Source organism: Quercus lobata, chromosome 6 (genome assembly GCF_001633185.2).
Source record: "Quercus lobata isolate SW786 chromosome 6, ValleyOak3.0 Primary Assembly, whole genome shotgun sequence".
Lineage (NCBI taxonomy): Eukaryota > Viridiplantae > Streptophyta > Magnoliopsida > Fagales > Fagaceae > Quercus > Quercus lobata.
In genome coordinates, this window is record NC_044909.1 from 50,821,653 (window position 1) to 50,928,568 (window position 106,916).

At 35.7% G+C, this 106,916-nt stretch overlaps 3 protein-coding genes and 2 pseudogenes across 4 annotated transcripts; 3 read left to right on the forward strand and 2 right to left on the reverse strand.

The window, feature by feature from the left end:
* Positions 1-33,943: 33,943 nt before the first annotated feature.
* LOC115994059 (caffeic acid 3-O-methyltransferase 1-like) lies at positions 33,944-36,222 on the reverse strand. The gene is made up of 4 exons (XM_031118077.1): positions 35,795-36,222; positions 34,951-35,261; positions 34,487-34,551; positions 33,944-34,246 (listed from the first exon to the last, which is right to left on the reverse strand). Exons 1-4 carry the CDS (start codon positions 36,220-36,222, stop codon positions 33,944-33,946), a joined length of 1,107 nt encoding a protein of 368 aa, XP_030973937.1.
* An 803-nt stretch (positions 36,223-37,025) lies between these two features.
* On the reverse strand, positions 37,026-38,077 carry LOC115950452 (annotated as a pseudogene).
* A 17,822-nt stretch (positions 38,078-55,899) lies between these two features.
* Positions 55,900-62,861, forward strand: LOC115993565 (MLO-like protein 4). Its single transcript, XM_031117504.1, has 15 exons — positions 55,900-56,353; positions 56,463-56,520; positions 56,634-56,860; positions 57,147-57,263; positions 57,362-57,422; positions 57,551-57,657; positions 58,174-58,248; positions 58,735-58,820; positions 59,573-59,622; positions 60,208-60,248; positions 60,362-60,532; positions 60,619-60,654; positions 62,042-62,109; positions 62,255-62,315; positions 62,384-62,861. The coding sequence occupies exons 1-15, from the start codon at positions 56,228-56,230 to the stop codon at positions 62,789-62,791; spliced, it is 1,692 nt and encodes a 563-aa protein (XP_030973364.1). The 5' UTR covers positions 55,900-56,227; the 3' UTR covers positions 62,792-62,861.
* Positions 62,862-67,315: 4,454 nt separating this feature from the next.
* On the forward strand, positions 67,316-73,862 carry LOC115993568 (26S proteasome non-ATPase regulatory subunit 4 homolog). The gene is made up of 11 exons (XM_031117506.1): positions 67,316-67,449; positions 67,619-67,732; positions 68,029-68,134; positions 69,591-69,705; positions 69,789-69,998; positions 70,098-70,410; positions 71,478-71,601; positions 71,882-71,985; positions 72,109-72,177; positions 73,367-73,444; positions 73,637-73,862. The coding sequence occupies exons 1-10, from the start codon at positions 67,438-67,440 to the stop codon at positions 73,415-73,417; spliced, it is 1,218 nt and encodes a 405-aa protein (XP_030973366.1). The 5' UTR covers positions 67,316-67,437; the 3' UTR covers positions 73,418-73,444; positions 73,637-73,862.
* Positions 73,863-80,629: 6,767 nt separating this feature from the next.
* On the forward strand, positions 80,630-97,090 carry LOC115993567 (annotated as a pseudogene). Its single transcript, XR_004093018.1, has 28 exons — positions 80,630-80,713; positions 81,216-81,304; positions 81,410-81,584; positions 81,740-81,859; positions 81,947-82,030; positions 82,134-82,205; positions 82,335-82,457; positions 83,351-83,451; positions 83,549-83,642; positions 83,971-84,138; positions 84,261-84,350; positions 84,526-84,591; positions 84,678-84,734; positions 85,271-85,490; positions 85,712-85,848; positions 86,698-86,763; positions 86,842-86,898; positions 87,151-87,222; positions 87,958-88,005; positions 88,189-88,308; positions 94,063-94,128; positions 94,800-94,912; positions 95,015-95,099; positions 95,823-95,933; positions 96,004-96,099; positions 96,179-96,226; positions 96,577-96,645; positions 96,874-97,090. The product of XR_004093018.1 is annotated as an alpha-mannosidase-like (transcript).
* The last annotated feature ends 9,826 nt before the right edge of the window (positions 97,091-106,916 follow it).

The following is a 106,916-nucleotide window of genomic DNA, read 5'->3' on the forward strand; positions in this document are numbered from 1 at the left end:
TTTTATTTTTTTCTCCCAAAAAAATACCATGTGATATACTTTAATACTTATTAAACAAACTAGGTTAAAAATTTAATAAATAAATTCATAATAAAGATTTGAACATATTCATTACGGAAAATGCTATTTTAATACCATAACAAGAAAAAAAAAAAAAAAAAAAAAAAAAAAAAAAAAAAAAAACCCAATAGCAATTGACAAGGCTCTCGTAATTCATTAAGGAGAAATAGGCTTCTCTCACTGTATATCCAAGACCAAAGGAAAAAAGACCCACTACAATCTAGCTAGATGGAACCTAATATGAAACATTCACATAATTGATGTTAATTTCATGGAATTTCATTTCAAAGCACCAAGTTTTGGGCTGGTTTGGTGTCTGAATTTATAAAAATCTAAAACTTGACTGTTTTTTTTTTTCTGATATCGTACTCATGTATTGTTTGGGCCCCAAACAGACGATGCACAAGGTTGTTTTATTATTTATTATTATTACATAAAAGTATTCTTTCAAAGAGAAAAACTTACAAAGGATGATTAAAATACACACATCAATTTAATTACAAAATACATAATATTAACAACAAAATCCAAATTGTGGGGTCAGAGAATTTATGACCCCGGCCCATTTTGTATTAAGGCCCAAGGCCCGAGCCGAGGTGGGATATAGCCGAGGACATATAATAAAAGTCCAAGCAACCTTGAGACATAGCCGAGGATGACTCTGTCCTTGGCATCCCCGAGGTCCTCCTGAAAGAAAGGGTAAGAACGGTATAGAAACAGTTTTGGGAAAAACCTAAAATATCTGCGTTGATAGATAAGGGACCCCTGGACAGTATGGCGACAAAGGACGAAGGGAAAGCTGCCATTACTGCCATTGAATATCCTGCACTTGACAGAACCATGCTCTTCAGCTTTACAACCACCCCCAACCACTTTGGACATGGGCTGATGGGACAAGTATCAGTCCTGGAAAGTCGAATCTACACGTGGACGTAGGATAAGGGATACAAGCTAATATAAAAGGAGAAGCAAGCAATCTGGAAAAAGGGCTGGGAAAAAGGGCCAAGAACCAGTGCCTCCCAAACCGTATCGAGGGGAAAGACTCTTCGAGCGAACATGGTTCAATTCTGTATGAACACCATGGCTAACCACCATTCGGTGACCAAGGCCTAGCCTTTCAAACCCACGCTCTACAAATTATATTGTTTGTGCCCTCAACGTGCGGACCCAATACTATTTTAGGACCGTCACGAATTGAGTCCTTACAATTGGCGTTGTCTGTGGGAAAGGCTTGTGCGTTGGCCTAGGCGGTGGAACAAAAAGTCCCTCCCGTCATTTCCAACAGCCTGTTGTAGTGTCCTAACATAAAGTTCCACTAGGGGCTACGTTTCTTCAATAGGGGCTACGCTTTGAAGCGTCAGTAGCACGAGTGGTTCTAGGGGCTTGGCCGATGAGCTAATCCCCCCAAACCAATGTCTCATATCTTGGCCGAGGGGCTAATCTCCCCAAACTTAAAAAAGCTAAGTTTTGGACAGAACCAAGGTATTGCATGATCCTCGGACTCAAACCTATGGGGAAACCAACTACTTAAAAAAGCTAAGTTTTGGACAGAACCAAAGTATTGCATGGTCCTCAGACTCAAACCTATGGGGAAACCAACTACTTAAAAAAGCTAAGTTTTGGACAGAACCAAGTTATTGCATAGTCCTCGGACTCAAACCTATAGGGAAACCAACTACTTAAAAAAGCTAAGTTTTGGACAGAACCAAGGTATTGTATGGTCCTCGGACTCAAACCTATGGGGAAAACAACTACTTAAAAATCAAGTTTTGGACAGAACCAAGGTATTGCATGGTCCTCGGACTCAAACCTATGGGGAAACCAACTATTTAAAAAAGCTAAGTTTTGGACAGAACCAAAGTATTGCATGGTCCTCGGACTCAAACTTATGGGGAAACCAACTATTTAAAAATCAAGTTTTGGACAGAACCAAGGTATTGCATGGTCCTCGGACTTAAACCTGTGAGGAAACCAACTACTTAAAAATCAAGTTTTGGACAGAACCAAGGTATTGCATGGTCCTCGGACTTAAATCTATGGGGAAACCAACTACTTAAAAATCAAGTTTTAGACAGAACCAAGGTATTGCATGGTCCTCGGACTCAAACCTATGGGGAAACCAATTACTTAAAAATCAAGTTTTGGACAGAATCAAGGTATTGCATGGTCCTCAGACTCAAATATATGGAGAAACCAACCACTTAAGGAGAATTCTAGATTGCCCAGACCTATGGGATGATTATATACTAAAAGTTGGATTAATTCCTAAACAGAATGAAGATCCTGACCTGTCCTTGGACCCTCAGTTCTAAGGGAATTGATGCAAATGAGCGTTTAAGTTCAGTATGATCGTATTTCAATCCTTGGACCGAATTCCAAAAATGGCCAGGGCTATGAAGGATATTAAGAAGGTGGCCAAGCACCCTAGTACTTGACGACCCGCATGGGCAGCTCCTTTTGGGTTACCCCTCCTCGGATGATTACCTCCTACGCAGTATCGACCTTTCAGCTATTATCTTGGTTAGTCTCACTTCTGTAACCTTTTTCAGGTTGACATTATTGTGCCGAATAGTTTCAATAAGCTCATAAGAATATCTATTTCTTAATAATGGTTTCTACCCTAGATATCGTTTTTTCAGGTCGGCATTATTGTGCCAGATAGTTTCCATAAGCTCAGAGTAATATCTTTTTCTTAATAAGGGTTTTTACCCTAAGCATCTTTCAGAATATAAAAATAAAAAGAAGTCATATGATAGCACATCTATTCACGGCATAACCATTGCAGAAAAGAAAGAATACATAGAATAAAATAATGTCAACTTTTATTAATTTGAAGAAGTAGTACAGCGTACAATGGGGGGCTTAAACAAGCCTATACAGGAAGCTAATTACAAAAAAAAAAAAAAAAAAAAAAAAAAAAAAAAAAAAAAAAAAAAAAACCAATTCTTTCTAAACTCTGCTCTAGTAGCGATCATGTATGAGAGGGTGACCCCCTTTGATGGAAGAGGAGAAGAAGAGGAAGAAGTAAAAGCACCAGGATGGATCTGGTGATGGGAAAGAAGAAGAAGGGGAGGCAAAAGGAGGCACCAATGAAGGAAGAGAGGAGGAAGCAGAGATACTTAGTCCCTGCGTCGGCCCTGACTCCTAACATACTGGTGTCATATTAGTTATGCTCATAGGAGAGCGGGTGGTACTGATGATGAGCAACCCCAGCTCAGTTGCACCAAAAGCTTGACGCGAATAGCTCCTGCTTCGGATTTTGACTGAAGGAGGATGAGAAATATCTTAAGTCTCTGCCAACCTTGCCCTGACCGAGCCATCATAAGCGTCGGAGGGACATGGCGCTTTTGGAAAGGATGTGGTCTCTTCACCCCCATTTCTACCTCAGACATATCACACTATAAGATTTTACTGCGCTGACAAGGAAAACTTTGAGCGAAGTTGGAGGTTTAAGACTTTAGAAAGATTAAAAGATCTCTACGTAAATGAACTAACCTCTTGCCTGGCTTTTTATATGGAAGGCAAGTTTGGTGGTATTTAATCCGTACAGATTCCCAAGGGGTGTAATAAACGAGAATATATCCACTTAACTCCCCAGCGCCGTCTATAACCGTCGGATCTGAATGGTCTCGTGAAGGGAATTTATTAAAGACGCGCCTCGTACACTGAAACGGTAGGAGCGCATTGTAAGTAAATCTAGAAGAATGTCTCGTAACTCGGCGCATTTCCTAAGCAGATGAAGAGACGCCAACATTAATAAAGGGCAGAGCTAAACGAACTGTAGTAAAGTCTTGGCATCTCCAAAACCCTCCTCTCCGACCAAGACGTCGGACAGCAGGATTTTGAGGGGTTATTGTAGGGTCAGAGAATTTATGACTCCAGCCCATTTTGTATTAAGGCCCAAGACCCGAGTCGAGCTGGAATATAGCCGAGGACATATAATAAAAGTCCAAGCAACCTTGAGACATAGTCGAGGATGACTTTGTCCTCGGCATCCCCGAGGTCCTCCTGAAAGAAAGGGTAAGAACAGTTTTGGGAAAAACCTAAAATATCTGCGTTGATAGATATGGGACCCCTGGACAGTATGTCGACAAATGACGAAGGGAAAGCTGCCATTACTGCCATTGAATATCCTGCACCTGACAGAACCATGCTCTTCAGTTTTTACAACCACCCCCAACCATTTTGGGCATGGACTGATGGGACAAGTATCAGTCCTGGAAAGTCGAACCTACACGTGGACGTAGGATAAGGGATACAAGCTAATATAAAAGGAGAAGCAAGCAATCCGGAAAAAAGGTTGGGAAAAAGGGCCAAGAATTAGTGCCTCTCAGACCGTATCGAGGGGAAAGACTCTTCGAGTGAACATGGTTCAATTCTGTATGAACACCATGGCTAACCACTGTTCGGTGACCAAGGCCTAACCTTTCAAACCCACGCTCTACAAATTATATTGTTTGTACCCTCAACGTGCGGACCCAATACTATTTTGGGACCGTCACGAATTGAGTCCTTACACAAATAATTATATATATATATATATATATATATATAATTTCATTAAAATCAGAAAAAGTGCTACCCAAATACATTAGCAGCAAGACACATCGGGATTGGAAGGAAGGGGGGGGGGGAGGGGGGGAAGATATCCAAAAAGAAAAAAATTAAAGAATATAATTGAGTACGCAATGCACAAAAGTCCTAGAAAAAAAATTAAAGAATATAATTGAGTATGCAATGTACAAAAGTCCTACCCAAGTGCACTAGCAGCAGGACACACTAGGACGGGGAAAAAGATATCCAAAAAAGGAAAAAAAAAATTAAGAATAAAATTGAGTACCCAATGCACAAAAGTCCTGCTTTGCATGGTCTGGAAGAGATGAATGGTAGAAAACCTTCCCTACATTTTTTTTTAAATGACCATTGAACCCTAGACGTTTACATTAGAAATACCAAGAAATGCCAATTGAGCTACAAGGTTCTTGGTCTATAAATATAGATAAAACTTTATTAACCAGTGTGCATTTTGAACATTAACCATACAATTGGTTAAATACAAAATAAACATTATAAGAGTCACATAAAATGCTAACATCAGCTCATGGTTGGAAATGACCTTAGACTCTTACGATTTCGAAAAAAAAAGAAAAGGTCATCAACAAAGGAAAATATATTTCAATCAAAATAAACATAACAACAAAGGTCACACATATTTTAATAGGCCAAACTACCTTTCTTTTGCTTATTAATGTCGACCTATAAGTTGCAAAGGCCCATTAAGCTGCAGTTTGTAAAATAAAATTAGATTTCATTCGTTCATATACATTCAAAATTTATAGTTTATTCAGAGCGTTTATCATCATGTGACTTTTTAAACTTTATAGAAGTGAAATTGGGACTACCAAGCTAGTAGAAGAAGACAAAGATAGATACGGTTAGTTTAGGGTTTAAGTGAAGAACTAGACATACCTTAGTTCTGGAGGAACATCCTTTGTTGCAGAATACCTAAATAAGCAATATTCAACAATGTTTGCGTCATTCCAATAATTATCCAACATGCCTATCCCAAAGCCATATCACTTAAGGATTTTTTTTTTTTTTTAATTTTTAATTTGGAATCAAAAACAACAACAGCAAAAGCTATTTTACAAAAGAAGAGGAATAAAAAAATTAAAATAAATAAAGGAATAAATACATCATTGAAATTTCTACAAAAATATTTTCTTTATTTTCCTTGTAACATGTGACTAGGGGCTAGTGGAAGCACATTCATACAGAAAAATAAAATAAAGCATCCACACCAGAAAAAAATATATAACATAGTTTGGTCAACTTCAACCCTACGTCCAAAAGCAATGCCAACCAAAATCTACTATCAATGATATGGGTTACAACCACACACAACCTAAATCACAAACTCACATATCACACAAGTTTTAGTTTTATAAAAATCTAAATCTTGACAGTTTTTTTTTCTGATATCATACTTGTGGGGCCCGGCCCAAAAATAATGGGCTAGTCCAAATTCAGGCCTGTCCGAGGAGCGTCCTGTCCGAAGAGAAATCACAGATAAAGCATTACTCAGTCCCAATAGCGCCAAAGAAACCTGTCCGAGGAGTAACTCCTCCTCGGACATTACGAAGCCCAGACGAGGAACTCGCCCCAACCATTTTCAGTTCATCCTCCCAGCATATAAAATGAATAAAATCCAAAATATCTCATGGAAAGCTGCCACCACTACATTAATTGCGCCCCAACCACCCTCTTGGCCGCATTAATGAGGAAAAGACCCCTGAACAGTACTACCTTGGCCTCTGCAACTCACAAAGGGAGTGATAAGGGCGTCTGATGGGACAGGTGCTCAAGTAGACGCTTAGATGATCAACAAGTGTAAAGTTGAGATGAGAAGAGGAGAACTATATAATGTAGTGGAGTCCCTCAAAGAAGGGGGACGGAAAAACTGTATTCGGAACTGAAGAAATAGAATCATACGTTAGAGATCCATTCTTGTGTTTTTATTTTCTGCAATAATATTGTCCATGTATCAGACCGAATAGGCTCACTGAGGCTAAGTTCTTTGACCCATCCTCTACAAATATTTATTGTGGGTTGCGCCTTGGGCCAAGGCCTGATCAATAGAATTTGGGCCAGGAAAATCGTGCAACTACAATTGGCGCCGTCTGTGGGAAGAACTAGGGTATCAGCTAGCACAACGGTCGAGCATGGCAGAACTAGGTCCGCACCAGGAGAATCCTCACCAGGCTAACTCCCAACAGACACAACCCGCCGAGTCCCAGAGGCAAAATAACCCCGTCAACCCAGGCGGCAGGGGAAATCGTGAGGGAAGTGTGCATACTATCCGGACAAGCCAGAGTCATACTCAGATAGGTAGTCATGTGTCCCAGAGGCGAAATAGTCACCAGGCCATGCAGCGAGAGATAGATGATCTGAAAAGGAAGCTACGACGAGTGCAGCGAAAACGATCTCCTTCTGACTCAGACGAGTCCTCTAATGCGGAGGATGCGAGTTACCGACGGAGGTCAAGAACCCCCCCAAGTGAAACCTTTTCCTAGGAAAAGGAACTACACCCTGTGCGGAAGTATGAGAGCACATCCAGCAAGGGTTCGAGAAACGATGCCATGAAGAAGGCGCTGGACCAGGTTTCAAGGTCCCCCTTCACGTATAGAATTGAAGGGGCTAAGCTGCCTCGACGCTTCAACCAACCGGCATTCGCCATCTATAACGGCCGAGCAGACCTGGTAGAGCATGTGAGTCAGTTTAACCAAAAAATGGCAATCTACTCTCAAAATGAAGCCCTTATGTGCAAAATCTTCCCGTCTAGCTTGGGATCAATGGCGATGAGGTGGTTCAATGGCCTGAAGACAAATTCCATAAGCTCATACAAGCAGCTCACTCGGGATTTTTGCTCCCGCTTTATCACCAACACCAGAGTCCCCAGACCCTTCGGTTCGCTATTGTCCTTATCCATGCACGAAGGAGAAACTCTGAAAGCATACTCGGATAGATATTGGGAGGTGTATAACGACCTGGATGACAACCATGATGCTGTCGCTATCAGCACGTTCAAAAGCGGGCTCCCCATCGAGCATGGCTTAAGGAAATCCCTCACTGGTAAACCGGTTGCCAACGTTGATCAGTTGAGGGATAGGATCGACAAATACAAAAGGGTGGAGGAAGATCAGCTGCAAGGAAGGGGAAAGGAGAAGGTCATCCCCCCCAAAGCAAATGATTTTAGATCTGAACGGTATAACCCTAGCCAGCCGAGGAGAGTTTTTCGCGACAGGCTGGGCAAAGCAACCCGCAGACAGTAAATGCCGTCTTCAAGGAGCCAGTACAGCAGGTACTGGAGAAAGTAAGGAACGAGCCCTATTTCAGATGGCCGGGAAAGATGGCTGGAGAACCTTCCAAACGTAACCAGAACCTGTACTGCCACTATCATCAGGACCATGGGCATACCACTGAGGATTGCAGGAATCTGTGGAATCACCTAGACCAGTTGGTCCGAGAAGGGAAGCTACATCACCTTCTGCACCCCTCGAGCGGCCACCCCGGTCAGGTAGTACAAGAGTCTCGAAAGGATGTGTTCCTAAGACCCCCCACCGGAACGATACATGTCATCCTCGCTGCACCAGGAAGAACTGGGCCACCCCTTCCTAGGGTACTAGCTGTTGATCGGCTCCCCTTCGAGGGCAGGCAGAGGGAACTCAAGAGGTCAAAAAAGGGAAGCTCTCTGATACTGGGATTCTCGGACGAGGATAAGAGAGGGACTATTCAACCCCACGACGATGCCTTAGTGGTTACGCTGAGAATTGGGGGCTTCGATGTGAAAAGGGTGTTAGTAGACTCGGGAAGTGCAGTGGAGATAATGTACCCTGATCTATACAAGGGGCTGAACCTGAAACCGGAAGATTTGACAGCTTATGACTCCCCCCTTCTCAGCTTCGAGGGAAGGATTGTTACGCCAAAGGGGCAAATCCGACTACCCATACAGACTGGGGCGGAGGTGGTGGAGGTAAATTTTATCGTGGTCGACGCTTATTCACCCTACACCGCAATAGTTGCAAGGCCATGGATCCACGCCCTAGAGGCCGTGTCCTCCACACTTCACCAAAAAGTAAAATACCCATCCAGAGGACAAGTAGAAGAGATCCGAGGAGATCAGACCGTGGCCAGGCAGTGTATGGTGGCCGCCGTCTTACATCGGCCCTATGCCGAGTCCTCGGCCCCTGAAAGTTTATAGCAATCAGCCGCCTCGCAGAGCAAGATGATGGACTAGCCGAGGAGATAAGGTGTGAAAGTTTAGATAAGATCGCTGTCAACAACGACCCGGAGAAGTTTTTCCAGATCGGCTCTGAGTTGCCTTCTCAAGAAAAAGAGGAACTGGTCAGATTTCTCAGAGGGAATGTCGATGTGTTTGCATGGGACGCCTACGACGCTCCGGGAGTTGATCCTAGCCTTATTTGTCACCACCTGAACGTTAACCCCTTTTCCACTCCGAAGAAGCAGCCACCCCGACGCCCCTCAAAGGAACATGCTAATGCCGTAAAAGATGAAGTGGCAAAACCGAAAAGAGCGGGGGCTATTAAAGAGGTCTTTTACCCTGAATGGTTGGCAAACACTGTGGTGGTAAAGAAGAAGACAGGGAAGTGGAGGGTCTGCGTGGACTTCACGGACCTGAACAAGGCGTGCCCAAAGGACCCATTCCCCCTGCCCCGAATCGACAGATTGGTGGATGCAACCGTGGGCCACCCTCGAATGAGTTTCCTGGACGCCTTTCAGGGCTATCATCAGATACCCCTCACGCTAGAAGACCAGGAGAAGACAGCTTTCATGACGCCCATCAGAAATTATCACTATAAGGTAATGCCGTTTGGGCCGAAGAACGCCGGCTCAACCTACCAAAGGATGATGACCCGGATGTTCGAGCCACAGCTGGGCAAGATCATTGAGGTTTACATAGACGATATGGTTGTGAAGAGTAAAAGGGTGTCCGAGCACGTGAAAAACCTTGAAAGAATCTTCGCTATCTTAAGGGAACATCGGTTGCAGCTGAATGCTTCCAAATGTTCATTCGGGGTCGGGTCGGGGAAATTTTTGGGGTACATGGTAACCCACAGGGGAATAGAAGTAAGCCCCGACCAAATCAAGGCAATTAACAATCTACAGGCTCCTCAGAACCCGAAGGAAGTGCAGAAGCTCACTGGTATGATTGCAGCGTTAAACCAGTTCATATCGCGATCAGCGGACTGATGTCGACCTTTTTACCTCCTGATAAACAAGTGGAAAGGGTTTGAATGGTCGGAGGATTGCGTTCGGGCTTTCCAGTAGCTTAAGGAATACTTGTCACGACCACCCATCATGTCCAGCCCTGAGGCAGACGAGGTGCTGTTTGCGTACATCGCTGTAGCTCCCCATGTTGTAAGCCTGGTACTGATACGGGATGATAATGGGGTGCAGCGACCGGTTTACTATTTGAGCAAATCATTACATGAGGCCGAGGTGAGATACCTACCTCTAGAAAAGGCAATCCTAGCGATAGTACATGCCACACGGAAGCTCCCTCATTACTTTCAGGCGCATATGGTCATCGTCCTAACTCAGCTTCCCCTTCGAGCAGTGCTTCGAAGCGCTGACTACACAGGAAGGATCGTCATGTGGAGTGCGCTTTTGGGGGCCTTTGATATCAAATATATGCCCAGATCCTCCATCAAAGGTCAGGTCCTTGCAGACTTGGTAGCGGAGTTCGCTGAACCCTCTATAGAAACAGTAACCGAAAAGAAAGACATGGATGGAAAAACGGTCGGCGCAATTTCAGCAGGGGGGACCTTGCGTTGGAAGGTCTACGTGGATGGCGCGGCCAACCAGAGAGGATCTGGAGTTGGAATAGTTTTAATATCGCCGGACGGTGCTGCCATTGAAAAATCACTAAGACTTGGATTCTCGGCTACGAACAATGAAGCCGAATACGAAGCCTTACTTCAAGGAATGACGATGGTTCAAAGATTGGGCGGAAGAATGATAGAGGTATTCTCGGACTCCAGGTTGGTCGTTGGACAAGTGATGGGTGAGCTGGAAGCCAGAGATGCTAGAATGCAGGAGTATCTAGGACAAGTCAAACGCCTACAGACGGGTTTCGAGTCCTTCAATCTGACGCACATTTCCAGGAGTGTAAACACCCATGCAGACTCGCTGGTCACTCTAGCCACGTCCTCGGCGTATAATCTGCCACGATTGATCCTTGTTGAAAATCTAGCCCAGGCAGGTCCCATCAGCAAAAACCCAGCCCAAGTCCATCAGATCAGAAAGAGTCCCAGTTGGATGGACCCCATAAGGAACTTCATCCAAAGCGACATCTTACCAGAGGAAAAACTAGAGGCCGAGAAGATACGTAGGAACGCTCCTCGGTTCTGGCTATCAGAGGATCACAAACTATATCGGCGCTCCTATTCTGGACCGTACCTACTCTGCGTACATCTAGAAGAGTCCGAGTCTCTACTTGAGGAGTTACACGAAGGAATTTGTGGAAGTCACACCGGAGGAAGGTCGCTGGTGCACAGGGCACTCACCCAAGGATACTGGTGGCCGAACATGCAAAGAGAGGCCCAAGAGTACGCTAAGAAGTGTGATCAGTGCCAAAGATTTGCCTTGAATATCCACCAACCTGGAGGGGTTCTCAACCCCCTCTCTAGCCCGTGGCCGTTCGCGCAGTGGGGTCTTGATATTGTCGGACCTTTTCCCAAAGCTGCGGGGAACAAGCGATACATAATAGTTGGAACCGATTACTTCACTAAATGGGTGGAGGCTGAACCTTTGGCCAACATTAGGGACGTGGACGCCCAGAAATTCATCTGGAAGAACATTATCACCCGCTTCGGAATTCCACGTACACTCATTTCCGACAATGGTCTTCAATTCGACAGTAAGGGCTTTAGGGAGTATTGCCGCGAGTTTGGGATCATTAACCGATATTCCACCCCTGCCTATCCCTAAGGAAATGGGCAGGTTGAGGCCGTGAACAAGGTCATAGTGAACGGACTGAAGAAAAGGCTGGATGAGGCAAAGGGGAGATGGGTAGAAGAGCTCCCGCACGTCCTATAGACCTATCGGATAACGCCACGACGGTCAACCGGTGAGACCCCCTTTTCATTGACTTATGGGGCAGAGGCCGTGCTCCCAATCGAGAACAACTTTCCCACGCTAAGATTTATCTCGTTTACCCCAAACGGTAACGACGAGTTGTTAGGAAGAAATCTAGACTTAGCCGAGGAAAGAAGGGAAAAAGCAACGATTCATATGGCCTATTATCACCAGAAGCTGAGGCAGGGATATGATGCCAATGTTAAACTGCGATCTCTGGGTCCAGGTGATCTCGTGATGAGGAAGGTTCTCGGCAGCGCAAAAAACCCCTCTTGGGGCAAGTTGGGGCCCAATTGGGAAGGACCGTACCGTATAACGTCCGTGGCCGGGATAGGCGCCTACTATCTAGAAGATTTGGATGAAAAAACTGTACCTCGACCATGGAATGTAAATAACCTCAGAAGATATTATTATTAATGAAAATGGCTTAGTCCACGTTTTGTTTCGTAATTATCCTGTGCCTACTGGTCTATTTACAACTATTCATAGTTTTAAACAGAACCTAAGTCCTGCATGGCTCCTCGGACCACAGACTTAGGGGAAATTAATACTTATGACAATTTTTATAAGTTTTAAACAGAACCTAAGTCCTGCATGGCTCCTCGGACCACAGACTTAGGGGAAATTATTACTTAAGGCAACTATTCATAGTTTTAAACAGAACCTAAGTCCTGCATGGCTCCTCGGACCACAGACTAGGGGAAATTAATACTCATGACAATTTTATAAGTTTTAAACAGAACCTAAGTCCTGCATGGCTCCTGCTTAGGGGAAACTCCTCGGACCACAGACTTAGGGTTTTAAACAGAACCTAAGTCCTGCATGGCTCCTCGGACCACAGACTTAGGGGCAAATTATTATAGTTTTAAACTACCTAAGTCCTACATGGCTCCTCGGCATGGCTCCTCGGACCACAGACTTAGGGGAAATTAATACTCATGACAATTTTTATAAGTTTTAAACAGAACCTAAGTCCTGCATGGCTCCTCGGACCACAGACTTAGGGGAAATTATTACTTAAGGCAACTATTCATAGTTTTAAACAGAACCTAAGTCCTGCATGGCTCCTCGGACCACAGACTTAGGGGAAATTAATACTCATGACAATTTTTATAAGTTTTAAACAGAACCTAAGTCCTGCATGGCTCCTCGGACCACAGACTTAGGGGAAATTATTACTTAAGGCAACTATTCATAGTTTTAAACAGAACCTAAGTCCTACATGGCTCCTCGGACCACAGACTTAGGGGAAATTAATACTCATGACAATTTTTATAAGTTTTAAACAGAACCTAAGTCTTGCATGGCTCCTCGGACCACAGACTTAGGGGAAATTATTACTTAAGGCAACTATTCATAGTTTTAAACAGAACCTAAGTCCTGCATGGCTCCTCGGACCACAGACTTAGGGGAAATTATTACTTAAGGCAACTATTCATAGTTTTAAACAGAACCTAAGTCCTGCATGGCTCCTCAGACCACAGACTTAGGGGAAATTATTACTCATGACAATTTTTATAAGTTTTAAACAGAACCTAAGTCCTGCATGGCTCCTCGGACCACAGACTTAGGGGAAATTATTACTTATGATAGATTGGGAGATTATTACTTAAAGGAAATCATTTTAAGGCGTGCGCGCAGTCTGACACCATTGCAACCCTCATTCAAATGCGCTGCCCAACAACCCTTTTTATCTTGACCGTTTACATTTATCTATGTCGCTGTAAATGTTTATAAAAAAAGAGAAGCGATACTGGCATGCATCCACAGAAAGCAAAGCAAACATTCTATATTAATATTCCGAGGGCAATACAAAGAGAGGTTCTTACAAAAGAGCGCAAAAACAGGACGATTCTCACTCAAAAAAAAGAGAAGAAAAAGAAGAAGGGAATACAAAAATTAAAAGCCTAAAAAGCTAAGCCTTAGCAGGAGGATCTTCTTTTTGCTCAGGCTGAGGGGGAGGAACCTCGATGGTAGAGTCCGTGGCAGGATCCTTCGCCATATCAGGCACAAGGACGACAACAGGCACCGCCAGATCCTGCTCTGAAGCCACTTGGACGTCATCAGGATTCTCTCGGATCTCCGCAGGATAGAAAATGTTCTCGGGCAGTCTTAGCACCGAATCGGCAGGAACTCCTGCAGCATCAAGGGCATGAGCCCATGAGATGCTACAGTAGTCCCTGCACACCTCGGGAATCTCCTCGGATAACCTGGCCTCCGTTTCTTGGGCCCCGAGCTGGCGAGCAGCATTCTTTTCAGCCTCTGTGGCCTCTCGAATCAGTTGGGCCTCCTCTTTGACCCGCCGCAGCTCATCCTCGACTTTTTGCAGAGTAGTCTTGAGATCCAGCACTGCCTGCTTCTCGATAGCGAGGTTGATCTGGGTCGAGTACAGCTCTTTGCGCTGGTCCTCCGCCTGGGTCTCGGCACTTTTCAAACCAGCCTCTGCACTTTTGCGCCGTTGCTCCGACTCCTTGAACTTCTCCGTGAGTCCAAGGTGATCGTGCTTAAGGGACCCCAAGGTTTTCTCCATCTCCGTTCGAGTCTGGGTCTCAGCCTCAGCCCGACTGCGGTTATCACGGCAAAATTCCTCAGCCACAAACACCTGCTGATTAATCTACGAACGAAACAAGATTGTTTTAAAAATCTAACAAGGTTAAATAAATTAATAAAACAGTAAAAGGATTACTTACCATCGCGAGATCCCTTTTAAGGGATAGGAAGATCTTGGGCTGAGAGAACCGCCTATAGGCCTCCATGTCCCAAGGAAGGAGTAAGGGTTGCTCTAAGGCATCCGCCACGTACCCTGCCCGGCCTCGGTTATACTCTCGGATCGAAGCATTGTAGGGGATGGCAACCCCATCCAGCTCCAACTTGGGGTTCCATGCACGTGGGGTAGTGCGCACTTCAGCAAGGTTCTCCTCATCCCGACTCTCTGAGGAGTTACCCCTTTTGCTCCTTGGCGCCCGAGTGGTTTTTTGCTGCTTGGTCGGCTGGGCAATCACCTCACCCTCCTCAGGAGTGTCAACCGGCCTTTTCTTCTTTAGGTCCGGATTAACCTTAAGGCCAGGGTCCGAGGTGTCTCGAGGGACCACAGGAGGAAGGGTTTTGACCTGTGACGGAGTTGGTCCCTTTGATGACTGGCCTTTCGATGACTGACCTTTCCCTCGGGAGGCCATCAGCTCCTTTAGAGTTTTTCCCTTTCTTGCCATGGGCTCTATCTCTTCGTCCGAAGTATCGTCCGAGCAGATGACGATTGAGGGAACACCAACTGCGGAATGTTGGTCCTGCTTTCCTTCAGGATCAGAAAGCTCCACCAAGGGGGTTTGCTGAACTTCCTCCTCAAAATAAAACTCGTCTATCTCTTCCTCAAGAGAAAGACGAGATGATTCAGCTTCCTCTTCAACCGGAACAGCAACGCCAGGCTCGTTTATCAGAGGTAGCTACTTTGCTAAGTAGGGATTTCTAACGCCGGGTAGCACGACTAGTGGCAGATCACGTTGAGCTAGGAACCCGTCCTTGGATACATCAATCCTAGCCAGCCTCGGACTGCCAGCCCTTATGGCGTGACCGATAGCCTGGAAAGAGCTGCTCAGAGGTTGATAGCCCAGAACCAGATGGGTCGCACGCAACTGTCCGTCCTCGGTAACGTAAATCTCCGACCTAAGAAGGTAGTTCAACGCTGGCACGTTCATGAAGTTTATCGGAGGAGCGACGTGAACTTTATCTGCAAACAACCAAGAAAAGTGGGGTTAGTTCATGAAATTTTCCAATTACAAAGAAAGCGAGAAAAATAACCCCTCAATACTAAATCCTTTCCCAAAAAGGACTGGCCCTAAAGACGCCGCACCTGGGGTTCCTGCCCGAGTTGGACAATGAATACCGTCGAACCACTCCCCTGAAGCAATAAAGAAGTCATTCTTCACGGTCTTATTGGATATTGGGAGACAAGAGATCAACCTAACGACCTCGGATCGGGATTTAAGATAATACCCTTCATCCCCGAGGCGGTGACACTTGTACAGATAAGCCACATCGTGCCAAGTAAGGCCTAGATTCATCCGCTCGTCTAAGACATCTACACAGCCTAGTATCTTGAACATATTCGGGGCACACTGATACGGCGTCAACCTATGGTTGGACAGGTATTCCCTTGTAATCCTACGCATGGGAAGTGTCATCCCCCCCTCTATGAAAGCAATCATGGGGATAACAACTTTTCCCTCACCTCTATCTGTCAATACTCCTTCAAGAGGACAGTACTGCAGCCCCACCCCCGGGGGAATGTGGTATTTTGCCCTAAAGGCCTCCATAGCGGCCGGAGTTTTTACTAATTTTTCGAATCTACCCATCTGAGCTGAACTGGGGGAATGAAAGTAAAGACCGAGAAGAAAAGTAGAGTCCGAGGAGGGAATTGAAACGGCAAGATGAACGAAATTTACTGGTACCTTCACAAAACGCTCAATGGGACGCCTGGAAATCTCTCTTGGAGGAAACGCTTCACGAAAAACGGCTACGGTGGTGTAACGGACGCAAGTATTCGTATATCTCTAGGGTTCGATGGGGTTCTCTGGAATCCTGTGAGGTTTATGAAATGCAGATAAAAAGAAGGAACTGAACCCCTCTGACGTCTTATATAGCCGGGAGGAGAGAGAAAATATCACCCCTGCCTAAAAATACGAGAAAAAACGATGGCCGTTCGATCCACGCCACACCGTTGGATGAGGGGGACATAACGCCTCCAGAAGTAAATGGCCGCGCCTCGTAAATTATAGCGCGTCCAAAGTAACTATTCGCACGCGCGCCTCAAACTCTCCTTACTTCCATCCTCTCACTAACATCAAAACCCCGCTTTTCTCCTCGGAAGGAGATAAAAACCGAAGTTTTGAGGGGTTATTGTGGGGCTCGGCCCAAAAATAATGGGCTAGTCCAAATTCAGGCCCGTCCGAGAAGCGTCCTGTCCGAAGAGAAATCACAGATAAAGCATTACTCAGTCCCAATAGCGCCAAAGAAACCTGTCCGAGGAGTAACTCCTCCTCGGACATTACGAAGCCCAGACGAGGAACTCGCCCCAACCATTTTCAGTTCATCCTCCCAGCATATAAAATGAATAAAATCCAAAATATCTCATGGAAAGCTGCCACCACCACATTAATTGCACCCCAACCACCCTCTTGGTCGCATTAATGAGGAAAAGACTCCTGAACAGTACTATCTTGGCCTCTGCAACTCACAAAGGAAGTGATAAGGGCGTCTGATGGGACAGGTGCTCAAGTAGACGCTTAGATGATCAACAAGTGTAAGGTTGAGATGAGAAGAGGAGAACTATATAATGTAGTGGAGTCCCTCAAAGAAGGGGGACAGAAAAACTGTATTCGGAACTGAAGAAATAGAATCATACGTTAGAGATCCATTCTTGTGTTTTTATTTTCTACAATAATATTGTCCATGTATCAGACCGAATAGGCTCACTGAGACTAAGTTCTTTGACCCATCCTCTACAAATATTTATTGTGGGTTGCGCCTTGGGCCAAGGTCTGATCAATAGAATTTGGGCCAGGAAAATCGTGCAACTACAATACTCATGTATTGTTTGGGCCCCAAATAGACGATGCACAAGGTTTTATTTATTTATAATTATTACATAAAAGTATTTGTTCAAAGAGAAACTTACAAAGGATGATTAAAATACATACATCAATTTAATTACAAAATTCATAATAATAACAACAAAATCCAAATAATTATAATTATATATATATATATATATATATATAATTTCGTTAAAATCAGAAAAAGTGCTACCCAAGTACATCAGGACACACTGGGGGGGGGGGGAGATAAGAAAAATGTTAAAGAATATAATCGAGTACCCAAAGCACAAAAGTCCTACCCAAGTTTTTTAGCAGCAGGACACACTAGAACGGGGGCAAAAGATATCCAAAAAAGGAATATATATATATATATATATATATAAAATTGAGTACCCAATGCACAAAAGTCCTACTTTGCATGGTCTGGAAGAGATGAATGGTAGAAAACCTTCCCTACATTTTTTTTTTTAAGTGACAATTGAACCCTAGACATCTACATTAGAAATAACAAGAAGTGCCAATTGAACTATAAGTTTCTTGGCCTATAAATATAGATATAACTCTACTAACCAGTGCACATTTTGAACATTGACCATACAATTGGTTAAATACAAAATAAACATTATAAAAGTCGCATGAATTGCTAACATTAGCTCAAGGTTGGATATGACCTTAGACTCTTACGATTTCGAAAAAAAATTGGTCACCGGCAAAAGAAAATATATTTCGATCAAAATAAAGGCCAAAATGGCCCATTAGCATTAATTTTTGAAATATTTAGCAACAGAGCACTGTTTCGGAAATAATTAGGGAAATACCACTTTTTCCGAAAACGCCGCTATAGGACCCGAAAACGTCACTATAGGCCTTAAAAAACGCCACTATAGGGCCCCTTGAACCTGTTATGGGGACTTATAAAAAATTTTTGCAGGAAAACGCAGCTATAGGGACCAAAAACGTCACTATAGGGCTTAAAAACGCCACTATAGGGCCCCTTGAACCTGTTATGGGACTTGTAAAAAAATTTTGCAGGAAAACGCCGCTATAGGACCCAAAAACGTCACTATAGGGCTTAAAAACGCCACTATAGGGCCCCTTGAACCTGTTATGGGACTTATAAAAAAAATTTGCAGGAAAACGCTGCTATAGGGCCCGAAAAAGTGGTATTTCCCTAATTATTTCCGAAACAGTGCTCTGTTGCTAAATATTTCAAAAATTAATGCTAATGGGTCATTTTGGCCCAAAATAAACATAACAACAAAGGTCACACATATTTTAATAGGCCAAACTACCTTTCTTTTGCTTATTGATGTCAAACTATAATTTGCAAAGGCCCATCAAGTTGCAGTTTGTAAAATAAAATAAGATTTCATTCGTTCATATACATTCAAAATTTATAGTTTATTTAGAGCTTTTATCATTACGTGACTTTTTAAACTTTATAGAAGTGAAATTGGGACTAAAAAGCTAGTAGAAGAAGAAAAAGATAGATATAGTTAGTTTAGGGTTTAACTGAAGAACTAGGCATACCTTAGTTTTGGAGGAACATCCTTTGTTGCAGAATACCTAAATAAGCAATATTCAACAATATTAGCGTCATTACAATAATTATCCAACATGCATATCCCAAATCCATATCACTTATTTATTTATTTATTTTTTAAATTAAGTTGGAAAAAAAAAAAAAAAAACCCAACAGCTAAAGCTATTTTACAAAAAAAGAAAAAGAAAAGAGGAATAAATAAATTAAAACAATAAAATAAATAAAGGAATAAATACATCATTGAAATTTCTACGAAATTTTTTTCTTTATCTTCCTTGTAACATGCGACTAGGGGCTAGCGGAAGCATATTCATATAGAAAAATAAAATAAATCATCCACACTAGACAAAAATATTTAATGTAGTTTGGTCAACTTCAACCCTACGTCCAAAAGCAATGATCATAATCTACTATCAGTGATATAGATTACAACCACAGACAACCAAAATCACAAACTCACACAAACAACACTCAAATAAATCTCACAAACATAAACAAGTCCTCTAACAAACACAAACTAATTCACAACCCTCATACACATAAAATCACAAACCTTTGGACTGCATCATTAGGGAAAATCTTCAACTATTGATAACCTTAGGAAGAGGTTTATAATATCGATTAGTGGTGTATTACGTAAAAGAAGAATGGGAAGGTAGTTAATCATCTACTTCAGCATTGTCCAGTTGCAAGAGAATTGTGGGATATGACTTTGCTAAAGGAGTTTTGGACCTACTAGGTTGTTGGCAAGGCTATTTTGGAAGACACAGGAATAGTGCAATCTAGAAGGCTATTGCTCATTGTTTGATGTGGTGTCTTTGGCGTGAAAGGAATGTTAGAACTTTTGAAAGGTGAAAGGTGTGAACAAAGTTAACAGACTATTGTGGATTTGAAGCTCCAAGTGTTCATAATGTTATTCGAGTGGATGCTAGCCACAAGAACATATTCTTTCTCTAATTTATTAGATTTTATGGATAATGGTGCTCTTAGACCTTAGCCATGGTTTTCACCTAGTCTACCCTGTGTACTTGACGCATTTCCATAAATTCAATAAAATTTATTACTTATCAATAAAAAGAGCCTTAATACACCCCAACAACTCTCTCACACAAAACAGACAAACACTCAAACTACTCTTCAAAGAAACCCATTTCATATTCCTTTAAGAGTCTTCTTCCACCCCATATGGGAGGAATCTTGGGCCAAAGCCACCATAATTTTTTGCAACCATGCCTATTTATAAGGCTCCAATTCTATTACTTTATTATTTAAAATTTTTTTTGATAAGTAAATTCTATTACTTTATTATTATTATTTTTTTGATAAGTAAGAAAAACAGATAAAGCAAATTCTATTATTTTATTTGTTGATGACAACACTTTTATTTTCTGTGGATAGCATCAAGAACAACCCCCTTACCATCTATTTTAGAGCTAAGTCTAATGGAATTCAACATTAAAAGACCAACTTAACCCTCCCTCCAAAACAGATGGTAGAGAGTAAATTGGTCCTTTAATGTTACATTCCGTTAGACTTCGTGTCTGTTTAGGATCCACTTATTTTGCTGAAACTGAAAACTTTTTACTGAAAGTACTGTAGATAAATGTAAAGGTTAACTGAAATAGTACAGTATAACCCATAAATAGTACCAAAAAGTGCAGGGAGACCCATGAATAGTAGTAAACATAAGCTGAATAATAAAATAAGTTGGCAAAAATAATCTCTGGCAACCAGACACTTAATTAAGAAAGTGACTGGTGGGGGTAAAATGTTACATGGGTTTTAGTTTAGGGGGCCAATTGTGCATATTTGTAGTTTAGAGGGAAAATGTAAATGGGGTATAGTTTAGGGTGGAAAAGTATAATTTCTCCAAAAAAAAAAAAAAAAAAAAGTACCATCTGATAAGCTTTAATACTTATTAAACATAACTAGGTTAAAAATTAAATAAATAAATACATAATAAAGATTTGAACGTGTCCATTAAGGAAAATGCCATTTTAATGCCATAATAAGAAATAAATAAATAAGTAAATAAATAAAAAACCCAATAGCAATTGACTAGGCTCTCATAATTCCTTAAGGAGAAATAGGCTTCTCTCACTGTATATCCAACACCAGAGGAAAAAAGACCCACTACAATCTAGCCAGATGAAACCTAAAATATGAAGCATTCACATAATTGATGTTAATTCCAAAGCACCAAGTTTTGGGCTGGTTTGGTGTCTGATTTTATAAAAATCTAAAACTTGACTGTTTTTTTTTTTTTTTCTGATGTCGTACTCATGTATTGTTTGGGCCCAAATAGACGATGCACAAAATTTTTATTTATTTATTTATTGTTACGTAAAAGTATTCGTTCAAAGAGAAAAACTTACAAAGGATGATTAAAATACACACATCAATTTAATTACAAAATACATAATATTTACAATAAAATCCAAATAATTATATATATATATATATATATTAATTTCGTTAAAATAAGAAAAAGTGCTACCCAAGTACATTATCAACAGGACACACTAGGACAGTGGGGGTGGGGGGATACCCAAAAAATAAAAAATAAAGAACATAATTGAGTACCCAATGCACAAAAGTCCTGCCCAAGTACACTAGCAGCAAGACACACTAGGACGGGAGGAAAAAGATATTTAAAAAAGGGAAAAAAAAAATTTTAAGAATATAATTGAGTATCAATGCACAAAAGTCCTACTTTGCATGGTCTAGGAAAGGTGAATGGTAAAAAACCTTTCCTATACTTTTTTTAATGTAACAATTGAACCCTAAATGTTTATATTAGAAATACTAAGAGATGCCAATTAAGTTTCAAGGTTCTTGGCCTATAAACATAGATAGAACTCTACTAACCAGTGTGCATTTTGAACATTGACCATACAATTGGTTAAATACAAAATAAACATTATAACAGTCGCATAAAATGCTAACATCAGCTCAAGGTTGGACATGACCTTAGACTCTTACGATTTCAAAAAAAAATTGGTCATCGGCAAAAGAAAATATATTTCAATCAAAATAAACATAACAACAAAGGTCACACATATTTTAATAGGCCAAACTACCTTTATTTTGCTTATTGATGTCAACCTATAATTTGCAAAGGCCCATCAAGTTGCAGTTTGTAAAATAAAATAAGATTTCATTCATTCATATACATTCAAAATTTATAGTTTATTCAGAGCTTTTATCATTAGGTGACTTTTTAAATTTTATAGAAGTGAAATTGGGACTACCAAGCTAGTAGAAGAAGAAAATGATAGATATGGTTAGTTTAGGGTTTAAGTGAAGAACTAGACATACCTTAGTTCTGGAGGAACATCCTTTGTTGCAGAATACCTAAATAAGCAATATTCAACAATATTGGAGTCATTACAATGATTATCCAACATGCTTATCCCAAAGCCATATCACTTAAGGATTTTTTTTTTTTTAAGTTGGAAAAAAAAAAAAACAACAAAAACAGCAAAAGCTATTTTACAAAAGAAGAGGAATTAAAAAATTAAAATAAATAAAGGAATAAATACATCATTGAAATTTATACGAAAATATTTTCTTTATCTTCCTTGTAACATGTGACTAGGGGCTAGCGGCGGAAGCATATTCATATAGAAAAATAAAATAAAACATTCACACTAGACAAAAATATTTAACGTAGTTTGGTCAACTTCAACCCTACATCCAAAAGCAACGCAAACCAAAATTTACTATCAATGATATAGATTACAACCACACAATGATATGAATTTGTTTATTTTATTTTTCATGTATATGGAACTTGTGATGTAGGAATGGGAAGTTGTTTAGATCCCTTGTGATGTTTATGGAACTTGTGGAATTTGTTTTTGATGTATATGGAACTTGTGATGTACGAATGGGAAGTTGGTTAATTCCCTTGTGATGTTTATGGAATTTGTGATTCTTCGGATGTAATAAGTTGTGAAAGAAGGGAGTTGTGTGTATAGCAGGAAAGTGTGTGTATAACAGGAACTTCAGAAAGCAGGGAAAAAAAATTGAAAAAAAAAAAAAAACATATAGCCGCGTTTTTGAAAACGCGGCTATAGCTTATTCAATGTTGCTGGAAAACGGCTATAAAACGCCGCTATAGGTGGCGTTTTCAGCTTCTCTGTGATACCTATAGCCGCGTTTTTAAAAACGCGGCTATAGGTCCACGGATATAGCCGCGTTCCAAACGCGGCTAGAAGATGTCCTGGAGCCGCGTTTTCAGAAAACGCGGCTATAGGCTTTGAGCTGCGGACTTTAGGCCGCGTTTATAAACGCGGCCATAGAAAACGCGGCTAAAAGCCTTTAGCCGCGTTTTTGGGTTCTTAAGCTGCGTTTTTCAAACGCAGCTTAAGACCCCTTTTTTTGTAGTGCAACCAAAATCACAAACTCACACAAGCAACACTCAAATAAATCTCACAAACATAAACAAGTCCTCTGACAAACACAAACTAACTCACAAACCTCATACACATAAAATCACAAACCTTTGGACTGCATCATTAGGGAAAATCTTCAACTATTGATAATCTCAGGAAAAGGTTTATAATATTGATTAGTGGTGTTGTATGTAAAAGAAGAATGGGAAGACAATTAATCATCTACTCTTGCATAGTCTAGTTGCTAGAGAATTGTGGGATATGACTTTGCTAAAGGAGTTTTGGACCTACTAGCTTGTTGGCAAGGCCATCTTGGAAGACACAGGAACAGTACAATCTTGAAGGCTATTGCTCATTGTTTGATGTGGTGTCTTTGGCATGAAAGGAATGTTAGAACTTTTGAAAGGCGAAAGGTGTAAAGCTCCGAGTGTTCATAATGTTATTTGAGTGGATGCTAGCCACAAGAACATATTCTTTCTCTAGTTTATTAGATTTTATGGATCATGGTGCTTTTAGACCTTAGCCATGGTTTTCATCTAGTGCCCTGTGTACTTGACACATTTCTATAAATTCAATAAAATTTATTACTTATCAATAAAAAGAGCTTCAATACACCCAACAACTAGCTCACACAAAACAGACAAACACTCAAAGTACTCTTCAAAGAAATCCACTTCATATTCCTTTAAGAGTCTTCTTCCGCCCCATATAGGAGGAATCTTGGGCCAAAGCCACCAAATTAATTTGCAACCATGCCTATTTATTTATTTTTATAGGAAAAAGAAATTTAGAAATGAAAATACATTGTGTAAAACCCCAAATTTTAACCCACATAAATAAGGTCCCAACCATGCCTATTTATAAGGCTCTAATTCTATTACTTTATGTGGGGGCCGGATAATCAATAAATTATTAAAATCGTGTTAACTGGGCCTGTGGCCCATCCGAGGACGTAAAACCGTTCGAGGAGGCCCATATCAGGTCATAAGGGTAACCAAATGAAACGGAGAGTAGATATCAAGTGAGGTGAGTTCAATATTCGTCCGAGAACAAAATCCTTCTCGGCAGTATGAGTCCGAGGACGACCTGAACGCCACATTGTTGCAAACACACCTTAGAGCTACATTACCACTGAAGGTGGGACATGGGACCAAGGATAAGAAAGAAAAGGTAAACAAATATCTTTAACAACAATTGCCTCCGCATTAATTGCCTCTCAACCAACTCTCTAGTCGCATTAATGTGGAGGTGATGTCTGAACAGTGATGGGGCAGCCTTACAGCTGCTGGTTGGAGGTTCCAGGAGGTGTTGGATGGGACAGGAAGGGATCTCCCGAATCCAACTTACACGTGTATGGTGAAGATGACACCAAGATGGCAGTATATAACATGGAAGAACGCATTGAGAAAGGAAGATCTGAACTTCTAAACAAAGAGTACTTAGGAGAAAATCTTATGAAATAAATAACTGAACTTGTTTCAAGGAGAAATTGATCGTTATATCAGTGCTAATCCATCTATAAACGTGAAGTTTAATCATTTTTCTTTTAGAGTTAACCTAGTTCTTTGACATCCACGCTCTACAAATTTATTGTTTGGGCCTTTAACGTTCGAACCCAATACGAATTTGGGATCGTTACAAATTGAGTCCTTACACTGTATTATTATTATTATTTTTTGATAAGTAAATTTTATTATTTTATTTGTTGGTGATCAAGAACAACTCCCTAATTTGAGATGTGTGCTACTAATGCTTTGAGGCAGTTTCAAGACTAAAAAAATGATTTAGGAGAATCTGAATTGGTACCAAATGTGGAAGCTCTTGCGTGTATTCTAGAATGTAAGGTTTCCCTGTTGCCTATGAAATATCTAAAACCTAACTTATCCAAAAAAATTAAAAATAATCTAGAACTACCTCGGAGTTCAAGATTTAAATCCAAGGAAATTTGGACAAGTATTATTGGGAAGATGGAAAAGTGGTTGGCGAGGTGGAAGATATTGTATTTATGTAAAGGAAATTGGCTAACACTTAGGCGCGTTTGGGTAGAAATTATTTCTATCTTTGTTTGCGTTTGCGTTTCTGGTTCAGTGGTTTCACGCCTTTTTTTTTTTTTTTTTTCACTTGTTTTAGCTTTAGGGGACAACTAGCACGGTTGAGCACTGTTAATATATTGTTAATGTACTGTTCATGGAACTCTAATCATTTTATTCAAAAAAAATATTAAAAATGGATCCTACAATACTATTTACATATTTAAAAATTATTTTATTACAATGTTTTTAATTTTCAGTTTTCAATTTTCATTTTTCAATTTTCAACAAAAATAGGCCGTATCGGATCCTTCCTAAGAGTACTCTGTTTAAAAAAGTCGGTAGAATTTGACTATTTTCAGATTAATCACTGTTTTGGTTAGTTGACTCCTCCCCGTTCACAAACAACCGTCTAATAGTGTTAATATTATACATTTTCTTTTGTCCCACATCAACAGGTACCATTGAATGCCCCAAGGCCCCCAACAGATTCGAAGAAAAGCCAATCTACATGAAGACCACCTCGGTAACTCCTAATCATCACTCTAGTTATGAATTCGAATTTAGTTTCCTGTAAACATGTCATGTCAACCTTCCACCTCTTGAGCAAGTTCCATTCTCTCATCCTTTTAAAGTAGTCATTCAACCCCTCACATTCCATAATATGGTGTCTAGATTCATGACTCTAACAAACCCTCCAACTATTGATAGTTCTTTGCTTACAACTTCCACTATTGCCAATGGTTCAACCCACAAAGGAGCATCATCAAATCGATCCGCTAAGGCTAAGCCTAAATCTAATAAAGCTCTCTACATACTACATCCTACCCCTGCCACCTGTCCTACTGGCACATCACCACCTTATAATGTCTCTTTCTAGTGGATTTTCAGTCCACTAAGGAAGAGTGGGTGCCTCTGGCAACACCGCTAGCCCACAACAGCAAGCCACGGGAAGCACAAGCTTCCTCACATCACGCAATTGCAATAGCCAAGCAATTGCATTGCCGGTGATGCAATAGACATTGGTCACTGGGTAAGATTCAAGACAGTGGATTGTCCCTGGATATGGAGTGTTGTTCATCCCCTCCAACGCAATTAGTGTAGACAGTTCCACTACAAGTGGGTATGGCAACTTCCTGCCTCCCTCTTTTCAGTCTTTAGGCTTTGGTTTACAGCATCTACACTGGTGTGAACCATATGGTTGTCACTTGGTTCGCTGGCACAAGGATTTGCCGTAATTCGTTCCAAACCCATACCCAGTCCCCTTGTTAGTGTATAGCTTGTACTAGTTTAGCCCATTGGGCTTAGCTCAGTATATTGTACTTGTACTTTACTTCTTTTACTTGTACTGCACACATATCTAGCCTATATAAGGCTCTCTATTGTACATTGTTACATACACATCAATATACAGACTATTCAGTCTTTCTCATACTTTATATTCTTAACATGGTATCAAAGCCATTCCTCTGACTTTCTGGTTCCTGTGGACATCTCTGGCGTCCTTTCGCTGCCCTCGCCTTCATCCAGTCACCACTGCTAGAAGCGAGTCACCGCCGTCACGCCCACAGTCCCAGCAACTCTCGGATCTCATCGTTCTGCTCATCCAACTGTAAAAGCAAAGGCATTGAGTGACAGAACAGACAATTCCGAGAAAAACCCAACCAAGAACGGCCAGAAAACACATCACACGTGCCCCCACGCGCCGCCTGAATTTTCTGCCTCACGAGCACGCGCTCCACGCGCCACCACGCGCCGACACGCGCCACACGCGCCAGTCCAACAGGCCCCCACGCGCCCCCACGCTCTTTCACGCACTCCACGCGCCAGCCTTGTTTCACGGACTGCCACGTCAGCCCTAGTCTGACGTCAGCACACGTCATCCGTTGACCAAACCGTTGACCGTTGACTTTGACCGTTGACCAAGTCAAAATTTTTCAACAGGATCTGTCTTGCTCAGTTTTTCGCGTAGATTCTGATTTTGGGCTCCATTTCTGCATTTGAGGTCTCTAAATCTCACTTTTTTGTCATTTTCTTCATTATGGCTCAACAAAGTGAACGAGATATCATACGTCCTATCACCATCATGTTAGATGGTCCTACTAGCTATCATGCATGGTCTCAAAATATGACTGTCTTTCTCAAGGGTCGTAAACTATGGCGATATGTGACTGGTTCAATTCTTAAGCCAGTACCAAACCCTAAGTCCAAAACCACAGATGCTGAAGAGTCTTCCAAGACTGCTGCTACAACAGATGATTATGAAGAACGTTTAGAGGAATGGGAGAGTATTCAGAGTAAGATCTTGTCTTGGTTTATCAATACCTCTATTCCCTCCATTCATAATCTTCTTCCTCGTCTTGAAACTGCTAAGGCTGCTTGGAAATTTTTGGCCGATCGCTATAACTGCACTAATGATTCAAGCTTGGAGTTTCACATTGAATCAAAACTTTATCAAATGCGCCAAGAGACAGGTCAGTCTATTTCTGATTTTTATTCTCAGACTTCTACTATGTGGGAACAACTCTCTGCTGCAGATCCTCCACTGGTGTGTTCTAAGGATATTGAGCTCTTTGTCAAATATCGAGATCGCCGTAGATTTATGCACTTCATGATGGGTTTACGTGAGGACTTTGAGCCACTAGAGCTTCTCTGCTTAGTCGGTCTCCTACTCCTTCTCTTGATGCTGCAGTCAAGGAGCTCATTTTTAAGGAGAATCGTCGGCCTACTTATCACATGACATCATCTGATCATGTATTGGCTACACCCTCACCACAGCCTCCCATTGCTGCATTCACTACTCCTCCGCGAATAAACTCTGGGTGACCCACCTCTCAGTCTTCCAAAGGTGCTCACTGCAAGTTTTGTCGTGCCAAAGGCCATGACATTTCTGTTTGTCATAAGCTACAGAAATTTGTGCAAGAGCAGAATAAAGCTTCTCTTCCTCAAGCAGCTGCTGTGTGTCCTTCAGATCCATCGGTTCCTACAGGTCCATCTTTGACTTTCTCACTTACTACGGCTGATATTGAGGCAGTTGTTCAACAGGTTTTATCCCGCACTTCCACTGCCCTTTCTGTCACCTCAGGCAAACAACCTTAGTTTTTTGATACTGCATGTTGTAACCATATGACTCCAGATGAATCCCAATTTTCTGATAAGGCAACCTTAGAACATCCAATCACCATTTATACTGCTGATGGAACTCCTATGCCTGTTAGTCATAAAGGAACAATCTCTTCTTCTTGTTTATCCCTTAGTGACACTTTTCATATTCCAAAGTTATCCCTAAATTTGCTTTCTGTTGGTCAACTTTGCGAATTAGGCGTAGATCTTCTATTTACTAATCATGGTGTGGATGTGTAGGATTCCCGGACGGGTCAAGTACTTGGGACAAGCTGTAAGGTTGGTCGCATGTTTGAGGTTCATGACTTGAAGATTCCTTCACAAGTTGTTTCTGCAGCTGCTACCACTGCCACCTCCTCACCTGATCTATGGCATGCTCGTCTTGGTCATCCATCCTTATCTCGTCTTCAGTTGTTAGCTTCTCAAGGTCATTTAGGTTCAGTTCAGTTTCAAAAATTTGATTGTACTTCCTGTCATTTTGGCAAACAAACAAAATTGCCCTTTAATAAACGTGACTCCTTTTCTTCTACCCCTTTTGATCTTATACATTCTGATATTTGGGGTCCTGCACCTGTTCCCACTGAGGGGGGATCTAAATATTTTGTCATATTTGTGGATGATTTTTCTCGGTATACTTGGATTTATCTGCTTCACCATAGGTCTGAACTTGTGTTTATTTACCAAACATTTCATAAAATGATTGAAACACAATTCAATTGCACCGTTAAAGTCTTTCGATCAGATAATGCTTAAGACTATAATGATAAATCTTTCCTATCCTTTTTAGACAGACATAGTACTCTTCCTCAGCGATCTTGTCCTTACACCTCTCAGCAAAATGGTCGTGCAGAACGAAAACATCGTCACATTCTTGATGTTGTCCGCACCCTTCTTATTTCAGCCTCTCTTCCTGAACGCTTTTGGGGTGAGGCAGCACTCACTGCTGTGCACACCATTAATCGTATTCCTTCACCAACTACACACAACAAATCACCATTTGAGTTTCTCTATGGTCAAACTCCTAACTACTCCTCTCTTTGGATTTTTGGTTGTGCTTGCTTTGTCTCTCTTTCTCCTCATGAACGAACAAAGCTCCAACCTCGTACTTGTCTCTGTTGTTTCCTTGGTTATGGTGTGTCCCAAAAAGGTTTTTGCTGCTATGATCCCATTTCCTTCCTCTCTATCCTGAACTTGTGGAGGATTCTTCAACATCAACTGCCTCTCCAGATGACTCATCTCCGGTTCTGTCTCCGGCATATGACCCGCCTGTCTTGGATCCTGTGGCACCACCCTCTCCTGAGTCTCCTATTGGTCCTGAACTTCTTCGTTCCACTCGGGTAAGCATTCCTCCCCCTTATCTCACTGATTATCATTGCTCTTTTGCTCTTGCCACTTTCTATGAACCTCACACCTATCGTGAGGCTCATACTGACCCTCTTTGGCAGCAAGCTATGAATGAAGAACTAGCTGCCCTTCATAAGAATCACACTTGGGATATGGTTGATTTGCCTCCTGGTTAGTCTGTAGTAGGTTGTAGGTGGGTTTACAAGATCAAGACCAAGGCTGATGGATCTGTTGAAAGATACAAGGCTCGCCTAGTTGCCAAGGGCTTTACTCAGGAGTATGGTATTGACTATGAAGAAACATTTGCTCCCGTTGCTCGTCTTGCATCTGTTAGATGTCTCATTGCTGTGGCTGCTGTTCGCCGTTGGCCTCTTTATCAAATGGATGTGTAGAATGCTTTCCTCAATGGAGACCTCCATGAAGAAGTGTACATGCAACCACCCCCTGGCTATCCACACTCAGGCAATCAAGTTTGCCGCCTTCGCCATGCTCTTTATGGCCTCAAGTAGGCTCCTCGAGCTTGGTTTGAAAATTTTAACTCAGTTGTTGCTCAGCAGGGTTTCACTTCGAGTCCTCATGACACTGCTCTCTTTGTTTGAAGATCCTCTGCTGGTATCACTCTTATTCCTCTTTATGTTGATGATATGATTATTACTGGAGATGATTCTGCAGGAATCCGCTCTCTTCAGCACTTCCTTAGTCAACATTTCAAGATGAAAGATCTGGGCACTCTCAGCTATTTTCTTGGGCTAGAGGTTACCTCATCCTCTGATGGATACTATCTTTCCCAGGCTAAATATGCTTCTGATCTTCTCTCCAAAGCCGGTGTCACCGATAATAAGACTGTTTCCACTCCTTTGGAATACAATGCAAAGCTCACACCCTTGGATGGTGAACCTATATTCGATGCTACTCATTATCGTCAGTTGGTTGGCAGTTTGATTTATCTCACTGTTACTCGTCCGGATATTTCACATGCCGTGGGTATAGTTAGTAAGTTCATGGATGCACCTCGTTCTGTCCACTATGCTGCTGTTCTTCGGATTCTCCACTATGTCAAAGGCACACTTTATCATGGTCTGCATTACTCCTCTCGATCGTCTCTCGAGCTTTATGCTTATTCAGATGCTGACTGGGCAGGTGATCCGACTGATCGATGCTCTATCACAGGTTTTTGTTTCCTGTTAGGTACTTCTCTGGTCTCGTGGCGCAGCAAGAAGCAGGATGTGGTTTCCCGTTCCAGTACTGAGGCCGAGTATCGTGCCCTTGCTGACACCACTTGTGAGCTTGTTTGGCTTCGCTGGCTCTTGGCTGACATGGATGCTCCATAGCCCACTACCACTCCTCTTTATTGTGACAATCGTAATGCTATCTACATTGCTCATAATGATGTCTTCCATGAACGCACAAAGCATATTGAGATCGACTGCCACATCACTCGCCAGCATCTCAAGAAAGGAAATCTCAAGTTATTCTCCATCTCCTCTGCTGACCAGCCTGCTGATATCTTTACCAAGACTCACCCGCCTGGTCGTCTTCGAGATCTTATATCCAAACTCCAGTTGGCTTCCTCCTTGCCACCTCAAGTTTGAGGGGGGATGTTAGTGTATAACTTGTACTAGTTTAGCCCATTGGGTTTAGCCCAGTATACTGTACTTGTACTTTACTTCTTTTACTTGTACTGCACACATATCTAGCCTATATAAGGCTCTCTATTGTACATTATTACATACACATCAATATACAGACTATTCAGTCTTTCTCATACTTTATATTCTTAACACCCCTGTTGACTTGTTGGTATTATCACTCTGCTAAAAAGTAGTTGAGCATCTTTGAAATGTATAAGCTTTGCTTTGCTTCCCTCCCTTACTGCTCTCACAAACTGCCATTGTTGCTTTTTGTAAATCACCTCCTCAAAGTTTTTACCAACCACCAACCGGTCTCCCTTCCAAAATAAAAACCAACCGCATAAAATCCTTTCCTCTCATAGATATGGATCGTAAAAGCCGATAGATTAAGAGAAACCCTGGAGCCATCCTCTCTTAATGTTCAATAATTTTTTAGAACTTAACAGGTTTTTCATTGGTTGCTTTCAAAGAACCAAGGCCATTAAGTTTGATGAAATATCCAGAAATTTTCAAGATGCACTTGTTTTCACATTATAGCATATTATAAGTAGTCATTTTTTTCCCAGATTGTTGTACTCTTTGTTGATTTAAATACACCTTCAGTGTTGGCAGGGCTGGCTCAACAATTTAAGGGGCCTTTGGCGAAGATTGTAAGTGGATTTAAAAAAAAAAAAAAACTTTAAAGTCTAAATTTGTACAAATAAAAATCAATTTATTACATTGTTCAATAAATTAGTATGACTATAATACAAATGAGTTGATATAATATACATCAAATTATTAATTGGTGTGATAATTTATAATAATTGATAAAATAAGAGTTTGCATTAAAAAAAAATGTGATAGCTTATTAATTACTGTGGGGCCGTGTGGGGGCTAGCTTAACTTAGGCCTTGTGATGTGTTGGGGCTTGTGAACAAGACAATACTTTGTACACTGTGCAGTCTTGTCCTATCAAGTTGTGTGTATTATTATTGTGTAGTATTCTGCATTTTAGGATACAATATGGCTTTCTTAATGCATTTTATTGACCAATAAAAGTATCTAATTTTTTTTTTTGTAATTAAAATATATAGATAAATATTATATATATAAATTTTTTTTTTTTTTTTTTACAAATGGGGGCATTTTTTTATTTGGGGGCCTTAGGCGATTGCATCAATTGCTTATATGGGTCAGCTAGCCTTGAGTGCTGGATGGTGTTTCTTCTTCTCTTTCTTAAGTCAACAACATTTTACTTACCTTTTAAAATTTTTATAAATAAATAAATAAATTCATAAGAAATGAAATCCAAAAAAATAATCACAATGTAGAATTCCCAAAAAAAAGGATATATAGATGAGAAATCAAGACAGAGGTGTGACTAATTTAAGTGAGAACTAGACTTACTATATTGGCACCATATCGTATCAATAATTATCAAACATACTATAAGTAGATAATAGTTAAAAATAAAAAAATAAATAAGGGTCCATAAGTTAGTACATGTATACATACATGACATAAATCAAGTTCAGATGAAAGACCAGACATACTCGGTAGTCTCGGTTTGTGGATGCGTTGGTGACTTAGAAATTTCTTTTTCAATAACACGTCTAGCATACCTGAAGGACCAAGATGCAACAAGGACTAGCATCAATAATCAAGAAGCAAACATATTAGCACCATATTGAATAAATAATCATCGAACATGCTATATGTATAAACACATATCATCAAGTTCAAATGAAGTTTATCTATATGAATCATGTATTAAGTAATGGGTGAAAGCATCAAAAAGCAGACATACTCGGCTTGTGAATGATGAGTTGGTGACTAAAAATTCTCCCCCAGAAGACCTAAGTGGCCAAGAAGCAACACTGATTAGCATCATGTCAAAAAAAAAAAAAAAAAAAACTCAATAGAACTTGCCATGAATTTCGGAACTAGTGATAGCCATCTAATGCAAATTTCATTGTATAACCCAAACCAACACCAAGTGTGTAAAAACGCCCTGGAACGGAAATAGGGTTAGGGTTTAATTTATTACAGGATAGATATATAATTTTCAAATATAAGCTAAGTTATAAACAAAAAACTTTCATACAAGTTCTTCCAACGGTCATAGGTACTGGCTCCATTGCCATTATGCAATTTGGAGTGATAGATCGTGAATCTAGAACGCGATGCAGATGTCTGGAGTCTGGAGTGGGCAGTGTTATGTTTTGGGGGGAGTGTTCCTGGTGTAGTGTGTAGTGGCATGATGAGCAGAGTCTCAGTAGAGGTTTGATCTGCATTTTTATCATTGGTGTGGTACTTGCTTTAGGGAACATTTTATTTTTACTGATGTCTATTGCTACAATTATAGAACGTGTCATGACTAAATGTTACATATTATTGTAGAACTCCGGAAATGAAAATTGTAAGTACAACATGCCAATTTAATACCCTAAAATCCTGCTGCTTTTGCCTCTAACAAAAAGTCCACAGAGGTTCTATGCATTTTTATCATTCATACTGTACATGTTTTAGGGAACATTTTATTGATGTCTGCTGATGCAATTGTAGAACATTTGATGACTATATGTTACATATTTTTGTAGAATTCCACAACCGAAAAATTATAAGCACAACATGCCACTTGAATACCCGAAAATCCTGCATCTTTTGCCAATCTTTCAAATTCTCTTTCTGTCCTCTCCTTTCTCTTAGGGTTTGAATTCATCAGGAACGAATATAACTGAAACAAGCTTTTCTCATCACCAGTAGTTGTAGGGGTTTCTGGAATCACCATATCTACTACTATCACTTTTCCCTGGTCTGGTAGTGCTTCATAGCAATTTTTTAATACCTTTAAGCATTGTTTCTCGTCCCAATGATGGAGTACCCACTGTGTCATACAAATCATAATGTCAGTTGAAAAATGTCCGGAATGTACAACCAACAAATCACTAATCTATGTTTGTTGTTCTCTGTAGTATCATGGGAATTCCAAAGACCAACTCTTAGAACTCGGTTTATAGTTATACATCATTAATTAGTACTTATGGGGGAAATACAATCTTCATTAATCGGTGTGTTAGAGAGGGATATAGATAATATTTGTTGGGTTCAATTGTAATGAACCTACCTTAATAAAAATGGCATCTCCTTTTGGAATACTTACAAACATGTCTCCCGCAACGTGCTCGATACCTGCAACAATAAACCTCCCAAGAATTTACACAACAAAATATGAAAGTAAATTAATTTGAGAGCAAGATTTATCAAATGCCATACTAGTGACTCCCCTTTGATACAATTGAGTGTCCCACTTCAAATTCATTTTATTTTTTTCATGTTAACTTAAGGTTGAGTCTAACATGACTGACCCTTTAGTATTAAAATGGAACAAGTCTTGTCTTGGGCTAGCCCTAGCATGAAGTAGGAGCATCTGCAAGTCACTCATTGAATATAGATCTTGAACACCATGAATTTAATACTAATCCACTTTAGGTTTGGTTTGAATCAATGCATGACACAAGACAAGAATAGTATTTTTCTTGTTAAGTTAGAAATGGTTAATTGATGAAACCCAAGTATTGAAATTCATACCAGGATAGGAGGGTGACTTTTCTATAACAGAGGCCAAGTCAAAGTTGACACCCTTAATGGTAGGGTACTTGGAGATGATCATGTTAAGGAGAGTGCCATCACCACCTCCTACATCCACCAGCAATTTCAGACCTTCAAAGCCCTTGTATTTCTCAAGAATCTTCTTCATAACTAATGGGTTCAAATCTTTCATTGAGCCCATGAAAATGTCACGGAATTTGTCATCCTTCCTAGCGTACTCATTTGCTTCCATCCCATAAGCCTTGGAAAATGGAATTCCTCCTTCCAAAATTGCATCTTTCAAATGGTACCTGTTGTGATACTTAACATTAAACTTCTTACAGAAGGGGAAAAAAGAAGAAGAAGATAGTAGGATGATGATAATAAAGAAAGTTCTAGCTTTTGTTAAGCACCTGTTGTGATTCCTATCATTAAAATTTCTAAAATTCAGACTTCTATTTTCAATTGTCAAATTTATATCAATTTAGTTTCCCACATTGTGAAAATGAATCAATTTGATCTTTCTGTCCAAATTTGTTAACAAACAACTCTGTTTAAACATTATTTTTCTTTAATTTTTAAATGTCAACATTTATGAGATGCTCCATATAAATTATAATAGGTCTTGTTGTTTGATGAATATTATTATGTATATATACAAATGATTTCATTTACTAGCTGATTCGGACAAAAACGACCATATTCACTTACTTTGATAAAATGGGCTAAATTGACAAAAATAATTTCTTAATGACTAACTTGATTATTGAAGTAAAACTGTAATAGTCAAAGTACTAAATGATGATATTAAGGAAAGTTTTAGCATTTTGTTAGCTAGTAATACCAGATATTCATCGTGACTTTGTCCTGGAACAAATCTAAGAAGGGTGCAAGTGATCCTCCAAATTCATCCTTGTCTTTGATGAAGTATTTGGAAACAGGTGCCAGACCATAAAGCCTGGAAACTTGGCCATCATGCTGAGGGGTGGCAATAGAACAAGTGAGTATAGAGTGGCTAGCAAGAAGCTTGAGCATACAATCAAGAAGCAAAGACTTGTCTTGATTGCTGTGATTGGGTAGTTGGGATGCTATTTGGGAAGTAGAAAGAAGTGCTCCAGGACCAGCTCTATCCAAAATCTCAAGCACACCAAGCTCTATTGCGGCTTTCAATACCATGGGCAACACTGATGCAGTAGCCAGTTGCATTGCATACTGGGAAAGACTGTCCTCTCCATTGGTGAATGCCCCAATCTGGCTTTCCTTGGAGCTCATGATGTGGATTTGGTGTCAAACAGAAATTGATGAACCAGGTTGAGTATGCTAGGTAGCTGACCAGACCACTACAACTTTGTCAATTAATAAGCATGAAATCAGAACTTGGTGTTCAAAAAGTCACAGCTCTGACCCCTTCTGCTGTCTTTGGGCAGCTTGATTTGCACCAGGTTCTTTTTTAATCTTCAAAAATAATTAAAATATGTGGAGATAAGGCTTATTGGATGGCGAATTGAAAAAGAAAATTACAATCAATTGAATAACATATCAAAAAGTCCAAGGATACAAAGTTTTTCACAGGTGTTAATTTGACTTGGTGCATAATAAAAATGATGTTATTAATAACCTTATGAGAAATCAATATTAGACTAATCTTACTCCAATTACAACTTGCTATCTTAGTAAGGTGTGAAAAAAGGTTAGGTTTAAGCACTAACTCATGATATATTGGTTATTAGTTCAGCTTTTAGTCAATGACTCGGATATTTTAACTTTGTTGAACTAATAAGTCAGATGCATCATAGGTACAATTTAGTAGATTTGCACCAGAAATATAAATTGTTTAAAAACTGAACTTAAGATCAACCTTTTAAAACTGAACAAACAAATAGACGAAAGATAGAGGGAATTTATTCATTTTTGAGAGCCATTACAACTTTATCTAAAGATCAAAAGATCAGACCAATGACATGATATATTACTTCATATTTTAAGATTTTGAAACTAATAAGAAATGATAAATTTAAGTAACTAAATCACCATTTTAACAGGACAAGCATGTTCTAGGAATTGTACATTATAGGTCAAGCACTAGATGTTTTGAACATGTCTAAACAACATTCAGTTGCAAGTCCTTTGCTCCAGAATTTCTCATAGTATTCTGCATATGTAAAATTTCTATAAATTGCGGGGTGAGTATCGTCTATAAGATCCTTAGCAGGTCCTATTAGAGCATCATTTGATGGATAGTAGAATGTTGGGATTGATATTTGCTCTTTGTTGCAGTTCACAATAGCTCGATGAAGCACACTCTTGTATTAATCATTGCTAAGTACCTGAAGCAAAGAAAAGATCAAGTTTATTGTATAAGCAATTAAAAGAAACCTCAATTATAACTTGAATAATTTAATCCTTTTAGGGTATGACGCATATTAGTTTATCTTGTTTATTATATAAAAATATCCTTCGAAAAAATTGATACTTTAAAAAAATTATATATTTCTTTTCGAGATGAAAGTAAGTTCAACCAAACATGTAATAAAATAATAACAACGGTATTAAAAAGTAGCTAGGGGTGTAATTGTACCTGCATTTGGTCACCAATGTTGACAATGAAGGTATTGGGAATAGGATTGACAGCAATCCATTTGCCATTTCTTAAGACCTGCAATCCAGGCACATCATCTTGAAGAAGAATTGTGATTAAGTTAGGATCAGTATGACCAGGCAACCCATAAGTAAGCTCTGGCTGTGGACAAGGTGGATAATAATTCAATGCCATATGTTGACCCTGCTTGCCTAAAGCCTTTTCAATGCTGTCTCTTTCTAGGCCCAAGCTCTCTGATATGGCCTCTAGCAACCTTAGCACTAATCCTCTAACACTGGTACAATACTCAGCCACATCCTCCTTGTATAAAATTAAAAAACAACATACTCATTTGTAATCAAAATCTAAAAATATAATGGGTTTTTTCACACTATGGAATATTCTTTAGAACTTTCAATTAGAGCAGTCCTCGTAATATAAGTAACTCTAGGACCACAAATTATTCTACAATTTTTGTACCACAACTCTAATGTGGCAGATTGTGAGTGGTTAATTATCATTTTTTCTTCATTAATCACATTCTGTCATATTACAATTGTAGTAAAAAATTGTGAAAACTGTGGTTCTAAACTTTTTCTTATAATAAACTATAAAGGATTTTGCTAATGTATGCCCTAAGGGCACACATTAAGTCATCCATTTTTAAAAACATTTTCTCGAAAATTGAAAAAGTATTAATAACTTTTTCAATTTCAAAAAAAATATTTCTAAAAATAGATAACACCAAACCCAACTATATAAGTGTAACAAGGTAGTAGGCTAGTACTTCTTGAGCCTTGTATAACACTAGTGGTCGTTCGAAAAATGTTTCTATTAATTTTACTACGCAAAGGACCATTTTGATTTGACGGGTATTTTTTCACCAACCTTTTATATTGTTTTTTTTTGGTAAACACCAACCTTATTTTGTTGATACACCGTGTTTGGCCACAGTATTTTTGACAAAAATAGAGATATTCAAGTCACCAATTACGCATGTGGTGCTACATGCGTGTGCGTTACGTAGGTAGTACTATCTTTTTTAAAATTTTGGGGGATTTATGTGACTTAACGTGTCTTGTTCTTCTTCTTAAAAAAAAGAAAAGAAAAAAAAAAAAACGTGTATTGTTCGATTAATAATTTAAAAAAATAGTGTCATGTTCACAATACAAGGACAAATAGGAAATAAAGGGATATTTTTTTTTTTTTTTTTTTTTTTATGAAAAAGGGATATCATATGGTAAGGACTATAGGATGACATTGAAAACTTTTCAAGATATTCATCACAACTACATTTGATAAGCTTATTTGTATCGTATTTAGTAAAAAATATAGTTTTTGGTAAGGGTGAAAATGGTCTGGTCTAATCCAATTTTTGCATTTTTTTTTTTTTTTTGGTGACCAAATTTATCTGTTCGGTGGATTCTCAAAAAAAAAAAAAAAAAAAAATCTGTTCGGTCTATGAAAAGCCTAAAAAAAAATGACCAGACAATTGAACGATGTCAATTGGTTTGGGTTTAATTGGTCCTGATCAATTTGGACTGAATTTTGATCTTGGGCTTGTATTGTTGGATTTCCAATTTTTCCGGTTTTTGCAAATAATTTTGGGTTTTTTAAAAAAAAAATAGCTAATTGATTTTATTTTTTAGAAGAAGCTAATTGATTTTTTTTAATTATTATTATTATTATTTTTCATGCATAATATGTTTTGTCTTCGGTGGGAGAAATTTTTTATTTCCAGTAAATTATCTGATATACATATGAAAAGTTCATTTCTATAATTTTTTTTCCCCGAATTATTTGTCTTTCCTGTGTAGTTGTTTGCTCGCTTATTTATTTATTTATTTATTCTGATTATTTATTTGTTTTCGTTCATAGATTCTATTGGTTAGAATGTTGCCAATGCTATTTTTTTTTTTAATGGGGCACTCAAAATTTTCCTTTTTGTTTGGTTCTTTATATGATTTAAAATTTCCTAGTTGACAATAATTAGAATCGTACAAATTATATGCAAAAGAGCATGTCATACGGGGCACTCGGGTTCAATTACATGGCGTAGGAGAAGAAAAAAGAAGATTTCGATAATGAATTCGAAGACTGGGTAGAGATGGTGGAGAATTGGGTCTTGAATTCTTGATTAATATGACATGGTTGATGACTTGGGTTCCCCTTCTCTCTCTTTAGCAGCTATCAGTGATTTTATTTTTCATTTATTTATTGAAAGGAGCTATCAGTGGTTGTGTTTTGGTTTTGAATATCAATATTCCCTTGGCTTTGACAAATTATGAACTCGTAGATCTTTGAATATAGGCAGCTTACCATGGTATCTAATACTTCAGTTGCCCAAGCAAGGAAGGGAAAGGATCTCTAACCTATACCATGGGACAGACTGAGCATGGCAGAGGAAGAAATACAGATTACAAGGCTCAAACAGTACAGGAACTATGAGAATGAAACCTTATTTGGGGAATCCAAGGATAAGGTTCAACACAAGTTAACTGCTATAAAATCCAAGTGTTATACGAGGAGTCACTAAAAGGACTCCAGCCACATCCTAATCTTAAAGCGTTGAGGTTGTCTTTCTATATGGGTGTGAGAATTCCAAGTTGGGTCTCTTCTATCACTAACCTTGTTAATTTTCAAATATGTAGAAATAGGAGATTGCAGCACCTCCCACCATTAAATCAACTCCCATTTCTCAAGTTTGTCTCTCTTTGTGAAATGGAAGCACTGGAATACATATCAGATGAAGTCATGAAGACAGTGAGTCCCTCGTGCAATCAATGAGAATGTTGGTTTAATAGACAGCATTATCAGCTTGTCTCCCTTTTCAGGATGGTCGTTTTTCTCAAGTTAACTGCTATGAAGTCCCAAGTTTTGTATGAGATGTTGGATAAAGTTGTATAGTTGGTTGGAGAGGAGAATGTTGTGCAATTAGTAACTGATAATGCTGCAAACTACAAAAAGGCTGGAGAAAAGTTAATGGAAACGAGGGGAGGGTTGTTTTGGACTCCTTGTGCAGCACATTGCATAGATTTGATGCTTGAAGATTTTGGAAAACATATTCCTAGCCATAAAGAAGCAATTGCAGATGCCGAGAAGGTTACTACATACTTATATGGCAAGACTATGCTTATACCATTGGTGAAGGAACTCACAAAAGGGAGGGATTGGATTAGAACTGGTGCTACTCGTTCTGCTACTTCATATCTTATTTTAGCATGTCTTAATGTGTCATCTGACCAATCGAAGTCAAGCAAGTTTGCAACCACGAGGGAGGGAAAACTGGTTGAAGCAATCATTTTTTATAGTCGTGGCTTTTGGTCACATGTTGATGCTACCTCTTGTCTTAGGGCTGCAGCACCCCTTATAAAGTTGCTTCGAATGGTAGATGCTGATAATCCACCTTCAATTGGTTTTCTTTATGATGGGATGAATCGTTCAAAAGAAAGGATTTGAAGTAATTTCAACATATCCAAAGGAGTTAAACTTGGTTCCCTATCTTGCTTTTATTCAATTTCAACAATAGTTTTTATAAGAGGAAGTGCATTTTGATTTGCTATTAGACTATTATGTTATCAACTAATCAATATTTAATTTTGATTTGCATTAGGATTTAGAAATAAAAAACAACTAGGCAAGTACTTAGCCCATTTGAAATTTTAGTTCTTAAATACAAATGCTTGAGTAGGGGTGGCAAAATCAACCTAAACCTATTTACCCACTAACTCAAATAAGATCCAAACCCACCTAATTTAAACATAATTAACATTTATGTTAATTGGGTTTTAAATAAGTACCCAATTAGACCAAAAACAACCTAAGTATCATTTACAAAAACCACTCAACTCTAAAATACCCCAAAAGAACTAAAAAGACCAAAATACCTTTGGAACCTCCAAAATAATTAAAATACACTCCAAATGACCAAAAATAATTCGAAATTGACCGTGATCATTTTAGAGGTTTTAGGTATTTTCGGTCATTTTAGATATTTAGGGGGTTATTTTGGTCATTTTGAGGTTTCGACACTATTTTGCTCAGTTTAGAGGTTTCAAGGTATTTTGGTCACTTTAGAGGTTTCATGGGTATTTTTGGTCATTTTGAGGTATTTGGGTCAATTTTGAGATTTTAGTATATTTTGATCATTTTAGAGTTTTTGAGGTATTTTGGTCATTTTACAAGTTTCGATGTTATTTTGGACATTTTTTAGGTTTCAGGTTACTTCTGCCATTTTTTGGTTCTAAGGGTATTTCAATTATTTTTAGGCTTCGAGGTTTATTTTTGTCATTTTGTAGATTATAAGGGTATTTTGGTTGATTTTTCATTCTAAGGATATTTCCATCATTTTTTTAGGTTTCGAAAGTATTTCAGTCATTTTTTTAGGTTTTAAGGATATTGCAATCATTTTTTAAGTTTTAGGGGTATTTTAGTCATTTTAAAGTTTCAGAGGTATTTTGTTAATTTATTTAGGTTTGAAGGGTATTTCAGTCATTTTTTAGGTTTCAGTGTCATTTAAATCATTTTCTAAGGTTAGGGGTACTTTGGTCATTTTAGGTTTTAAGTATTTTAGTCATTTGATAGGTTTTAAGGATATTTTAGTCATTTTTACGTTCTACAGGCATTTGGTAATTTTAATAGATGATTTTAAAGGTATTTTGGTCATTTTATAATTGTAATAGCATTTCAGCAAATTAAAGATATTTTGACAATTTTAGTGGTTTTAATAGTATTTTTGTTGTCTATACTACTATTTAAGGGGTTTCTCCTATTTGAATTTCTCAATTTTGATACACAAAATACCTTCAAATTTACTAATTGTAAAGCTTAAATAGTAGGGTTAGACATGTAAAATAATTTAAAAACTCCTAAATTTTAGATAAATTTGAAAAAATATTTTTTACAAAATAGGAACACTCCCACTAACCACTTATTCTAAACAACTGTTCCCTTTTTTTTTTCTTTAAAACAAAATTATAAAAACAAGTTAAATAACAACGATTCCTCTCTTCTCACCCACTAGTCCATTTATCTAATATGGTTTTTTTTTTTTTTCTTTTTCACCCCGTTATCGTCACATGTCTCACCATTCTTAATTGAAATTTAAAATTTAAAATTAACCAAAACTACTCAAGGATAACTTCTGCAAATTGAAGATTTATCCCATAAAAAAATCGCCAGCCTCACATGCATTGATCTATTTCTATTTCTTTTTCTTTTATATGGACATCTATTTCTCTTTCTCTACAAAGAACCGCCTACAAATGTACTAATGGGGCTTACAAGTTATATCTCCAATCTAGGTTGATAACTCTCAAAAAAAAAAATTTAATTTTTCACTTTCTCCTCTAGTATGAAGTTGGTGTTTATTTGATTCTCTTTCAGTGGTTTTCAGTGATGAATTTCATTTGGTTTGGTGGAAAGGCAATGATCGAAGACAGCAGTTTGCAACCAGTATCACATCTCTTTCCTTCTCTCTCACACACATTTTTTTTTTTTTACTTTTTAGTTCCTATACAAGATAAAATTCTCACTCTCAATATCTTTGGGATTATATTTGTATTTTGTGGTTAGAACTTAGAGAATTTAAAAAGTTAGTATTTTGTGGTTAGAACTTAGAGAATTTAAAAAGTTACAATTTTTTGCGTTTAATTGTTGCTTTTGTTTGTTGATGGTATTATACAAAGGTATGAAAAATTGTCTAAACATTAATGAAAAAAAACTAACTTTAGTTGCTCTTGCTTCCTATTGGTCCATTAGGTCATTACATTTTCACTTGATTTTTGTAGTAAATCTGAGTGTTTGAAAGATAAGACTTTACATATCCAATTTGCTCATTGTATTGGGGTCTACTCATTTTTGTTATCTATATTTATTGATTATTGGGTTAGTTTATAATGGGTAAAGGTGGTTTATGTACCCAACCCAACCCAACCATTTAACACCCCTAAACATTCAACCGTGAATATTAAAAATATTAAAATCAATTATGTTTTAGGTGCAAACAAAAAGAAGAAACAATTTGCAACAAAAGAAAATGGATGACTTGGATTTTGTAGCATACAACTCAAAAGATAATGTGTTAATGCTGATATGGACCAATAATAATAATTCTAAATATATTAGAAGACACAAGAAGTTAATAGAAAAGTTGCTCAACCTAAAATATATGTTCTACCAAAATTTTTTTTACAAGCCCTTGTATAGACCAAAGTCAATCATGAAACCCAAATTTCTTCTTTAGACCCTAGTATAGTCCAAAGTCAATCAAAAAACCCAAACTTCTTCTTTAGAATGGTGTCAGGCCGACTATACCTAACATCAGACCTAACAACCAAAGACAAGATCTGCCTATACTTAGCTTCCCGATTCATATCAGCCACTGCTACAGAAGTTTCAAGCTCGACCATCTTCCAGTGAAACACATCGGAAGCAGTTTGAAGTTGATCAAAAGAAGTCAAAATAGTTGACTTCAATCCACCAACATTAAAGTGCATATCATTCACCCAATGCTAGAAATCTACCACCACGAATTCTATGCATAACGTATTAAAATAAACAATAGCCAGTTAGTAAATTTAGGGGAAACACAAAAACTATTAAATGATCATCCCAACAACATTGTTAAGACAAACATAGAAAACAGATTGAAACCTTAACTATTATAATTAATAACTATTATCTGGTAATCATCCTAAAGAGTAACATACCAAAACCTAAGCCTAAATCAAAAGCAATTCAATTGAAATACCAAAACCTAAAACATATTTTGTCAGCAAATTTTAAAATCATAACTGAAAAATTCACTAGCAATGTTTAGGAGCTATAATGGTGACTTGATGGCAGAATTTAGAGGGACAGATTGGTCTAATAAAGTCTCTTAGATTTCCCTATCTCTATCTATCTCTCTCACTCACTTTGACCCTTTGCAACTTTACTCCTTATAGCCATTCATTCCCAACTATAGTAAAAAATGATTAGGGTTGGAGGGTTTTTATTTATTTATTTATTTATTATTTTTTATCATTGTAAAGGTTTAGTAATTCTACCAAACCAAACAATCCCTAAAAAAGTACTAAAACGGATCGCTTATAACAAATTAACAACACACTTGTATAACACTTATAACAAGCATTAAGATCAATTAGCTATCCAAAAACTTTTCAAAAGTGTTATAAAAAAAAAAAAAAAAACTTTTTAGAAGAAAAAACATAATATGTAATAAAACAGTAATACCAAAGATGTAATAAAGAATAACACACTTTTATGTATAACACAGTTATAACAAGCATTAAGATCAATAAGCTATCAGAAAAGTAAAACATAGTATGTAATGAAAGATTAATACCAAAGATGTAACAAGGAGATTTTCTTTACATTCAAAGTCAAAGTAAGTCGATATTTCATATTCATCAAATAAATATATGAACCAAGCAAAAAATACAAACTTTACAATAGAAAAACCCACATAAGCAACAAAATAAGGTTGAAGATGAAAGAGTGGGGCAATGGAGTAAAAAAGACTAAGCTTTTTAAAACTTAAGGAAATACATCATATACATTTCTGCTTCTTGACTACTAAAGAGAAGATCATACCTTTCCAAAATCTTCTTCATAGCCATTGTTTGAGAGCTTCTCTACGTCTGAATCACTGAGTTCTTGTGAGTGTAGAGTTGGAATCACAAAGTTCTTATGAGTGCAAAGAGAGAATGAGCCAGTGTAGAATGAGGGATGGAGTGATTTTCACCTTTTACATTACAAGGATGAGCTTCACCTTTTGGGCTTGTGAAAAATGGGTTTTACTTGAAGTTTCATCCTCACTAGCTAACAGAACCAAGGTAATAGTAGTGCATAAAAATATATTACTTAGTGCAATTCTCATTTATTAGTCTAAAAAACTCATTAACTTCTTAGACTTGAAGTCTAACAAAAAAAACTTGTTTGGTAACTATAAACAATTAAAAAACAAGACTACTGACTCGACAAGTTATGAGCATTTTGCAACCAACCAGGTTGCAAAACTGCATTGACAAACTACTCTATTTTCTTGCTCTTCTTTTCAACTAGTTTTATTAATAAATTAATACACATATTGTTATACTTTTCAAAACATAACAATACTATTGACTAGGCAAGTCGCGACCATTTTGCGACTTACATATACTTAAATATCAATCATATACTTACATATACTTAAATATCAATCAAATAAGATGTGATTTAGATCCTCTAGATTTCCTAGGGTACTCTACTATATAGTTTTTTTTTTTTTTTTTTTTTTTTAAATCCTAATCACTTTTTAATGATTCAAGGTATAGATTTTGCTATGTCAATATTCGTCTAGATTCTAATGGCGTTTCACGAACATGTCTATAGACCTAGGTTTTTTTATAGACTGTAACTCAAAAGATAATGAATGACTTGGTGTTTATCAGATTTTGTCATGTATAACTTGAAATATAATAATATGTAGCGCAATGATATGAGACAATAATAATAATTGTAAATATATTAGAAGACACAAGAAGTTAATAAAAAAGTTGCTCAACCTAAAGTATATGTTCTACCAAATTTTTTTTTCAGGCCCTTGTATAGACCAAAGTCAATCATGAAACCCAAATTTCTTCTTCAAACCCTAGTATAGGCCAAAGTCAATCAAAAAACCCAAACTTCTTCTTTAGAATGGTGTCAGACCGACCATACCTAACATCAAACCTAACAACCAAAGACATGATCTGCCAGTTTCTCAAAAAAAAAAAAAAAAAAAGACATGATCTGCCTATACTTAGCTTCCCGATTCATATCAGCCATTGCTACAGAAGCTTCAAGCTTGGCCATCTTCTAGCGAAACACATTGGAAACAGTTTGAAGTTGATCAAAAGAAGTCGAAAGAGTTGACTACTGACTAGACAAGTTATAAGCATTTCGCAAGCAACCAGGTTGCAAAACTACATTGACAAACTACTCTATTTTCTTGCTCTTCTTTTCAACTAACTTTATTAATAAATTAATACGCATATTACTATACTTTTCAAAACATAACAATACTATTGACTAGGCAAGTCGCGACCATTTCGCGACTTACATATACTTAAATATCAATCATATACTTACATATACTTAAATATCAATCAAATAAGATGTGATTTAGATCCTATAGAGTACTCTACTAAATAGTTTTTTTTTTTTTTTTTTAAATCCTAATCACTTTTTTATGATTCAAGGGTCTAGATTTTGCTATGTCAATATTCGTCTAGATTCTAGTGGCATTTCACGAACACGCCTATAGACCTAGTTTTTTTTATAGATTGTACAACTTAAAAGATAATGAATGACTTGGTGTTTATCAGATTTTGTCATGTATAACTTGAAAGATAATAATATGGAGGGCAATGATATGAGACAATAATAATAATAATAATAATAATTGTAAATATATTAGAAGACACAAGAAGTTAATAGAAAAGTTGCTCAACCTAAAGTATATGTTCTACCAAAATTTTTTTTACAGGCCCTTGTATAGACCAAAGTCAATCATGAAACCCAAATTTCTTCTTCAGACCCTAGTATAGTCCAAAGTCAATCAAAAAACCCAAACTTCTTCTTTAGAATGGTGTCAGACCGACCATACCTAACATCAAACCTAACAACCAAAGACATGATCTGCCTATACTTAGCTTCCCGATTCATATCAGCCACTGCTACAGAAGCTTCAAGCTTGGCCATCTTCTAGCGAAACACATCGGAAGCAGTTTGAAGTTGATCAAAAGAAGTCGAAATAGTTGACTACTGACTAGACAAATTATGAGCATTTTGCAACCAACCAGGTTGCAAAACTGCATTGACAAACTACTCTATTTTCTTGCTCTTCTTTTCAACTAGCTTTATTAATAAATTAATACGCATATTGCTATACTTTTCAAAACATAATAATACTATTGACTAGGCAAGTCGCGACCATTTCGCGACTTACATATACTTAAATATCAATCATATACTTACATATAATTAAATATCAATCAAATAAGATGTGATTTAGATCATCTAGATTTCCTAGGGTACTCTACTAAATAGTTTTTTTTTTTTTTTTAAATCTTAATCACTTTTTTATGATTCAAGGGTCTAAATTTTGTTATGTCAATATTCGTCTAGATTCTAGTGGCGTTTCACGAACACGCCTATAGACCTAGTTTTTTTTATAGACTGTACAACTCAAAAGATAATGAATGACTTGGTGTTTATCAGATTTTGTCATGTATAACTTGAAAGATAATAATATGGAGGGCAATGATATGAGACAATAATAATAAAAATAATTGTAAATATATTAGAAGACACAAGAAGTTAATAGAAAAGTTACTCAACCTAAAGTATATGTTCTACCAAATTTTTTTTTACAGGCCCTTGTATAGACCAAAGTCAATCATGAAACCCAAATTTCTTCTTCAGACCCCAGTATAGTCCAAAGTCAATCAAAAAACCCAAACTTCTTCTTTAGAATAGTGTCAGGCCGACTATACCTAACATCAAACCTAACAACCAAAGACATGATCTACCTATACTTAGCTTCCCGATTCATATCAGCCAGTGCTACAGAAGCTTCAAGCTTGGCCATCTTCTAGCGAAACACATCAGAAGCAGTTTGAAATTGATCAAAAGAAGTCGAAATAGTTGACTTCAATCCACCAACATTAGAGTGCATATCATTCACCCAATGCTAGATATCCACCACTACGAATTCTACATGACCAAAGCTTACACTAGACTGGTATGCCTCATACCATCCATGCGCCAACAACCCAAATCTAGCTATAGTGAACTCCATTTGAAGCTTCTTCAACTTCTCTCTCTGTTTCAAGAAAGAATTAATCATTGCCTTGCTCCTCATTTCAGCCCTTTTAAGCATAATTGTCAGTATCGTACGATACGCGATACGTATCATATCGTATGTAAAAAGTTCCGTATCGTATTGGCATATCGTAGGTGCTTATGAATTGTACGATACATATATTGTATCGTAAAATCATATGTATCGTACGATACATAGAAAAATGCTTTAAAATGAGATTTTTTGTTAAAATTTGTACTTTTATTTGAATCTAACAAATTGTTAGATTTGTTTTAAACACAAAATTATTAGATTACTTAATTTAACCCAATAAAATAACATAATCATAAGTTTTTTTCTCCTCTCTTTCTTTTACAAAATTTGGACTACACAATATATACTTACACTTCACTTTAATATTTACAAATTTATTTTCTATACTATAAATAAGATATTAGTTGATAATAAAATTATTTTTTATTTTTATCAATACTGTTATAAGTGCCAAAAAGAAATTATTAAAATTATTAAAATAAAAAGAATAAGAAGAGATAGTAAATGTTAATGACGATGAAGAAAATTTTAATGTAAAAATAAGTTTGCAAAATGATAAACATGATGATAACATTGAATTAGATAAGGTTGATTAGCATAATGAAAATAAATTATTATTTTTGGTTCATTTGTAATATATTATCACTTTTGAATTTAAGCAATTTGAATGTGTATGTTATAAGCATGTGCTAGTTTGATTTATTTAGTTAGTTTATTAAATATTATTACATAAGTGATGAATAAATTAGTTATTAGTTGAATATATTCAAAATTTATAATGAATATACCCTTCATATATGTATATCTATAATTTTTTTATAAATTTCATTAAGCATTTGTGTATTTTACGATACACAATACGATATAGAAAAATCAAAAATCGATTCACGATACGATTCACGTTTTGACAACTATGCTCTTAAGTAACTCATAAACCTTTTGTTGTCCCCTACAAAACCCATTCACAAGTCAATAAATGCATAATGCAAAAGTACCGCAAAAACACTAAGTTTGTATTATATTCCTAGTATATGTTATTATTAACAAACTAGTATTTAATGATCATTTTACGTGTTAGAAGACAAAACAAAAGAAGTATATGAAAAGAAGTTTATCTCCATCTTGTGATAATGATGGAGACACAGCAACTATTGATGATGGTAATTTCTATCTTCAACATGTGATCATGAAGAAGATGCAATATAACCAACAACCTATTATGATATAGCATATCAAGGAAAATAAATAATAAACCAACTAAAGATTTAAACATATTAAGGACTCATATAAACAAAAATAGAACTTTAAAGTGTTTGATTACCATAAAAAATGCGGCTTAAGTCACCGCAAACCCTAAAATGTAAAAAAAAATGAAAAAAATGAAAAAAAAAAAAAAGAGACCCAGACCATCTGATCAATAATTTTCTTTAAAATGCATGAATGATAATTATATAACTCAATAAATATTTTTGTCTAAATTATTATATAAAACAATCACACCATAAGCAATAAACCATATAGACCGATAATTTGAATAAACCCAAGAAAGATATGCTAAGTATCCTCTATCATTGTTACATGAAAGCAAAGTTCTTGATGTGTCCTAATTACATAGCATTTTATATGTGAATGTCTATCTACATCTATATGTGTAAGAAAATTATGCCAGATTCATTACCAAGAACATAAATCATAATCAATAGTTACTAAAGCAAGCAGTTAACAATATTTTAATATCAGAAATCTCTAATTGGTGAAACTCACTTGCTGCATCATTGCAATATTTTTACTTTATTCCTTAAAATGCAAATATACCCAATTATCACCTTTAAAAAAAAATGGAAACAGAATTTGTCGATTCTAAAATACAATTTTAGAGAATCAACACAGTGACAGGAATATACACATTTTTATGATCTAGAAGACAAATGGTAGAAGACTCATTATAAAATCATTCACAACTGCCATATATGTAAGAAGAGGCACTCATCAAAAATATATATATATATATATATATACATATATTTATTTATATATATTGCCATGATGCGTATATTTGCATCATTGCAAATATATGCAATATCATTGCAAATATGTGTATATTTGAATTGTAGTACAACACAGTAACAAGAATATACACATTTTTATGATCTAGAGGACAAATGGTAGAAGACTCATTACAAAATCATTCACAACTGTCATATATGTAAGAAGAGGCACTCAACAAAAAATATATATATATATATATTTAAATATTGCAATGATGCGTATATTTGAATTGTAGTACAATACTACAATTGTACTACAATTCAAATAAATCTCATCAAGGAACAAAAAATACCCATATCATTTTCTAATTGGATACATATGCTTTAAAGTAAAATAGTCACATGCTTCTTAATGCACCCAAATTTTACTAAAACACAATCTTAGAAACAGACTGAATATAAAATAATGTCCGAAACCCATCAACTAAATTGCAAAAGATTGAAGGTAATACAAATATTAAACTTTAGTATACGCATTAAGTTACCTAGGTTGCAAAAGGGTGTTGATAATATAAATCTTGACATTTTTCAATCGTTCAAAGCAATAAATAAACTATCAATAGAAGTCAATAATTTGTTGGACTTGCCAAAACCCACTAAAAGTCAATAATTAGTTGGACTTGTCAAAACCCACTATGTCTATTATGTTCGACGCGACCCACCAATTAAATTGCAGAAGATTGAAGGTAACACAAAAATTAGACTATATTATATGCATTAAGTTACCTGGTTGCAAAAGGGTGTTGATAATATAAATCCTAACATTTTTTAATCATTCAAAGCAACAAATAAACTATCAACAGAAGTCAAAAGTTGGTTGGACTTGTCAAAACCCACTACGTTTCCAACCTCATCAATCCGTGAATTCGATTTCTAATTCATCCATCATCCAAGTCTATGCATAACGTATTAAAATAAACAATAGCCAGTTAGCAGATTTAGGGGAAACACAAAAACTATTAAATGATCATCCCAACAACATTGTGAAGACAAACATAGAAAACATATTGAAATCTTAACTATTATAATTAATAACTATTATCTGGTAATCATCCTAAAGAGTAACATACCAAAACCTAAGCCTAAATCAAAAGCAATTCAATTGAAATTCCAAAACCTAAAACATATTTTGTCAGCAAATTTTAAAATCATAACTGAAAAATTCACTAGCAATGTTTAGGAGCTATAATGGTGACTTGATGGTAGAATTTAGAGGGACAGATTGGTCCGATAAAGCCTCTTAGATTTCCCTATCTCTCTCTCACTCACTTTGGCCCTTTGCAACTTTACTCTTTATAGCCATTCATTCCGAACTATAGTGAAAAATGATTAGGGTTGGTGAGCTTTTTTTTTTTTTTTTTTTTTAATCATTGTAAAGGTTCAGTAATTCTACCAAATCAAACAATCCCTAAAAAAGTACTAAAACGAATCACTTATAATAGATCAACAACACACTTGTATAACACTTATAACAAGCATTAAGATCAATTAGCTATCCAAAAACTTTTCAAAAGTGTTATCAACCAAAAAAAAAAAAAAAAGCTTTTTAGAAGAAAAAACATAATATGTAATAAAACATTAATACCAAAGATGTAATAAAGAATAACACTTTTATGTATAACACAGTTATAACAAGCATTAAGATCAATAAGCTATCAAAAAAGTAAAACATAGTATGTAATGAAAGATTAATACCAAAGATGTAACAAGGAGATTTTCTTTACATTCAAAGTCAAAGTAAGTTGATATTTCATATTCATCAAATAAATATATTAACTAAGCAAAAAAATACAAACTTTACAATAGAAAAACCCACATAAGCAACAAAACAAGGTTGAAGATGAAAGAGGGGGGCAATGGAGTAAAAAAGACTAAGCTTTTTAAAGCTTAAGGAAATAATCACATACATTTCTGCTTCTTGACTACCAAAGAGAAGATTATACCTTTCCAAAATCTTCTTCATAGCCATTGCTTAAAAGCTTATCTACGTCTGAATCACTGGGTTCTTCTGAGTGTAGAGTTGGAATCACAAAGTTTTTATGAGTGTAGAGAGAGAATGAGAGAGTGAGGGATGGAGTGATTTTCACCTTTTACATTACAAGGATGGGCTTCACCTTTTGGGCTTGTGAAAAATGGGTTTTACTTGAAGTTTCATCCTCACTAGCTAACGGAACCAAGGTAATAGCAATGTATAAAAAAAATATTATTTAGTGCAATTCTCATTTATTAGTCTAAAAAACTCATTAACTTCTTAGACTTGAAGTCTAACCAAAAAATCTTGTTTGGTAATTATAAACAATTAAAAAACAAGACTAGTGACTAGACAAGTTATGAGCATTTCGCAACCAATGAAGTTGCAAAACTGCATTAACAAGCTACTCTATTTTCTTGCTCTTCTTTTCAACTAGCTTTATTAATAAATTAATACGCATATTGCTATACTTTTCAAAACGAAGCAATACTATGACTAGGCAAGTCGCGACCATTTCGCGACTTACATATACTTAAATATCAATCATATACTTACATATACTTAAATATCAATCAAATAAGATGTGATTCAGATCGTCTAGATTTCCTGAATGACTTGGTGTTTATCAGATTTTGTCATGTATAAATTGAAAGATAATCATATGAAGGGCAATGATATGAGACAATAATAATAATAATTCTAAATATATTAGAAGACAACAACAATTTAAAAAACTATCTCAACTATTTATCAATATCATAATACAGACCACAAGTTAATAGAAAAGTTTACTCAACCTAAAGCAAAAGTTCAAACAATTTTTTTTTTACAGGACCTTGTATAGACCAAAATCAATTAGAAAACCCAAATTTCTTCCTGACAATGGTGTACAAACCAAAATCAATAAGAAAACCCAAATTTTTTCCTGAGAATGGTGTCAAGCTGACAATACAAAATATCAAACCTACCAACCATTGTTTTGTATAAAGACATTATTTGCCTATTCTTAGCTCCCTGGTGCACATCAGTTATTGCTACAAAAGTTTCAAGCTCCACCATCCTCTATTGAAATACATCAGAAGCAGCTTGAAGTTGGTCAAAAGAATTCAAAACAGTTGACTTCAATTCACCTATGTCAGATTGAATACTTGACACCCCACACTGGATATCCTCCACTATAGATTCAATATGACTGAAGCTTGCACTAGACTAGTATGTCTCATACCATCCAAGTGCAAACAACCCAAATCCAACCAGCGTAAACTCCAATTGAATCTTCTTCAAGAAAGAATCAACCATAGCCCTTCTTCTCATTTCAGCCCTCTCAAGTAACTCATAGGCCTTTTGCTATCCCTTACAAAACCCAGTCATAGGTTAATAAATGTATAATGAAAAAGTGCCACAAAAACACTAAGCTTGTATGTTTAAAAATCTACATTTCTATCACTATTCAAGTTAATTAATTTATTTTTTATTATACTACTGGACTTTTTAGTGGTATATGTTATTATTAACAAATATCTTACCGTTCCATCTTGAACATAAATTTTTGATTAACAAAGAGAATTTTAAATTAAACATACATTTCTACTTCTTGACCCTAAAACTTCAAGGAATAGCAGATAGAATCTTAAACTTAGACCTAAATCTAAGGGTATGTTGGTTAACTATTTTTTTTCCTTGGCTTTTTGTTTTTGAAAACAGATTTCTATTTTAAACCAAAAAAACTTGTTTGGTAACTAGAAACAATTGAAAAACAAAACTATTGACTAGACAAGTTATGACCACTTTGCGACCAGCCAAGTTGTGAATTACATTGATAAACTGCTCTATTTTCTTGCTCTTCTTTACAACCAGCTTTATTAATAAATTAATATGCACATTGCTCTACTTTTCAAAACAAAACAATACTATTGATTAGGCAAGTCGCGAACATTTTGCGACCAGCTAGTTTTATTAATATGATAGTTTAATGTAGTTTAATGGGGTTTACATATATCCTAGGGTAGTGTAATGGGGTCTAAAATATATGCTAGAAGGGGTGAGACAAGCTTTATTAATATGATAGTTTAATGTAGTTTAATGAGGTCTAAATATATGCCAAATATTAGGATTTTTTATGTCAAGTTCAACCATGTAAATTCAATCTCTTTCTTTTGTGGGTCTGAAATTCACTGTTTTTAAATTTGAGATTTTGGTTCAAGTATTCCACTATCAATGATGATGATTGATGAACCCATTGCGATCTTGCAGAATCAATTGTCGATTTGTACTCAAATAAAAACTAGAGACCTTACTCAAAAAAAAAAAAAAAAAAAGCTAGAGACGAGCATCATGTGCCTAGGCTAAATGACATCATGGTTTCTCCTTCGTCTCCAGTGGTTTGGTTCCAACATTTTTGTTTTGTGTTTGTTTTTTTAATTAATATTTGGATATATACAAGAGGATTGTGATCATGTGTGTTAGTTTTTACCCCTTTATGTGAGATCATGTGAAAAATTTGATGTGACATCATTTGATTGGAGGGTATAAACAAAGTTATTTACACCACATTTTTATTAAATTTAATCTCTTTTTTATAATATTACAAAATACAAGAAAATGTGAAAAACTAATATTGTTTCATTTGGACATTTGTCACTGCTTTACCAATGGGCCTTAAATGAGTGGGCTTGAAAGTCACCAGATCCTTTGCCATACATTATACCTGCCTTCTGGACTTTAAGAGGATTCATAATGATAGAGCTGCTTTTTACCATTACAAAAGTCTATAGCCGTCTGCTCAACAACCAGAATAAAAGTCAGAATATTAACACCAAATCCAATTAACATGTACAGCCTACCCAAAAGTAACAATATCCTAAAGGACTTTGTTAAAAGGTGTCCCTATTCCCTGTTAATGAACCAGTGGTGATTTATTTATGATCTATCACAAATCTCATTTGTATAAAAAATTGGTAAAATTTTATTTTTCAGTTGTGTTTTATTACAAAATAATTTAACTTTCTTCATCTAAACTGATACACATTTAATATAGATTCAGTTTTTTTCACATCCCTAAAAAAACATGAATAATTTATTTTAAATTTTGTTATATTAACGGGTGCAGTACAGCGCTCCTTAACAACACCCAATACTAAATTCATTAATTTGAGCAAAACGGTTTCAAGTTGCATCTAAAAAGTTGCAGCATACATATGGCCCCATTGTTGTCGTTCAGTTTCCTTGGACCAATGTTGTTGTAATTTAAAATTTTAGTTTTTTTTTTTTTTTGCCGTCTTGTAAAATTCCAAAATCACCCTTGGGAAATAGGAATATAAGCAATATTCTACAAGCAAAATCAATGGGCTTTGGTATTTCTTTAATACTAAAATTTTTTGTCATTCGCTTTTGGTCTTTTTTCAATTGATAATGATCCTTGACCCTTCCTGAAAAAAGACCAAAAAACAGACCAAAAGACATTGTTTCTCAAAACAAATTAGAAAAAGGACATAAGCACGTTCAAACTTCAAACTTCCAGGCATGCAATGCAGCGTGTGGCACATTTATGCAGACCCATTATGCCCCTCGTGACACGCCATGCACAAAGTTCTTAAATTCTCTGATGGTACGGTCTCAAGTTTAGACAAAAGCAAAACTCAACAACCCAACAGTTACTATTAATGGTCTGTTACTGAACTCTGCATCAAAGACAGAGACGATTGGGTCTACAATACTTTTTTTTTTGAAGATTTAAACTTTCAGCATCAGCACCCGGAAGCAAAATTAGTTCAGGGTTTGTGGGTTTGAGCCAAAAAATGGAGGAAGAACCAAGGGAAGGACGATCCTTGGCTGAGACCCCCACTTGGGCTGTTGCAACTGTGATCACTGTCATGGTTTCTTTTGGCTTCTTCTTTCAAGGCTCTTTGAAATGGTCTGGAAAGGTAAAAAAATGACCACTTCTCTGTTTGCTTTTGATCTTTTACATGCTTCTTTATTTTATTCTTCGGATTCTTCATTAATGTTTGTGATGATTAATAATATGCCTAATAGTGGTTGGCTAAGACTAAGAGAAAACCTCTGCTTGCTGCTCTGGAAAAGATTAAAGAAGGTAAAGCAACTGAATCTCTTATTAGAGATGGGTTCTGTTTGATTTCTTTATTATTATGTTGAAGCTTTTGGAAATTTCTTTAATTTCATTATTTGGTGGTTATTTGCAAACAGAGCTAATGCTTTTTGGGCTTCTGTCATTGTTGATGGGACATTGGATTGCTTTTGTGGCCAAGATTTGTGTTAAATCCTCCTCGGTTATGAACAGCCAATTTTATCCATGTGCATTGGAGGGTGACTTACAAATAGTAAAGCGCATTCTTGTTTCAGGCTCAAATCATTTGAATCACTCCATTGTCAGAGAGCAGGTGAAAGCTGGGGGGCATAATTATTGTCCTGAGGTAGTTTCCTCACTCTCCATTTGAATTAGGATTTTAATTTTAATTTATTTATTTTCACAATTCTGGAATTGAATTTAGGATGCTTAGATATAGATAATAATGCAAGTTTCCTCACTCTCCATTTGAATTGAATTATTGTTTCTTTAGCAAGTTTTTGACTTTGTTCTAACTATGTAATGCCTGTGACTAATAAGTCTCAGTAACCTGTCAATTTATTTAAGGGAAAACAAAGTGATTAGACCATATATCTATGATTACTATTTCAAAATTTGTTATTTGCTTCCAGGGTCATGAATCATTTGCTTCTCATGAGAGTCTTGAGCAGCTTCATCGTCTTGTATTTGTTCTAGGCATTACCCATGTGATTTACAGCTTCATTGCCATTGCATTGGCCATGATTAAGGTTTGACATATCTATTTATTGAACTACCTTCTTTAGTTCTTCTCTGGGGCTTAATCTTTGTTAAATGAGCAGCAAAGTCTAAAATTTAGCTTATGCAGATCTACAGCTGGAGAACATGGGAAAATGAAGCTAAATCTATAGCTATCCAGAGCTTACAAGGTGAACAGTTTTCCACCTGATGATTATGTGGATGTCCTTTATCGTTCTTCTATTTTTTAGCCAGGTTTCTTTAGATGCCTTACACAAACTAGTCTTTTGCCCTATCATATTAATTTTTTGAATTCTAGAAACTCCGCAAGCTACACCAGATAATATGAGAATGAGGCGACTAACAACTTTCATATTTCACCACACATCCCATCCATGGAGCCAGCATGGAGTTCTTGTTTGGCTGGTATTCTCCTGTCCTCTTTCTATTTTGAGAAAAATATTTTCAATATTACTTTTAAGATTTTTAAAAACTGATAAATCTCAGCTCAACTTTGTCATATCTGAAACAACTAAATGACAAAACAATGCAAAACTAAGACTTATCCTAATTTTTTCTAGTTGGTCAAATAAATTTTCGGCTCCTTCGATCTGTGTCATATGACTATCAAAAAACACAAATTAAAGTTGCTGAAGCAGCAATAACATAATTAGAGACAAAAGGAGAAAATGAGGGGCTTGAAGTTGTATATTTGTTCAATTTCTACCATTATAGCTACTCCTTTGTATACACAAGTACCTACATATGCATACATCCATACATACATATTTATACTTGAGTGTGTGCTAATAGTTGAGAATTTAAGATTATTAGAGAAAAGATTATAATTTCTCATTGCATGTAGCTTGACATTTCTTATATAAAGCACATTTGCTAGTGATTCCAAATAGTGATTCTAAACCCAAATTCCTCAATCTGCAGCTTTGTTTCAGCCGCCAGTTCTGGAGTTCTATAAATCGAGCTGACTACATGGCCTTGCGCTTTGGCTTCATCACTGTATGTGGGTTTTTTTTTTTTTTTTTTTTTTTTTTTTTTTTTTTTTTTTTTTTTTCTGGTTTAAATGGAAGTGTTTTATCCACTTATATCTTTTGATCGAGGATAAATATAAAATACTGTGTGTTTATATATGCTAATTATTAATCCTTATCTGCATTATCCTTCACTTAGGTGGGCTATTGCCAAACAATCAAGTAAACAATAGCACCTAAGAGGTTGGAGGACTGTAAATTTTGTTTTTTATTAATTTTTTTTAGTAGTGGAAGATTGAGTTGACTTCATTGTCCGCATTCTAACTTTGATATAAATAATCATATCCCATGAATGGTATAAAATATCCTATTGCCACATTTGCATTTCTTTGGTTCTTATTTTCAATTTTATTTAATCTTCATTTCTTAAAATGCAAATAGAATGCGTCAGGTCATGAAACCAAATTTTCTTAGCTGACTCTGTTGTTTTTGTTTTTTGTTTCTTCCTTTGTAGACTCATCAATTTCCTCTAACATATAATTTTCATAATTATATGCTTCGAAGCATGGAGGAAGAATTTCGAGATATTGTTGGAATTAGGTATTATTTCTTTACCCTGTTTTGAAAGTTGACATTTCTTTTAAATTAATGTACTGAATAAGCTCTTCTAATTTACTTTGGCCATGATCTTCATTGTATAGTTTACTTAAATCATAAATGAATTAATATGTAATGTATAGATAAATTAAATGAACTAACAATCAAAGAAAGTTTCTGTATTTAGTGATGCGGTATTTCCATTGTTTTGTTCTTTCCCCTTCCTTGAGTAGGATGCCTATGAAGACAAAGTGAAGCCTATGTTTTGCATACTTATGATGAATTTATCTACTTCAAATGCATCAAGTAACAAATTTGCATATATATATAGACATGATCTTAATGGTTGGTCACATACCTGTAGGCTGTAGCTGGCCTATTATGCCTACATGTTCTAGTTAATAATTTAATATACTTTTGTTGTTGCCACAGTATTCTGTTTGGTTTCTAAATGCTACATAAAGACAAAAACACCAATAGCAAGATTCATTAAATAAGAACATCACTTCAGTGCAGGCATCCATTTCCTCGTATGCTCTCACTATAATTGACTTCATTCGAGTGGTATTCAAAAAATTTTGTTTTGTATTGTTTATTTTAGAATTACAGACTTTATCCACGTACAATTTCAAGAAATTTCAAAAATGTGTTTATGGACTGCTAATGTATCATTTTTACAGTAGCAAAGTTGTCAGGAATTTAGTTATTGCTTCCTCTGCTAATTAATTTAATCATTTCTTTGGTTCCTTTTGCAGTGTGCCTCTCTGGATATATGCAATATGTTGCATTTTTCTAGATTTTCATGGTAATTTCTTTGAATCTTGATATGCTTCAAACCGAAGAAATTAGAGATAGTCTCAAGCAACTACAATCACCCCATTTTTAACATATTGAGTTGGGATGTTATGGCATTTAAACTGTGTTGATGTAAGCAAACAGCATTAAAGTTGCATAAAATAGTGTGTTTAGTTTTCCATGCCTACTGGAATCTAAGAACATCTAATGAAGTGGCATTGGCATAAATATGCCGTTCTTCAGCGCCTATTTGGACATCTCAACAGAATTGAATGGTCCTTCATGTTTTACATAAGCATTGGATGTACAGTTCATTATTTAATGTGGGGTATTGTATCAGTTTAGGCCTTCAAAAAAAAATGCCTCTGCCACATTTTACTAGGCTTGTGTTGACAGCTGCCATTTTCTGTAGTGGCTCCACTCACAACAATAGATGTTTTACATATAAGTCACAAATCTAACAATTAAATTTCCTTGGGATGTTCAAAATGCTCTTTGGTTTGAATATTAGCGATGTTTTTATTCTTGTAAGTTTTATGCTATTTGTAGTTATGGCATTAATGTCTAGACTATGAACTATTTAATTCCCATCCAGGAAGCAATATTTACTTTTGGATTTCCTTCCTTCCAGCAATTGTAAGTCCCCATCACATCTTGTTTACCTTCTCCATGTTCTATTTAATCCAAATTTGCAATCTGCTTATATTTCACTCCTCTCTAATTTCTTTCTTTATTGACTAATATGTTAGTTGATTCTCCTAATCGGCACTAAACTGCACCGAGTGGTGGTAAAGTTGGCTGTTGAAATCATGGATGAATGTCCAACTACAGGATTCCATCAGTTTAACCTGAGGGATGAACTCTTTTGGTTTGGGAAGCCCAAGCTTGTTTTATGGCTTATACATATGATATCCTTCCAGGTCAGTGAATCAAAAGAATCCATTTTGGCTTCTGAAATATTATTGTGTGACTGAATTCTTATATGCCATAGGCATTTATTTTGCAGAATGCATTTGAGATGGCCTCATTCCTTTGGTCCTTGGTAAGAGCTTGATTATAATTTTCATCCAATAACAACATGGTTGGAGTGGTTGTCCTACACTAAAGTACCATCTAATCTGATATCATGATAAAGTACCTCTTCTCCCAAAAGCTTAAGTTGTTAGGGACTAATGAATTCAATCATTTAACCATTATTGTAACAACTACAATACATCACTCTCATGTCATTGTATCAACCAAGCTAAAAAAATTATGAATTAAACAATGAGAAAAGTAAAAAGTAAAAAAGAATTATGCAATCCACAAGTAAATTAAACAGAATACAACCTTCTTAAACAGAATAAACAAACTAAATCCACATAACAAAAAACAAACAAACAACCTACTAAAATGATGAAAATGATATGTTTGCCTTTTAGACAGAGTAATAATATACATAAATTGATTCATAACCTAGCCAATGGGGGCATTGTGTTCCATATACACATAGAAAAGAAGAGGCTAAAAGGAGAGCGCTGTACATCATGCAGAGTCACAAAGAGGAGTGAAACTTTGGGAATCATTTTTGACAGAGCACAGAGGGTTCACTTTTTGACTTTTAGATTTTTTATTTTTTTTAAAACCTTTATGAAATTATCTAACTATCTAAAAAGAGACACGATTGCAAAGGGCTGTACGGTTAATATTGTGCAATTTCTAAAGACTCGGCTGGGTGGACACAGTCCATTCAAGTTGAACGTTTTGCAGTAAAACATGTTTACTAGGTCACTAGCTTAGGTGGTCCGATTGAATAGTCGGATTGGCTTAGGTACTAGTTCACCAGATTACTAGACCAGTTTTAATAACTATGCTCATTGGTTGAGTAGCACTAATGAGTTTGTTTATAAATTTGATATAATCTTTTAGCAGGCATTACAACTTAACTGTCTATGATGATTGTAAAAGTCCAATCCCTAAAACTTTCAATATGTATGTGTTGGCACATGTTTGTGTGTGCAACCATGCATTCATGTGCATGAAAGAGGGAGTTTTGTTATTTGTGAATGTGTTGTATAGTATTTCCCTTATCAAACAAGCTGCATCTCTTGAACAAAATATGGAACGAGTTTGACATTGCAGTCTATAAATTCCATCACCATCAAGTCATTGATACGCTATGCATAACCTCCATTGGCAGATCCCTGGGGTACTTCAGACAGTCACCAGTGGATTATATTTATATTGTTGGCCTGCAATATAAGATCATTGATACAAGTGAAATTGCATCTATTTTTTCAATATAAAAGTATGGCTTAGTCAGTAGGCTTACAATGAAGATGTAATTTATAAAGATTGGTTGGTCCATTGCGACACAAGAACTGCCAAAATTTTCCTTCCGGTAAGTGCAGACTTTATTTGTGATGCTAACTGTAACTTTTTCTATCCAGTGGGAAATTGAGGAGCCTTCCTGTTTCATGGACAACCGTAGCTTCCTTGTGATTCGTTTGTCATTTGGGTATGTATCTTTATTGTAGTGCTCCATCTTCTTTACATGTCAAAAGAAATTTTCTTTTCTCTCAGGACTGCAATGTGGTTTTGTTTTATATGGCATCAATCTGATAGAATACAAACTCATTGTTATTAGTTACTGGTAACTGCAGGATCATTTCACAGTTCTGGTGTAGCTTTATAACATTCCCACTCTATGTTATCATTACACAGGTCTGGCTTTTCTTTGTCTTCATCTCTCTCTCTCTCTCTCTCTCACACACACTATTATGATCTTGTAGATGGGTTCGAGGTTCAAAAAGTCTGTAATGACAGAAAATGTGAGAACATCACTAGTTAGATGGCAGAGGAGAGTAAAGGCCAGGAATGGTACTTCCTCTGTTGCACTCCTGAGTGCAGGAACTGCGGCCTCGGATTCTGTGGTGCATAATGTGGGAAGAATTGATGACTTTGCCATAAACAGTGTGGAAGGAAGCTCCTCAGGTGTCCGGGACACATCTTTCTCACATCAACAGGCCTCAATGTCAAAGGATCAAATTCATGAACTATCTGCAAATGATATGATACAAGTACCGGTTTCTTCTGATCCTTTCTATGACAGTTATAGCAGTGATGATGTTGATCATGACGACAGCAGTGAGGATAAAAATGATGTCAAAGATGATTCATGTCTCCTTACACCACCTTAAGCTTTTTATGCTTGTATATAAATCAACACTAGCATTAGATTGATCGTTGAAGGCATTGGATAGATTGTTATATCGTCTTGCAAAATGACCAGATCTTCCCCCCCCCCCCCAAAAAAAAAAAAAGTATAGAAAGAAAATTATCTTGCTAACAAGTATTACCTGTTAACCATTATTCATTTTCTTAGTAGATTGGTTCGTATGGTTTCATATTCATCCAAAAGGAATAAAAGCTTGGGAAAAAGGTTTCAATAGACAGATTGGCCTATCAAAATGGACTTGCTCCTTCAAACTTGATAAAGTCTCCTAGGTAGAATTACCTTTGTGTTCAAAATGTTTTAGTTGATTGAACATACAATGTCCTAATAATTTGTTTTGCTTGGTGGACAAGGGAATCCAGTTGGACTAAAGAGTGTCACAGAGAAGTAGAGGTGTTGGAATAGGGTGGTTCATGTTTCCAGCCCAATTGCCATGTCTAAAATCAAAGAAGTTGTGGAGAAGGAAGTACACAATACTGTGGAAACTTACAATTACAGAGTCCACAAAGTGTAGAGGCCAATGGAAAGGACAAATATTTATTTCATAATAAAATTTTCTAGCAATAAGAGAAAGCTCGGAAAAATCCCTTGCCTAGGCCAATTGTAGCATGGATTTGGCTAATATTAACATGAACATTAAGGCTGTTTTTTTAGCCAAACGGCTGAGAAGCATAGTTCGTTATCAGCTACTGCATTAGCCTCCTCCGATGTGCATAACAATGATTTAGTAAAATATATCCATTCCACACATTGCCAAAAAAACAAAACAAAACAAGAGATATCTATTGTTTGACTATGTTGAGTAGTTTCATTTTGAGTCTTTGATCAAACTTTTGTGGCAATAATAGTGGGTGATCAAATTAATATTGATGCATTGACAAAGGTCCCAGCTGAAATGATGCTCTTGAGGGGAAACGAACATTAGAATAGGACTTGTTTCAAGAAACACCTAGTCCCTAACTTGAGACCAACCCGTGGCATTGGTCAGAGGTGCTCCAGTGGTTAAGTGGCCTTTGAGTTGAGTATGAATGGATTACAAGCTGTTTTTTATTTTTTGTTGGTGGATTCTTAGGGAAAGAAAGAGAATGACTGTAAGCAAGGGAGAAGGGGTAAAAGCCTTACAGAGATTGGCTGATGGGTTGGGAGATGAGTGGAGTTCTCCTCAACAGGCAAACACGTCTAATCTAAAGCACAATGGATAATAGTGAGGCTTGGCAGGCAGTGTGTTGCTCGGACATATTGCTAAGTTAGGAGACATGGTTAATGAGAATATCACTGAGAGTTACATGTGCAACTATATTGTCCAAGGTACAACACTATTAGGACACAATCTCGATATTTTGGCACAAGGGAATGAGAAAAGTGTATTAAAATGTTGAGAAATTCAATACTGAGGAAAATGAATATTCACTTACTCTAGGAGAGAGGGAATCATGTGGAGAGGAAAGTGAATTGATGAGAGGGGGCCATGCATCACGAGCATTGAAGGGGGAGGATGTGGAAGAGTGTTACAATTCAATCTCTTGAGTAGGATAGAAACAAACGAGTAAGGATTTGGAGGGCTAGATTGACACTAATGACCTCGCCCCACCTGTGTAGATATTGTCCGCCTTGGGGCCTCATATCCCTCACGGTTTTGTGTAGATATTGTCCGCTTTGGGGCCTCAGTTTTGTTCTCCCTCAAAGCACACTGCAGTGGGAGAAAATGCCTCTACACATTGAAGGGAGGTCATTCCTTATAAACACATTCCCATGTGCTTCCCTAGGCGATGTGGGATTCCATGGAATGCAACCTCCTTTTTGGGCCACTACAATCCACCCCCCCTTACGACAATTGTAACGTCCCAAAATCATAAGCAATAAAAGTCTATTTAATCTGAATAATCCATAAAAGTATTAAACCAGCAACCTTGAATCTCATCACCAAAGTTAGAGCTCTAATTCACCAAATACAAAACATCCTCAAAAAAATTCTCCAATACAATGTTTAATGCCATAAAATAATAATAAAATCCTCAGTTCCACAAAATGATTCGTAACTGCTGTCTCCCAAGAATCTCTACTCCAATAATCCCTCTAATGTATCTGTAATGGGAAATAAAGGGGGGTGAGATAACTCAATAAGTGGAATTCACTAACATTGGGGTGTGAGAACAAACCTTCGAATAAATAATTCTTACAACAATTTCATAACTTGTAACTCATCAATATTTATCATTAAATATTTCATGTAAAAGAAAATATCTTAATATTGTGAACCATCATAACATATTTATCAATATCATCACATACACAGTTTCCTAGGCTTTGCTCGTGGTTAACGTTTATGCCCCATTGACAAGGTTGTTCTGTCCCCTTTTCTGGGATTGGAACCTCCTTTTCATCCCTTTTGTTAAGGATGGCTCCTTTGGAACCTAAAGGTGCACTCCCTTGCTAAGGAGCTTCCTTTTTGGATCCTCAATAGTATACTTCCTTGCTAAGGAGCTATCAAATGTGCACTGTTCCCTTTTCTGGGACCATCCCTTGCTAAGGACTAACTGCAGTATGATTGTCCCTTGTTAAGGACTAATACAATATTGAGCTTTTAATCATGACTTGCCATAGATTTTCAAAACATATACAAGATGCTCACATAAATAATCCATCAAGATGCTCACACAAAAATAATCCATTCATAATTCTCGAAAATATAAGGACATATTCACACATACAAATTTAAATAAATTTAGGTTGTCCCACAAGTTTTTCATAAAACGAATAATTAATGTGCACATCAAGAAATTATAAAATATCCATTTATGTGTATAGAATAGCAATATATTTCTTTGATATATAATAGTTTAATAACCAACATTGTTTGGGAAAACCCTCAAAATTAGTAAACATCACTTACCACTTAGTTGCAAAAATAAAAGAAATCAACATCCCTTGAATCACAACAATTCAGTAGAATTAGAACCTAGTAACACCAAAAATAGGTTCATCAATACACAATTTCCCACTTAAAAATCTATTTTCACACTTAAACGGTTTTATCCTAGACAATATTGATATATCTAAAATTCTCCATTTATTCACCTAACTATCCAATTTACTATTGGAAGCCACGTATTACCTTAATTTGCTGCTTAGCATTCCCTCTTGATGCACTGGATGTCCATTGACTCTAACATTATATATATAAATATATATATTCAACTTAACATTAAAAGTCTCGTGAGGTTGCTTTAATATATCAATCTAATGCTAGAATGCTCTCTTTGGGGGAGAACAAAACCGTGAGGGATATGGGCCCCAAAGCGGATAATATCTACATAGTTGGGGCGGGGTCGTTACAAATACGAATCTCTTAAGTTGCAATTGCGGATGGCTTGGGAACCTTTCATTTTCAGTGGTTAGAGCATTTTTCTTGTTAGTGAAGACCAAAGATCCCTACATTTTATTTCTTATGGAAACGAAAATTGACTTACAGATAATGACTTGTGTGAAGGATAGACTTAGATCCCTTCTAGTCTTTATCTTACTGGGCTTCAAGTATATTGACTACAAGATTTAGACGCCATCTATAATGATTGTTTACACTCACTTCCTTCTCATAATTGTTAATTCGATACTTGCCTTGCTTACTAAATCAATACTTGTCATTCTTACCTCAAGCAATACTATGGACAACGAACTCCACTCACCCTTATAGCATTCCCAATTATGATTATGGTTTGAAGTGGTCCACCTATAACTTACATTCATTGGGAAGGAAATCAATATGCTGACTCTTTGGCCCAAAAAAAAAAAAAGAAAAAAGAAAAAAGGCAACATCTACATGAAGCCTTTTGTTTTTGCACTGTAATCCTCCTTTCTAGATTTTGTACAAACTTTTAGTAGTGCTAAGTTCTAAATTTTGTACAAACTTTTAATAATGCTAAGTTATTATTGGGTACTTGGAAGAATACTTCTTCTCTTTCATATAAGGGCGAGTCCTATCTACTATGTAGTCCATCTCTATGTGAGAGGGAGGGAGTATACTCTCAGAGTATTTAATAAATTTCTAGTAATATTTGGAATGTTATGTACCCTAAATTTTGTTATTATTATATAAATCTGAAACTCCTTTTCTCCCAAAATAAAAATGAAAACAAAATTTAATCTAGTCATTTCAAAGTAAATAAACAAAATGTGAATAATTTCACGTTAGAATTATCCTATAAAACTCAAGAAATCCTAACTTTACCAGGTCATCAATCTTCTTAGAACAAGCACAAAGTCCATAAATTTTCCACAACTTTAAAGAAGACCATCTAAACGACAGCGTTTATGTTGTCGTTCTTTGCAATTATCTTTATTCACTTTTATTATTATCATTAATTAATATTTTTTAAAGTGTAAACTCCAAAAGCAGACTCGGCACGAACTCATTGGACAAAAGTGGCACACTCAAGAGTTCCCAGCCGCACCTGATTAAACCCTCATGTCATTTTTTGTATCAATTACAATTAGCAAGCCTCCTCTGCAAGTAAAGCCCAATATCTCTCTCTCTCTCTCTCAAATCAAAATTACTCTTAAAACTCTCTTTCTCTCTTTCGATCCTTCGATTTTGTATACCATCTCGCAACCATGGTGCTCGAGGTAATCTCCACTCTTTTTCTTCAAATCAGTAATTTCAATCTCAATCCCTCACCTTTACCACACTACAAGTCGGAAGCTTTGAATTTCCCTTTTTTTACATACTTTTTCTGCAAATTAGGGTTTTCTTTTCGATTACTGATACATTCATGAGCTTTTATTTTGTTGCTAGGCCACAATGATCTGCATCGACAACTCCGAATGGATGCGTAATGGCGATTACTCTCCGTCCAGATTTCAAGCCCAATCTGACGCTGTCAATCTTATTTGCGGAGCTAAAACACAGGTTTTTCTTTTTGTTTTTTTAATCTTCTTTCTTCTCTTAGTTTTTGGAGTTTCCCCAATTCTTTGTTTGGTTGCTTAGAAAATTGAGTAACAGAAAAAACACACACACACACACACACAAGAAAAACAAAACTTGGAACCTCAATTACTCCACATATTGGATTAGGGTTTCATTCTTTTTTAAGTTCAATTAGCTGTGCTTTGTTCATAATTTTGCTGTATATGAAGAAAAGTTATATATATATATATATATTATGACTGAAAGTTTTGAATGAAATTAATGGGTTATGAGTACAGTCTAATCCAGAGAATACAGTGGGAGTTCTCACAATGGCCGGAAAAGGGGTTCGTGTTTTGGTCACTCCTACTAGTGATCTCGGCAAAATCCTCGCGTGTATGCACGGTTAGTTCTTTTCCCTTTATTTGAATTTTTCTACTTGTTTCATTTTAGTCAATTTTTATGTTTAAGAATTTTAATACTGGTGCTGCTGCTACCCTCTTCATTGCAAACATTAGATATATGATTGTACTTTGCCAATATCTATACTCTTTTATTTTGTCATTAGTTATTAACTTCTTCCCCACTATATTTGTAGTTATGTACTTTTTTTATTTATTTAATTGGTAAGTTACTCTCACCCTACATCTAGGACTTGCAAGCAAAGTTTTGAATTCCATTTTGGCAACCATTTTGGTTTGGCTATTGGAATGGACTCTTTCAGTACTGGTGTGTACCGTTATAGGTTTTAGTTCACGCCATTTCATTAACTTATATAAATCCATTTAATGTAAATATGTATAACAATAAAAAAAAAAATACAAATTGATAGACAATTCAAAACTGAGTACATTCAAAACAGAGGTACAGTCCCAAACAAACCAAAAACTATAATAATACAAAATCTTGCAAAAGAAAGAGTGGCTACAAATTTTACTCATCAAAAAGAGAAAAAGAAAGAGTGGCTACAAACTTAATTAGTGATTTATGTAATGAAATTTGAGTTACATACTTTCATCAGAAAACAGCCACCCAAAAAAATAAAAATAAAAAATAAAAGAAAATTTGAGCAAGAGCTTGGGAAGTACCAAGCATTCAAATATTGAGCTTACTTATGGTAACTTGCGAAAGACAAAGAAAGAGCTTTTGAAGACCCTGTTCTTGCTGTTACTTAACACCAAAAAAAAAAATTGGGAGCAAGATGTGTAAATATCCATAGAAATGAGCTGTGATTTGGGGGTTGGGGGATTATGATTGTGATATGAGAGTTGAGATCTTGGGACTGTTGGGAGCTTATGAACTGAGAGTGTTAAGAGAAAAGAAAATTATTTGGGGGAATTCAAAACCTAACATCTGATAAGGGGGTGGTGGCAATTTTACTAAAGTGGGAATCATTCCTTTAAAAAGTTACAACTAAGCCTCACATTTGTGTTTCGGTCTGGGACATTTTTTCCATCAGAATTGACGAAATTCTGCTGGAATGACCAGTACAATCCAGTACAGGCCAAAATTTATACCAAGATGGAGTAGGGGGTTTGTTGTACTGGTTTATGTGCCAGAACAGAAAATTCCGGGTTTTTCCAGCCGGAATGAAACGGAATTCAAAACTTTACTTATAAGAGGAGGAGGTGCTAGTTGAGCTAGAGCTCATTGGCTTTGGACAATTTAATTTTAAACGATATCCATCTCTCCACTACTGTTTTTGTTATTATTTGTCTTAACTTTTATCCTTTTGTTTTTAACTATTTATTTAATAAGGACTCTTGGAAAATCAAAAGTTGAGACAACCCAATTCTACTCTCTTTCTAAAATCAGTATAGATAAACTGTGTTAGAGTGACTTGTTTTCTCTTTCAATGTAGGTCTAGAAATAGGTGGTGAGATGGACCTGGCTGCTGGCATTCAGGTGGCACAGTTGGCCCTTAAGCATCGCCAAAATAAAAAACAGCAACAAAGGATTATTGTATTTGCTGGAAGGTGTTTACAGTCATGCCTCATTATGTTTTTTCATTTTTTTTCTGGCTCTTACATTTTCATTGTTTCATATCTTGTGGTTTCAGTCCTATCAAACAAGAGAAAAAGACATTGGAGTCTATTGGAAGAAAGTTAAAAAAGAACAGTGTAGCACTTGATATTGTTAATTTCGGTGAAGAAGATGATGCGAAGACAGAGAAGCTGGATGCACTTCTTGCTGCCGTTAACAACAATGACACTAGCCACATTGTACATGTTCCACCTGGCCCTAATGCTCTTTCTGATGTGCTTATAAGGTTGGGATTTAATTTGTTCCCTATTTTATAGATTAAAGTTTTGATTTTATAATTTATTTTTTATGATTTAAACTCTAAATTTCCTTTATCCAATGGCAGTACACCCATCTTCACTGGGGATGGGGAAGGTGGAAGTGGTTTTGCAGCAGCAGCAGCTGCAGCTGCAGCTGGTGGAGTCACTGGTTTTGAGTTTGGTGTGGATCCCAACCTGGATCCTGAACTGGCTCTTGCTCTGAGAGTTTCAATGGAAGAAGAGAGGGCGAGGCAAGAAGCAGCTGCTAAAAAGGCTGCAGAGGAGACTTCTAAACAAGAAAAAGAAGAGGGACAGCCATCTGGAACACAGGATGCAACAATGACTGAGCATGCAAGTGTTGGAACTTCTGAAGCTGACAATAAAACAACTGATTTAATGGTTGGTGCCATTTTCTGCTCATGATGTGTTCTGCTGATACACTTTTTTTATTAAAGCACATTCATGTTTCCCTAATTCCTTTTGTTTTTTAATCCTTTTTGCCTTTCCTTCTTTGTCATTTGCAAAGAGAGAAAGGGGAGAATTTTCTTCTTCTTTTTGTTTTTTTGGCAAGAGAGATAGAGGGGTGGGGGCTGGTTTGGTAAAAAGCAAAAAGATGGATGGGTTTTTGTTAAACAGTGAAGATTAATTCAATCTTGCTCTCAGACATAATGCTGCTACACCTCTAGGGGTGTTGGGGAAGTTTGCATGAACCCATGACTTCCTCCTCTAGGGATGTTGGTGGAGTCCCTAAATGCTCCTACACCAATTTGACATTTTCCATGAATAAATTTCGTTGGTTTTGAGACTTGTATTGGCCATGCATATTTATGTCCATAAGCATGTGTTCTATGAAAGCAAACTGCTTTAACTAACTGTGTTACAAATCAATTAGAAGAAATTTCTTCCTCTTTCTTTATTTTCTCTGACATGGAAGATTTTCTTCTTTGATTAATATTCTGCTGCCAGTATAATCTATACTATTATTAAGAGTTAAATTTTTTGGTATCCACTTTTTAAGTACTCTAATTTACCCTCACACATTAGTCACAATAAATAATAATAAAAAAACTTTAAACAATCGGGTCAAATAAGGAAACTAATATATTTCAAACATCTTAATTCTAAGTAACATTTAGAATTTAAAACACAATACAAACTAAGCAATAACTAGAAGTACGTTTGAAAGGTAAGTTCATGAACCTCACATTCCCCACATTTTTCTGTAGAAGAAGTGCTTATAACTACCTATACTTTCCTTAAAAAGTGTGAAGAAATCCCTACTTATACTTTTCTGATTAAAAGAAAAAAGAACTACCTGTGAGGAAGACCTCATAAATACTTAGTATCAATTAAAATATTTACTCCTAATATATTGCCATACCCTACCATTGGTTCTTGGGTAGTTTCCAATCTGTCTTTATTGCTACCAATCCATCATATATGATCTCACCTTATATATGCAACAGGATGATGACAATGCTCTGCTACAGCAGGCCCTTGCAATGTCAATGGATGAGCCTGCCACGGGCCATGAAGTTCGAGACACAGATATGTCTGAGGCAGCTGCAGATGATCCAGAGTTGGCACTAGGTGAGTATTTATTAATGAGCCAAACTTGTTTCTTTGTTGGTTGTGTCATCTCATTTCACAGTAAGTGCTGAGGATGTACATAACTCTTATCTCTTTTTGATTGGTCCTGACCAGTTAATAGTAAGTGGAAAAGATGCAGTGAAATTTATGTTTCTAGCTGCATATTATTGACCATCTATGCATCTAGATCTTTAAAGCATATTTTGGGCACTCACCATTGTCCAAATTTTTTTTTTATCCACATTTGTTGATTTAATTCCACGTCATTGGGTTGTTGCAGCTCTCCAATTATCGGTACAGGACAGTACAAGTGATTCTGCAGACCAATCAAACATGAGCAAGTTATTGACAGACCAGTCTTTTGTTTCTTCTATCCTTGCATCAGTACGTTTTCCAAAACCTAAAATTATAATTTGTTTCTTCTTTCCTTTCCTCTCCCAATGGTGAAAATGATGCATAAAATAATCTATGCTAATTTTCACTGTTTACAACTTATTCTTTCTGCAGCTTCCAGGGGTTGATCCAAATGACCCATCAGTCAAAGATTTGCTTGCTTCCATGCAAAGTCAGTCTGAGGTGAGTTCATCAAACTGATTGTAGGATTAGTAGAGAGTTGAATAGGAGTCATTTACAACCCCCGCACATGCTCAAGTTTGTTGGCCTGGGATAGATTTAAATTTAGTCCCGTCCCTCCCTGCAATAGTAGTTTCATTGTGATGTGATGTGCTAACCTTGTTATTCCAGCTCAAGAAATAACTGTTTGAGATTGATGTGGGTTGTGACTATTGATATGTGGTGCCAATCCATGGATCAATCATTTGGTGCCTGATATGCTATGATAATTCTGGATAGTGGCTTTTCCATCACTAGGAAGTGGATTTATTAAAATCAGCATTATTTTTAGAGGCCTTTACTATTTTTTGTCTATTTAAGTTCTTGGGTATGATTCAGTTGAATTTAACAGCCAGAAATAGTAAAGTAGCTCATGTAGCATTTCTCTTGAGTTTTGTATATGGCCTATGTACTTAGGTGCCCTAATTTAACCTCTAATAAAATTTATTACTAGTAAAATGTAGTAAACTTTTTTAGTGATAACTAGTTACTGTGAGAAATTAAATAGGTTGGTTTCAATTTTAGTACATGTTTTTACTGTAACTATCTTTAACGTCTCCCAAAACTTTTAATCATATATTTTTTTAAATTCTTATTCCATTTTACATATCTTCTCTCACTTGATTTTTTTTTTTGGTTTGTTATAAAAAAGAAAAGGATCTAAACACCTGCATTGTGTATGCGAAGAGACTAGCGTATTGTATAATGCAGTAACACATAGTGATATGTTTGAATCCAAATATTTTAAATCAGTATTATTATGATCTTCTACACCCTAGGTCTTTTTGTTTTTTCATTTGGCTATGTTCTTCATAGAGCATTTAGATCAAATGATTATGAAATTATGTCGATACTTCCACATATTATGGGTAAAGTATAAGACATCTGTATTTTTATCAATGGAATGGGTGCGTTAAGATCATTTTAATGGACTGGGTTTTATTCAAGAAATGAAATACACAAAAATAGTTGTTGAAGCAGACATATTTGTGATAAATCTTGAATTTTGTCTAAGATTCTTCTTGCTCTAATGTTAGTATCTACAGTACAGAATCTATGATGGCATGAGTTTATGGATCTGTTAAGCCTTTTTATGATCCTGATAGTTTCTGTACACCCTATTAGTTTCTGATTTTGTTGTCATTCATTTTAGCCCCAGCAGAAGAATGAAGACAAGGCACCAAAGGAGGAGGAGAAAAAATGATTCTCTGGAGTTGCCTTACCATGTGAGGTATAATTTTCCTGAATGCACTCAGTTCATGAGTTGTTGCTCGCGAGTTGGAATTTGGAAGATGCTTCAAGCTTGGCAACCATCTGGCCTTTTTATTTTTTATTTATTTTTTAATTAAAGTTTGTCACTCAGCCAGTGATTTGAGATATTCTTGCTTTTTAACTAACATCAGTATCAATATTGGTCATTCAGGTCAAAAAGCTCTCTCTACTGTAGCATCACAAGTCATCAAAATGGAATTGTTGATGGTTATAGTTGTCTTGAGAGGGCGTTGGAAGTGCAGACAATATTTATATGGAAAAGAATGTGCTACATTGAAATGTATTTCTGCAATGTTTCAACGTTTATATTTTCTTACTCCAAATTGAGCCTTTCTTTTTGTGTTATTGGTTTGGTCTTAATGATTTTCATGGAGATAGTCATGGAATGTGGGATGATAAAAGGGTTTTAGTAATCAATCAAGAGCCACATATGCAATTCTTGTGGTTAGTGAATTCACGTTGCCGCCCCCCCCCCCCCCCCCCCCCAAATGTTGAAAGAATCCACGATCGGATGCTCCCCAACCGTGTTATAATGTTACCAATCCCAGGGGATGCTCTTGCAACCTTAATAGGCTATGAGCTGACCGGTACAATTTCTGCGTTTAACAAGTCACGAATTAATAGTAATGGCACGACCACTTTCCATTTGATCGAGGGTTATGTGTCCCTTGATTCTAAAAATAAGAATGGGAATTATAAATCTACCAAAATTTTCACAACTCTCGTTGGTGCCTTCTTTCTTGTCAAAACCCCGCACTTCACATTGAGCAAACTCTAAATGCTAATCTTTCGGGTCAACACTTTTAACTCCTCTCCTTTTGAGTAATTATTAGGAGTTTTCTAAGTATAATAATGTGGCGCTCTTTATTCTCACATTCATAATGATAGATCACATTAATTGAATTCATGGTAAGGTTAATCATGAATGTGACTATGTGAGATGATGGAGTATTTGCTATTGAGTACTTAATGATTTTCACTCTCCTCTACTTCTATATTTCTTATACCTTTTCACTCAAACCACCTTGTGCCTACGCTGTGTTGAGGTTGGTGTAAGGCTAGCCTAAATGGCAAATTGTAGAGAATTAGATTAGGTATTTCAATTGGTGGAAAAAACTAGAAGATAAGATTAATAGGGCTTGTTTGGAGACTGATTTTTAAAATGATTTTCAAAAACAACCTTCTAATATGCCTATGCCTTTCCTTAATCTCGCTGAAACCCAAATGCCTAATTGCATAGAAGAAAAATCTGGGAAAGAAGAATGCTTTTAGGAAAAGAAAGGTGAGCTCTATTATTCTAAATTTCTGATGGTATGTTAAATAAGCCACTAACAACAATAAAATAATGAGTTAACTTACTAAGGAAGCTAATCTCCAATGGTTATTAATAGCTTTTAAATGCTTAAATGGGCTGGAAAAGAGAAAAATAAAAATAAAAAGCAGAAGTGGAATTGATCCGAATGTATGGATAAGGCTCAAGTTCACACTAAGCCCAATATTTTAAGATATTGATAAAGGTGAACAATGACTTACAAACAAACACAAGGAGCCTGCTCCAAAATCCAAACCAATGTGAAACTCAATAATACTCACACACACCTACAACAAACCCATAAAATTAATATGAAATATCAGGTGTAGTTTTTCGATATCTTTAACAAATTTGTTAAAATCAGTGTCCAATTCATCAATCACTACTGTAATAATAATTGTAATAACTAATAATAAGCATTTGTCCTCGTCTGTGCCCAGCCTCGTGAAGAAAACCAATGCATGTTTGAGTTGGTTTGGCAGATACACAAGCCTCCAAAAAAAGCAAGCGAATCTCTCGTGTTATCTCTTCTTTTAGATCAGTTAAGATGATCGGTAAAATATATCACTTTTGTTTATGTCGGTGAAATATGATTGGAAGATTACAATCTTACCTACCAATATCACAGCTATTATTGGTGATCATTAAAATTTACATCAATTCTCCTCAATATACATTATGCTGCTAGCAGAGGCCATCTAACTAGAACACGCACTGCATAATTAGATGAATATATGAAGGTAAACAAAGGAATCTTCATGCATGCCGGGCATGCACGTTAAAAAAAAAGAGAAGAAGAAAAAGAAGCCAATCTTATCCATACAAATAAAAAAATAAAGGGATAATGACAATAGGAAAGTCAAGGATTTTTTTTTTAAAGAATGGACAAACGTATTGGATGAGAGTGAGGAAATTGGGCATTCTTAAAAATATATAAATATATGGTACTTGATTTGTTGATTGTTGAACAAGTACATATTCTACTAACCAAACAATCAAGAACTTGCTAGTAAGAAAATACAAAAGGCAAAAGACGCAATCTACTTTGTTGAAAACGTCCCCGCATGATCAAATAGTGTTTTGACTGGATGGATCATGGATGGACCTGAAACACGGAATATCATCTCCTTATTTGAACAATTATATAATATTTCAGGTGTATATGCCATCTCCCTGCTCTTGTCCCACACCCACCCCCAACAAGTGTGTAGGACCCACCTATATAGGAGTTTTGTCTTCCACTTTTTCATGAATAAACTATGTACACAAGAGAAAATAAACCATGTACACAAGAGAAAAGGCGGTGTGCTTCTTGGGTAGAGTATTTTCTTTTCCAATACTTTTATTGTTTTTGACTTTTTGGTTTTTATTTAATTTGAATTATTTGAAAAATATTGAGCTGGCCAATTAAATAGGGTTGAAAAAAATTAAAATAAAAAGGACCGCGTGAAACATGATAGGTATTATTGTAATTTGCTTTTTTTTTGTTTTTCTTTTAAGATTACAATATTATTGTTTAAATAATTATAGAATTGATGATTGTTTTTTCATCGTTTAAAGTTTAGACCCGTTAAAATTTAAAACTTATTGTTTTATGGGTTCATGTACTTTTTTCTTTTTCTTATATTTCTCTTTTGAATTGTTTCAATAACGTATTCTTTAATTATATATATTTTTTGGTATTTTGGAAGTTTTGACATCTGAATTTGTATTAGTTTTTGCAATATTTAAACATGTTTAGCTGATTTCAATAACTATATCATGTACTATTCTTTTGAAGGTAATCATTTTTTCTTTTATATTTCTCTATTGTGTAATCATATACATTTGGTTTTGTTTCAAAAATTTATAAGAAGTTGTAAGGACACGATTCGCAACGAACCATAGCAGTGTTGGGCTCGCTCGTGAAAAGGCCCAAACAATATCATTTGTAGAGCATCGGTTTGAAAGGCTAGGCCTTGGTCACCAGGCGGTGGGTTTTTCGTGATATCCATACATGGTTAAGTTGTCTTCGCCCTTGGAGTCTTTCTCCTGGAGGCGGGCTAGGAGGCTCTGGTTTTTGGCCATTTTTCCTAGCCCCTTCTCTGGATTCCTTCCTTTTCCTTTTATACTTACATGCGTTCCTTATCCTTCGTCCACGTGTAGGATCGACATTCTAAGACTGATCCCATCGACCCATACCCGGAGTGGTTGGGGGTGGTTGAAAAAGCTGGAGAGTATGGCTCTGTCAGGTGCAGAGTATTGAATGGCAGTAAGGGCAGCTTTCCCTGGTCGTTACACTTTCCCACATACCCTTTTCTATTGGCACAGATATTTTAGATTTTTTCCCAAGTTGTTTTTATACCATTTTTGCCATTTCTTCCGAGGAGACTTTGGATAGGCCGAGGACTAAATCGTCCTCGGCTGTATCCCAATGCTATTTTGTATTTGTATTATCATGCATGGGCCATAACCTTCCTCAGCTTAGGCCTTTGGGCTCCAATGAATCAATGGAGCTGGTCCAAAAATTGTTGGGCCCCACAGAAGTAAATTTTATGATTCTTTAATATTTTTTAGTCTTTCAAAAGTTTTAACATTTGAATTATTCTTTTGATGGTAACACATTTTTCTTTTATATTTCTCTATTGTGTAGTCACACGTGCATGCGCGCGTGCACACACACACATATATAGGAGTTTTGTCTTTCTTTTTTCCAATGAATAAACTATGTACACAAGAGGAAAGACGGTGTGCTTCTTGGCCACGTAGAGTATTTCCTTTGCCAATACTTTTATTGTTTTTGACTTTTCGGTTTTTATTTAATTTGAATTATTTGAAAAATATTGAGCTGGCCAATTAAATAGGGTTGAAAAAAATTAAAATAAAAAGGACCGCGTGAAGCATGATAGGTTTATTGTAATTTGATTTTTTTTTTAAAGGTTACAATTTTATTGTTTAAATAATTATAGAATTGATGATTGTTTTTTAATTGTTTAAAGTTTAGACCCGTTAAAATTTAAAACTTATTATTTTATGGGTTCATGTACTTTTTTCTTTTTCTTATATTTCTCTTTTGAATAGTCATATATTTTTTGAATTGTTTCAATAACTTATTTTTTAATTATATATATTTTTTGGCATTTTGGAAGTTTTAACATCTGAATTTGTGTTAGTTTTTGCAATATTTAAACATGTTTAGCTGATTTCAATGACTATACCATGTATTATTCTTTTGAAGGTAATCACTTTTTCTTTTATATTTCTCTATTGTGTAATCATATGCATTTGGTTTTGTTTCAAAAATTTATAGGAAGTAAATCTTATGATTCTTTAATATGTTTTAGTCTTTCAAAAGTTTTAACATTTGAATTATTCTTTTGATGGTAACATATCTTTCTCTTATATTTTTCTGTTGTGTAGTCACACACACACATAGAGATTATTTTTAATTTGTAGGTTCTGAATCTTTTGATTCCTTTCAATTGTTATAGCCATAGATTATTCTTTTGAATGTAACTTATCTTTCTCTACTATTTAGTCATATATATTTTGTTTGTTTCAATAATTTCTAAGCAGTTTATCATTTAATTCTTTAATTTTTTTGGTCTTTTATCAGAAGTTTTAATATCTGAAATTTTGAATAAGCCATAGCATGTTTAATCAATGGCTTTTTCATCAAATTGTAACACAAATTGAAGTCATACAAGAGCAAATCATGCAATGGTGTAGTTTTTTAATCAATTTAAGATTTTATAAAATTATTTTAGTCTACCTTACAAATAGGTAGCTTTTCGTGCATAGCATGGGTTAGTGATTAATTATTATTATTTAGGAGAAGACCTTACATCCATTAGGATCTTAATACAATACAATCACAATCATAATAAATGTATATTAGTAACAATCATAATTATCAAATTTTATATTTATATAAAAAGAAAATCAAGAGAAAATAATATTTAACACATTCTATATTCATACATCTCATTAGATTCCTGTCATAATTAAAATAAAAAACTTTTAATAACTACCATAATTATTATATTTTATATTTAGACAAAATATAAAAGACTATAAATAACAACAATAACCAAGAGTTTTGTAACTCATATATCTCTTGATGTGTTTATGACATCCTAGATTTAATTTCCTCATATATTATCTCATTATTGGCTTGTAGCTATCAAAATATAAATAACAACCATAATTATCAATCTTTGTTTTTAGACAAAAAATTAAAAAAGTAACCAAAAAAAAAAAATATTTTGTTAAATTTTATTAATGTGTATTGCATTTGCATGAATTTGCTATTTTGTGAGAGTGTCAATATCAAGACTGACTGTACGTGTACTAACGTTAAACCCCAATCCGCCAAGTCACCCACCCTTTTGTTTTGAACCTCAAATGTCCATATGTGTTGCACATAATTATTCTTACCGAAAAAACTTAGGTAAACTTAGGTATAGTATATTAGGTGTTATTTTTTAGGTTCTTCTTTAAGATTTAGCCATGTGGCTACTTAACTAAAAAAAATACACTTTTATCCCATGAGAAAAAATCTATATAGCAGAATCTTAAAAAATAAAAAAAGAACTTAAGGAACAACACCTAAATATTGTATCTAAGTCATGCTCTATTCTTACCATATGATTGTGATGTCCACAAAATCAAAATCAAAATCAATATATGGTGGTGATTTTATCAAAAAAAAAAAATGGCGGCGATAATCAACGTCACTCTTTCCCCACCGTTCGATTATATAATCTCACGTAACCGCAATGTCACATCTACGGTCCACATTGGTCCCTAATTTAAGATTGACTTCATCAAATCACACGCTAGTTCAAAGTTCAAACACTTATACTAGTTTTTGAGGGCACGTGCTAAAAGGCTCTTCTATTTTTTTAGGTAAAGGTTAATAATTTGTATTTATTATAATTTATAAATATGTTTTTTTTTTCAAACAAATAAAAATGATAAACTTTAAAGATAAGTAGTAACTGTAATTTCTTTTTTGAATAGGGAAAAAAATTCTAATTTTAGGAATTCTCTTTTTGAATTCAAAATGAAATTTGTTATGATCTTATTTCTAAATAAAATTACTCTTCATTAATAAATATATTTTTGAATCACATAAAAGTCCAGTTGAAATGAAAAAATCTTCATAGACAGAATCCGCCATGATAAAATAAAAAAATGAAAAGTTCAAAATTACATTTTACATTGACGTTTGGCAAACTCTGTAACGGAACCTCATCCAATGATCAGTACGGACACTTCATATCTTGCATTTAAAAATCCAATGGCTAGGCCGGCCGGCCAAAATTCCCATTGGAGAAACCGATTTTCAAGTCTCATTCATATATATATATATATACAAACTATATGTTGTCCTTATTTGTCACACCTTGAATTCACAAAAGTTTGGTTCTATAAATATTAAACACAGCTAGCTCGCAAACCGAGTAGGCATATTGGTTATCTGAGAAAGTTTTGTTTCAGGTTTGGAAAATGAGACAGCTATTTGGTCGTTTAGCTTTCTCTTTTTGTCTGCGTGTGTTTCTCTGTCTTAGTTTGTATGGGAGTGTTAGTGGCAGTTATGTGAAGTACAACACTGGTGGTGGTATTGTGGAAGGCAAACTGAATGTTCATCTGGTTCCACATTCCCATGACGATGTGGGATGGTTGAAAACAATTGATCAGTACTACGTTGGATCAAATAACAGTATCCAGGTCATAGTTCTTCCATCTATGTATTTATGTACGTGTGTACAGTTATAGTTAAGGTTTGTTGTGAATTTGGATCATATGGAGACTAATTTTTGTAATGTTGTATGATTTTTTGGAGTATAGCGGGCATGTGTGGAGAATGTGCTGGACTCAGTTGTTGAATCGTTGCTACGTGATCCAAATAGGAAGTTTGTGTTTGCAGAGATGGTGAGTTCTCTGAATTGTGTGAGAGATTTCCGGGTTTACTTAATGTGTAATTGTATAATGGTTAGTGTTTTAAGTTTCAATGTAATGATTTTTTTTTATTGGTAAGTTATAAACGAACCTAATGGATTATGAATTCATGACCTTACCTGACCATTGTAAGGTGATTTGAGGAAATGACATTTGAGACAAGGCTCTTGGCTTTCGATTTATGATGCCACATCAATAGTTTTGACTAAATAGCATGATGTTCTCAATCACATTACAGATATTTGATATATACTTTGCAATGTAATTGAATGTTGACTGATTTTGACCTTTTGTGATTCATGAGTTAAATTTGCAAAATTAGTGTAAGAATGTCATAATTAATCTCTTAAATTCGTGAAAAATGTAATGCATTTTTTTTTTTTTTTAAGTTGACATTGTTGGTAAATTATTTCTATATCATGATATTGCTGTTTTCACATCTTTGTTCCTAAAGGAATTTAACATTGAATGATAGGCTTTTTTCACTCGATGGTGGGTAGAGCAAAGTGTGGAAACACAAGAAACAGTGAGAAAACTCGTAGATTCTGGACAATTGGAATTCATGTAAGACATTAGCAAGCAGCTTGAATAACTTGAATGTGTGTGTGAGAGAGATCCAATTTTAAATGCATTTCTATGGATGATAAACAACCTTTTTTCTATCTGCAGAAATGGTGGTTGGTGTATGCACGATGAAGCAACATGCCATTATATAGACATGATTGCCCAAACAACTCTAGGTCATCGCTTCATAAAGGAGAAATTCAATTATATTCCTCGTGCTGGATGGCAAATTGATCCATTTGGACATTCTGCTGTTCAAGCTTACCTACTTGGGGATGAGGTACGCTATTTCATGAGTGTTTATTCACTATTTTGTAAACACTATAATTCTCATATGCTGTGACCAACAACATCTGAATATGTTATGTTTTAAACAGTTTAGTTTCCTTAATACTGAGCAAGAACTGATACATCTTGATTCTTAATTCTCTGTAGCTTGGGTTCGATTCTGTACATTTTGCAAGGATAGATTATCAAGACAGAGCACAACGCAAGAATCACAAATCTCTTGAAGTTATATGGCGTGGGTCCAAAACTTTTGGTTCATCATCTCAGGTTTGGAATTGTGACATCTGCACTTTTACCATTCTTCTTTAAAAAGGGCGTTTGAACTCTCTATTCACATGTTGGGGCCCTTTGCAGATTTTTGCCAATGCCTTTCCTGTTCATTATAGTCCTCCATCTGGTTTTCATTTTGAAGTCAATTGTGACTATGTGCCCGTCCAGGTTAAAATTCTACAACTATAGTTACTTTTGCCAAGCATTCTCTGGATATCAGAAATTCTTGTGGAGTGTACCACCTTAATCTGGTATATATTGTGAGTTGCAGGATAATCCTTTACCATATGACTACAACGTTGAAAAGCGAGTTAATGATTTAATTAATAATGCCACATTCCAGGTAAAATCTTTGCTGACTAATATCTCTTAGAATTGTCTGTCTTAAGGGTCCTGATAAGAATATAGTTCGCTGATGTATTTAGAGCTAAAGGAGACTGAAATACAACAGTTACTTTAAATATATATTCAGGCAAATGTGAGACGGACAAACCATATCATGTGGACGATGGGTGATGATTTTCGGTACCAATATGCTGAGTCTTGGTTCAAGCAAATGGACAAATTTATTCACTATGTTAACAATTAAGGTAGGGTTTTAATGAAAATAATCAATGCGTTTGCTGGAAATTTGAATTCAAGGTTGCAATATCTTAGCTTGATTTGCCTTCGATTTGATGCTTGACATGGTTCTAAACACGAACCTAAGTACTTTGGTGTGGTCTAAATCATAATAACTCCTCATTTGGCCCAGCTTGCCCCTCCCCTGGATATCAAATCCATACTAGATAGTTTCATGACTTGCTACGTTTAAAAAAAAAAAAATATATATATATATATATATATACTGATAAATATCCCAATTTGTATAATGGCTTTCAATACAGGTTAATATTATAATCTGTGTAATTTCCCTCAAATGTAAGCTAGGTAATTTTCCTCAAAAGCAACACGTATTAGAGTCTGGGAATTAGCCTCTCTAAATAAATTACTCCACATATTTATATTACTCCTTTCTCTACTAGCATGTTTGAGGTTAAAGTGTTCAAGGAATCTGTGTTAAACCATGCTGCATTTCATGTTCTGTACTAAAACTTATTTGTGAGTTGGTATGTTAATAATTACAACGTTTAGCTTGGTACTTCGAAATATATTATGATTTCCTATTCTGATCATTGTAGATTGTGTCTTTTGAGGCTACATCTTCTAGATTAATTTTGATAATCTTTACTCTTTGTTTGATACTCTCAGTTAGTCACTGTATAAATATACTTTTTTAGAGGTATTCACTTATTCTTATGCCTCTTTAATTCTATTCTTATGACTATAAATCGTTATGCATCTTTTCTTGGTATGTAATTTAATTAATTTCAAAATAGGAATGGAGCTTTAGAACATTCTAGTTTTTCTGCCTTTTTCTTTATCAGTTGTTCGATATGTTTCACTTAGATTTAGTAATCCATTTATGAGTGTGGTTAATATTCTCAGGACGGTCGAGTTAATGCCTTGTATTCTACACCATCTATCTATACAAAGGCAAAAAATGCAGCAAATGAATCATGGCCACTAAAAACTGATGATTATTTCCCGTAAGCATTTTTACTTTTTCTTTCTTTCTACCTTTAGTTGACTAAGCAATTGAAATTGTCTACTGCATTAATGAGCTTGTCTGATGCTTACTGGCAGGTATGCAAACAGCGCAAATGCATATTGGACTGGCTTTTTCACTAGTCGTCCAGCCTTGAAGCGATATGTCCGAATTCTGAGTGGATATTATTTGGTATGACATCAGTGTCACTCTGCCTTGCTGATTATGTTGAATCAGAATAGATAGGGAGTAGCTATTTCCTCCATTCCTGTAAACTTGGTTTTCTGGGTGCAAACAACCTAGCATCTCCTGCTACCATCCTAGAAAATCCTGGTTATATATGCTTGGGATTTGGTCTCAAAAGTTGTTCACTTAGATAGCAAGAACTCTGCAAGGAACACAAAGATGTGTTCCGTGCAGAGAGAGGATAACTTCTTCCTATCATAAATAGGGTGGAGTTTTCTCATCTTTTATTTGGGCTATAAACATAATGAAGTGAATTTCCTTCTGTTAAAAATAGGCAGCACGACAAATTGAATATTTGGCTGGAAAGAGATTCAATGGTACCAACACTGGCAGCTTGGCAGATGCTTTAGGGATTGCACAACATCATGATGCCGTCTCTGGCACTGCTAAACAACATACAACCAATGACTACGAAAAACGCTTGGCTTTTGGAGCCTCTGAGGTAGGCAGCTAATCTTCATCTGAATTTGACCTTATGAGTCTTGTTTTATAGTCTTTGCACCATTGTTATCATATGATACATCTCTCTAAGCTATCCTTTAAAATGCAATAACTTTTTCGTAGACAGAAGCTGTAGTTAATGTTGCCCTATCTTGCCTTGCTAACAACAAATCAAGAGACCAATGTACGACGCTTGCATCAACGTTTACTCAGGTGGTGTTTCAATGTGGTTCCTAGCACTTTTGCTTCTATATCTATTTTCCTTATATTTTTCTTGAACTTTCCATCATTTGTTATATGTGGCAGCTCAGATAATCAGGTTGCTCCCCCTCTAGCCTAATCTTGATTCTTCTCTTTTTTCTCCCTTTTTCCGTCAATGTTTGAACAGTGTCAATTACTCAATATCAGTTACTGCCCACCAACAGAAGAAGATACACCAGAAGGGAAGAGTTTGGTAATTTTTTCTAATATTTCTAACTGTGGTATTAGATAATGCTTTGTTGGGATTTTTATTCATTATGTATTAATGGTTACTTTCAGGTTGTAGTGGCATATAATCCCCTTGGATGGAACCGTACAGACATTATTAAGATACCAGTGAGTACATGCTTATTTTGTGACTGTGATACCATTTTCTTATTTCATCAAAAAGACATCAAGGGTTCTTCAACCAAGTATACAAGAAGTATACAACAGAAGAAAATCAATAAGAACAGAATAATAAAATCCTCAAAAGGATCTATTTTATAATCTTGAGTCTGACTTTCAAGTTTATGGCATGCTCAAAAAAAAAAAAAAAATGACGGTACTTGATTTAATTTATGTTATCAAAAGTACTTGCCTTTTGAAAATTTGAATTTTTAAATTATTATGCACTGAGCACTTCAAGGAATTGATTTGCTCATTTAGTGTATGTAGTGTAGTGTCTGCTGCGTTCATATATCCTGTTGTATTGTTTGACTTTCTCATTCTCAATCTTAGTAATTTAAGTATCAATTTGGCGTCTACTTGTTCTTTGAAATGCAAAATTTAAACTTCTACTACAGAAATTTTCTCTCTTTCCTTCCTTTGATTTTGCAAATAGATAGGATGTTTACATTTCAGTGTGATTTGAAAGTGGAAATAACTACCAGGTTAACAATGCCAATCTTGTTGTCCAAGATTCTTCTGGCAATACCATTGAGGCACAATATGTAGCTTTAGATAACGTTACAGCCAACTTAAGAATCTTCTATACAAAGGCCTACTTGGGGCAGTCATCAATACAAATCCCTAAATACTGGCTTCTCTTTCAAGCATCTGTGCCGCCACTTGGTTGGAACACTTACTTCATTTCTAATGCATCTGGGAATGGTATATGTCTGATTTCTTTTCTCATTATTGAATGCCACTTGACTTCTTTCTTTTTTATATTCCCTAAGAATTATTTTTTTAGTCTATGAATGCAACTTAACTATTTTGGACTCCTATGAAGTTCATTTACTAGAATGGATTGGCGCAGATAGTACTATAATATTGAGGCTGAACTTATTTCAGTTAATCTTATTTTTTATATGCACTCCCATATGGTGCAGGGGAAATACGAAATGGATCTCTTTCCATGATGGACACTCCACAGAATGAGACCATCGAAATTGGACCTGGGAATCTAAAGATGTCATTTTCTTCGACTTCTGGACAACTCAAACGTATTTACAATACTAAAACAGGGGTAATTTCTTTCACAGTACCCAAATAGTTGCCTTGAATTTGGATAGTATTGGTTGAACCAGATTTTGTACATTATAAACTGCTGACCAAATGATCCAAGTTAGATTGTTGTGGCATCATACTAAAGAATGTATATATAGATTTAGAAAGTCAACAAGGAGGAGTAATATTGAGACGGTATCACATGCGCTTGCCGCATGTAAGATTTTCCCAGTAATATTATATGCGTGTGCATGTAGATGATTTATTTTGTCATTACCAAAATCCTCAAAGTCATCCATGTAATACATTTGAATCTGTTTAAGTTGCAAAAGAGGGTTTAGATTAGGACTTTGTTTGTCGGGGGAAGCATTAAAGTTGACTTCTTGACCTGTTTGCCCCATTTATTCAATCTTTTTTTAAACCTTACAAAATTACTTCTTGGTACAATCCAATTTTCCTTCTGGGAAAAAGGAGCGAGATTGTCTCTTCTTGTGTGGTCTGTTTTTCAGTTTTGAAGGTTGTAACTATCTGTCTTGCTGCAAAAAAATAATGCATTACCCAATATGATTTTCCATGAATGTCCACAAATTCAATTTTCATATCATTCTATCTTGGGAAGTTGATATTCAATCTTATGTAGATTCAAGAGAAGAGAAAATTTTTGTTTAGCAGTGATGGGTACTGTTCACTTTCCATTCAAGAGAAGAGAAAATTTTTGTTTAGCAGTGATGGGTACTGTTCACTTTCCCTGGGCGTTCTACCTTGTTCCACCTAAATATATTTTGTTTGTTTCATTCTTCTACTAGAGATGCTTCAGAGACTATTTTAGTTAAACTAAAAATTGTCTTTAAATGATTGTCATGGTCAGGTCGATGTACCAGCACAACAGAGTTATCTCTGGTATGCTTCAAGCCCAGGTGATGTCGATCCTCAGGTATGCAAAATTTATGCAGGTTTGGAAGTAATTATGACTGGATTCAGTAATATGATAGTTATATTGTCTCTCTTACAGGCTTCTGGTGCATATATTTTCCGGCCCAATGGCCCTCCCAATATTGTTGCAAGATCAGTAAGCCTTCTTTTCCCATTGTCACTCATGCTTGCCAAATGTCCAACCACTCACCTATGACATGTGAATGGAATTAAATAATAAAAATGCGTTAGAAACTAATAATGTACTCAACTCAAATCAACAAAACCTTTCCTAACTATTTGGGTTTTGCTGCACTGGATGCTATTCTACTTTTTCTTGTATTTGTTCTAATAATATCTGTTATATATGGTTTCCTTTATATTCTAAAAGCAATTTGATACACTACAGGTGCCCTTGAAGGTCATTCGTGGACCATTGGTTGATGAGGTTCATCAACAGTTTAATTCATGGATATACCAAGTTATCAATTTGTTTACATGTTTGGTTTGTCAAGTGCAATCTGTTTTGCATTGTTAGGTTATCAATTAGTATGGTGCTTGTACTTTTCTCCATAATTCAGCGAGTTTTATTGTGATCTAGAACTTGTAGGCACTATAACTATGGCTATGTTATCCCCTACTATTTTTGAACACTTAGTATGATTGCTGCAAATCACTGTGGGATATGGCCATATGGGATGTTAAACTCACTTGTCCACCATAATCTAGACAGGAGGACATGGCCTTTTTTTTGTCTGCAAATTCACCATATTGAGTGAGCTGCAAAAGACAATTGTTGTGAAAAATATCCAAAATAATAAAATAGCAAGCTCCACAAAGAACGTTTTATTTTGGTATTCTCACACTAACTCACATATTAGGGCAAGATTTATCTTCTGACATTCACACTCTTAAACAAATGCTATACTACCACTTTAATTTATAGGGACTTTCATACCTTCATATCTCTTATTAGCATGCAGGATTACCAATCATACATAGGAATTATTACATCTTTTTATATATTTTAAATAGCAATATGAAATTCCAAAACCAACAAAGAAATCTCTAAACTTACCACCTTATGATTATGACCCAGTGACAACTGTTTAATAAATACATAAGTGTTATTGTTATTCTTTATTTATATACTTCAATGTTTTGTGTCTTCCACCATCTATGACATGCTTATTTTTCCTGGTGGTTTTTTTATTAGGTCACCAGACTTTACAGAGACAAGGAGCATGCAGAAGTTGAATTCACTGTGAGTTATAGAACCTTTCTTTTTCTAAAGATTTTGATGAAAGAAACATCTTCTATACATTTTAACTATGTAAATAATATGAAAACTGTGGCCAGTAATGATTTCTGTTTACTGCATGTAAAGTAAAAATTGTCTAATCTTTCTGAACTCAAATTAAGTGGCTTTGACAAATTTTATTTGCAGATTGGCCCAATTCCTGTGGATGATAGTGTTGGTAAAGCGGTCATCACGCGAATGACAACAAATATGGTCACTAACAAGGCGTTTTATACTGATTCTAATGGAAGAGATTTTCTAGAACGTGTATGAGTCATGACTCTGTCTCACACACCATTTTCCTCTTTAAAATAATAATAATAGGGAACCCTTCATGTAGTAGTGCTACTTTCAGCCATAAGCTTCAGAGTATCCCAATCTGGCCATAGGTTAGGACTCAATGGAGGGTAGATTTGTATATTTTTCCTTTTTCTTTGCTAGGTAGGAAAATTTAAATCCTAAACTCTTGAAGATTTTCATTGATTTATGCATGTTTGTAGGCTTGACCTCAATCCTGTGAAAAGTTTTTTGATTTTTTAAAATAAATTGAAGTCCTAGATAATGTACTCTCTATGGATACAGATCTGTTCTTGGTTCTCTTTGACATGCAAATCATGCAACAAATATAAACTGTTATATTCTTGTTAACAATATAAAGTGAGAGAAAAAGACTGAATAGTCTGTATATTAATGTGTGTATGATAATGTACAATAGAGAGCCTTATATAGGCTATGTATGTGTGCAGTACAAGTAATAGGAGTGAACTACAAGTACAATATACTGGGTAGGCCCAATGGGCTAAACTAGTCTAAACTATACACTAACATCCACCCTCAAACTCGAGGTGGCAAGGAGGAAACCAACTGGAGTTTGGATATAAGATCTCAAAGATGAGCAGGCGGGTGAGTCTTGGTGAAGATATCAGCAGGTTGGTCAGCAGAGGAGATGGAGAACAACTTGAGATTTCCTTTCTTGAGATGCTGGCGAGTGACGTGGCAGTCGATCTCAATGTGCTTGGTGCGTTCATGGAAGACATCATTATGAGTAATGTAAATAGCACTATGATTGTCACAATAAAGAGGAGTGGCAATGGGCTGTGGAGCATCCATGTTAGCCAAGAGCTAGTGAAGCCAGACAAGCGCGCAAGTGGTGTCAGAAAAGGTAGGATACTTAGCCTCAGTACTAGAATGGGAAACCACATCCTACTTCTTGCTACGCCACGAGACAAAAGGAGTACCTAACAGGAAAGAGAAACTTGTGATAGAGCATCGATCAGTCGGATCACCTGCCTAGTCCGCATCTGATTAAGCATGAAGCTCGAGAGGAGTAATGAAGACCATGATAAAATGTGCCCTTGACATATCGGAGAATCCGAAGAACGGCAACATAGTGGACAAAACGAAGGGCATCCATGAACTTACTAACCATACCCATGGCATGTGAAATATCCAGACGAGTAACAGTGAGATAGATCAGACTACCAACTAACTAACGATAGCAAGTAGCATAAAATATAGGTTCACCATCTAAGGGTGTGAGCTTTGCATTGTATTCTAAGGGAGTGGAAACAGTCTTGTTGTCGGTGATACCAACTTTGGAGAGAAGATTAGAAGCATATTTAGCCTAGGAAAGATAGTATCCATCAGAGGATGAGGTAACCTCAAGCCTAAGAAACTAGCTGAGAGTGCTCGGATCTTTCATCTCAAAATGTTGACTAAGGAAGTGCTGAAGAGAGCAGATAACTGCAAAATCATCTCTAGTAATAATCATATCATCAACATAAAGAAGACTAAGAGTGATACCAATAGAGGATCTTTGGACAAAGAGAGCAGTGTCATGAGGACTCGAAGTGAAACCCTGTTCAGCAACAGCTGAGCTAAACTTTTCAAACCAAGCTCAAGGAGCTTGCTTGAGGCCATAAAGAGTATGACGAAGGCGACAAACTTAACTACCTGAGTGTGGATAGCCAGGGGGTGGTTGCATGTACACTTCCTAGTGGAGGTCTCCATTGAGGAAAGCATTCTTCACATCCATTTGATAAAGAGGCCAACGACGAATAGCAACCACAGCAATGAGACATCTGATAGATGTAAGGCGAGCAACAGGAGCAAGTGTTTCCTCATAGTCAATGCCATACTCCTAAGTAAAGTCATTGGTAACTAGGCGAGCCTTATATTGTTCAATAGATCCATCAACCTTGATCTTGATCTTGTAAACCCACCTACAACCTACTACAAACTGACCAAGAAGCAAATCAACTATATCTTAAGTGTGATTCTTATAAAGGACATCTAGTTCTTCGTTCATAGCTTGTTGCTAAAGAGGGTCAGTATGAGTCTCACAATATGTGTGAGGTTCATAAAGGGTGGCAAGAGTAAAAGAGCAGTGATAATCAGTGAGATAAGCGGGAGGAATGCTTACCCGAGTGGAATAACGAAGTTCAGGACCAACAGGAGACTCAGAAGAGGGTGGTGCCACAAGATCCAAGACAGGCAGGTCATATGTCGGGGATAGAACCGAATATAAGTCGTCTGGAGAGGCAGTCGATGTTGAAGAATCCTCCACAAGTTCAGGATAGAGAGGGAGGAAAAGATTAGTAAAAATGGGAGAATCTCAGGAAGAGGACGTAGGAAATTGTTGAAGACTCATGAAAGGACGATGTTCCCAAAACTCAACATGACGGGAGACACGAAGGCAATGAGAAATGGAATCATAGCAGTGAAACCCTTTTTGAGATACACCATAACCAAGGAAACAACAGAGACGAGTATGAGGTTGGAGCTTTGTTCATTCATGAGGAGAAAGAGAGACAAAGCAAGCATAACCAAAAACCCGAAGAGAGGAGTAGTCAGGAGTTTGACCATAGAGAAACTCAAATGGTGATTTGTTGTGTGTAGTTGGTGAAAGAATACGATTAATGGTGTACACAGCAGTGAGTGCGGCCTCACCCCAAAAGTGCTCAGGAAGAAAGGTAGAAATGAGAAGGGTGTGGACAATATCAAGAATGTGACGATATTTTCGTTCTGCACAACCATTTTGTTGAGAGGTGTAAGGACAAGACCACTGAGAAAGGGTACCATGACTGTCTAAAAAGGATAGGAAAGATTTATCATTATATTTTTTAGCATTATCTGATAGAAAGACTTTGACAGTGCGTCAATCATTTTATGAAATGTTTGGTAAATAGATATAAGTTCAGATCTATGGTGAAGCAGATAAATCCAAGTATATCGAGAAAAATAATCCACAAATATGACAAAATATTTAGATCCCCCCTTAGTGGAAATAGGTGCAGAACCCCAAATATCAGAATGTATAAGATCAAAAGGGGTAGAAGAAAAGGAGTCACTATTATTAAAGGATTTGTTTGCCAAAATGACAGGAAGTACAATAAATTTTTTGAAATTGAATTGAACCTAAATGACCTTGAGAAGCTAACAACTAAAGACGAGATAAGGATGGATGACCAAGACGAGCATGCCATAGATCAGGTGAAGGGGTGGTAGTGGTAGCAGCTGCGGAAACAACTTGTGAAGGAAGCTTCAAGTCATGAACCTAAAACATGCGACCAACTTTACGGCCTATCCCAAGCACTTAACTCGTCCGAGGATCCTGCACATCTACACCATGATTAGTAAATAGAAGATCTACGCCTAATTTACAAAGTTGACCAACATAATGCAAATTGAGGGATAACTTTAGGATATGAAAAGTGTCACTAAGGAAAACAAGGAGAATAGATTGTTCTTTTATGACTAACAAGCATAGGAGTACTATCAGCAGTGTAAATGGTGATTGGATGTTTTAAGAATGCCTAATCAGAAAATTGGGATTCATCAAGAGTCATATGGTTACAACATGTAGTATCAAAAAACCAAGTTTGTTTACTTGAGGTGACAAAAAGGGCAATGGAAGTGCGGGATAAAATCTGTTGAACAACTGCCTCAATATCAGCCGTAGTAAGTAGGGAAACCAAAGATGGACCTGTAGGAACCGATGGATCTGAAGGACATACAACAGTTGCCCGAGAAAGAGAAGCTTTATTTTGCTCTTGCACAAATTTTTGCAGTTTGTGACAAACTGAGATGTCATGGCCTTTGGCACAACAAAACTTGTAGCGAGTACCTTTGGAAGATTGAAAAGTGGGATGCCTAGAGTTTATTCGTGGAGGAGCAGTGAATGTAGCAATGGAAGGCTGTGGAAAAGGTGTAGCCAATACATGATCAGATGATGACATGTGATGAGTAGGCCGACGGTTCTCCTTAGAAATGAGCTCCTTGACTGCAGCATCAAGAGAAGGAGTAGGAGACCGGCTAAGCAGAGAAGCCCTAGTAGACTCAAAATTCTCATGTAAACCCATCATGAAGTACATAAATTTACGGCGATCCCGATATTTGACAAAGAGCTCAATGTCCTTAGAACACACTAGTGGAAGATCTGCAGCAAAGAGTTGTTCCCACATAGTAGAAGTCTGAGAATAAAAATTAGAAATAGACTGACCTGTCTTTTGGCTCATTTGATAAATCTTTGATTCAATGTGGAATTCCAGGCTTGAATCATTAGTAAAATTATAGCAATTGGCCAAAAATTTCCAAGCAACCTCAGTAATCTCAAGACAAGGAAGAAGATTATGAATGGAGGGAATAGAGGTATTGATAAACCAAGACAAGATCTTACTCTGAATACTCTCCCATTCCTCTAGGCGTTCTTCATAATCATCCATTGTAACAGCAATCTTGGAAGACTCTGCAGCAGTTGTGGCTTTGGACTTAGGGTTTGGAACTGGCTTAAGAATTGAACCAGTCACATATCTCCACAGTTTATGACCCTTGAGAAAAACAGTCATATTCTGAGACCATGCATGATAGCTAGTAGGACCATCCAACATAATGGTGATAAGACGTATGATATCTCGTTCATGTTGTTGAGCCATAATGAAGAAAATGATCAAAAAGTGAGATTTAGAGACCTCAAATGCAGAAACGGAGTCCAAAATAAGAATCTACTCGAAAAACTGAGCAAAACAAGTCCTGTTGGAAAATTTTGACTTTGGTCAATGTCAACGGTCAATGGCTCGGGATGCTGACGTGGCAATGTGACGTCACTCTAGGGTTGACGTGGCAGTACGTGAAACGGAGTAGGTGCGTGGAAGCGCATGACGGCCATGTTCCTAGCGCATGAGGCGCGTGTGAGAGACTGACGGCGCGTGCTCGTGAGGCAGAAACTTCAGCCAGCACATGGGGGCGTGTGTGAGGTGGTTTCTAGCATCTCTTTGTTGGGTTTTGCTCGAGATCAGAAGATTTGTCAATCTGTGCCTTGACTTTGGCAGTTTGCTCAACGAAACTGACGAAATCCGAGTGTTCTAGGGGCTGTGGGCGTGACGACGGTGACTCACTTTTGACAGTGACTACTAGATGAAGATGATGGCAGCAGAAGAACGCCAGAGATGTCCACAAGAACCAAAAAGTTAGAGGAATGGCTTTGATTCCATGATAACAATATAAAGTGAGAGAAAAAGACTAAATATATATTCTGTATATTGATGTGTGTATAATAATGTAAAATAGAGAGCCTTATATAGATTAGATATGTGTGCAGTACAAGTAATATGAGTAAACTACAAGTACAGTATACTGGGCTAGGCTCAATAGGCTAAACTAGTCTAAGCTATACACTAACAATTCTAGTCCTCTTGGCTGGCTGATCATAGCTTCCAAATAATACATTTGTCCAGTTTTATGCTAAGTTTCCTTTCAAGAAGTTAGCCAATGAATTTCAGTTCCTCAAAATTATATCTCTAGAATATCATTGTAGTAACATCTTTTCACAGTAAAATCCTCTCTTCTTTCCTTAACGCCCCCTTCTCTTTCTTTCTTTTTTTATTTATTATTTATTATTTATTTTTGAGTTCCTGCGTTTGCACAGCGTAAAACATTAAGAGTGTTGCCCCCTTTAATGGAGTTTAATGTTCTCAATGTTTATTGTGTTGTAACTGGAAATCTATGGTCATAATTTTGCAGATTCGTGATTATAGAGCAGATTGGCCACTTTCAGTTAATCAACCTGTAGCAGGAAACTACTATCCAGTAATCTTCTTAATACTCTATCAATTAACATTAACCATATATGTGTAAAACACTAGCAGCACTGGATTATTTTACTTAGGGTTGCATTAGGAAAAATGCATTATTAATGAATTAGGCTGCATTGTTTGAGCTTACAAGGATCTTGTTAATTCTTGATCTTGACAATCCTTATGAGTTTTTTTTTTTTTTTTTAAATTATAATTTTTCATTTTGAGATTAGAGTAGACTTGTGGTTTCTAATTGCATTCAAAGATCAAGAATTTGAACTCTCTGATTTATAATTTTCTTGATGTCTATATAGGTCCTATCATTTTAATATACAAATATGAAACAACATTCGAACATAAGACTATAATTCCAGGTCCATATATAATAATGCATGCGTGTTTTAGGTGTGTGGTTGACTGGTTGTGTGGAGAATTTTCCTCTTGAATGGTTAATCACACAGCAACTAGCCTAGGCTGCTATTCACTTTTGAAATGCATGAAGATCAAGAACACATTTAAGGCCAATATTAGTATAGGACAATAATTATATTCGGGCTCTTAAAAATTAAATATGGTTTTCTTAAAAAGTGATTCCGAGGCTCCCACCTGTTCTTTCTCATTGTGTTTAATGACTAAAATAACATTAATTCTGTAATGGTAATCTTCTTCTTCTTCTTTTTTCAGCTTAATCTTGGAATTTATACCATGGATAATAAATCTGAATTATCAGTCTTGGTTGACCGTGCAACTGGTGGAGCCAGCATTGAAGATGGAGAAATAGAGCTAATGCTCCATAGGTTCAAATTTCACATTTTCTTCTTGTTTAACATTCTGGTTAAATGTATGTTTTGGTTTAGATGTGGGCATGCTAAGCTGATTATCCTTTCTTTTCATGCAAGGCGTACGGTCCATGATGACTCTAAAGGAGTGGGTGAAGCATTGGATGAAAGGGTGTGCGTTGATGAATCATGTGAAGGATTAACGGTATCATAGCACATAGAACGAGTAATTTATGCTTTTGAATTACCATTTTTTTCTACACTTACCTCTATGTGAGGATGGCCATATCAAAATGTAAAGAAATGAATGAATTTCATTGAGTAATTGAATAATCTAATACATTGATCTCTGTTATATATAGCTTTGTTCTCTGTTATCCACTGTAGCTTTCTTCCTGCTCTTCTAATATTTTCCAAAAGATGCATTCAATATGATGATTTCGTTCTCAATTTAAAAAAAAATAAAAATAAAAAAAAATAAAAAAATAAAAACCCAATACATCCTGATTTAATGCTATAACTTAATTACCACACACTGCCTCTGCACGATACAAGGCATGGGATTTCTTAATTGGTGTTAAATACATACATTTTCTTTTTATATATAATTTTAGAAAGTTTACATGTCTAATTTATTTAATCTTTACATGCTGGACTTACAATGAGTATGCTTTTCCACTGGATTAATTTTGGAGTAGAAAGCTTTTTGGTCAAATTTGCGTGTTTTTCATTCTCTTTCTTATTTTTACTTTGATTGTAGGGTTGTTATTTTTTATGTGTTAGTGCCCAAGGCTTGCTAAAATTGTATCAGCAAAAGTGCTTTTTAGTATTAAACCAATGGCCATATAATTGAACTGCTTCAAAGATAGAAAATGACTCGATTGTATTATCTATAATTCTGATTTCTCATCTGATATCTTTCATACAGGTTCGCGGAAATTATTATGTAAGCATTAACCAGGTAGGGGCTGGAGCACGCTGGCGCCGAACAACTGGCCAAGAAGTGTACTCGCCTCTTCTTTTAGCTTTCACACATGAGGTATGGCTGGATTGCAGTTTCGGATGTTATCTTCATAGCTGGTTTACATACTAATATAATTAATGCTCAGAAGTTGGAGGACTGGAAAGCGTCTCATTTGACAAAAGCAACTGCCATTGATCCAAACTACAGCTTGCCTCTCAATGTTGCTTTGATTACTCTTCAGGTTTCTCTGTTTACTCGCTGTAGAATAAGTTGGGAGTTTTTGATTCTCTCTTTCTTGCTCGCTAAAAATAATGTTGCAGGAGTTGGATGAGGGAAGTGTGCTCCTCCGTTTGGCTCATTTATACGAGGTAAATGATAAAAAGCATAAGTTCCTCTTTGTACTCCAATTGATGTGAACCAAGTATGAGTGAAAAAAATCTCGTGTGAGGCACATGCGTCCATTGTCTCACTGACATGTGGGTCCATGTGCGTCTCATAAGATACCATCTCGTATGAGTGATGCTTAGATATGTGTCAACTTAAGAGCCCTTCTCCCAAGTCATACATACAATATCCACCCAGCCCTAGTCCAAACATGACATATCCTACATCTTTTTTTCATTTTCTTTTCCTGGGCTCTAATATAATTTCCTTCCATGTTGCTACGTCAAATATGTAGTTCTTATACACTTTATGGTGTTGGTGAAAATGTATTCAGGTGGGTGAAGATGTTGAATATTCAACACTAGCCAATGTTGAACTGAAGAAGATTTTTACTGGGAAAACGGTATGTCTGATTTCTGCCTAGTGTTATTGCAGTAATTTTTATCCTGACAAGGTAGTAAAAGTATGGTCCCAGATCATTCTCTATGATTAAGTCATTTAATCTGAAACAAATACTTGGGAAAATATTTGGAAGAGAGGATATTTTGGAAGAGAGGATAATCCGAAAAGCCGTGTTATGACTTATGAGGGTGTAAAATATCAATGTGATTATTAGTTTTTGAACTTTCAGATAAAGGAGGTGAAGGAAATGAGCTTATCAACAAACCAAGAGAAGTCAGAGATGAAGAGGATGACATGGAGAGTTGAAGGGGACAGCAGAACGGAACCTAACCCAATTAGAGGCGGTCCAATCAACAATTCAACTCTTGTTGTTGAGCTTGGTCCTATGGAGATTCGTACTTTTTTGTTGAAATTTTAGCAGATTTATCATCATTGTATAATTTGAACAGGACAGAGGAAATAATATTTTTATGCTAAGTTGTATGCCTGTATCAACAAGACAACAAGTCTAGAGTTAAAAAATAAAAAATAAAAAATAAAACTAATATCACTGGGTGTTAAATTATTATTGATCAATAAATAAGTGATGTTTGTAATATGTTTAAATGAGAATTAAAAGTCAATATCGAACAAACTAGGTAAATATTTAGAACTCAAAGACTAATCTTACAGCTTAATCACTTTTTACTTTTAAACTAGCAGTTAGTCCAAATATAAGTGATTAAAATTCATATTGCATGCATATATAATTTATTTTTTTAAATGAACAAATTCAAAAAAAAAAATTTGAAATGAAAATGACTTTACATATTTACAATTTTTTTATTTTTTATTTTTTATTTATAATCACTCTACATAAATTTTTTTCATAATCACTTTACATAAATTAAATTTTTTTTCCTTTCGGATATAATTTTTTTTAATGAATCATAGGTTATATTATATTCATTAATTTTGTTTTAACATAGAATTTCTCTTTTCTCAAAAGGACAAATGTCATTTAAAAAAATGTGTTTTAAAAATTAGATAAATGAGCGAGTTGGATACATAGAACAACATAGATGTATTATATAACCCTTCTAGGCTAAACGAGTTATAAATAAAGAACACATTTGGTTTGAATGGGTTGACTATATCATTTGGTGATTTGTATTTTTAGTTATTTGTTACTTTATTATTGGCCCACTTTTACACATTGCTACAATTGCATATTCACACAATACTGCTGATATGCTCCCTTATTAACAATTTACTTTATGCTTTGGTCCTAAATCAATAAGTTAGAGGTACAAAAGTTTTCCAAAAAAGAAAAAAAGAAAAAGAAAGAAAGAGTATTCGTTGTTAAGGTGGTAAGTTATTAATGGTATATGACAAGGTAATGTCAGTTGTAAGCCCAATAAAACCCAAAAAAAAAATATATATATATATATATCAATTCAGATGATATGAAAATGGTTATGTTTGTAGTATTACTCCCTTTCAATTTAAGGACTCTAGAAAAAAAATGTTTTCATCTCCTAATTTTTTTTTTTTTTTTAAAACCTAATATTTACAATAATTTAACCTTCAAAAATAAAATGATCTTTATCTGAGAATAACTATATAAGTATATTACATAGAAAATATATATAAGCGTTCAATTAACATTTAATTTAATATAAATAAATCCTTTTGTCAAGAGCTTGTAGTTCGTTAGGTTCCATTCCCTCATTCTTTTTTTTGCAATTATCGAATTAAAAAAAGTAAGCTTTTAAATTATTTAATATTGTCATAACTAATAGGAAGTCATCTAATTAAAAGTTATAAGGTTAAAATTTTCAAAAAAGAAATTGATTCAATAAATCTATTACTCCACGTATGCATACATACTGAAAGTATCATAGTAGCGCTAGGTTCTCCCCAAAAGAATCTCCAAACTTTATTTGATTAAATTAAACATAATGTACTTGTTGGGCAGTAGAATTTTTTCCTCAAACAAATAAAGGTAAAAAGTACTAATTAATTAGGTGTGGTGGTTAATGAAAATGCATTGAATTTTCGAAGTTCTGCTACAGTTAATTGGTTATTTATTTTTTTGGGTTGTTCTCATAGCTGAAGCTTATTGCGCAACAAAATCTTTAAAATACAATTGTGACTCGTGTCTATTTCTTTAGGGTTTTCATTTAAGGATCCTATTAACAAGTGTCGTTAGGATAATTATTAACAAATCATTTTAAGAAAGTTTTAATAAAATTTTTATGGGAAATAGAAAAAGCGCTTTTTTTTTTTCTCATAATTTTTTTTTTCTAAAATCACTACAAAAAATTAGGGCTATTGCAACGTTTTTAAACCGTGGCTACAATCCAAAAACTGCTAGTATAGGTCCAAATAGGCTATCCGGTAGTTTTTTTCCCGGCACTTCCTAGCATTGCCCAACAAGTGTGACAATAGGTCCAGCTGGCCTACACGGCTACACCGGCGGTTTTAAAACCGCCAGTATAGGTGACAGACGGCGGAATTTTTAGAGGCCTTTACTATATTTTGTCTATTTAAGTTCTTGGGTATGATTCAATTGAATTTAACAACCAGAAATAGTAAAGTAGCTCATGTAGCATTTCTCGAGGCTTGTATACGGCCTATGTACTTAGGTTCCCTAATTTAACTTCTAATAAAATGTATTACTTGTAAAATGTAGTAAACCTTTTTAGTGATAACTAGTTAGTGTGGGAAATTAAATAGGTTGGTTTCAATTTTAGTACATGTTTTTACTGTAACTATCTTTAACGTCTCCCAAAACTTTTAATCATATATTTTTTTAAGTTCTTATTCCGTTTTACATATCTTCTCTCTCTTTTTTTTTTTTTTTTGGTTGTTATAAAAAAGAAAAGGATCTAAACACCTGCATTGTGCATGTGAAGAGACTAGCGTATTGTATAATGCAGTAACACATAACGATACGTTAGAATCCATATATTTCGAATCAGTATTTTTATGATCTTCTACATCCTAGGTCTTTTTGTTTTTTCATTTGGCTATGTTCTTCATAGAGCATTTAGATCAAATGATTATGAAATTATGTTGATACTTCCACATATTATGGGTAAAGTAGAAGACATCTGTATTTTTATCAATGGAATGGGTGCGTTAAGGTCATTTTAATGGACTGGGTTTTATTCAAGAAATGAAATACACAAAAATAGTTGTTGAAGCAGGCATATTTGTGATAAATCTTGAATTTTATCTAAGATTCTTCTTGCTCTAATGTTAGTATCTACAGTACAAAATCAATGATGGCATGAGTTTATGGATCTGTTAAGCCTTTTTACGATCCTGATAGTTTCTGTACACCCTATTAGTTTCTGATTTTGTTGTCATTCATTTTAGCCCCAGCAGAAGAATGAAGACAAGGCACCAAAGGAGGAGGAGAAAAAATGATTCTCTGGAGTTTCCTTACCATGCGAGGTATTATTTTCCTGAATGCACTCAGTTCATGAGTTGTTGCTCGCAAGTTGGAATTTGGAAGATGCTTCAAGCTTGGCAACCATCTGGCCTTTTTATTTTTTAATTAAAGTTTGTCACTCAGCCAGTGATTTGAGATGTTCTTGCTTTTTAACTAACATCAGTATCAATATTGGTCATTCAGGTCAAAAAGCTCTCTCTACTGTAGCATCACAAGTCATCAAAATGGAATTATTGATGTTTATAGTTATCTTGAGAGGGCGTTGGAAGAGCAGACAATATTTATATGGAAAAGAATGTGCTACATTGAAATGTATTTCTGCAATGTTTCAACGTTTATATTTTCTTACTCCAAATTGAGCCTTTCTTTTTGTGTTATTGGTTTGGTCTTAATGATTTTCATGGAGATAGTCATGGAATGTGGGATGATAAAAGGGTTTTAGTAATCAGTCAAGAGCCACATATGCAATTCTTGTGGTTAGTGAATTTACGTTGCCCCCTCAATGTTGAAAGAATCCATGATTGGATGCTCCCCATCCATGTTATAATCTTGCCAATCCCAGGGGATGCTCCTGCAACCTTAAGAGGCTATGAGCTGACCGGTACAATTTCTGCGTTTAACAAGTCACGAATTAATAGTAATGGCACGACCACCTTCCATTTTGATCGAGGGTTATGTGTCACATGATTCTAAAAATAAGAATGGGAATTATAAATCTAGCTACCAAAATTTTCACCACTCTCGTTGGTGCCTTCTTTCTTGTCAAAACCCCTCACTTCACCTTAAGCAAACTCTAAATGCTAATCTTTCCTCACCGCGTGACCTTCCGGTGGTCAACACTTTTAACTCCTCTCATTTTGAGTAATTATTAGGGGTTTTCGAATTATAGTAACGTGGCGTTCTTTATTCTCATATTTATAGTGATAGATCACATTAATTAAATTCATGATAAGGTCAACCATGAATGTGACTATGTGAGATGTTGGAGTATTTACTATAGAGTACTTAATGATTTTCACTCTCCTTGGCCCTCTACTTCTATATTTCTTACACCTTTTTACTCAACCTTGTGCCTACGCTTGTGTTGAGGTCTGTGTAAGGCTAGCCTAAATGGCAAATTGTAGAGAATTAGATTAGATCTTTCAATTGGTGGAAAAAACTAGAAAATAAGATTAATAGGGCTTGTTTGGAGACTGATTTTTAAAATGATTTTCTTAATTTTAAAACAAAAAAGTGGTGGTTCCCTCACAAATGCTTCTTGGTTGGAAAGTTTTAAGATTCAAAAACAACCTTCTAATATGCCTATGCCTTTCCTTAATCTCGCTGAAGCACAAATGCCTAATTGCAAAAAAGAAAAATCTGGGAAAGAAGAATGCTTTTAGGAAAAGAAAGGAGAGCTCTAATATTCTAAATTTCTGATGGTATGTTAAATAAGCCACAAACAACAATAAAATAATGAGTTAACTTACTAATGAAGCTAACCTCCAATGGTTATTAATAGCTTTTAAATGCTTAAATGGGCTGGAAAAGAGAAAAATAAAAATAAAAAGCAGAAGTGAAACTGATCCGAATGTATGGATAAGGCTCAAGTTCACACTGGACCCAATATTTTAAGATATCGATGGCAATGAACAATTACTTACAAACACAAGGAGTTTGCTTCAAACTAATTTGAAACCTACAATAATACTCACACACACACCTACAACAAACCCATAAAATTAATATGAAATATTAGGTGCAGTTTTTCGATGTCTTTAATAAATTTGTTAAAATGAGTGTCCAATTCATCAATCACTACAGTAATAATAATTGTAATAACTAATAATAAGCATTTGTCCTCGCCTGTGCCCAGCCTCGTGAAGAAAACCAATGCATGTTTTAGTTGGTTTGGCAGCTACACAAGCCTCCAAAAAAAGCAAGTGAATCTCTCGTGTTCTCTCTTCTTCTTTTTTTTGGTTAAAAGGGATGATATGCATGTTCTCTCTTCTTTTAGATCGATCAGTTAAGATGATCTGTAAAATATATCACTTTTGTTTATGTCGGTGAAATATGATTGGAAGATTACAATCTTACCTACCAATATCAAAGCTATTATTGGTGATCATTAAAATTTACATCAATTCTCCACAATATACATTATGCTGCTAGCAGAGGCCATCTAACTAGAACACGCACTGCACAATTAGATGAATATATGAAGGTAAACAAAGGAATCTTCATGCATGCCGGGCATGCACGTTAAAAAAAAGAGAAGAAGAAAAAGAAGCCAATCTTATCCATAAAAAAAAAAGGGATAATGACAATAGGAAAGTCAAATATTTTTTTTTTAAAGAATGGACAAACGTATTGGATGATCAGAGTGAGGAAATTGGGCATTCTTTAAAAAATAAAATAAAATATAGTACTTGATTTGTTGATTGTTGAACGCGTACATATTCTACTAACCAAACAATCAAGAACTTGCTAGGAAGAAAATACAAAAGGGAAAAGACACAATCTACTTTGTTGAAAACGTCCCCTCATGATCAAATAGAGTGTTTTGACCGGATGGATCATGGATGGGACCTGAAACACGGACTATTATTTCCTTATTTGAACAATTATGTAATGTTTTAGGTATATATGCCATCTCCCTCAGAGCAGGTAGGTCTCACACCCCCCACAAGTGTGTGGGACCCACCTACTATGAGAGAGATAACATATATACTTGAAATATGGAATACCATCTTCTTTTGTTTAACTTGATTTGATAAATCTCTTTCTTTCTCATACTTGTAAATTAATTGAAATATGATTAATGAAAACAATGTAGAACTAAAATCATAAATTCCGAGTAATTATCAAGAATAAATCCTATAGTTTGAAATCATCTCTAAAAAAAGAAACATAAATTATTCCTTTAAAAAATTACACAGCCAAAAAAGGAAGGCAAACTTTGTTTTTGTTTTTTTTTTTTTTTAATATACATTTTAACATTTTAAGAAGATTTGAACCTTATATTTCTTTATTACTTAAAATACTAACAAGTACCTATACCAAAAAAAAAAAAAAAAAAAAAAATTCCAACCTCTTGTTTTATTTCTATAATTCAAAATCACAGTTAATAATTTAGTATCTCAAAAAAAAAAAAAAAAATCCTATTTGATAAGTCTTCTTGATTTGCTGAATAATTCAGTGAAGTGGTTTAATCAGATCCTTGTCATTGTCCTCGGTCAAATTGATCACGTTTAATAACTATGTTAAATGCCAAAGGAGACAAAGAAACGAAGAAGATAGGCATAGAGAGAACAAATAATTCCTAGTTAAATTAATTGTATTCATAGCTTTTATGTCTAATAGTCCCACTAATTTGATAGGAAAGTGGCCCATGACTATTCTTTATGGTCTATTTGGATTGAGGGGAGAAAGAGAGAGTAAAGTAGAGTTAGAAATGACCCAAAATTAGCCTATTTTCAGTTAACTCTACTCTACTCTCCTCCATTCTTCATCCCTCCCTTTTCAATCTAAACAGGCCCTTAGGAAAAATAGTTAAAATGGTTGATAAATGGTCTAAATTAATAAACTATTTTGAATTGTTTGGAAGATTACAATAAATTCTAAAAAATAGGATAATGTTTATTATGAAACCTCAAGCCAGGTTATAATGGAGTTGAAGTCACAAAAAAAAAAAAAAAAAAAAAAAAAAAAAAAAAAAAACTGAGTTCTTTTAATACAACCATTATCCTTTTGAGTGATCTTGATAATGTTTTTAATTTTCTCATTAAAACATAAAAATAAAATTAATAAAAACAATGGAATAAGACCTCGTTATGTTTATCCTTACTAACATATATCCAATGTAAAAAATTAAATTATTTTTATGGTTTGGATTTTTTCAACCAACCCCTTAACAAATAAGCTGGGCTTCAACCAAGCCAGCCTTTCTAATGATGAAGCTATGGAGATTTCCAAAAGAAAAGAAAAGCCATGATGATTTTCATATTTGACTTCTAACTATGGTTTTTAAAAACTGGACTGGGCTGGCTGGTCTAACTGAGAACCAGCCACCAATTCGGTCCAAAAAAATTCTCTCAAAACCAATTAAAAATCGGGTTGAATTGAGAACCGGGAGGCAAATCCAATTTTGCCCTCGGTTCAGTTTTTAAAACCATGCTTCTAACTCTAAATACCTCTCCCATTGAAAATACAAAAAAGGTGCCAATCAATATTTGAACTACAAAGTTTTTTATCATACTATGGATGTTGAAGTATAGTATAATTCTTAACCAAACTTTGTTAGAACTTATATAAGTGCCAAAGAAAAGTCTACCCATCAAATAAGTATATATATATATATATATATTTTTTTTTTTTGATACAAAATAAGTATTTATTAACCTAACTTATATATAACCACTCTTTTGGATTAAATGCAAAGTGGCCGTGCCTCTACTATACATCTTGGGCCAAGCACCCCATCAATATGTCCCCTCAGACCTCAGTCGACTTAAGGTGATGGCTTGCTGTTAAAGACTCAAAATTCCCCACTTCATGGTGACTTATATATATCACAAACCTCACCCAAAAAAAAAAACATTATATACCATCTACAATTAAGAAAAGGAGGGTTATTATTCAGAGCAATTCTTCACATATTGTATGAATCATATCGTATTGCAAAATTGTACGAATTATATGATACATAAACATGTGGGTTTAAATTGAGATTTTTTATTGTTAAATTTGTATTTTGATTTGAGTTCAAGAAGTTGTTAGACTTGTTTTTAACACAAAATTATTGGGTTACTTGATTGAAACCAATAAAGTAACATGTTCGTGAGAGTTTTTTTTTTTTCCCTAATAAAAAATTAGAAAATTCAAAATTTATTAAGATAACAAATTGTAATTAGAGAAATATTATTTCAAGGGTAAAAATCAAAGTACACTACTTTAAGGGTAAAACATAATTAAATTTTGATACCTTGGTTCCATTCACGAATAAAACACAAATAGTGTTACTATTTATAAAAACATTTATATTTAATGTAAACTATTATTTGAATTTAATTGAAAAACATAATTCACTATACACATGGGGTATTGAATTTAAGTTTTACCCTTATTTTTATATGCTTTAATAATAACTCCTCATTACAAACATTAATCAAGATATTGTATATGTACCATATAAGTTTTCCAGACCTCAATTTTGCACATCATTATTCTCGCACATTTTTTAATTGAATATAAATTCTATTCCATATTTATACCTTTCATCCATTAGGATCTTAATACAACACAATCACAATCATAATAAATGTACATTAATAACAATAATAATCATCAAATTTTATATTTATATAAAAAGAAAATCAAGAAAAAATTATATTTAACACATTCTATATTCATACATTTCATTGGATTCTTGTCATAATTAAAATAAAAAACTTTTAATAACTACCATAATTATTAAAATTTATATTTAGACAAAATATAAAAGACTATAGATAACAACAATAACCAAGAGCTTTGTAACTCATATATATCTCTTGATGTGTTTATGACATCCTAGATTTAAATTCCTCATATATATCTCATTATAGGCTTGTAGCTATCAAAATATAAATAACAACCATAATTATCAATCTTTGTTTTTAGACAAAAAATTAAAAAGTAACCAAAAAAAAAAAAAAACATATTTTGTTAAATTTTATTGTGTATTGCATTGGCATGAGTTTGCTACTTTGTGAGAGTGTCAATATCAAGACTGACTGTACTAGGGATGGCAATGGGGCGGGGCGGGGCCGAAGGAAGGGGTCTTTGTCCCCGCCCTACATGATTTTGTCTTGCCCCATCCCCGTCCCGTCTCGCATAACAGGGAATACTTTCTCATCTCATTCCCGCCCCTTGGGGCCCCGCGAAGCCCCGCCCCGCCCCATAAAACTCTACTTTTTGTTAATTTGCCCCACAACTAGTACAATTTTTTTAATGAAACTTATTTCATTAATAAAAATATACTTGAAATTACAAATTTATCCCATCAAATCAAATCAATTTTTAGAAAAAATTGAATAATATATCCAAGTGTTTAACAAGACAATCATAAAAATAAAATAAAAATATCATATTATAACACATAATAAAATAAAGACAGAGAATCACATTAGGTAGAATAAAATATGCTAATATTAATATGTTCCCTGCCCCGCCCCGTGGTGCGGGGCTAAAATCTTGCCCCATCCCCACTCCACTGCCTTTGCAGGGCGGGGAAAACCCTGCGATGCAAAGTGGGGAGGGGCGGGTTAAGCGGGGCGGGGAAAAATTGCCATCCTCAGACTGTACGTGTACTAACATTAAACCACAATCCGCCAAGTCTCCCACCCTTTTGAACCTCAAATGTCCATATGATTGGTCATTGGTGTTGCACATAATTATTTGTGTTAACGAGCACCATAAACGCCAGTTAACAACACAGTTATTGATAGCTTTTCACTTTTTTAGGCAACTTTTGACAATTTTTGGCAATTTTTTTAAGTAAGACACAAAAAAGGAAATGTTAACAAGCATCGCACGGTGCTTGTTAACATTTCCCATTATTCTTACCATAGATTGTGACATCCACAAAATCAAAATCAATATATGGCAACGATAATCCACATCACTCTTTCCCCACCATTCGATTATATAATCTCACGTAACCGCAATGTCAAATCTACGGTCCACATTGGTCCCTATCCTAGGATTGTCTTTATCAAATAACACACTAGTTCAAACACTTCTGGTTACACTAGTTTTTGAGTGCGCGCTTATGCGCGTGCTCGAAGGCTCTTCTATTTTTTTGGGTTAAAAGT

Coding starts and splice junctions, on each gene's coding strand:
- LOC115994059 (XM_031118077.1), bottom strand. CDS start 36,222: ATGAGCTCCAAGGAAAGCCAGATTGGGGCATTCACCAATGGAGAGGAC. Junction 35,262..35,794: donor AAAGTCACGATGAATATCTG/GTATTACTAGCT, acceptor GTATCACAACAG/GTACCATTTGAAAGATGCAA. Junction 34,247..34,486: donor GAGATGCCATTTTTATTAAG/GTAGGTTCATTA, acceptor TGTATGACACAG/TGGGTACTCCATCATTGGGA.
- LOC115993565 (XM_031117504.1), top strand. CDS start 56,228: ATGGAGGAAGAACCAAGGGAAGGACGATCCTTGGCTGAGACCCCCACT. Junction 56,354..56,462: donor CTTTGAAATGGTCTGGAAAG/GTAAAAAAATGA, acceptor TATGCCTAATAG/TGGTTGGCTAAGACTAAGAG. Junction 56,521..56,633: donor TCTGGAAAAGATTAAAGAAG/GTAAAGCAACTG, acceptor ATTTGCAAACAG/AGCTAATGCTTTTTGGGCTT.
- LOC115993568 (XM_031117506.1), top strand. Junction 69,999..70,097: donor CTTTCTGATGTGCTTATAAG/GTTGGGATTTAA, acceptor ATCCAATGGCAG/TACACCCATCTTCACTGGGG. Junction 71,602..71,881: donor TGATCCAGAGTTGGCACTAG/GTGAGTATTTAT, acceptor GGGTTGTTGCAG/CTCTCCAATTATCGGTACAG.